Source organism: Melospiza melodia, chromosome 5, assembly GCF_035770615.1.
Source record: "Melospiza melodia melodia isolate bMelMel2 chromosome 5, bMelMel2.pri, whole genome shotgun sequence".
NCBI classification, from domain to species: domain Eukaryota; kingdom Metazoa; phylum Chordata; class Aves; order Passeriformes; family Passerellidae; genus Melospiza; species Melospiza melodia.
In genome coordinates, this window is record NC_086198.1 from 639,823 (window position 1) to 784,001 (window position 144,179).

At 35.9% G+C, this 144,179-nt stretch overlaps 1 protein-coding gene across 4 annotated transcripts; it reads left to right on the forward strand.

The window, feature by feature from the left end:
* The first annotated feature begins 12,365 nt into the window (after positions 1 to 12,365).
* TUSC3 (tumor suppressor candidate 3) lies at positions 12,366 to 120,412 on the forward strand. Of its 4 annotated transcripts, none has more exons than XM_063155947.1 (10): positions 12,366 to 12,511; positions 49,800 to 49,969; positions 57,579 to 57,696; positions 60,036 to 60,176; positions 60,730 to 60,870; positions 69,868 to 69,957; positions 96,763 to 96,826; positions 109,242 to 109,316; positions 112,111 to 112,201; positions 120,127 to 120,412. In XM_063155947.1, exons 1-10 carry the CDS (start codon positions 12,383 to 12,385, stop codon positions 120,140 to 120,142), a joined length of 1,035 nt encoding a protein of 344 aa, XP_063012017.1. In that variant the 5' UTR covers positions 12,366 to 12,382; the 3' UTR covers positions 120,143 to 120,412. The 4 variants fall into 4 exon arrangements, with proteins under 4 accessions (XP_063012017.1, XP_063012019.1, XP_063012020.1 ...); XM_063155950.1 differs by lacking the exon at positions 12,366 to 12,511 and adding an exon at positions 34,584 to 34,684; XM_063155948.1 differs by lacking the exon at positions 12,366 to 12,511 and adding an exon at positions 45,335 to 45,402.
* The last annotated feature ends 23,767 nt before the right edge of the window (positions 120,413 to 144,179 follow it).

The following is a 144,179-nucleotide window of genomic DNA, read 5'->3' on the forward strand; positions in this document are numbered from 1 at the left end:
TTTTGACATGCTAAACAGATTAAGTTTTCAAGTCTCTTCCTCCAAGGCATTTTCTCAGCACTCAGTGATTTTTGATTCTTTCCTCTGCCTTCTCCAATTTGTTAAACATGAAAAGCAGTAGAATATGCAGTATTCCAACAATGCAGTCAGACACATCACCCTGAGAGATTAAGTCCCCACTTCTTTGTTTACAGCCACGGATCAGGTTATGCTGAGGTTACTGTGAAATGTTTTTCTCTTGTAAATCCTTTTCAGGATTCCCCTGGCCATGACCAAGGACTGAAATTATTTTTTATAGATGCATAAAACATTGTGCTCTTGATATCTTACGCCCGCTATGCGATCTAAGTGATTCAACAGGATTGTTGATGATAACAGATAGTAACAAAACAGTCTCCAAGTTTTGTCAGCAGTATGTCTAGGGAGTTTTTTGTGCTAGAACAGTAACAAAAATGCCCAATAGTAGCATTTAGCTGCTCTCAGCAGAGCACCACCAGAAGCATTCTGATTTGATGATTCTTTATTATTCTGATACATGAGATGTAGCTGTTCTAGATCTACATCGTTGAAGCTACTTAAATTGTTCAACATGCAATTGTATAAAAAAACTCTCAAAAGACCAAATTTATTAGATTTATGATTACCTTTATTCACTTAAAACAATTCCATTAAAAGCTGAATATAATCCATGTACATACATAATATCCCAAGAATTAAAATCCACAGACATTTTGATGAAGTTTGGAACGGCTGTCATTGTCACTTGCCTCCATGCCACTAGGACATTTACAATTTTATGGTTGTCATCCCACTTTTTTTAATGTGCATCTTTGGGATGAAAATCGCCTGGTTTTATTTCTTTGTATCTTCTTACCAATAGTTTCTGAACACAGAAAAACACAGTGTTGCTTTTTTCTCTTGCATTATGCTCTATATTGCAATATTTCAAAAATCAGGAAAAATTTTTAGAAACTTATCAACAAAACCAATGTACAAATGTAGCATGTGTGTGTTTAATGTGTTCAAGAAGTAACTAAATAGATTTACAAAGCAGCTGGTTGTACTTTCATTTTTTTGCATTTTTAATGTGAAAAATTCAAATATAAACATATCAGGGCATCACTGGGATTTCAAATTGAAGTAAGCATACAAAATTCTGTTGGGAAATACCAACAGAAAGGCCTCATGCATAGCATTGTTTGCAGAATCCCGACACACTGAAATTTAGATTGCATAGCAAAAAATTGTATTAAAAGTCTGTAGTAGAGACATATTTCCCCATCAGAATCTCAGTCTCATCCAAATTCTGTTCAATTATCACTCAGGTAATAAAGAACCAAACCCACACCATGATGCAAGGGTAGACTAAGATATGTGTTTATGCGAATGATAATAGGAACACCGTTTAAATATGTTGCCTTGTCAATGTGTTATTTTTGATTAATGAGGTACTCTGACTTCCTCAAAGCAGAGGTGGCAGTGATCTCAGGAAAATCTGTCAGTGGCACCAATGTATGGAAGTGCCTACACTGCTCTGTGTGCCTGGAATTGCATCGTGTACATTTTCCAGAAGTGGATAATCCTAGAAGTATTTGCACCACAAGAAGAACCAGTGGGAGTCATTGTAAATCCCATAGCATTGGAAATCCCCTGGAATCACCTGGATAAATAAAATGGCCACGGAGGAATTGATGAAGAGCCGATCTCATAATAAAGCATTACCTCTCTTGGAAGAAGTGCTAACATAAAATAGATCAAGATACTTCTACCATGAATCCAGCAACAAGTAGGAGTGGATGAAGAGCCCATGGTAGTTCTGCCAAGGACCTTGATTTGGCAGAAGAAATCAGTTCTGTACAACGTCTGTGAGTGACTGCCATGGTAGGGTGGTGGCAATGAAGCAGTGGAAAGGGTCTTGGCCCAGCATTACCGAGGAGAAGAATGAGGACCCCAGGTGCAGCACAGCTGGAAAGCAGACCACCCTCGGCACTAGGCCGAGCTCTCAGCCTCAGTGTGCGTGTAGGCCACGCTCACGGTGTGAACCCGAGCGCCATGTGTGGTTGCTGTTAGTAATGTTACACTTGGTTGGCACAGCAGCATTTGCAGTTCAAAGTATCACAGAAAGCTGGAATAGCAATTCTTCCTCACTTTAAGTTTTATTAACCAAGTGGGCAAAGCATCCATGCAGCTGCCTGGCCGTGGTGGTTTAACTGGGACACTGATCCTAGGGGGTAAGTGACAACAGTTATCAGCTGATGTACAACATGAATCACAGGGAAAAAGAAAAGGAAAGAAACTGGGAAAATAAAAATACCTCCATTATTAGCACTATAACTAACAGGCGAAGAACATATTTGCAGAGGGCACAGAAGTTTGCCATTTTTCTGATCCCTTGTAGCTTCCTCAGCCAACCAAGTGGGCTTTGCTCTCTGAAAACAAGAAATTAACAATCAGGGAGCAAATATAAACATAGCAATTAGGAGTTGAAAACTGAATGAAAGTAAGTGGGGAGAAAACCTTCCAGAGCAGAAGTTTTACACTATCTGAGAGTCTGATCTCAGGGGTCAATAGAATAAAAAGGAAATAGTACTATATTTTTCATGACTGACTTGGTGAGTATCATGTAAAGATTACAATCTAACACAATTTTTTTTTAAATCCACTGTCATGTATGGTAAAACAAGCAAACTGAAAACCAAACCCAACAAACAAAGCAAACAATAAACAAACAAAAAATCACTTTAATCACCTGCAAGAAAAAAAAATAATAATCATAGTAAAAACACTTCCTAAGCCCATTATGTGTAGCTAGTCAGCTAAGATCATGTGTATATGGGGGGGTTTGTATCCAGCATTGTTAATATCTAAAAGATATTAACTTGTAAGCATTGTCCAAGTTGCTACTAGAGAGGAGCACTCATACACATTCCTTTTTTCCTTGCATATACAATTGGACTTGTTAAAGGTCAGAATTTCTACTTCAAACTAATTTGAGAGTAATTTAAGAGAATAATACTTTGTCTAAAGAAAAAGAAAAATACAGCATTCAGATCTGGTAAAGTCTTTAGGATCAGTATTTTATCTTGCTCCTCCATTCCCAGCAAGCATGGTAATGGCATTTTTAAAGGCTCTTTCTGAATCTGCTTGTACTGTACATCCAACTGCTTGTACTGCAGTAAGTTACTGAGACTTAGTAAGTAGCATGTCAAAGCTACCTCTCAAAAGTAGTCAGATCATAAGTGCCCCTGTTCTTTCCCAAGAAGGAGTCTAAACTACCTAGCTGAACCTGAAGCTTCAGGTAGAAATGAGTCTTTCCAACACAAGTGCTTATTGTATTTTTAATAATGAAAGAAAAATTGTGAGTCTGTTACTAACACTGTGTAGGTGGATGAATTTTCCAGAACATACAATCAGTGGCATTATTGACTCTATCTTTCAGGAGTGTCATGGGGGAGGGCAAAAAGGTGGGAGGAAGATGAATTTGAACACTCAGAGCACAACACGCAAAGTACTCACAGCTTTATTTAAGTCAAGACTATTTAGCAGCATAGAGGAGAATTTAAACTCTGAAAATAGACCCTGAAATCTTTACTAACCATATGTTAAGGGAATTACAAAGCTAAATCTTCAGCTTTCTCTTAAATAATTGCTGTTTTCTGGTATTGCTGATACCATATTATGTGACTATTGTGGTAGAGGGTTGTAACTGTAGCAGATACATTATAGTTAAATAGGAACAGGTGATTTTGGGTGTTGGAGGCTTAATTGCCATCAGGCTGAAATTGTTTTCCCAGAATCTTAGGAGACTCTCAGCAAATCCTACAATATTAAGATGCTTACATCCCACAGAACTGTCATAAGGACACTTGCAGCAACTTTAAAAGTTCCACGGGAAATTCAATGCAATTTTTTTTTTAATTAAAGATTATGTTTTTATATGTTAAAGGTAGTGCTGCAGTTCAAAAGTTGCAGGTATTATTTTGTGTTTTAGTAGTAATAAGCACAGAATTCTGGCTAAAATATCCATCTTAACCTGCATCATTCAGTAGTGACACCATCACAAATACACTCTTCAATTTAAGGCAGGCATAATAATGGTAGGGTTTCAAGAATTAATGGTTTGAGATTGACTTACCCAACAGTGAAATAATGTGCAATATGCATGTCACAAATATTATGTCAGCATAATTAAATTGGAAAATTTAATTAATCTAGCATCTCAAGTAAATTTGTGTGGATAATGTTAATTTACACCTGTCCAATTTCAATGTAACAACAGCCTACTAAATAGGGATGGTAAACGATTTGCCTCTTGCATTGGGTTAAAGCTCTTTGGAGAGCTAGGCTCACCGATTTACCTCAATATCCTTTCATGCTGCTGCTAAGTCATCTGTAACAGGTGTGATTCATTGAAATATTTGTGAAGAGAAAATGCTTCAGTGGGGCTTTAGTCCAGATGATCAGAAATGTATACACAAATTTTACTGAGTGGGATACAGCATGGTGCTCTACTTGCTTTGTCTGCAGTTTGAGATAAGAATGGGATCAAGACCTTGAAATTTAAATACTTAAAATGTTTAAAAATTTATGTGCCTTTCATTACACATATGAAGTAAGTTAACTCCTCATACAGTTAAGGACAAAATAGTTGGTTTAGACAGAAATGAATATGTACAATATTGCATATGTATCCACTCTAGTAGGAAGAGGCTGTAACAAATTAAGACATTAATAATTTCTTTGTTATGCTTTATATATACTCCCAGTTTCATATAGAGAATGCTTCCTAGTTAATTTACTAGTGTATGGAGGTATTTTTTGCAATCTTTAACTTTCTAAGGGACTGCAGTTTTGTTGTTGGTTAGGAAACAACCTGAAGTTCACTGCAATTAGTTTTCAGATCCCTTATGTGTTATAACTTTCCCGTTACTTCCAGAACAGAAACTGTGCAATTATTGACAGTTAAAATTTTAAAAAGCAGATCAAACCAATCACTTAATAGAAAACCAGAGCAGGTGAGAGGTGGGTATGTCTGATATTCTCAAAACCGATGAATTCCAAGCTTCTTTGCAGGAAGGTGTCTGTTGGCTAGTCTATGGAACAGAGGCAATGAAAAGCAAATGCTTGCTCCTCTTGAAGCAGAACACAGTGTTGAAGCATTCAGCTTACAAGACAAACCTTGAAAATTATTTCAGATGAGACCCCATCGGAACTGAATTCAGCTTTCTCAGTCTTTTCAAACTTGCCATGCAGATAGCACAGTTCAGCATACGGAGTTGGGGGTTTTAAGTGAGACATAATTATAGTGTAAACATTTTAAAATAGGACTAATAGTGTGAAATAACCAAAGCAGTTCTGCTATTCTGTGGGCAAAATAAACTTTGGGTGTCACTTTCCACATTTCAGGACATCTTTTAGTTGCACTAATACAATTTCCAGTATTCCCTAGGACATCACTACTTTAGCATTTTGTTTATATGGTCTGTTATTTCTAAAAACCTTTTAACTTCCTGTACCTAGTGCCTCTCAACAGTACACCCTTCTTTTGACTGATGTGTTATTTAGGTTTGTACTCATATACAAACCTGTGTGCATGTGTGTGTGCTGGAAACTGAAGCAGTATCAGCCAAGCACTCAAGGTCCCTGCCCTACTGTCCTTATATTTTCTAAGGCAAACCCATTTTACCTGTTTACAATGGGAGTCCTACTATCTCTGTACAGAAACATGCTTGAAACTCAGCTTCTGAATAATATGGGTGAGGCTCTGAAATTTATTTAATTTAAAGTACCTCGCTTTAAAATCACCCTTGACTTGCAGCCTGTTGGAGGTAGAAGGTTTAGTGTGAAGTGTATGTTCAGGCCTGTGCTTAGAAATGTAGTGCCATGTATTCACTGCAGGAACAGTTTAGTAATTTTACCCTGAATGTTTTTCTTCATAGCTATTCTTGTTCTTGTCTTTTTTTGTTATATTTTTTGTTCATGACGATAAACTAGTAAGCTCTTCTGAAAGGTAATCCCCTGTTAGCTTTGCAGCTTCTATGCTAATCTCTTGTTAGCTTTGCTGCTGGTATTCCTGGAGCTGATTTGCATTTCCTAATCCAGAGCTGAATCTCTTTGCTCTGGGTACTTACATTTATATGGATATGTATTAAATAATTAGCTGAAAGATTGTCCCCATAGAACCTAACACAGACTGAGGACATTTTGTGTAAGCTGATGTTTAAATGGCTTTCAAACCAAGTATGACTCTTTTTTTTCCTGATTTATCTTTTCATCTGGGAACAGACAAACCATGGTGAGTTTTGTCTCAGCAGCTGTGGAAATCCATGTCAGAGCAGAGATCCACCTCAGACCCTGGCGGACCCCTTGCCAGAGCAGGTGGGTGCCCAAAGAGGCAAGATCCTGGCAGGACCCGTGGGCCAGTGGAGAGAGGAGCCTGTAGCTGAGCAGGCTTGCTGGCAGGAACCTGTGATCGCATGGGAGGGACCCACCTGGAGCAGTTTGTGGACACCTGCAGCCCGTGGGAAGGATTGGGGTTGGAGAAGTTGGTGGAAGATGGTCTCCCAGGGCAGGGTCCCTGTGCTGAAGCAGGGAATGGTGTGAGAGGTCCTCCTCCTGGGGAGGAAGGAGCAGCAGAGACTACATGGGATGATTTGACTGCAGCCCCCATTCCCTGTCCCCCTGTGACACTGGAGGAAGAGGCAGAAAATTCAGGAGTGAAGCTGAGCCCAGGAAGAAGGGAGAGATGGCAGGGAAGTATTTGTAAGAGCTGGTTTTATTTCTCATGACCGTACTCTGATTGAATTGTTGATAAATGGAACTAATTTCCCTAAGTCTGTTTTGCCTGTGGCAGGAACTGGTGAATGATCTCTTCCTGCCCTTGTTTTGGCCCATGAGCCATTTGCTGTAGCTGCGGAGGGCAATGACAGTGGCATCTAGCCAAGGTCCACCCACCAAAAGTTTAAAATGCTTTACATTTTCAACCTGGATATGTTCTTACACTACAATGCTGATTTGGCTCTCGTAAGTGTCTTTTCAAAAAACATTGTCCAGAAAGGTTAACAGACCTTAACAAACCTCCTGATACTTGAGGCAGGAAGAGTTCAGTAACATAGAAAGCAGATTGTTTATTGGACCAGCTATAAATTACACTTCTTATATATATATGTGTACTAGAAAATATGATACTGTTGGAGAATATAATTTGTGATGATTAGATTAATTAGACTGCTGGGATTAATTTTTCAAGATACTCTATCCTTTTCATGCTTATAAACCCTAAATTGTGATTAAACTATCATATTAATACAGAGCTAAAGAACACTGGCATTTCTTATTTTTGAATACTCCTTAACTGGGAGAGATGATTCAGTTTAAGATTCCCATTAAAGCACTTAATAAAGAGTGCCATTTTTTTCATTTGCTGTGATAATGGTAAAACAAGCATGACATGATAGATACCTTAAGTATTCGTCCCCGTAAAAGTTTAAACCATTAAATATAATATATATCCTAAGAAATTCTTTTTATGCTAAGATTGCTGGTTTAGTTCCCCTGACTATATGGATTATTCTATTATGTATGTGTTTGTTTATCCAAGATAACATGCAATGAATTTCTCATAATATTATGAAAGCAATTTATGAACAAAGCAAAAGGAAAGTTGACAAACAAAGAAAGTTTCAAATGTATGGAGTGTTGGTGTAGATGTAAATTATTTCATGCTGAATATTCAAATCCAACTATTAATTCTTTGCCCAATATTTCTTGGATTCTTTGTTAAAGTCAGTGAAATAGGATGATAGAAATATTTATATCAGTAGATATACACAAATAAGAAGTTTACTAACACTAAATTCAATTAAAAAACTGTAGTGAAGTTGGTATGAGCTTTTCTAGTCAATCTGGCTTCATAGTACTTATCTTTTATATGAGGGGTATAAAGCATGCTATTAAATTTATTTGCAAAAGCAAACACAGTGTGCTTTGTTGCAACTACTATAGCTGTATCCCCAAGGAAGAGATTGGTGTGTCTTGTTCAGGAACAAAACATTATGACTAAAATTATTAGTCTGGTTTCAATTTAGGTTGGTATTTTTCAGTATTACGAGCCTGGGCGACTGTTCCCTTTTTTATTTATTTTTTAAACTTTTAAAAATTATTTTTTCCCTTTTTTGCTTTGTTTCCTTTTTATTTTCCTTTTTTATTTTCTTCTCTTCCCCCTCACCCCCTAAAAAATGGAGGGGTGAAATAGGTGACTCCATAAACTGATAAGCTGGGATGGCTGACAGGTAGCTAGGCAGTTTTATTTATGGAGAGTAAACAAAGCTCAGAACAGAAATCAGCAATTGCTACACTACTGCCAACCATTTGCATGAGCAGGTTTTTTTCCAATGGCATGCATCAAGATCTGTGCAATGCCAAAACCCTAGAGCCTCAGTACCCTGAAAAGCACATCTGTGAGGAGTAATAGTCCTATTAACGACAGCAATTGATTAATGGCACCGTGCCTCTCTGGGAGGCAGCTTCACTCAGCAACTCGTAAGTTTTGTTTTGCACGCTTCATCTTCACCAGCAGAAAGAGAATATATAACTCAGTACACCAGCCTTCAGACCTGAACTGGATGTGATGTGGCTCATTGGGTAGGGAGAGATCAATGGGGCTTGAATGAAAAAGGGCTCTCTGAAGGTTGACGGCTGAAAGAGGATGTCTTTAAATTTTATTGTAAGAGAAAATCCATTTTTCAACATTAAAGTTTGCAACTTCTGACTTGTGACTGTTAAATGACCAAATAAAAGTAGTAAAAGATTTTACTTAAGAAACTGTGTTTGTTCAGAAGTTTGTAATATATTCTCTTGTGGAAGCCCTTACTACCACCTTTGACACTTTGCCTGTACCATCACCTACACACCACACCTTTCTCCTTAAAAGCAGGATTATATTAACTTGAATCACTCTGCAAGCCTATTATCTCTACAAATTTCAGATGCAGGAATTAGAACAGAAGTCTGAAGTTCTTGCAGAAAGTTCTGACACATTATTTATTTTGATCCCAGGTCACAGTGAAATTAATTTTTTTTTTAATATATATATATCCTTGCAGTTTTAATGAAAAGTATAAAAATATTTTAGCATCATTAGTTTTAGGAAACACAAAAGCATTCCCAGAGCTAATATGGTTCATCATAGTTCAGTAAAATGATCAAACTGTATCATTTCATGTCAGTTATATGTTAACTTGTATTTGACAAATGCAATTCCTCTTTCCATGAAGCTGAAGCATATAAGCTTCATGTGACAATTCTCTCATTTGGCCAGACTGCTACTGTAAGTAAATATTCCATAGATGGGCTTCATAAAAATCAAAACACCTGAATAAGTTTGTTGTTTTGGAGCTTGCAATACTGTACTGCTGCAAAAAATATTTGTAGGGTTGTGCGATTTTTTTCCAGTTAAATGTGGAAAATAATGATACCTGACAATCAGAGCAGAAACTTTCTTTTATATGTCTTTATACGGCTAACCCTAATTCCTTTAAGTCTTCTGTCAGGACTTGATGGGCTATTACAAAGGTCAGATTTAATTTTAAGGAGACTGCTTGAAAAGAAAATAAATGCTGGCTTGAGTTCCATCTATAAACCTTTGGATCTTTATATATAACTGATTCTCTTCACTCACGAATCAATAACTAAATATTCTTATTAAAAACAGAAAAGTATGCACGCAAGATAGGAATAACTAATGTTCAAAGCATTACTAAAATGCTTTTAATCAGTTCATGATTTTTTTTTCTCCTAGGGAAGTGTTAGGCTAATGTTTCCCCTTCATGCAGCTATCTGCAGTCTTTAAAATTTTTTAAATGTTTCTGGATTGCAAGGTGTGGTTTGAGTTAGTGATTTGTTGACTCGTCATGTCCATGTTAGCTGCTTCTCACTTCATTCCCCCTAGCCAAGCTTCACAGCACTCCTTGTCTCCAGAGCCACACATCGGGCACCTGCTCACTACTGCACCTTCTTTTCATTTGCTGCTGTTTCAGGCCCCCTCTCTCCATTGTCTGCTGCTGAACTCGTCCTGTCTCTGCCATCTGAGCCCCACACTGCTTTTGTGTTTGCTCTGGTAACCGCCCTAGGCAATTCCCACAGCTCCTCTCTGGCTATTCCATTGCATCTTAGGAGGACACTAAGGAAGGCACTCTTCCCCCGCACAGGAGGCTTTCCAACACTTTTATTTAACACATCTCACAGGAAAATTTAGGTTCACAAGACATGCATAGGTAACAATTTTTCCTTTTAAGCCTTTAGGAGACTTTTACCCAAACTGTGCTTCCCTTGCACAGTTCCCAAGGTCCCCATGACCTTCCCCCAAGGTCATTTGCATTTCAGCACCCACAAATGTTCTAAGGTAAGAATGCCCATTCCCCTCATTATGCTGTAAACAGAGCTAACTCTCAAGAACAATAATACAGCACATGTAAACCTGTCAGATTTCATGTAATCCTTCACATTCATCTCACCTTCTCTAGCACTGCACTTCTTTCCAGGCTTATACTCATTCCTCCTTTTATGAACCTCAGAACAGAAAAGAAATAAACCAAAACTGTCTGTGTTGCTGTTTCCCACTTGACGTATGGACTTCAGGAGATTGAGAATTGAGATTATTGGTTAAAAATAAGTGTAAGAAATTTGAAAGTTAGAGTTGAGTTGTGTCAAATGGGTGAAAGGAATTAAGAGCTCCCAGTTGTTTTCATGTTCTCAGTAGTTTTAATGCCCTTTTCATACAGTGGTAATGTGAAGGGTCCACTGTTTATCGGGTTCAGGAGGATACCAAGAGTTTTTCAAACAAGGTTACAGTGAAATCACCTTCTGGATTTAGCAAGAGTGGCCTGAGATCTTCTAATGGAATGTTATTTTTTAGCACAGTAATTAACATATGCCTCTCTTGTTCCAGGGCAAAGTTTCCTCTGAATTTTTATCTCCTACCTAAATAAAGACGAGGAAAAAAGGTGTTTTTTTTAAAAAACACACAGATCTCATCAATATATATATACACGTATATATTATACCAATATATATATAATATATATAGGACATATATATCCTGTCTCTTTAGTGCAGAGGTCTTAGAAATCTCTGCAATCCAATGTCATGGTTGAAGAGCATTTTATGGTTGTTATTATTGCCCAACAGTGGTCAGAATCTGATGGATGTTGACAACAAATAGTCGATCCCTATTGAAATTATTGTTTGTTAGATTATTTGAATACATTCTACTATTCCTAGGGATACATGTAACTCCTGAAAGACATTTTGCAAATATAAGTGAAGAGAGAAAAAAATGGCCTATTTAATGTTTTAACTGCTTGGTGCTCAGATGCCTGATGCGTCATCAGACTAGCATCTGATATTATGATACCACCTAAAAATTCTCTGTCCCAAAAAAGGAGATACTTTAAAATATGTTCCTGTGGCCGCAGCTTTCTATTTCATTGTGGTATTCTATTATAAAATGCACAAAATTTTCTAGTGATACAGCAAAATCACCAAAGAAATGAATAGTTTTGCTTTCTGAGTCTTCAGCACAGCTGTATGTAAGTAGCTAATGTAGCACAGAGCGTTCTTGGAATTCTAGGGGAAAAAAGAGAAGTATGTGCTCATTAATTTAACATTACCTATCCTGCGCACTGCAGCATGCACTTTCAAAAAATGCACAATCACTGATTTGAGGACTGTATCATGAATCAGAATATCAATTTAGACCTGCACAGTTAATGCTCTGGGAATTAAATTCGAATTAATTGTATCAGAATATTGCATTGATATTATTTTCTGCAAAGCTGTCTTTGTGCGCGCCTAATGAAATCTGAAAAGTGTATGCGCATAAACATATAAGAAAGAAGTCTTTGTAGTTTGGGTCGGGTTTTGGTGGGGTTTTATGGTGTTTTGTGTTACAGTCTCCGTGCAGGATTGCACGGCGCGCTGCGGACAGCCGGGAGCAGCAGCGAAGCTGAGCCCGGGCGGACAGAACTCCCCGGTCGAGCAGAACCCCCGAGCAGGGCGGCCAGAACCGCTCGGGCCGGCAGAACCTCCCCTGGGCGGGCGGAAGGAACCCACCGGGCAGGCAGAGCTCCGCGGACGAGGAGAGCCCCCAGGGCGTGCGGAGCCCCCAGGGCGTGCGGAACTCCCCGGGCCGGGCGGAACTCCCCGGGCCGGGCGGAACCGTAGCGCTGCCCGCAGCACCCGCGCCGAGCCGAGCCGAGCCTGCCCCCCAGTGCCCGCAGAACTACATTTCCCAGGCGGCTCCGCGCCGCGGGGCGCTGCGATTGGCCGGGCGCGGGCCGGCTCGGCGTGGCGGTGCGGCAGGTGCCGCCGGCGGGGGCGGAACATGGCGCTGGGTGCCGGGGCAGCGCGGCCGCTGCCGCACCTGCCGGCCGGGGGCTGCCTCCCCCTGCGGCTGCTGCTGCTCCTGCTCCTCCTCTGCGGACAGCTCGGGGGAGGACAGAAAAAGAAGGAGGTAGAGACGTTCGCTTCTTTCGCCATCGCGCCCGGCCGGAGGTGCCCTGTCGCGCTGCCTCCCTCTCCGGAGTCCCCATGTCCCCGTCCGTCCGTCCGCCCGGCGCCCCCCGCGCTCTGCCTGCCCCGCTCCCTCCCCAGCCCCGGGCGGGGCGCCGGTGGGGCGGGAGGCGCCGGGCAGGCGGTGCCCCTGCCCTGCCCTGCCCTGCCCTGCCCTGCCCTGCCCCGCTCGGAGGTGATGGCCGCCGGCGGCGGCGGCGTTTCCAGGGCAGCGGCAGCGCAGGAGGAGCGGCGGGATGGCGGTGCCCAGCGGGCTGTCCGTGCCCAGCGGGCTGTCCGTGCCCAGCGGGCTGTCCGGGCCCAGCGGGCTGTCCGTGCCCAGCGGGCTGTCCGGGCCCAGCGGGCTGTCCGTGCCCAGCGGGCTGTCCGTGCCCGGGCCCGTGCCCGGCGCTGCCCTGGGCCTTGAAGTGGCCGGTGCTGAGCAGAGCCCCCCTCCTGCGCCGGGCTCCGCCGGGCTGCCGTGGGCTAGGGGGGCCTGGCAGCCCGGCGGGGCCAGGAGCCCGCGGGAGGTGGAAGTTAAACCCGTGTTTGTGGTGCCAAGGGAACGAAATGCCCTGAGTTAATAACGAGCGTCAAAGCGATGGCCGCAGGTGTGTGTGTGAGTGCAGGTGAAGGTGATGGTGCTCTGTTCGAGCTGTCCTCAGGCTAAGGGAGACGTGGAGGAAGGAGCAGTTCTAATTCAGATTCATATCAACAGCTTATCTTCACCATCTTTTGTATTAAAATAGGGAAGTGTGCAAAAATGTGTAGTGTACATACTTGCCTTTTCCAGGTTTCAATGCTGCTAAAGCTGCCTGTGCTTCTCTTCCCAGGTTACCCTAGATTTCAGGCCAGGCTTTTGCCTGCTAAGTGCTAGGCCACCCAGTAGTCTCTACAGTGTCACTATAACTTCATGTATGGGAGGAGTTAGCTTTTAACCAAACTGTAGAGTTTTTACAGCTGATTCTGTCTCTGAACTAGCAGCTCAGACAAAGAGAAGGATGGTCCAAATTTTAGGATTGTGTTTGTTTTGTTTTTCTTTAAAGAACTATGTAGGTTATTAAGGCTTAGAAGCTAAAGATGTAAAAGAACAAGGATGACTTCCCACTGGTGTCCAGTGACAAGAAGGGAAGGAATGACTTAAATCTACTTCAGGTGGAGTACAATTGGGTGTTAGGAAAGAGATCCTAACTGAGAGAGTGGTTGGGCACACAATAAGGTACCCAGGGAAGTAGTCATTGCCCCAAACCTGTAGGTGTTCAGGAGACATATGGACAACATTTTTGTGCATGTGGTTTGACTTTTAGATTTACCTGCATGAAGCTGGGAGTTAGACTCAATGTCCCTTCCAACTCACAATATTCTATGATTTTGCAAGGCCAAAGTTAGTATGTAAAATTCTTATTTAAGTATTTAAATAGTGGTGGGACTCTGGTCTTAGCAAGATAAGTAATCTGATAATTGAAATAAATCCCATGAGCATCACTGTGAAAAATGAACACCTTCACTCTAGGCATTCATTGCCTTTTCCACTCTTTCTGGAATGAGTAAGCAGTAAATGTGTTGCCCTTCTGCTGCTATAATTAACTTCTTTTCAAAACTTTAACTTATTAGGTTTCCTTAATAAAATGTGTTTAATGTTTGACACTTGATTCTCTCTTGCTGTGATGTGCTGGCACTGCAACTTTTGTTGACACTTTCATGTGGAGCGCCAGCTGTGCTACCAAGATAGCTGAAATAATCTATCTTTTAAGTGAGATCCTTTTCCTAACAAGTAAATAATGGCAAATTAAAATAGACATGTACAACTACTTTTTAGAAAGTTTCCCAGTCCTACTGTGGAGGTGGTACATAAAAGGATGGAAATGCTTGTTTGTTTGTCCACCTATTTGGTATTGCAGTTCAAGCAGGTATTTCTCCTCTGTAAAGCTTGTTATTCAGTGTTTTCCTTGTTAACTGATTTAAACTAACACATCCCAGTCTTCTGGATCTTTTTGCTGCCATTTTTCATTTCTGTTTAATATTTTGCTTTTAGGACAACAGCTTGCTCATACAGACAAACCCTTGTCTTTATGTTGACATAGGCATAGTATCTATGACTGCATCTTTACAGAAACTATTACGATATTGTAAGTTCTTGCTTCACTTTAAATGCAAGCTTAAAATAGAGTATAACTTGGTTTTTCTCAGGGTTTTATACACTGTATGCTTCTGTGTTGTATATGTTAGAGCTAAAATCTGACTCTTCTTGCCCCATAACCTTCATGTTAAAAGCTGTAGTAGTTTACCCAATATCTTTAATGAGGAAAACATCTGTATGTGAAAAATGGGACTTGTAATTACAGTAAGTAGTTTGGAAGTAACATTTTAAAACTGTTCTGAGGAAAATTATGTGAATTGAAAGAGTGCAGGATATTGTGCTGTGGGACACTGCTGTTCACACCACTGTCCAGAAGCACAGTGGAAACAGGTAAAGGTGATGGAAGTTAAATGTGTTAAGTGAACTGAAGATGTTCTATACAAGACTGATAAGATTGACACGGGTTGTTTTTGGGAAGTTGGAAAAATGGTTGAACACACTGAATTGTTTCGCAGTGACCCTGCAAGAGAAAAGCTAATGTAGTGGGGTTGAAATGTGTATCTCATGAGATAAAATCAACCCACATCTCAGTTTCCTGCTTTCTCTGTGCTTTGTGTTTGTGTTTGTTGACATGGTTGTCCAGAAAGAGAGGTAAAGGACTGGAGAGAAGAAACTGGTTTCCCAATCAAAGTTTAAAAAAAAACCAAACTTGATTACTTGAAAAGTACTTCAAAATTACAAGAACTTGAGATGTTGGAGTTAAATCTTAAGGAAGGAAAGTATTCTTGGTGAAGACAATGATTTTATTTTTTATTTTATCTTTTTAAATGTTAACTGCATAGAAAAGTATGCATAAAGTCTGAATGATTGGAGGTGTGTGGAACAATTGTCAGTTGTATGAGCATGGAAGAGCTGGAGATGCCTTTGCAGGAGGGAGAGGACCAGGTTAAGATATTAGGTATTTCTGAAGGACTTGATGCTAGCAGAGAAAATAACCAGGGAAACTGGAAAACATTGTTATAAATTTCTGTGTTGATTGTGAAATACGACATTAAAGCTGTATTTAGAAAATGTGCAAGTCCTTAAATTGCTAAAGCACATAGTCCTATATAGTAAAATGTTCTTAATGATAAATAAAGAAACTGTCTTCTCTGGAAAATTACTGAGAAGTGCTAAGGTTGGTTTTTAATTTGATTAAATCTGCAAGAATTTAAGAGCTATTTGGAAATAAATTTGAATTAGATTATTAGTCATCTGGTTTTATGGAAGCTATTTCTAGAATGACTTCATGAACTTATAAACACACAAACATTCCTATTGTTTTGCTTTGATCTCCAGTACCTTTTCCATAATATGGACATTCATAACAGCCTTCATGAAGATGAGGAGATAAATAGAAAATATTGGAATGTCTAATTTGAAAATGAGATGAAGAACAATACCACAACTTTCCCCCATAGCTCGCACTTAGAAGCTAACTAGATTTGAAAAGCCTGCTTTTATGATTTTAATTTGGGTATTGAAGAGTACCTTTATTTAAAGTGAAATAAAGAAAAGTTCTTGATTGTTGAAATATCAACAAGACACTGGAGAAGGAATATTCTCTTGGAAACTGTATGCATAATAAGAGAAATAATAGTTAACTCTTTCCACACATTTGAGATAATATGATTGTAATAATGTACATGCATTTTCTGTTCCCAGTCCTTGCAATGCTTTTTATATATCTTATACAAATTTGAGGTGGGCTAAACTATTAAAAAAATTAAAGGAATCAGAGTCATTAACTTTGAAGTATACTGCTTGGCTTTCTATTATAGATTTTCTTGTGACTGAAACACATAGAAAGAGAGCATTGAGTTTGCAATATTAAAAGCATTTGTCATGGAGGATATTGTTTATTTTTGAGCTTTCATGTGGGTGGCTCAGAAGCTGAGTTAAGCCACTGATAGGCAATTGGAGTAACTTTTTCTGCAGGTAGTTTGTTAAATCTGACACAGGGAGGGGATCTGTTTACATACAAGCTTTCTTCAGGTGGAAGTATTTTGTTGAGCTTGAGTCTACTAAAAAAGATGCTGAAGACATATAAAAGTGATATTGTAGTGATTTTACTCTTCTGTAAGGCAAGGTTCTGTGATATCTTAGTTTGCCCCGATTATTTTTAAAGGATTTCAAGATTCATATATTTATAATGTTCTTTACCTTTTTTAAGGTAAAGACCTTAAACCATATTTATAAGTTCTTTACTTTTTCTCCCTGTCTGGTTTCCCCAGCTGAGTGTAGAAGTTATGACAGTTGTGAGAAATTGTGGGAGATAGAGTTGGAAGGACAATCTAATTGATAGTTAATCCCAAAGCTCAGCCATGCTTTTATTATTCTTGACAAATATGTATGTGATGTGCCTGCAGAACCCTTTAGTGGTGGTGACTCTACAACTTCTGGCTTTTTTTATTCCTCTAAAGATTTAACCTAAACTTATGCATGTTCAAGGGCCTAGATTTTTGACCCTCTTACTTCCCCTCATCATGACCATAAAGAACAAGTTATTGTTTGTTTAGTTGTTATTTTTTAAATTAAATAGAAGCAGCTGTATGTTTTTTTAAGGCTTAAGGTATTAAATATGGTAATTTTTCTGAGAGAGTCTTCAGTCTTGATTATATTTTCCTGTTTTATATGAAAGTAACTGGGATAGATTGGCACTATCCCCTTGTTTCTGCACCATGAGTTTTTGTTTTCCTTTCATAGTGAGCCTGTTGTGTTTATTTGCAGTTATTGATTATTTCCATGTTGCAGCCAGAATGGCATCTTCCACTTAAAAATGTTTTTCCCATCTAATTTCTGATAGTGGTTCACCATAAAGGTGGCAATTCTCACCCATTCAGACCTAGGGCCAGCAAAACCTGCTGTCCTTGGTCTTGCTCCAGAATTGAAAGAATACTACTTAGTTTCTTACTTTATCTCTTGGTGCTGTTTTCAATGATCTCTAACATTCTTTTCTTCTGTTCAGTGTTCTGTGTGTGTATTTAATTGAAAGGTGTATTAGGAAACATGGTAAAGCGAGTGGAGAAAAGGAAAGGAGGAAAAAAATTTGTGATGAATGGGAAGTGTTTAGCATATATTCAGTTTCACATACAGTTTAAAAAATAAATTCTCCATTTTTCAAGATCTCTTATATTATTTAAATAACAGTGATAATTAAAACCTAAGTTTCTCTTCATGGTCTACTGAAATTCTGTTTAAAATTAAACTTGAATATAAAGCCTTCTTCATCTTGTGGTTGTGAAAATTTCGAGTTTGGTCTCCAGACTGTGGAGCACTGCATGTTTTTGCTTTTGACACAGGATGCATGAAAGTGTTTGGCAGTTACACCAATTACAGACTTCTCTTTAAAAACTTTATTAAAAATTGAGATGTGGCAAAGCTTGAATCTGTGGAGGGAAACTCAGGCCTCACTGTAGATTTGCCTTCAAATAATTTTAAAGATGTATTTTAAGTGGAGATTTTGTATGCATTTATGTAAGTGGACATTTTAACTATTGCTACAGTAGAGATAGGCTTTTTTAAAACAATGCTTAAGGCTTTAAATTAAATGTTCTCAGTTTGAAGTGAAATAAGTTCTAACCCATGCCTGAAAATATAAAACTCACTAAATGCAATTCTAAATGTTTTTCTCTACTCTTGTCCTAAAAAGAATGGGGACAGCATAGAGGAAAAAAAATATTTGCAAGAATTCCTTTTCTCTGCTGTTTTTTACAACCCCATAAAACATCTATATCCCTCTCTCCTTTATTTCTAATTAACTAAAGTTTTGCAAAACTTTGGCAAAATTGACTAGCAGTTCTGGCTTTGACCAATCTGTGTAGAAAACTTCAGTGACTGCATACCATAAGTGAAATAAAGGATGCCTCTAGTGGCCTGATGGCATTTTGTGATTGGGTTGCTGAAACCTTTTGTCCCAGATGTCTCTGTTTGGCATCCTTGCTGTCATAAGACAGATCAGTGACATAATTGATCTTTTCCCCTGTTCTGTTCTATAACCATTTATACAGCGCATCCTGTGCAACCACATGGAAAATACAGATTGTATCTGCTTAAATTCTACATGCTCTGGAAAAATGAGTTAGTGGAATTAGAATTTTTAATTCTAAGCACTGGGTGGAAAGCACTGGGGTTTTTGGATATTGGTTTGGGTCTTCAGATTTATTCTCTTGGTTTTTAGAAGTGTTTTCAAGGTCACATTTTATTGGCTAAGATAATGGTCAGAACTAAAGAAGGACCTTTACCTGGTATTTGGTTTGGGCCTCATTCTCTTGCTCTAATAAATCTGCTAAATAGAGTAGCAAAAGATTTGTACCCTTGCTATCACAGGCTTCTTCATGAAAACACTCTTCCTCCTGGGTGCTAAAGTAGGAGCAGGACCAGCATTTCTCTGGACAGACTGTTCTCCCACCTAATAGGATTTGCTATTAGGATTTTACTTTCTTTTCTATCTGATAATACCGTTCTGGAATACTCCAAGTTCATAATCTCTTTTTAAGGAATTGCAGTCCTTAGCCTAACTATGCCATTCCATTAATTTTTCTTATCCTTTGCTGCTGAATCTAAAGCAACTAATTTTTGATTTTCAGAGGAACTGGTCATTAAGCTTAGCAGAGTTTGGCTGTGTTGCATAGAACATTTTGTATATCAAGTTCATAACAGAAGTGGTAATTACAGTTATACGGTCCCTCTGGAATGACATTCTGAGCTCACAGAGCTGCTCAAGGTTATAGGCTGTAGCATCTGCTTCTTGAAGGATAGAAACCACTTTCTACTCTGCTTTTACTTTGGCTTTTTCATAGTTTCAAATCACTATTACGGTCTTCTCTACTATTAAAAAAATAGCATGTTCAACTGCTTTTGTTAACCAATTGCCTTAAAAAGACCAATTATGACAGTCTACTGAATCAATCAGATATTGACATTTCTGTTTAGCTTTTTTGAGTTTTCACTGTGTATATATTCATGTCTGAGCGATGCAAATATCTCCTCAATGTAGATTTTTGAGCTTGTCAAGTAAAAGTTCAGGTAATACTATAAAATTCTCATTTATAGTTCAAGGTTCATTTCTGGGACTTTTAAAATAATTTATACTAGGCATTTTTGTCAACTTGATTGTTTTGTGAAGTCTTTTGATACTTAGCCTGTTTTTAATGAAAAATAATTGACAGTTAATTAATTAGCTAATTCCCTTTATGTTTTCCTATTTTCTGGTCAGACATACACATTCAGGCTTTTTCACACATTTTGTTTCTCAGATCTTGTCAGTGGCTGGTTGCATTCTGAATCCAAAGTTGGGCCTTTAACTCAAGACTTTGCTGTTCTGCAAGAGTGTTTAGTATAATGACTTGTTATATTGCAGTGATTTTCTGCACTATGCTGAGGAATATGGTCCTTTTAACAATAAAGTAGGAAAGGTATTTTTTGATTGGTGTTGTTTAAACTTTCCTTGGTAATTGTAGCTGCTTTGTTTTTGCTTGCTTCAGTGGTTCAAATTGTTACTTAAATTATTTTGTTCTTTTTACTTCTCTTACTTATCTACATATGACCGTCTTGTATTTTTGCTAGTAAACTGCAGTGAAATAGAAATTCCAGTAATCCATAATTACTGGATTCACAGGAATACTGATACACTAAAAATATGAAACTTAAAATTATTTTTCTTTTTAATCCTATTAAAGTATTTTAGTATGAATCTTTGTCTTTCTGTAAAAGACATAGGTGGAGATTCAGATTCTACACAGGAAATTAATGTAGGGAGTGAGAAAGCTAAGCCGACAGATGTTTTTGAGACACAGTTCCTTTCTGTACTTTGTTTTTTTCAAGGTTATCTAGAAAGATTAAGAAGGTATTTTAATATGAATAGAATACCTGTGGCTGTTTGACTGACCTAGGTAATGCTCTTCTAGATACCCTAGGAGTTACAGGGCTAGGGCTACTTACAGTGAAGGAATAAATTAGCTGTATCTACATATGTTTAGGTGTCTTTCCAAGGAGAGGAATTCAGGCTGCAGTTAGGTGAGGGAATTGTAGAGCAATTTAATTAAGAGTATAGCACCTCATCGTAGGTCACAGTACCAGTACTCTTTGTAGTCAGTGATCTTGAACTAGGGAATACAAAATGCAAGAGGATGTGTCTGAAATCTTATAATTCTCCAGAATGTGGGTGCTAAAGTCAAAACTGTAAAAGCTGTGCTGTTCAGAATATGTGCTGATAAAGTATTGTGTACTCTTCAGCTGCAGAAGGAGAAGGTAGTGATGACCACGTATGCTGATTCTTCAGTGTGGATTATGTACATGGTCCTTAACAATAATAACAACTAAAATCAAAATAATAATATAATAACTTGATTAGAGTAGTGTTTTCTTTTTCTTTAAGTACATGGTGATTACTGAAGGTGATGTGGTTAAGGTGGTATGTATTCTGGTTTCTGTTCAGGTCATGTGAGATGGTATAAGCGTGCTTATTGATTATGGTTTATAGGATAGCTTTCAGGGATTTTGAGATGTGGGACCTGAATGCTTTCATATGGGTGAAGATAATAGTGAATACACTTACCCCTACTTGAGTCAAAAACTGAAATTTAGAAGAGTGCACAAACTCCTGCACTCTTTTTGTTTTCAAGTGAATCCTTTGTGATACCTTTTACCAGGATGTCTTCAGTTATTGGGTATTTTCAGGTGATGTCTGGGGAAACTAATGCACTTGCCACCTCCTTTATCTGATTCTTAAGTGGGGCTATAAATTATTTCATGGCCAAGTCTGGCATGTTAAAGTGTAGGGCATGCTCAGAGGCCTAGAGATCATTGAGAATTTTCTCCTCCATTACTGCAATGTCTGTGCAACTTAAAAGTTGGATGTGAAGTAGAATTACTGTGTTGCAGATGCCTGTGGTTGATGAACTTGTTAATTTCTATCCTCAGATCTAGTCAGTGAAAAACAAGTTAGTTCCAAGATGTGCAAATCTTCTGTCTGGTGTAACATTACACATTCTTGTGACTTAAATGGAAATACCATCACATGTTTCCTGAACATTGTTTCCTGTTTTTCCTGTGTTTTGGAAAATAAAGGGAAATTGATGAAGTTAATTTCTTTGATAAAGTAGGATTTCTTTTTTTATCATTGGGCTGAAGGATAGAAAAAATGTGTATGGGAAAACAAAAACTATTAAGCCAATGATCAATGATCAAATATAATCAGAAGTAAAGAATTCTTAAATCCTTCTGAAATCTGTTAGAGCATAGAAACTAGTAAAGTTATCTGAATTCTGTATTATTTTTTGCATCACACTTCTAAATATTTTAGCCATGGTTTGTATTCTTAATAGCTGATGACTGAGGTCTAAAACATTTCAGTGGAAACTTTTTCCATTTTTCTATTCTATGCTTGATTTTTACTAAAGCTTCAACTGAAATGGAAAATAAATGGCAGGAATTTCATAGGAATTTCAAGAATGCCATTTCCAGGAAGCTCAGTCCAAAATTGAAGATGTACAACTGTTATGCCTCTTGCTTGTCCCCAGCTGCTGGATTCAGCTAGTGGCAATGTGACAGCACATTGAGTAGATGAGATAGGAATTGTTATGAAAAGGACATGAATGGTGCATTAATGCTGAAGTTATTGCAAAAATATTTTTCTTCTGTTGTGGCATACTTTTGCTTCTAAGCTAGTTATGAATAGAAGCTCTTGTTTAATTTTTTTTCAAATCTCTGTTAGTTGATAGCAGTGCACTAACTTCTTTAGAGGGCAATTTTTTTAGAAGAAAAGATAAAGTTATTGATACCTGCTGGACAGACTCCAGATATTATAATTGTTCTTTATTTCCTTTATTCTTTTTATGGTTTGGGATGATAGTGAAATCAGCCAGAGAATAATTGTTCTCTCACAATGTGAACTATTAGAAATCAGGCATTCTATATTATTATTAGTGCTGCACACATTCACAGTATTTTTCCTCTTTTTGAACGTGTATCATGAAATTTTACAACAGGGTATTTATTCCGTCGTGACTGTACATGGTCACTACAACATATTTCCAAGCTAATACATAAACGCCACTTTTCCTAGAATGAGTTTATGTGTCTTTGCCCCTTACTGGAAATTTTTTTATGGTCTTAGAGGATCATCTAAAGGTGGTCATATTCACTGTGAGCTTCCACAATTTTAAGGGACCTTGTCTGGAACTTCTCTTAGGGCATGCACTCTTTTTTTTTGTTACATGAATGCCACAAAACCACTTAGGTTCCTCATTGTCTGTTTATCCACTGGTTCCAGCTACATTTGCAATCTATTGTTTACTTCTACATTCTTTCACCTAATGTCCTAGTTACCCCTTAACCTCTACTTTGCAACTTCAAGGGATCTGAACATTTTTCCCTGTAGTCTGTCAGGGGCATTGCTAATTATTTTCCCCTTCAAATGCATTGTAAGCTTTTTCATTTTTTTGTTTCCTGTAAGCTGAATAAATCAGTCAGTGGAGATGTGGGGCTGTGTGCCTGAATACGCACATACATATTTGCACTAGATGAAATAGCATCATGATGATGGTCTAGATGAAATAGCATTTGCTTTGGTGTTGATGTCTGTGCGTTTTTGTCCTGTAACTCTAGGTGCTATAAATGATCAACGTGCTTTAACTAGAGTTCACGGAGAATGTAGCTTTCAGAGTAAAACTTTAACTAAAATGCCCTCCTGTAACTGCATATTGGTTTCTGAGGCTGCTAACATAGTGCAATTTCTATAAAAGTAATAGTTACCTGAAGTTCTACTTTAGTGCATAAGGAGGGAGAGTCCTCATTTGATTTGACATCTTGTATTTTAGCCCATTCTGTGCGCAGAAACTGAGCTTCCTTAAGTCATTGTGTGCTATGAACTTGTAACATTCACAATAGGAGTTAAATTTTCAATTAAATGTGACATCTCAGCCTCTTCCACAGTAGCATTATGGTTAAAGCATGTCTGGGAAACTGATACAGTGGGAGCAGTTGATATTAATTTGATTTCTAGGAAATTTTATGCTGCTTCACATAAAGTACCCTGAACATTTGTCTGTTCCTTTGGGTGCTTGGATCTGTTAAGGTGATCTTCATTATTGTAATAATTCAAAAAGTTCCTGCTCCGAAGTACAGCAGTTGTTTTCCCCCTCTAGAGCATTGTTCACACTCTGAACTGTCCTTTCACACCAACACAGAGGTTTGTACAGTGTTGCAGAATTCACTGGGCACAGAGGAGTGACAAGAGGAAGATAATTTTCTAGCTGAATGATGATCATTTGAAAGAGGAAAGTCCTGGGTTCCCACAGCTATTTATACATTTAATCCAATAACTGTTCAGTGTACAACATTGTAATACAATCTGTTCAAGTAGGTTTACTTGCCCACCATCTGGACACGAGTACTGCCTGCCAAACCAGCTGGGAGGGCAGTGGAAGAAATCAAGGTTACTTTAAAGTAGTGAAGGCTTCTCAGGGTAACCTCTGTACTCTTGCTTTCTCTGTTTAAGCAGCTATCACCTTCTCAGTTGGAATTTCGTGTGGCAGTGGAGGTGGCTGAAGGAACTAAGTACAGAGTGCACTGTGCACAGTGCTCAAAGAGCCAGCCCTGGAATATTTAAAGGTAGTAGTGGTCTTGGTGGGAACATAAAGGCTCTCAAATCTGCATTTTTATTTCAGTATTCCAGGCCATTTGGATATTACAAGAAAGTAATATCCAAGCAAGGGGAGATAACACAAAATTTAAGTATGTTTTGTAAGTACCTTGTGGCAGACAGGAGAAGCTTGTTCAACTTTAGAATTGCCCACTCTGGTTTCCATTTCTGTTTGCTGTAGATCCAAATTCCTCAATTAACTGCTATGTGTGGAATAATCTAAGTACCTCTTTACCTCTATCTGTAGAACAGATACCAAGAAAACGAGTGTATAGCACAAGAATTTAATGATTTATAGGTGGTCAAATGCCACATTCTTTGACTTTGTTTTAATAAAATGATAAATGAGAGGAGAGGCACTAAAGCTGATGAATTTTAGTGCAAAATTTTTTATACTGTAGCAAACATATTAGCAAGTGAGCTATGCCAGGAAGCAATGATGCCTTAAGTCACCCCAGTCTAGAATTTTGTTATGTTAGTATTGGAGCTTTAGCCACCTGTAGGGCACAGTACTGATGAAGGTGGTCCCACCTGTGTAAGAACTGAATATTTCCCTCCTTATCCCCTTCATAAAGTTAGGACAGGTATGGTGTTCATTTTACAAGAGACTCAAGTGCACAATGTTAGAGAGGTTGTAAATGCATATATATGTATTGCACATTCAGATGACATGTAGAATCATAGGAAATAGAACTTTATTCTTTCATTTCATTTTTTGTCCCACCATATTAAAGTGATCTAGTTATGGTTCTGTTAGTGTATTGGTCTATTGGCATGTGTCTTAAGTGATTAAAAAATCTAGCTGAAGCTGTTCAGTTATAGCAATATCAGTTTTTCTGAGCAGTGAATGCATTGTGCTGTCGTGCAGAACTCATGCTTGCTTGGCTGTGAGGGAGAAAATTACAAGTTCATTAGCTGATACAGCAGCTTTGTTTTCAAAAGTAATTTGATGTCTGTACTTCTCCCAAGTGAAAATGGAACTTTTCCTGAATCTAATCAACTGTTTTGATAGTAAAAATGTTCTGGAGGAAACACGTCTTTACTCAAGTCTTTACACTGAATGTTGACTCTTCAAAAAATTTAAAAAGTGTGCTTTAAGAGGGGCTTAGAGAGACACTTTTAGCTGGCTTCCATCATTAGAACTATAGCAACTTTTTCTAAAAATGAAAAAGATGTAGAATTAGAAATTTGATTTCATGTGGATTTTAGAAGCTAATTTCAAAAGGTAAAAATATAGACTTCATGATAGTATGAGAATATTTTTATGAGAATTAAATGTAATTTTAGTAAACACATAATATTTTTATTTTTCTAACGTAGACATTAATTTAACCTCCAGTTTCGTCAATATGACTTATTGAGTTAGTCACTATAAGGTATCTGAATTTTTAATATTCAACGTAGAAAATAATGCTGAGTATTGGTGTTTAAACAGCAATTAACATATTAACACCATTAGGTTTTGCATTAAAGCTTTCTGACTGCTTGTACAGTCATGATTTAATATTCCACAATGAACTTCTGCTTTAGTCCTACTAATTGCATTTTTTTTATTTAGATAAAAATTATGTGCTGGTATCTATGAATAGTTTTTCCTTAAACTACTCAGAAATAGATATAAAAGTGAAAAGTAATTATTTTATATTAAAAGGATTAAGTGCTTTATCTGCCACTGGAGGTTGTCTACCTCCTGTTGTACGGCTGAATCCATTAATTAACTTAGCACCATGTTATGTCCTTTCTGTTCTAATGAACTACTTACTGGGAAGGTAGTATTCTGATTAAAGGAATTCCTGCTCAGGAAACTGACACTTCTGTTTCTTAACGTATGGGTAAATGGCAAGGGTGCCAGAACCTCATTTGGGTGGCTGAGAGAGGTTAAAGGTACTAGGCATGAGGAAGAATGCTCAACTTGCTGGTTCTGTCATATTTATGTGTGTGGTTTTGCCTCCTGAGAAACAGAATTTGCTAGGAAATTGTGACAATAAAGTGACCAATGAATGGATGGCATAATTAAATAAAAATATTGAGAGTCAATGTCTGATGTGGCAAAGAATTTATGAATAATGATTAGCAATCAATTGACAGTGAAGTAATGTGAGGGTAGATGCAGATTTCTCTCCCAATGACCATGAGTTGTGATGAAAAGTTTGAAGAAAGTGTTAGGGGAGATAGTACTCTGAAACATTCATTAAAATAGGTGCAGTGGCTGTAATGTGCACATTTTCTAATTTTTAAAAGTGAAGCTTACACTCAACTAATTGTGATACCTTCAAAACTTTCTCTACTGCCCACTTTTCTAGCTTTTTAAAATTGCATGTAGAATCTCTTTATTGAAATGGTGTATCATAAGAAAAAACAAGGAAAAGGATGGTTTTGCATATCTTGAAAAGCAAGAAGGAAAAATCAACAGTTCGAGTTTGAATCCAAATTGTAGTGATTAGTTGTATCATATGAACATTTCTGTGTTACAATTTGTCATTTCTGGCAAGAAGAGAAAATTTGAATTTTCTTTAATATGAAGTAGGATTTTTATTCTCATGCTTTACTTTGAACCCTTCCCTTTTGGTCTGATGGTAGGTTGTCCATTAAATTGGCTGGATCATGTTGCTATTGTAAACCATGTCAAGTGCTGTGTATATTTTTGATTGTGTTTGGTAATTACTGATAGTATCCTAAAGCAGATTGATGTTTGGAGAAAAAAAACTTGGAAGAGTTGACTTTGAAACCAAAATGGTCTTTCATTAATTTCATGTGAAGCAATGAAACACAATACTACTTTCTGAAGTCCTTGTAGAAGAAAGAAATTTGCTGTCTTACCTTTTCAGCTTGAGAGAGAGACATTGATAGGACTGCCCCTAATGCTGAAGTCATCTGCACACTTCAGGTATTTGAATTCAGTTGTTGGATATGTAACTGGTTTTCTGTGTAACTTCTTTGGTTGCTTGTCCATTTTATAAACTGTAAAGGACGATGCTTCCCTTTTTCCTTGCTTTTTCCATTTCATAGCAAAGAAAGGAGTATACATTGCCTTTACATTTATTTTCTTTTCTCTTTTTTGTTGTTGTTGTTGTTGTTGTTTCTAAGGTATGGCAACACAAATTGTTTTCAATCCTTCTTGGAAAAGTGGTGGTCTTTATGTGCTCTATGCCTTTCTTAGTAGCAAATAATGTGTAAAATTTAGTTAATTTAATTTTGGAAAAAAGCTCTGTAAGTGCTCATGATAGGTTTTGTCAATCTGTTAGACTTAAAAGGATTTATTAAATTGAGTTGGGTGTGTTATGATAGTTTCTGAAAGCAGAACAAACTGAATGTATAATAGAAGTCCATCAAATATTTATGGTTGCACATGGTCAAAAAACCCAGTTTCTCTGGTGTCTTTTAAAACTGTGACAATGCCAGCATGATATGGTCTTGAAAAAGTGTGGATGCAAGGGTGCATATTTTTCTAATTTTATGCAGCTCTAGCCATAATGCTCATAAAGAAAAACATAATAGTGGATTTGTCTCTTATAATCTTGTATCCTTCCTCTGATAGGGATTCTGCAGATTTTTGACATTTTTAGTCATCTTCTAATACAGTTTTTCATTGCCTTTTTCACCTGTTTTTTTTTTTCTTTTGTTTTTCAAGGTATAGCTTATTTTCAAAACCCTCTGGGTTTTTATAAAATGCAGATTCACCAGTCTCAAATTCCACTTGGTACAGGAAAAGTTACTTTTATTCTTCCTGCAACTACATTCATATCCTGTTTAACCTAAAAATCTCCTTATTTTCTTCCTATGACCCAGATGGTGCGTTTTTTTTTGTTTGTGTGTGGATTGATTCTTATAATTTAATTCCTATTGTTCTTAGTTTTTGTTATTATCGTAGCTTTTGCTGTTTTCTCTAGAAATAGAATATTCACATATATTGATGCGAACTTAAAGCCTGCTCAACTCAAAGAGCAGACTTCATCCTGGAACATTTGTGGCTGCCCTAGGGAAAGTTACGTGTGTATTTTCTGCCAAAAATTGTTCTCTAGTCTGTTCAAAGACAAATTTCAGACTGCCTACATTCACTTTAGGCTGAATGTGTCTTGCCTTCAGTGTAATACGGCATTCTTTTTCTTCCAATCTGTTTATTCATGTTGCAACTCCCTGTTATTCTACTTTTTCCTCATATGATGGTTTTCCTTTGTATATTTTTTGTCATCATACTTCTGAATTACTGTCACACTTCTGTGATTATCTAGATGTTTTTCCTTATAGCCTTTAGTTTCATCTTTTCTACAGTATTTACAACGTTCTTCTCAAGAATTTTGGTATTTCAAAATTTTCCCTTCTTTTCGATATTCTATTCTTCTTGGTATGTACAGATGGATTTTAAAAGTATTCCCAAAATCTGTTTTATATTTGTTGTTCTAAGAGAGATTGTCAGATTTTGCTCTCCTCTAAGGAGATGAATGAAATGCAAAAGTAGGTTGAGTAAAATTTTGATATCTCTGAAGAGATCTGTATTGTTTAGAAATTTTTCTGTTGTTCCTTCCTGTAAACCCTCTGGATTTCTTTGGAGTGGGAGCAGAAAGCATACCTGTAATCATAATATCTGGAGACAAGTGTGGAAAGGAATCAAGGGTTTGATTTCATTATTTGGTGCTTATCTTTTCTCTTCTGATCTATGTGATTTGTTCTAAAATCAGAGACCATGTGCACATTTAGTGCTGGTATTTATACAAGTATGTCCTGTCAGGACCCAGATGGGCTCAGTTGAAAGCACTCAAGAAAGACTAGGTCATACTATTTTCTTCTTTCTCCTGTTTCCATCAGTCTATTTCAGTCATGATTTGAGTTTCTCCCTGTTGCTGAGTTGACTGAATGCTGTACTCATTCTCAATTCAGTTATTTGCCTTGTGTCAGCTTTCCTTCCAGGTCTATACCCTTTGCAGTGAAGACAGAAATTTAAGAATCTCTTTTTTTATTATTTATTTTTCAGCTTTTAACTTTTTAAACTTGCTCTTGAATCAATCATTCATTTGTTTCCAGGTTGAAAAGTCGCTGTTTTAGAAAGTTATCTTGCAGTTCGCATTGCAGAAGAAAATACTCAGTTACTGTTTCATGTGATTCTGGTTTTCTCTGTGGAAATTCCTACTGATACTGTTCTGATTGTTACAAGTGTCATGTGCTCTCCTTGTGTTTCTAAACACTGCAAAGTAACAACAAGGATAAATCTTTCAGATACCCCAATTACTATTTCTAACCATAAGATACTAAAGGACATTCAGTTTTACAGATATTCAACCCAGATTGCTATTCTGTTGGACCCGACTTTTCTAATCATGGCATAAAGCGTGGTAGTTCTCAGAGACTCCAGAGACTCTTCATGATTCTTTTTGTCTATGACCTTCTTTTGTCTTTGAGATTTAATAAGTTCCTTGCTTTTGGCTTGAAGGACTTCATTGTGAGTTGTAGGTTTTAAGTTTGCATTTCTTCCCTGAAAATTCAAGCTAGTCTGCATGAATTAGCTCTATTAATTCTTTGTATTTTGCTACACTTGGAGAAGAAAAATGGAATGACATGGTGTGAAATGCTATCAAAACAATATGATCTCTTTTAAATGCTTTTATTTTTCCTGCTTCAGTCCTTATTGCAGTTCCCTGAAATACATAAAGCTAGTAATGGATTCTGATCTCATCATGATCACTCTCTGCTCTAATATATAAAAGGGATGATTCTCATTCATTAAGCTGTAATCATTGCCTCTCTTATTATCCATCTATTGACAGGACCCCTTATGGAAGTGATTTCTGTCCTGTTGTTGTGTTCTGTTGCATGAAAATGGTTCAGATGATATCTCTTCCCAGAACAGGAAACCATGTGCCATATTACGATAATCAGAAGATATATTTTCTTTTAAAATTTATTTCTGAGCAGTGGTTTAAAACTATTTTGTGCTTTGAATATTTTATAACATCAAATCATCTAGGATCTCAACATAAGATGGGTAAGAATGGCTTAAGTCATTCAGTCGGAGTTCACCTAATCCAGTATTTTTTTTTCTAAGGACATCTGCAACCTGTGATCTTCCACTCTTCCACTGTTTTCAGTTCTGGTCTTCTTGAGCCTAGTGTTTTCCACTAATGGATCTCTCCATGAGGAATGCTCAGTCATGAGTAGTTCATCAATCCCAGGTCTTGCATGTCTCTCTCCATGCTTTACAGAATGATGCTGTTAAGGAATCTACATCTGTAGTTATAACTGCATTGAGAGAGGATTGACAAGTCTTACAGCTCATGCCTTTTCATTTTATTAATCTTCATCTTTGCCAGGTATTTTGCTGTCAAAGAAAGCGAGTGCTTTTCATCTCTCCTACTATCTAGAGCAGTGTTGTCCATTTGACACACTTCCGAATTTACTGAATAGTTACTGTTCAAAAGGCTTTACAGCTACCTTGCTTCATAGTTAATTTGTTCTTTTACAAGAATTGCTTCTGGCCTGAAGTAGATTTTTTTTCTATCTCTTAACCATGAATATTGAATGAAGTGAAGCTGCCGAATCATTTATATTCAAACTTATTATGTAATCAGACCTATATTTTGCCATGCACAAATTGGATTGCCATAATGTTTTTACCATCTCTGTGGAGGGGATTTGTTTACATCTTAATCAGTGTAGTATGGAAACATGTTCTTCACAGTGGGTCATCATTCTTAAGAGTAACATTCTCCTTTTTCCACTGTATACTGCACTAAGACTCTGCCAAATATTGGCCTCTGTACTGCAGCTGCATAGGAGCCCATTCTCTTACTGAAGCACATACTTCTTTAATGATAATTGAGATGATATCTGGATCTTTTATTGATGATAGTCTTAGACAGTGAATGTAGTTTCAGCTTTCTGGGACTGAGAGTAATTAAGTAACATTGACCTAGGAGTAAATCTCTGATTGTTGGGCCTTTGAATTGGACATTACCTGTTTGACTTAGAAGAGATGTAAATTTTCAGAACTGGACTTGTATGTTACTATTATGATAAACACATTTGGTTCTTCCTATGCACAGACATAGCTGATAATGGCATATAAAACTTAATCAGTTTTTCAGATTGTGTTGGTTTTATATTGTACATGCTTTGAACAGGGATTATTCTCTTTTGTGGATAACTGTCAATCTGAAAATACTACAGTTTCTGAATTGAAAGTTCAGAGCTCTTAATTTTTTTCTTCAGGTTTTTTCCAAGAAACACAAGGAATGGTTGTGTTATTCATAATCTAGTAATTTGCATAGTGAAATATGACAGAGACAGCCATGAGGTGCAGGAAGAAGGAAATTTTCAGTGAAAATTAAAAGGAAAAAATAATTAATAATGAAGAGGATGTCTGTAGAAGTTGCAGAATCTCCACCCTTGTAGACTTTATAAACTGGATAATGCCCTCAGCAGCCCATGGAAACTCCTGAATTTAACTATGATTTGAGGATGACCTCTACAACATTTAGAATTTTAAGTATCAAGAAATTGTAAAAACAATTTTAAGTATCAAGAATGTATGATTTTTAAAACTATTTTAATTGAAACTGTATTACATCTTGATAAAAGCAATGGTGCTGCAGTGAGTACTCATTAGATCTTTAAGTAACTGATGAGAGATGATAATTTCATATAATTTTTTTTAAATGAGATAATTCTAGAAGTCTTTTTTCAGTCTAATATATTGGTCATCTTCCATCAGTCATTTGGAGAGAGACAAGTAGGTTTATGCATGACATGGGTTATTTCCTGTGATTAAAAACTAATGGTGCAGTATTTCTGTGTGCTGTGCTCACCCACCTGATTGCTCGGTGTGCCTGGGAACAAAGTGTGAAGGTCACTTCTGCAAGATCATCCTGAAATGCTGTGATGAGGGGGGATGAGGGGAGAATGGCAGCCACTGGAAAATGAATACCAATTCTCAGCTGATGAGGAGAGAGCAATTTTAGAATGAAGAAAGGAGGAAGTAATTAGCCGGTTATATTATTGCATATGTTTATCATAGTGGCATGGGATAGGCCATCAATAGGTAATGATAACCATTTCTTACATGCCCTGCTGAGTGATAGGCTAGATCCACTATCTTGTTAATCACTGGGCTTTGGGTAGTTGAAAGGTGGTTTGATATAGTTTTTTAAAATATTAGCCAAATGTTTTATCGGAATGCTCAGCACTGAAATTTGGTGCTGACATTTTAAATGCCATTTGTAGATCTCAAACTTAGATCAGATGAATAATGCAAGTCATGCTTTCATAGCTGTTAAATTTTCCACAACCAGAGGAAATCAACAGTGTGCAGATGTCTAATCAATCAATTAATTTATAGGGTTTTCATCACAAGCTTCAAAGTTGGAATTAAGATTAATTTTTTTTTTTTTTAGAGCTCATGTAGTTTCTCCAAAACTAGTGCACTTTTTCAATTCTTTGGAACATTTGAACATTGTTTTGTCCTCCTTTGCCCCCTAGATGGCTTAAATATGCTAATATTTGAGAGTAGTGTTTGTTCTTAGGAGAAGATTATTTGCATGCATGCATGCAGTTCAGTGATCTGTCAAATCTATCTTAGGATCTTTGCTTGTCAAAGAGGTCTAATGAGTTGCCTGAAGTAACTGTACTAGAATAAGTATTTTTAGGAATTGCACTTATACTATCACCAGTTTCAACGCCATAATTCATATTTATATCATGGTAACACCACTAGAATGTCATTGGTAACTTCCTTGATGATCTTAAGCTGCATTTTATGCTACAGTTTGTGCAAGCATATGAAAATAAGGCTGTCCACTTGCTGAGGGTGGGTAGATTTCATGCTTAATTTCACACAATGATTAAAACAGGATTATTTTAATCAATTACCTGAGGAAGTGATCAGCTGTGGGCTTGATACCAACTTCTGCAAACTATATTCAGATGCTCTGTAGTACCGAGGTCCCTGCCATGAGAACTAACAGATGGAACTATTGCAAGAAGAGAAATTGGTAGGTAAACTAAAATCAATTTTTTCCATACCATTAATTTGGGGAGAAATGCTTTAGGGTTTGCAGAAATTTAATAAATATGCATAAGGTGATATTATGTTTTCCACATCCTTTACATTTATACTGGCTTATTAAAGATTTAATTAAGTTTTCTGAAAAGGGAGAGGATGCAGTCTTGCAAAAAAATGTAGATGACAGTGTGGGTTCACAATAATTAGGGCTTCGGGGATAAAATAAAGATTCTCTACAGTTAATGAGTATTAAGGCAATGGCTGCTTTGACAACTTGCAGAAATGACAGTGTTTTACTTACTACATCTGTCTTCTGTTTATTTTCTAGCCCTAGTCCATCAGTATATCTGACAGATTACACATCATTTCCTTCTGCAACTATGAATAATAAACAAAAGTTACCAAAGATATTTTACTTTATCCTTTCTGTGTGTAACCAATCTTTTGTATCAACTTCTTGCTTTTCATTATCTTGCATCTTCTTTTGTTGTCCATTCATTTAAATCTTAAAGACAAGTATGTCTGGATTCATTTTAATAATATTTTCCTATTGAAACAGCTCATCACAAAGCACTGCAAATACTGTGTTTTTTTTAAATTACTCTTTGAATCCATTTTGCTCTCAAGTTTTTAAAATCTTGTCTGTGGTTAGACAAAAAATGTGGCGAAGCAACTGTGAACCGTGTTAATCCATGGTCTTCATTGGTTCTCTTATATTCTGTTTGTAGGAATATATAAACAAACAAATGACATGTGTTTTGTCTTCTTTGACTTGCAGCTTTCAAACTCTTAGGGACAACAACTGTCTCTAATGTACTTCTCCAGTAACACACAATTAAATTCTGCTCCTTGATTAGGATTTCTTAGTGCTCTGATTACATAAATAATGACAATACCAAAGAACAATTCCTTTACACATCTGGTTCAATGTAAGTGGAACTTTAATATTATACCTGAATGCTGAACAATGTATTTTGGCTTATAAATTCTGTGTCAGTAATATCAAGGAAATATATTGTTCTGCAGTTCAAAGGTTGCACTGAACTAACTCATTGTGAGTTCAGTACAGTTGTCATGGATTCTGTTGCAGGTTTTTATTTAACACTTTAAATGTAACTTCCTGCTTCTTTCAGCTTGGTAGCACATACTAGAGGATACTGTTCAGCCGTATGCTGTACACGTGGCAGAAGCTTGCATCCTTTGTCCTTGTACCCCTTGACCATTTTCCAGGTCTGCTTTCCTCCCCGTATCCTTGTTGATCCTGTGCTCCTTTTAGAATATCTCCTGGAAATCTTCCTGCAAGAAGAAATTAAATTTCTTTTCCATTCTGTATTCTGCTCCTCTGCCCCCACGGTTGTGGTGGCCCAGTCTGCCGTCAGTAAGTCAATAGTACTTACCTCTCTTTGTTCACATTAATATCCATGGGAAAAGTGGATATTTTCCTGGCAGTGGGTGTTGAAAAAGATATAAAGTGAAAAAGGAACTGTAGTATGGACTGTGAGGAATGATCAGCAGATAGTGGGGCTTGCTCTAAGGGATTTGTACAGTTTATTGAGGAACTGAATTCTCTCTAGGATAATTTTCCTTTAAAACCTGCAACCTCTCTGAAAACATTGCCTTTTTGCATTAATGTTTTTAAAATATACCCTTTCCTGAAACTTCTTGTATTCATTGAAATTTTGAGTTTCAGTTGTCTGAAAACTGCTTTATTTTTGCATATTGCTACTTCTCCTGGATGGTCTGTTTAAATGCCTTTTAGAAGTACCAGGAGAGTTAATTTTTTTCTCATTGGTTAACTCTCTTGTAAATGGGAACTGTTAATGTGCCTCAAACAGAGCATTTGATTTTGTATAAATATGAAGCTTTACTTCAGTGTTACAAATTCTGGTAACTTATCCTGAAGACAGAACTGTGTATCTGCAAATTGCCTTAGTCATGCTACAGGTTATTTCTCCCAGCCCCTTTTACAAGCAGTTGGTAAAAAGCCATCTGGCTCACAAGCCATGTCTGTTCTTTGTTACGAAATCTTTTAATACTTGCCTTTCTGCACTCTTACTTGTCTTTTGAACCACTCATTTACATGGTTTTTGACAAAGAAGTACTTTTTCAGAAAAATATGGTCTCTTCTGTGTGCCTCAGAAATAAATTATTGGGTGTTTGGCCAAAGCCAGTGAGCCAAACTAATAGTAAATTACTTAGGCAGTCAGATTATTTCAGTCAAGTTGGAGTGTGTGTATAAAGCAACCCATTTGTGTTCTTGGTTAATATCATCCAATTTCAGTCCTGCATGTGTAAGTCCATGTGTATACATAATGCAGAATATTTAACTGCGTTATTTTAAATTTTTTTTTTGTATTTGTATTTATTGTGTCCTATATACATTGTTTTGCAGAGTAAATTCTATTCAGTTTAGCTACATTCTTGGAGTGGGAGATAAGGACTTGTGTAGCAGCAAAGTAAATTGGAAAGTAATGCCTCATACTTATTTTTAAATGTGATTCAGACCTAAAACTTTATAGCAAATCATGTTGTGTTCTTGTAAAAGGATAGGTTTCTGTCAAATGGAGATAAAGTGTATTCTCAGTCTTTGTGTCTGTAGGGACTAGGGCAGTACTTGCATCTAATTTCTGGTGATGCTTTCTCCTGCCTGTGGTCACTGATGTATTATTTCACTGAATATTCAGGGAGGAGTTGGAATGTCTGCAGTGGATTTCTTGAACCTGAATGTAATTCCTATGACTTTACTCATCTTTAGGCTTGTCAGAATAAGAGTTTTTCATACCTGTTTTCTTCTAAATATAGAGGGGGCAAACTAATTCTGTACATTGAGAATTTTAGTTAGGCACATGCACATATATAATGCACAGAAAAGGAAATTTTGACAGAATGAATAGTAAAGTTCTGTAGAAAATGTATTTTTTTAATGTCCAGTTCTTGAATTGTGAAACCCTGACTCCCTTGAACAACATGGAGTGTAAATTGTGCCAGATGAAAACTGGAATAAATTGATAAGTACTATTTGCTTTTTCTCTGTCATGTTTTTAAGTCTGCAAGAAGTTTCTGTGATAAAAGTCTCCCAGACTGATTATATTTAAAGTGGTGCAACCAATGTCAATATTCCTGATTGGCATTTTTCCTTGTAATGAGGTGATTTAATGTTTGTTCTTCCATGTTCCATGAATATTCACCAATTCTGTTGCTAAGCATATTGATGTGCTTTTTACTTACTTATCACTTGCAATTGGTTTCAGGGCTATCTAATCTTCCTCTCTATAGCAATAGTTCTTTATCTGTCAGAAGATCCTCCCTCTTAGTCTACTTCAGGGAGCAAGAAGGGTGTAAGCTTATCAAAGATTTTTCTCACTTGATCTTCCACTAGTTAACATGCCTCTTAGGTTATCTCTATTAATGATTTTGTCTTGTTAAATTGAGAAGTGAACATATCAGAACCATTCTGTGCTTTTGGGTCAGTTACTGTTTCAGTTTTCCTGAGTTTTCCTTCCAATGGCACCTGCTTTAACTTAGACCATTGTGCTACTGTAAAAAATAGTAGTGGCAATGTGTCCTGTCTTCTAACTGGCAAACTTTGTTGGTTCTTTATTATGGCTACAGCAGCATTTGTAAAGGAACTAGAGAAGTGGCTGTCTTAGAGAGTGGCATGTCTCTTTCCATAGGAGTAAGTGGAGTATGGACACACTCAATAGGGAAAACTTTTTGTAGGGAAACCATTTCTGTTCATTCCCCAGGCTATAGGTAAGCATTTCTGAGATCCATTTTTTATTTGCCAAACTGACTTGAAAATCTCAGTTGAATGGGAATTGAGAGAGGGGAGCTGGAAGGTGGTGTGCTTAACTAGTGCCTAATATTGACCTTAAAGACTGCAGATACCAAAACTAAAATATTTAAATATTGGATAATATGTTAAATTAGCTATGTTAAATCTTTTTCAGCTAGCTTCCTAGACAGGACAAGAATGCGTGCAAATTTATTCACTTATGAATTGCTTAGCTTTTAAAGATTATGTAGCCTTTGACTTAAGTAATTTTTCAGTGTTAATTCTTTGTTGAATTATTTTAAATACAAAGATGGTGTTTTCTACCTCAGCATATCCTTGAGATGCAGATTATGAATTTTGGGAAGATATATACTAGCATATCTGTTTGGTTAGCAGCTGCAATGGTGCCTGGTTCTGTGGGAATCCACTGTTGCACATGAACTAGGCTGACTTGTGGCCTGAGCTGGTACTGCCTTCGTTATATTCCTATGATGATGGTGTTGGCATGTAAAGAGAATATATCTGTGTGCATTAAGGTAATCAGGAAAAGTGATTCTTGGTAAAATTAGGAAAAGTGTCTCTTTTTCAGCTGGGAAAACAAATAGGGAAAGTGCTTCTCAGATTTATTATTCTAACTGTTTTCAAAGCAAAGCTCTAGGATAGGTCTATAGAATGTTAGATTTTATAATCATGCTTCCTTTCTCCTTTATATTTTTCATTATTCTATATCAACATACTCCTTAAAATCACCCACAAAAAAACAAACCACCAAATTATTTTTTCTCTCTATTTTTTCTCTGTCCTTAAGTACCCTGCTTTTTAAAGGTGGTTTTGATTACCTAAATTTTAGATGCAGAGTAATCATAGATCTCTACTTGGTCTTTTACAGAATTGAAGCTTATTATTTCTTGACGGGTTTAGGTCTTGAAATTACATTCCTCTTTTGCAAAAGAATAATCTAAGAGGGGTTTTTTTGCTTTTTTGTTTGGGTGGTGGGCTTTTTGTTGTTATTGTTTGTTTTGCTTTGTTTTAAATCTGTAATTGTATTTAACCCTGATAGGTCTCAGATTAGCCAAGTCTGGAGTTACAATTTTTTTTTTTTTTAGTGAGAATAGTGATAATATTTTGCATAATATTTATTTCTTTTCTACCATAGGAGGTTTTATCCTATGGATACTTGGTTAATGGGTAAAACATAAAGAACATGTGGAATTTTAAGGAGGAAGTAAAACTTCTATCTGTGGTAGGTAGTCACAAGATGTTCCAGTGCCTTTGGCAGTAGCAATTTTTCCACTCTAAAGATTAATTATTTTGTCTGCAATTTTTGATTACAATTTTTAAAATTCTTTAATTTTACACAGACTAGTTTGTGCATAGTTAGATATCTTATTTCAGAAAGTACTTAATTGCCTTTGTCACAAGACAGAAAGTGTTAATTACTTACCACCACACCTTTCCTCTGACATTACTCTCTTAATTCACTTGTTGTGAAGAGGCACGTGAGAAATTTAATTCTGTTTTTTTAGCTTCCCAGTGCACTAATCAGCAAGATAACCTTTTCTGTTAAGGTGCCAATAAGAAACAGGTACTTGACAATTCTCTCAGTAATACCAAAAAGACAAATTCACGATGTCTGCCTGTGTGTTGATTTTGGGGTTTCGGCATTTTTGTTGTTGCAGGTTTTTGTGTTTGTTTTGGTTTGGTTTTTTGATTGGTGTTTTTGGTTTTGTTTGATTGTGTTTTGTTTTTTTTTTTTTTTATGTTTTGGAAGATGAAGAAGCCAGAGTACTCATTCCCAGAATATTTTTCAGCTAGATGCTTTATGTATTCTCTGTATGAAGTTAACCGGTTGTTCTTTGCTTGTATGGAGAACTGCTGATTTGTTGATTTTGTTAAAGGTCACTTAGCTTTCTCTAAATTCTTTTGTGTTATATACCCTCTTTTAAAATGTATGTTATATAATAACAAAGAAAGTTGAAGTACTCTTGTATTCCTTGTTGGAGCAATTTTTTTAAAAAATGCAAGCATTATTCTTAAGGAAATTCTGTCACAATTATTTCAGTATGCTTGTTTGAGTTCTCATTGTTTTCCTGTTCAAGCAGTTATATCTCTGATTACCAACCAGTGCTTATGTGCTTTGAAACAATTTAATTTCTGCCCCTTCATTCTGGTATGTTTTTACTCACAGAACCAAATCTTCTCTGTTTTATTCTGTATTTACTCTGCATTTTACATTTCAAATGTTGAATTGATTTGTCCTAAACTTCTTTCTTTTAACAGTAGCTGCTGCTGCCCCTTCCCAGCCTTCTTTATAATCTAATGCACTTTAAGTTCTTGATGCTTTCCCTAGCTAGCCTTTCATAAGATTTTTTATAAGATTTTTTTAATAAAACTTCTATTTGTTGTAGCTGTTCAGTCATCTATTCTGTACTTCCAGGGACTGGAAATACAACATCTGTATTTTAACCTGGTGTTTGGAATAACATAGAAAAGTGAAGAAGAGGAAGAAGAGGAAGAAAGATTTTTTATTTTTTTTTTTAGCATTAGCCATGGTTTGGTTTTCTGGGTAATTCTTCAGTGTAGCACAGTACTTAAGGGCTTTGAGGGATTAGTCTCTATGTGGTTCCACAGAGAGGAGAGCTGAGTTATCAATGACTTTGTAAAATGTGTCTCTAGCATGCCTGTTTACAGAGAGCAAAAATGATCCAGGTTCGGTTTAATTTTTTAATATTTTGGGGAAAAAATCTAGTAATACCCTGAACTTTTGTTGGTCTTCCGGCTTTTTGACCACTTTCAAACTGTGATTTATTGGTAGCATTCCACCAAAATCAAAGCAACCTCAAATTTCTGAGGTGAACTACCTCTTTTTGAAGTTACTATCATCATTACTTTATCAGCTTTCAACCTAAAATCTTGTCATTCCATAAATATGTGGGAAATAGGCAGTAAGGGATAGAAATGTGATTGGCAGTATTTCAACAGCAATTCAGTTTGTGAGTTACTTTATTGTGAAACAGGGAATTCACTTTGAACAAAGGAACAGTTTTGTTGATGTCTGTCCAAGTCACCTTTTCTCTAGATGCTACCTGCTCTGTAAAGAAGAACTTGCTTTACATTAATGAAAAAACCAAAAATTAGGATGGAGCCACTCTTCAGTAAAGTGATGTCATTTCATGCACATCCTTTAAATATCATGCTTTCTACCTAATGTTCTGGAGTTAAAAATGACCTGAGGAAGGGCTGAGAGAGTTGGGAATGTTGATCCTAGAAAAGCAAAGGCTCAGGAGGAATTATATCGATGCAAATAAACACCTGAAGGGTTATGATGACTGGCACAATAGTTGGTGCCCAGTGACAGGCCTGGAGGCAGTGGGCACAAAATGAAACACTAAGAAAGGTTCCACCCGAACATCAGTGAACACTTCTGTGCTGCGAAGATGACTGAGCATTGTCGGGAGTTGTGCAGAGGTTAGGGGTGGCTGCCTGTTTTGTTTGGATTTTGTTGTTACTTGTTTTGGGGTTGTATTTGGACTTCTTTTTCCTGTTTTTTATTTGGTTTTGGGTTTGTTTGTTTGTTTTTCCTAAGGAATATACTACATAAGTTATTTGAATTTTTCCCAGGGCAGCATGCAGTTTGGGATACCTGGCGTACTAGAGCTACATGCTGTGGTCTATACAAAACTAGTACGTGAGTAACCTGATCCTGCCTTATCAGGTTCTTACGGCTTACTCTGTAACACTTTCTTTTTTAATAGTGTAAGAGATTCAGCTGGCAAAGATATTTTGTGATAAAATTGAGAGGGAACAGCTAGTTATATAGCACTGTATGTAGAACATTCAACTTCATATACAATACTCGAGAGTAAAAAAAAGATCTCATTTTGACATTTTCAGAGACTCTGGACCCTAGTTTTAGAATGAAGAAAACAGAGGAGAAATATCTTTAGTGTCAGACCTTTGCTTTTAGTAGAGAAATACAATTTTTTCAAATGATCTAGGTTAAATAAGGCTGCCTGCTGATTTCAGCAAACCCTGAAGAAGTGAAGGAAAGAGTTACTTATTTTTAAGCATAAATACAATGTTAATGATGTGTTGAGCAGTCAATATTCTTTGTAGGAAGGGAGAGGTACACAAAGAATATTTTAGTTTCCTGAATGGCTTTCAGTAGTTAACTCATAATTCTACTCTGCTAATTGAATGCTCTGAGATGACTCTTGCAGAAAGCTGAACTTAACAAAAAAAACTCCTTGGGGTCCAGAAACTCAGAATGGCAATCTAAATAGAAACTGGTTTAAAATGCTGACTTAGTTAAGTTTAATTTTACCTAAAAATCAGGAATATTTGAAAATGGCAGGCCAAATAAGTTGATATTAAACATCTTGATAATCTGTAGCTTTGAGATGTCTTCCCGGATTTAGAAAGAGTTGTGATTTGTGAAATAATAATTGTGCATAGAGCTAACTTGAAGTATCTGCATAAAAATAATAAATTTAGCACTCTTAAAGGTATGGCTGAATCCAATTCCCAGGAATCTGAAGGTTCTGAATATTGAAAAAAAATAGCAATTTAGAATTAGGGGTTTGATCTTAATGAATTGAAATATATGTGCAGAGTTAGTTTTAACTTTTTGTGCATAATTTTAATATTTAGCTAAAAATTTCTTCCCATCTTTAAGAACTTCTGCAATATTTTTGCTAGGTCACCCTGAATTGTTTTCCACTGAGAGTAAATGGAGATTTTTTAGCTTTTGTGTATAACAAGCACTCTTGGAATCATCCTGGATGTCCTATATTATGCTCTCCTGAGACTAATATCCTTCCAGTATAAAGGTGACCTAAGCAAAATGTACTTTGAGGTTTAGCTGGTGCTTTTGTTGTAGAATCTTTCCTCTAATTCATAATTCAACCTTTTGATATTTCTCATTATGTAATGAATTACTTCCATGCTTCTAAAGAAAAAAAAAGTAAAATAAAATTATAAGTGAAAAGCCTGTAGTTGTATAAGTCATCTTACCTAAGCTTATTTCTATAAAACTTAAATAGTTTAACTTTTGTTTATTTAATGCAATACAGTAGGTATTATCTTTCCTGAAATAAGCTGTGTTCTTGTTTACAGTACTGGGGTCTTACTCTGTAATTCATATTGTTGATCTTATAGGCTTTATTTAAATCAGATGAACTTTATCTTTAAATGAATGTAAGTTACTTTAAAGTTTGTGACAAATTGTGAAAATTTTGAAAAGTATTAAATAGAAAACAGGGTAAATTTTTTGTATTTTGAAATCAATTGTCAATTTTTGATTGTACTCAGTGGAAATTGCTGGTCTTTGTAAAATCAGCTGGACAAAATACATCCACGTAAACCATTACACAGGTTATTTTCAGTGTTGCATCTTACACAGTGTAAAAATATTAATGTTAATACTTTTATAATGTTCAGAAAATGAAAGCTTCATGTAATAGGAAATTAACCAGATTTTTCTGAATCTGCTAATAGAACAACATATGGGCTAAAATAATAATAAAAAAAAAAAGAAACCAAAAACCACAGTAGTTTTGATTCTCTGTTAATTTATCTATTCATCCTTAAAAGGACATTTTTTAGGTATTATGCCACAATGTAGGCATTTTACATAAAGATGAAAATCAACATCTCATTCCAAAAAGCAAATCCTCAGTCACAGCTAAATGACTTTGAGTCAATGGAGCATAATATTAAGTCAGTCATACTGTGCCAGCTTACATGGCTTCTCAATTATGTTCAGGCAGTGGCTTTTTGTAAATAAATAAATAAACTGAGAAGGAAAAAAAGTGTCCAAACAGATTTCTGTATATCTTAGTGGTTAGTAATATTTGCGTTAATTCATGCTTCTCTTTTCTTGCAGAAGAGAAATTAGAGAAGAAAATATTTGCTGTACTGATAGTTATTCTCAATAGAAGAATTAGTTTATGAGTGTATGGCTGCAGAATAATGTGTTGCTCACTGGAATATTCAGATACTTTATCCAGGAGTTCTCCATTAGGCCTACGGTTGTGAATCAAGAAATCACAGTTTGTAACTTTGACATGACCCATGGTTTCTGTTCCTGTTTAAAGACAAGTTCAGAATTGAGACTAAGTATTTTTGATAAAGCTACTGGTGGTGCTTTTGTTAATACAAAGAGAATAAATTTTGACAAAAGTGAAATATATTTAAATATTTTTCCCTGGGTTTTAGATTAGCTTAGAAGATATTAGAGAGAAGAGTGAAGATGCAGACAAATCAATGAAATTACATTTCAAGTCCATGAGCTATTTGAGATTTTGTTTAGAACACCTATACAGGAAAGTAGCCTTCTATCTTGTCCCTTTTTAGTGTGTAGGAAATATTATATGAAATTATCTAAATATATGCCATTATTGTGTTTTGAGTTTTACAAATGATAAGAATATTTTTATATGCTCAAGGATACTGATATGTTGGTAGCATAAATTACATTTTTATGCAGACATCAGCTGACCAAGGTACAGCAGAGGAATGAATGCCTGTAAGGACACTTTGAATGTTGAATCCATCATCTTTCTGCCACCAATTTAATGGGGTCAGTAATTGCATATCTGTGCATGTTTATCAGACACATTTTTAGAGAAGTTAACTGTTTTTACAACATACTGGTGAAATGTGTTTATTAGTGCAATTAGTTTCTCTGTATTACTATTCTTAGTATAATTAAAGACTAAAATGGAGACTGTTAAAGTAAATTGGAATTTAAGCTACATGCATTAGATAGATTTATGAGATAGTTTACATGCAGTATCAGTACAACCTTGTTTTGTGGTTTGCTTTTTGTTTGTTTGGTTGTTTTTGTTTTTTTTCCACAATGAGTGTTGTCCTGAAATAATTGTGTACAGAGCTAGAATTTCTTGGGGATTTGATGTACCTGAGTGAACAAAGCAGAATTTTCATCAAGGATGGTTTTTCAATCTGCCTTAGCTAGTTTTGGTAAAATACACATAAAGGAAACATGGAAGTCAAGCCATCTTATTTTTTTTTTTTAATTTGCAACATCATTTCAGAAATAGTTAACAAAATCTGTAGTTAGCTCACCTCCAGTAGCAAATGTAATATCAAATCATTAATTAGAAGCTCCTTTCTTTATTTTTTTCACTACAAAAAGTGAAATTTGAGGTGCTGGAGTGAATTGGAATTTGTCAGGAAAGGGGAATGGCTCAGTAATAAACAATGCTTCAGCCTTATTAGTAGATTGAGTCTCTAGCTAACTTGTACTTTTCCTAGTATAGGAATCTCATGTTACTGCTTTTGACCCAGTCTTTCTAAAGCTGAGGTTCCAGGTTAACATAGTCTTCCAGGTTCACATATTGAGTATTCAGGACCCTCTTACATCAGAAAAACCTGAAACTTCTTCTGGAACCTGAAAGATGTAAAGTGTTAGAGCTGGTGTTTTTCTAAGGGAGGGAGTCGAATTTGAACACTGAATCATTGAGTAATATCATTGGACTTAATTCTTTGCTTTTTTCCCAATAACCCTTATGCCTTAGGTTACCTGTGTCACGTTATTCTAACAGAAGGCAAAGTAAATGAAAGGAAATCTAAAGAAGAAATCTTGAAAATATCAGGGCCATCCACTGGACAGACTGAGCAAGCAGTGCTTAGGAAAATATGTTTGGTATTTTATTTTTTTTTGTTTGGTACCCCCTGCCCACAACTGATTTATTTGGACCAAAATAAATTTAGAAAATCTGGCCAAGAAAGATTAAAAGTCAAGTGAGGCAGCACGTGTGTATGCCAGGTGATTCTTGTTGTTGATGCTTTGTCTTCTAGGCACTGTGTCTTGGGAGAATGAGTAAGTAAAGCTGTGTTTTCAGTAGCTAACCTGCTAGTCACAGAGGATGAAAGGGAAGGCTTGTAGATGTCAGGCTCTGTTGGGTTAAGAAGCAGAGAGGAGATATGAAGGATCACTGGGAAGCAGTCCCTAATAGGGAATTGCTTCAGGTGCAGATGCCAGAAGCTTGGCCTGCTAGCATCTTTAGTTTCATAACTTGTCACACTTAGTTTTTTGACAGGTAGCTTGGTTGTTTTATCACATCACTGGAAACCAACATCTATAATAGATTAAATTTACCTTTTGCTTCCTTCATTACTCAATAACAGGGAAAACTGCAAATGGAAAAATCATTTACTAGCCTTAGGCATAAAAGAGGAATTTTTTAGAATTGTTTTCCCAAGCAGCTTTTTTTTCAGTGGGGAGTGATCATCTGCTTAACAGGATTGAGGAAAAGATGCCAATGACTGTCACTATTTCAAGAGCAAGGACAGTTTTTGTAGGTGATTGCTTTACAAAATAATCCTGTTTTCTAAAAAAATAACAGCTTTACTTGTTGTGTAAGAAAATTCCTGGATTTTGGATCTTCTCAGATTTTTAATAGTTATTTAGTTTTGTAAAAATGTTGATGTGCTATATATTTTCACTTGCAACAAAATAGTGTAGGAGTAGCAAGTAATGATGTAGTTCTGTTTGTTTACAGAAATTAGCATTAATTTTGTTTGCACACGTAGGTCATACATGTTCCTACATTCTGATTGTGGCATCAGCTAATGAAAATAAGTAAATGATACATGGCTTCTTCTTCATTCATTGATTGAATGTTCTCAGTGCTTTTACAGACTGTTAAAGACTGTTATCTGTTGATCCTTTTGTGGCTATTTGCAACATCACACCCAGAGTTTTCTTTTTACAGGAAGAATTTCCTTTGTCATAATTAGGGTTTGGGTTTCTTGGTTTTTTGTTTGTTTGTTTTTGGGTGTTTTCCCCTTTAGTGTTTCAACTAAAACCCTTTCAGTTATCCACATAAATCTGGTAAGTGCTTAGAGAAATTCTGTAAATTTATAGATTTAAATATATGTAGAGTCTTTACTTGCAGAGACTATGTCAAGGAGCAGAAAAATAGAAATCCGGAGTGAAAACGAGGTAGTGTCCCTTGTTTTCTGGATTTGAGTAACAGTTGTTGTGTCTGTCATCACAACATGTGTTTTGGTAGATTTAGCCTCTCTCCTACTTCCAGATTTTCTCTGGCAGAAGACTTTTCCCAGGGGTTAGAAAGAGGCAAGTTAATAAAATTTTTAAGTGTCGAGAATCCTAATGAGAATTCACTTTGTTGACAATTGTATGTATAGTTTGTATAGTTGGGCAATAAAGGGTGAAAGAAAATATGTTTGGTTTCAGTATCTTCAAAGCAAAACCAATTTGGCATATACCATTGTCTTTTCTAACAGTGCTTTCTAGGATATTAGTGGATTATTTTTCTAAGGGTAATATAAAATTTTTGCCTTTTCATTCTACACATTTTTTGTCAATTTTTCTTCACTTTTCAACGCTTTTCTTTTGCACTGGAGAAAATTTTTGACTGACATAGAGCTCCTGCTTTTACTCAACAGTATGTTTTTTCTGTTTTCTATACTTCTATCTTGAAAAAAATAATTTTCTTACAAAAATATCCGAATTAGATTCTGAATGATGAAATCCTTAAGAATGGTCTGCTGGCTTCAGTATACATAAAACACACTTTACCCTGCCCCGCCTGTTAGTTAACACACTGACCAATTTTCTGAGTGTAGTGTCTGTTAGGTGGGTGCCTTTTTGATGCAAAGCTGGATTAGACCAGTGGAATTTTAAAATGTGCCTTATTTCCTTAAGACTCAGCTTTAAAGTCAAATACATGGCTAAAATGCAAACTTTTATTACTCAGATTTATTTCTTTGATTTCATTATTAAATGAAAGGAGGAAAAGGTTGCTAACTTACTCAGGAGCATATATTGTGAACATGTTTTGGAGTTGACAAAACCAATATCAGACCTTCATATTTTTCTGAAGACTTACAGGTCAGAAAGACTGCACTGTGGATTCTAGAAATCTCAGTCCCAAGGTCTCTTCTATTAATTACTCTGCAAAAGACATCTTCTGAGATAGTGTCCAAAATATTGGTCGGATATTGAAGTGCAGTTAGTTAACTAAAAGAAGTGTAGCCTATAGCAGAATGTTTTATGAGGCAAGACACTATCTGCAGTCTATTTCATAACTTTCTATTTGAAAAAAATAGATTTCTTCAGAATGCAGTGAAGCAAGTATATACATTGTACCTAATGTCCACACTCCTGAAATACTAGCTTGATTTTGCCTAGTGTAGTACACATATAAAATTAGTGCAGTTACTAGCTTTTTACTAGTACAGGAAGAACCAAACAAGAAGTGATAAAAGTGGTTGAGAATGTTCTAGTGAATAGTGCACAAGAGCTATGTAAAGGTGATGTTACACGTGGCTGAATCTAAAGGAATCAGGACTAATTTTTACTGGCAACTAGCTTCCAAGTAAAACTACAATTGGGACTTCTCTCAGTAAGATTCTTCTATAAAACTGTATTTTATAGAAGCAAATTATGTAGCGCTAATAGAGCTGGATTTATTCCCTCTCCTGATTTTTTTTTCTTTCTGTCAAGATCATGGTTTTGCTTTCATACCCTTAATGCTATTTCATGGGTTTCTTTTCTTCGAATAAGGCCTAATCTGAACAGTATTTGTTTTTCTGTACCAAGTAGGATATTATGCATAGTTCCTCTGTTAATATAAAAGTTATGTCTTTTTATTAGTTCTCTTTGGTTTATCTTTTTGCTTGAATAATTAAAGCTTTTGGATATTCTAGTTCCCATGCTTTTTAGCTCCTCGTATTTTATTGTGCGTTACTGTCTGGAGTGCCTGATGCAAAACAAGTGAATCTTTTGAAATGAACAAAGATTTAATCCTGACACTGCTAATTGAAGGAAATCGTACAAATGTGTAAGCTTCATTTTTGTGTACTTTGCTTTGTGATTATTTTTAAAGGAAAGAACTTACATAATATCTTCTTGAGGCAAAACCACCAAAAACATGTCTTTTAGAAGAAGAAAAAGTGAAGTTTTAATTGAATCATTGATATTCTCATGATAAACAGAGTTGTAATCTCTCCTTCACATTCATGATTACAAATACTAGCTAAATTCTGGTACAAAACAGGAACAGGAGCAAAAACCTAAAGGATTTTTTTTGTAAGGTCAAGTAAATGCACGTATTTCAGAACTCTTCATGATCCACACTCATCAAAGCTTCTTTTGTACTCAAGCCTTGTGATGACCAGTGCCTAGGGGAGCACAGCCCCTAAGGGGCTCTGATAATTTTGAAGGTGGAATTTCTGACAGGCAAAATATAATTTTTCTTTATCCTTGCAATTCATTCCTTCCTTCCCCTCATATATCTATCTCTACTCTCATTCATAGCATTACTGATTTGTCAAAATGTTACTAGATGACCTAATTTTTCTATTCTATTCAATTTTTTAAAAAACTCAGAATAGCCACCTTGTCTCCTTGCTCAGTTGTTCTTGCACAAGCTGTTCCTACACAAACATTCTGTTTGGCTTCTACATGTCATCAAGCTCTCTTTTCTGAGTGTGTCCCTACTTCTATAGGTTTTTTAGGCTAGTTTGTTCTACCCCTCCTCGGTGGAGCCTGACCAGTTTGTAAAACCTTTCACTAATTTATGTGTATTTTAACAGAGTTGTAGCATCTTCAATTTTCTGAAGTTAGTTTCCTCACCTTCTGTTCCTGTCTCTCTGCCCCCTTCTCTGTCCTTCTCACTTCCTCTCAGCACTTAGCTTCTGAGTTGTAATAATCCAGTGTCCTCCACTCTTATTTTTAGTTTTTATTTGATAAAGCAGCTTCCACAGGGCCAGTGAGCATGGAGCTGAAGGCTTTACCAAGGTAGATGCATTAATCCTGCTACGCTGTATGCAGCAGTCCGCTATAGCATGGTCAGTTCAACCTTGCTGAACCCAGGTAACTTAGGAAACCAAACACTTTCTGCTGAGCATGTGTGGCATCACATTTACTTGATTAAAAAACAGAACCCTAAATAGATTTTCATAGGAATTGTTAGATAAAGAGGGCTGTCTTTTAGTATGTCTCATAGCTTGCTTTTAAATCACTCATGGGGTGGAATGCTTTCAAGCAAAAGACAATGCACAAGCAGATTTTTCTTATACAATGGTAGTTCAATCAAAATATTTTGTGCTTCTCAGTCTTGAGATCAGCTTAAAACATTGATCTCATAATGGAATGTACCTAGATGAGTTTATATGACAGTGCAGTCTTGTCTCTAACAAAATACAAAACTTGCATGATTTTAAATTCAGTATGATACATTTGTAGGAAATTCTAAACATAGTAACTATTTCTCTCTCTCTTTGTAGGTATATGTATCTTTCATCTTTATACTAAAGTGACAGACAATATCCTGCTGTGATTTTTACTAAATAGAATAAATACAACATAAGGCTGTGTTTTCTAAAACTTCAGTTTTTTGAATGAAAGTTAAATTTTTGCTGTACTGGTAACTTCTAGTTAGGCATGATCCTTACTCTGCCTCTTTGTCTTTGGTAGCAACCTGTTTGATTTTATTTTACGTATTCTTTCTGTTTAAGACCACATTGAGTTATTTTTTTAAATACTTGAAGTCTCATTGACTACATGAACGACTAAATTATGCTATTAGCTAAACTCTGCTACATACACCTATATATAACTTCCATCTTGAGTCCAGAGGAATTTGGAGAGTGCACGGGCAGAATGTAGGTACAAAGCATTTAAATTTCAAGCTGAAACATTCCTCACGCTTGTCCTCGATTTCAGAATCTTTTGGCCGAGAAGGTGGAGCAGCTGATGGAGTGGAGCTCCAGGCGCTCAGTCATCCGCATGAACGGAGATAAATTCCGAAGGTTTGTGAAGGCCCCCCCTCGGAACTACTCTGTGGTGGTGATGTTCACGGCTCTGCAGCCGCAGCGGCAGTGCTCTGTCTGCAGGTAATCCATGCCTTGGCGACCTTGCTCACCTTCCTTACCTGTGTGCAAGGGAGTGGTGGAATCGATGTGCAGTGTGCCGAGTGGGGCTGTTCTTTGCGTGGGGTAGGTGCTCCCCAATCAACACGCTCATGTGGTTGTTTGTTAGAGCATCTTTTCAACTGCATTTCATCCATGTGTCACATTTTACAATTAGTCCAGGCTTTGATTTTTAAATTACAGTTGAATAAAATGTACACAGCTGAGGAAGACTTTCTATTTAAGAAATGAGCTTTATTTTATTATCAGTTATCCATGATCTTTCCAAAGGCATTAAGTGATTCATTACCATTTAATAATAATGGCACTTCAGTGATTTCTTCAGTTAAGAGATGCCCAAGGTGCTCATGCAGATGTCTTGCCCTCTGATTTCACAGCTTTGGACAGTTCTTATGTGCTAGCACATTTTTCCATGAGGTCATAATATTGTGGAATACTGTCTGTCACACCAATTTGATGTGTTCTGGTAACTCCACTCTGAATATGTATTAGAGTGCCTCTAGTAGTCTTCTAAGTTCAAGATCTCTCTCTGCAAGTCCCTAGTGCAATAAGTTAATCCAAAAATGACTAATGATAGGGAAATAGGGCCAAGACACTGAAAGGTAGTCATGCACTTAATTACCTCACTAAATCAGAAACTGTGCTAATAAAACCTTCTTCAGCCAAAATATGCATTAGAAATTACTGTGTTTAGCAATAAATGGGATTATTGAGCAGGGAACTCTAAACACTATTTAAATAGGTGGCAGAATATTTTGTAAGACTGAAAAATGTGGGCTGTATATGAGGTAATACTATTTCTTGTTTTTAAATACATTTATTTAAACTATATGCGAGGTTGGTAAATGTAGTAGTGTGTTAGATTTCTGATGTGTTGGAATGTGACATTTACAACTGATACTTTAACTTGAGTATCTGTAATTGTCTATGTTTTTTATTAGGTTTTTGGTTTTGTATATATTTATTTTGTGTCATTGAAGTCAGTTGGTCAGTTTTGATGGAGAGTACATAAATTGTCTTTCCACTTCACCCTCCATATATGGACTGTGAAGCTGAAGGATTAGGTACAGAAATTGTCCAACATTCTCAGATGAAGTTAATTTTTAGTTCAGTAGTTTCTTTTCTGTTGTTTCTTCTTTATGTTGGCAGAGTTCAGCTTCAGGAGATGACACAGCAGTTGAAAGTTTATTATATTTTTTTATATCATTCCTTATTTACCAGTGGGTAAAGCTACACAAGATGCACCAAGTTCAGCTTTATAAGGGTCATTGTATTTGTCATTATAATGGCCTTGGCAAATTGTTTCCATGTTCTACATATAGGTCTTTTGTAGGGCATGTTAAACTACATAAATATTGCTGATATTAAGGAAGTTTATTTTGCTTGCAACTGTATATTGTTTACTGTGCTAAAAAAGAGCCTCTAAACTTCATCTTAGGAAAGACCAGACTAGATATCTTGTACAGTAGCAACTGAAAATCTTTAAGCATAAAATGAAGGAAAAATGAGCATACTACTTTCAGTTGGGTTTGTTTAAATAAATGTGAAATTGCGATCCATTTGTTCATGTGAAATAAAAGGAATTTAATGAGGTTGATCATACTGCACATAAAACCATTATCAGGAAAATCGACATTTTCAAATCAATGGTTAATTAATGGACAGGAGCACTGTAAGGATATATAGAACTGAAATGCATGCATTACTTGATTGTTAGATATTCACTAGCCACTTTGCTTAAGGGCTAAATTGATTTTTTAACTTAATCTGTAATGTTCTGTGAAGATGCTCTTGTTCAAGATTTAAGTTAACTGCTACTAGTCAAAATTTTTTTGGAATAGTTGCATAGAGAGAAAAAATCAATGTCATATTTGAAATATGAAGAAGTATCTAGTCTGAACTCTTTGACTTTGAATAACTTTGCCACAAGAATGAAAACTTTTTTCCTCTCTAAAAATTGAGCATGGTTGGTTTATGCACCACAAAACTATTAAAACAAAAAAGTTTTCCTTTTGGTGTGTAGATTTGACACTTCTGTATTTTATCTTTCTATGATACATGTGGAAAGCTGACCAGATTTGTCTCAGACAATCAGAGGATTTTCTCTGTGCAGCAAGGAGGATGTTACAACATCAGTCACACAAACCATGTGATTTGTGAAAGTGTATGGAAATCATATCAATTTAAAATGATGTGTTAAAATGCTGCATACAAAGAAGTCTTTGGCACACTAGATATTTAGATAAGCTTTTGTATGCAAAAAATATCCTTTCAGTCAATTCTGTCTGAATCAATCTAGTCCTAACACATGAAGACTTCTGAAAGCCAGCAGCTATGTACATACATTAGTACAGCCCATAGTCACACTTCTGGAGCTTTTCTCAAGGAAATTTTATCTTCATTCTAAAGCAGAACTCCTTCATCTAGCTTTGTAAACAAACAAACAAGTTCCAGTTTTCTGATCTAAAAAAGTATTGAAAGACGTGATGCCTTTACAACTGTGTTAGTGGTAGCATAAATGTCAGTTTTTCTGTTGTCCCAGTTATTTAAGTCCAATATGACACAGCTGGTGTTAGGAAATGAAGTAGGAATAACTGATTAGCTATTCAATGTGCTCTCAAACAGAGCTGGAATGCATTTCTAATGGCTTAGGATGGGGTTTTTTCCATGCATGTTTGGAAATGTGTCTGATTAAACTGTTTGGGTTCCAGGAAATTAAACTTGGTTGGTTTTAATTGATTTACCTGTTACTGCTGGTTTTGGTGTATATATTCTTCAACAGTACACTGGAAGTAGATACTGAAAGGCCCTTTGATGCACTGTGATGATGCATCAGTTTGGATGAGCAGGCAGAAATAATCTCACTCTAAATAGTGACTCCTCAGGATGTAAGACTAGCTTCCTTTTTCCCTTTGTCCTTTCGTCTTCACTCAGCTAAATAGTTTATCTCTGTTACCCACATCAGTCACACTGCTGAAAAAAATTACTTATGTATGTAAGAAGGAGAAAAAAACACATTCCCTCTGACAGGAATATCTTCATAGAGATGGAGGGACTGTTCCTCAGCCTGTACTTTGTATTGCATACAGGCAAATGGTAACTACTGGACTAACTTGAATGATTTTTGGGGGAAAATTTGCTGCCAGCTTCTGTGCCTTTCATCTTCTTGCATCTTGCAATCAGCTCCCTCATTTTATTATCACTACATTTTCCAAAGTCATCAGCACCTTTTACCAGCCAGAATTCAGTGACCCCCCTGCCTCACTTGATTATTAGTATTTTGATTTTTACCTACAAAAGGGCTTTAGCTCAAGCCTGCTCATGCTGACTGTCCCCTGCATCTTCCATTGTTATAATTAGCTCCTTTTTTGTTTGTTGCTGTACCATCTGACCACTCCATAAACACATTATATAAGTCTTTTAGTTTGGTTTCTGAGCTCTGCTTCTCTTATCTGACTGGCAGAAGCAACCATCTCTGCTTTGAATACAGGTGCATACAAGAGGTGTTTTGTTTGTTATCAAACAGTTCAGAGTTTGGTCTAGTTCATTTTTCAAATTCATTGCTGGGATATTTTCATTTAGAAAGGGATATCTGGGTCAGAGGAATGAGACTGGTCACTTGAGCTTTTCCCCAACAGCTGAGGCCCATCAACAAAAAGATGCATATTTTGTGTTAGTTTTTTTCTTAGTGTTCCTTGAAAATATGAGAAGAAAATGGAAAAATACATGAGAAGAAATTCCAAATGCTTTTATTAGCATCTACCATATCAGTGAGACCTCCAAGAGGTTTTTTAATTCTGAAAAAAAAATAATTTTGTTGGTTTCTCACTTAAAAAAAATCTCAGAAGACATCAAATAGCTGATGCAAGAGTAGATCAACAGCAAGAAGAATTGTGGCAGTCAAGGAGCATCATCAGAAAGATGAAACAGGATCCAATGTTTTAGTTTTTTGTTAGCTGATAAAGAGTAGAGAGTGAGAAAATCGTTGACAAGTCTCTTAAATGTAGTGAGACCTTTTGTTCCAGGAAGGAATAGGAAATTTAGAACAAGCTTTTTAAAGTTCTGCAATTGCTTTTCCTGTGCACTTCAGGACCTTGATAGAAGTATTGATGAGTCCTGCTTAACAAGGCAGTGATTTTATACTTGGATCATAACAGACTCCTTATTCTTCCTGAGATCACAATTTTTTATTCTTTTACTTTGCAACTTCTACAGAAGAGGACCTCATAGCTTCTTTTCATCTGCAGAATATTGAAAATTTCATGGGATGCTGTAAATAGAATAGCATAGATTTTAGCTTTATTCTCCTTTTATAGATACCTGGATTGCAAAACCTGCATGGTTTTCAATGTGTTTATACTCTCTGTTGCATTTAGTTAATTTGCTGGACACATTTGTAGATTTTTCAGTGCTTCTCATCAAGACATAAGTCATCTTAAACAAAATCAAATAAGCATTCTGAATTTATAGTCTTCTTGACACAGAGGTGTCAAAATATGCATTTAGCCCTTTGTTCCTTCAGTTTTGGGGAGCACCATTGCAAATAAAAACCAGAAGTTGTATTGGAAGTAAATTGCAGCACTGATCACAGTTTACTTTACAAAGATGGATAAGAATGTATAAGTAACCTGGTAGTACATTCTGTGCCAACTGTACATTTTTAAGCATCGTACATACTGTGCCAGAAAATAATGCTTTACTACTTTCTTTCTCAAATAATTCCATACTCTTTTATTCTTTTCCTAATATTCAGTTTGTGTTTTCCTTACTATAATGTCAGACCAATAGAATAAAATTATTCTCATTAAATATATCTCAAGTTATACAAATCTGATTAACTGCTATACACACACACAATTAATCTTTTTAAATAAAACTTTTAATATTTCATGAGCACCTCTTGCATAATGGAAGAATTTCTGTAGAGCATTTGCTTAGTAGCTTACTTTCCAGTATATTGAATTTTCTGAGTAAATCTAATAGTAGCATTCCCTTTTGATCTGGCCACTATTTTCTGCCAGCTGGTCAATATTACAGTTGTTGCTAGCTCCTGTGTTGCTGTTATGATGAAATTCCAAAGAGGTGACTATAGCAGTGATAACATTCAAATCTTCTCCATCTATTAAAAAATCCTGTCAAGAAAATGAGCAGTGCTAACATTATATTCTGTCGAGTTCAGACCAAGTGTAGTTCTTTGCTTTATGCCTTTATAGATTTTCACATAATTATTCTAGTAATTTTGTATAATTAACATTGCTTCCTAGAAACAGGCTGGTAGAATGGGTATGAACTAATTATAGAGATAGGTAGATAAAAACTTGACAGTTGATATTGTCAAGTTGATAACTGATAATTGAAGACTGAGTTTTTTCAGTCAAGTACTTATGCTTTTTACTGTTATTGTGTCTGAGAAGGATTGAACCAGTGCTACAAAAAGTTACTAATGTTATTCTATCAGAAATTTTTCAATTGGAAATGATATAGTGGTGTGTAGGATGATCTTCAGTTATGAGTGTGTGGTAATCCTTTAACTTTGTATTCCTGCTGCTCCTTGTTTCACTGTTTTCCATACCCTTCAAGAGCTTCTATGAGGATGCATCATAGAATGGTTTGCTATTTTCAGTGAGAGGATGAAATTGTGCTTTGAGTCTCTTACAAAAAAATGCAGCCTTTTGAAGAATAATACTTTAAATATTACTCATTAATTCAGAATAGTTTAAAGATGCAAAATATATGGAGATCAATGGGAACAAGAGACCTCTCAAATAGTGGGGCCATAAGTGGAGTATCTAAATTTCCCAGAAACACTGTTTCATCACAAGTGAAAGGTAGATAAAGAAGAATGGTGGCGTCAAGATGAACTGATTTTCATCTTGTTCTTATAATAAAAATGGTTCAGCTTAAATATAGCAGGTTTAACAGAAGACTGCACTACAGATATTGCTTAAGATTTTACAGCATTCCTTTGATGTGGTCTGACTGCCCTCTTCAGGATGACAATGAATGTTAGTCTGCTTAGTGATAGTATCTGTTTCTAGAAGTAACCAATCTAATGCCTAAATTGCTTCTTTTCTTTTTTTAATTGCAAACTGCCCATTGAGTAAGGGTGTTAGGTAGCAAATTTTACTGAGTCAGGTAATAAGGGTGAAAGTTGAGTTTTATTGTGCTTCACGTTATTTAATTCTTTGTGGGAGTAAGAAATCATCAATATTTATTTTGAATCTTGGCATTTTATGATTTTTTTTTTCATGTACAGTAGACTTCCTAATAATACACAACTGTGCTGGAGTTTGTATGTAATATATTTCATGTCTAAGGTTGATCTCAGTTATGGAGAAATGGGGAAGGTCTTATGATATCTGTGATCCTGTAATTGTCTTCCCTTCTTTGCTCTCTCTTATATATGTTTAGTGCAAAGTTTCTCTTGAGCAAACAGATTTTTGAATTTACCGCTTTTAAATAGCATTCTGCATCATGAAACACATAGAACTGTTTTTCTAGAAACACTGTTTTGAAAAAAGCTGCAGAACACATTTATACTACTTCAAAATCTTATCATATGCAAAGCTGAGTTGTCAAGTGGTAAACCACTGGTTTGGACTCTACTGTGGATGTGATTAAACAGTAATATGGAAATTGGCCAAGGAGTCTCTCTAAATCAGAAAGTGTTGCAAGCATCCCTTCATTTTGTGTTTTTTTTCCCCTGAATTTTTGTTGGTATAGATTTGTCCTGTGGAATAACCTGTGGTTTTATGGCACTGTGTGGTTAGGGGATGTCATTGCTAGTATTATTGTCCTGGAATTCCCTTTGTCTTTCTCTTCTTCTTAGTAAAGTCAGAGCAAAATTGTTTGTTTTGGTTTGTGTTCTCTTTGGGTTTTTTTCGTGGATTTGTTGGTTGGTTTTTGTTTGTTGTTTGATTATTTTCTTTAGGAGAATATTTAGTAGCAAATCACCTTCTAGTGCTGATGGAAAAGTTCAGATATTGTACAAAATCACCACATCTAGAACGCCTTTCAGAGAAATGGTCTGGAGTTTGTCATGCTGCTTACAAGCCTAGTTTTTATTCCCTCAGGATCATTTCCCCAGTGCTTAGCAGCTTCTTTGGCTCTCTTATGGCTCTGCTATTTTAGGAACATGCTGCTTTCACTGTTGTGTGCTGTTTGTCCCCTAGTTTCAGAATTCCTTATGTACAGCTGTTTCTAGCAAGGATATCCTGATAGCACCCTCAAGGGCCACATAAGCGTATCCTGGCATGGATCTGTTAGCAGATCTATTTGATACTTGCAACTCAGACCAGTCCTGTTTACTGAGACTTTAAATATGGAAAACATTACTTTTTCTTAATGTTATCTCGGGATTTCTCTTGTATAGTTTAACGTAACACATTTCTAATTTTGGAGGTGACAAATTTGAAACAGAAAGTTGCATAAGGAGCTGAAACTTTTTAGTTCATAGTATGGATGTGAAGAACGATACTGCAAATGTAATTCATCTAACCATTGCAGCTGATTATAGGATATTTTTTTCAAGTGAATGGCATATGGATATACATTTGTTTCTTTTTCTTAACAGGCAAGCTAATGAGGAATATCAAGTGCTGGCTAATTCATGGCGCTATTCATCTGCTTTTTCAAACAAACTGTTTTTCACAATAGTGGATTATGATGAAGGGGCAGATGTATTTCAGCAGGTAAATGTTGAATACTGTAAAGCATTGTTGATTTTTACATGTCAATTTGTCAAATAATAGAAGATAAATTAGTTGTTCTTTGCAGGTGCGTACCCCTGTTTTGTATACAGTTTCCTTCTGGTTAAAAACATAGCAGTTTCTTAAACATCAGTGAAGACAGACTCTACTAATAACCACTTCTAGTATTTTCCAAGTGTAGTTTATAATCTTTGTTTATAGATTCCATTATATGTATATGTATATAAGCAACGTTTTCTAGGCAATTGTTTAGGCCATTTTTTAGAATTAAACATGCTTTAAGTAACATTTTTCATTTAAAAATTTCCTTTATTTTCTCTTTAGGGAAAAAAAAGCTCTTTAGTATAAGAGCCTTTTAATTGCTTTTATGTAATGCAATATTCTTCAGCTTCAGTAATATTTAGTCTGGAATTTCTTCAGGATAAAGAGAAAAGACTGTTTTACAATTTAGTTGTTGGCTGTGAAGAGTAAATTTGGAGAATAGTTTAAGGTCTGCTCTGAAATTGAGAAGTCAAGGAAAAAGTCATCTCTTGAAAATGAATACTGAATACTGGCATGTTATCTTTGATATTTGTCCATTGGTTGAAGCTAAAAGTGCAGGTCAGGAGGAGTGAAAAACTTTGAAGTTATCTGTATATTTTAAATACCTTTTGGTGAAGTGTGTGACTTTAAATGTTCAGGGGAAAGATTAATATGTCTTTTCAGGATACTTACTTTAAATAGTTTAAATAGTGTGTTTAATAACTATTTTTACTTCTAGTTGAAATATTAGAATACATTGTGTGAAAATGGTTATTAGTGGCATAAGATTTTGCTTTAAAAATTAAAGACTTTTTTGCTATAAACATTAAAGCTTTATAACCTATAGACCATATAGACTGGAGAACTTTATATATGTTGTAACCTGCATGGTTATAATAACACAAAATATATTGTTTGACCTTTTCTTAAGCCAGTCAGCACATGTTAGAAGAGTTCAGTTCAACTTATAACTTGTATAACAGGGCACAAATTCAGTTTATTTTAAATGGTATGCATTTAAAATCATGTTTACATTTAGACAAAATTGAGCATAAATATGTAAGAGTTTTTTTAGGAGATAGAGTGTTAAGAATAAGTTTTACCAATGACTGTTTCAACGTGGATTTGAGGGAAATGTGGTTCTAACTTGACATTTATGTGTGCAAAGTCATGTAATACTGATGCCATAGCAAAAAAAACCCCCATAAAGTAATGTGATTTTGATTTTTGCAGCTTTTGCCATGTTTATAGAGAAATGATAAACCAGTTCCAGATCAGCTGCCTCCAAACACTGTACAATGTCTGGATGCTTCTGTATCTCATAAAATATTTTATTTAACTATTTCACAGCATGTGTTTTAGCTTCCCTTGGAATATTTTTTATTTCCAAATCATTTCAGTAAAAAGGGCTATTTTTTTTTGCTTAGATTGAAAATATTTTATTAGCTGATAATTTCTATTGATAAATTCAGCTTTGTACTTGATTCAATATAAATTTTTGCTAATGTGGTGTGAACTTCATTTTTCAGGATATAAAAAAACCCCTTCTTTATTTAAAAAGCTCCATATTGCATCAGCTTTAAGCATTACCCCTGATTTTTTTTATGTTAATTTTCATTTCTTCTAGTGCTTTATTGCATGATTTCTGAGATGGTCTGAATACAGAGGAATTTTATATAGTGAAATGACATTTTCCTATACTGCCTTGTGAATCTGAAGTCAAAATTTCAAATAGCAAATGTATATGTAGATCTATTTGTTCATCACCTTTGAGGTTAATATCCTGTGAATAGTTCCAGTGGCACCATCACATAATTAATAGTAACTTCTAGGGCAAGTTATGTAGCTTAAGCTAGTTATCCAGTCATTTTTGGATTCCAAAAAAGCCTGGTCACTGGTGGTTAGTCTCTTGTAGCCAAACACCATCAAGCTACTTTATTCCCATAGAATTATAAGTTAATATACTTTAATAGATTGGTTGGGTGCAGGATCTTTGTTTTGCCAATTACAGGAAAGGTCTTACAATGTATGAGAAGTTTAAAGCACTAAGATACTCTTATATAGAAAAGCTTGTGGGTGAAACATTCTAAATAATTAAACATCTTGAAGAATCTACAGGAAGGAATATTGTGAGCACTCTTTTTGGAGGACTGTATATGAGAATATTTCAAAAAATGTAATGTATGGAGGCAAGTGATATTTTGGTGCTAATTAGATTTGTGTTATTGAGGCTATTGTGGTATTATATTTTGAGGATAAGGTTACTAATTTTTTTCCTGCTGTTTTTCCTGGTTTTGTAGCTGAATATGAACTCTGCTCCGACTTTCATGCATTTTCCTCCGAAGGGTAAACCCAAGAGAGCTGACACATTTGACCTGCAGAGAATCGGATTTGCAGCTGAACAGCTAGCTAAATGGATAGCTGACAGAACAGATGTTCATGTAAGTCTTTCAGCAATTCCAAAAGTGGAAGGTAAATGTATCTTTGTGGTTTGAGACAGGTTGACAATAAATTCCATCTTTCCTTAATAACTTTTTTTGTCAAGCAAGGGTTCTACAACACATTAAAAAAATAACATTTTTGGTACTTGTGAGAACTTCTGCAGATTATATTCCATTCTTGCTTTGTTGTAGTCTAATTCTGGATGAAAACAAGCAGTAATAATTAGTTGTTAATAAATAAAATATGCTTTACAAAACTTTATACAAAACACTTAGATTCAAAGGTAGCTGCTTTTAATTCAGACACAACCTACAAATCTTTTGAAGAAATAATCTTTCAGAGTTGCACAGTTCCAAATTAAACATGAATATTTTTCATAGTATGTGCTCATTAAAGAAAGTACTTTTTTTCTTATTAAAGTATATTTAGGGACTTGTCTTGCTGACTCTGAAACCAAATTTCAGAGGTGCTCCATTGTGTTTGGTGCTCCACATGGAAGATGATCTGTATGTAAGCATTTATTACAATCTGTATTTTCATTTTTCCTTCCAGATTAGAGTGTTCAGGCCTCCTAACTATTCTGGTACAATTGCACTGGCTCTTCTGGTATCTCTTGTTGGTGGCTTGTTATATCTGCGAAGAAATAATCTAGAGTTCATCTATAACAAAACTGGCTGGGCCATGGCAGCTCTGGTATGCAGATTTTTCTTTACTAATATGCTTTTTTTATTGATTTCCTATCTTAGGGTATGTTTTTATTATTTAGAGGATAAATTAAAAACAATTAAATTAGTACATTTTTCAGAATTATACTGTCAGAAAAAGATTCACAATCCAGATTTTGGGTCTAATTCACATAAGAAGTGAGTATCAGTTACTATGAGTGACTCACTAAAAATGAGAAAATTCTCTAATAGATTCAGTTTTTTATTTGAATTTTAGTATGAAAATATTTTCAATAATGGTTACTGATGTTTATGACTATGCTACAGCTTGCCCTTTTTTGATAAAATCCAAAATGTCAATCAATTGGTTTAGCACAGATATTGATGTCAGACTGTATCAATTTAGAGTAATGAGAGTTTGAGAAAAAAACCAGAGGCTTTTATGTCCTAAGACAGTGATAAAAGATCTGAGAAGCAAAGAAAAAGAGGGAATTGTTTCCAAAACTGGTTTCAGTAATACTGACCTTAACATTCTACTGCTGGCCTAAATGCCTGTAGGATGATCTAGAAGACTAGATCTACCCAAGTGTGTTTGAAATTTTAGTCAACTCAATCCTCAAAACCATAAATAATGAATGAAACTTGAATTTGCTTAATTGTGTATTGCACTGTGTTTATTTACATGGTGGTTTTCAAATAAAGGAGTAGACTGATGAAAAATGCGGGATGTGCAATTTAGGTGTCTCAGTTTTAAACTGGAAATGGTATTCAGGGATGGTAGATTTGTCACAGTGCACCAACAAGCACCCATTACTCTGACATCAGTGTGACTGACAGAAGAGGAAAAATCTGAGGAACAGCATCCACTGCTTAATTTTCGGGGACATGGCATCAGAAGCATGAGTTTCAACACTAGAATAGTGTCTGTAATTAGTGAGTCCGCTCCAGGATTTTACTGTTCTAGTAGTTACATCAATGGAGAGCACTGCTTTTTAGATATTCATCGACATTTTTTTTTGCAATATAAACAAAGCTTTTATTCTTTTGACATTTAGATGATTATTTCCTGTGATCATTTTAAAGACTTCTCCACAACTTGTATCAATATGAATTAACATTTCTTAAAAGGACATGGCTAGGATTTTATATGGGATATGAGTTTTGTTTCTACATCAGCATTCATGTTGTATTTCTCATCTAGGCTCTCTTACCCAGGAAAGCTTGCACTTGGTGATCTTTTGAGGTCTCTTTCAACCTGGGCTATTTCATAGTTCTATGTGTTTTAGTTCTGCTAGACTTTGGTTATCATAAAACTGTTTCTTCCTATTCAATATCATATTACTGGTTTGCTATTCTGCTCTAATTCAAAATTGTGACAAGATACCTTCTTTTTGTGGTACTGTCACCTGATGGGCCTTTGGCAGGCTTTATCTCATAAAGGTCAAAGATAAAATTACCTATTATCTGGTGAGTTCTAATTTTTATGTCTACATTATTAATGAGATATTAAGGAAAGCTCTTTGTTCTAAATTCTTTAATATTTGGCATTAATCTTGAATAATGGCTACTGATAATGCTGTTTTCTCTCATGTGCTGCCATAGCTTTTCCTACTAGTGTAGGAAAACATTTTTATTTAAGCAGTTTGTTATTCTACATCATACATTGAGGAAGGAATACAGAACAAGTTTTCAAATAAACCACCACTAAGACTACATTTCAAGTAGAATGAACATTCCTTTTGATCTAGGGAGCCAGGTTCAGAATGTCTTCTCTGTACCAGGATGTAATTTGGAATATCCCAAGATCTAGCACAGAGTTTTGACATGTCTCTCCCAAAGTCTTTCATATTTAATTCCATATATTTTTCTAGGTTATTTTTCAATGATAATGCTTTCTAAAGATGCTCTACCACCAGTTAGTCTCGCATTTGATATGTATCAGCCTTTTTTTTTCTTATTTCTAATTTTTAGCAACAACCTGACTAAAACAATAATTATCACAATAAAATAGATACTTGTGTCAAAAAATCAAATAAAGATATGTAATCAGTGGTATTTCCTTTGTTTAACCATGCACTCTATCTCTGGGGACAACAATTTCATCTCAATTTCATAAATTCAGACTATTCAGATGAAAAGTTTGTTTCAGTGTTTTGTGGAATTGTTTTTTTTTCCTCTTGCAGAGGTTAAAAATGAGTCCTTCAAATCATAGAATCATTGTACTACAAGCTGCAGTAAATAGTAGAAGATGTAATAAAATTGAGAAAATGAATGCATCAATTTTTTCTTAGAATGTTTGCTGTTCTCTTTAGCAGAAGCTGAAGAGTTTGCATCTGAACATGACTGCTGATTGCTGTGTAGAAAACCTATAATGACATTCAGTTGAACTCTTGAGGACAGATCCAAATGTAATCAAATATTTTAAGAAATGTATTAATGTAATTCAGTAATTGTCATCCTGCTGATTGTATAGACAAGCAAGTAACTAAAATGGCATTAATGCCCTATATTGTTGCTAATACTTTTCCTGTAAAATTCTGTTTACATTAAAAATTAATAGCACTTAAAGGATGTTTTAGGAAGTGGTCTTATATCTGAAAGTATGTTGTAATTAATCATGGCATTGAGCCAATGCTTTACTATTTCAATTGTTACTGCTCTGACTTCACAATGTAGTAAAAGCCCCATACCCTGTGAAGTGATGGTTTAGCAAAGATCATACATTTACCAGAAGTCCTTTCCTGTTGGTTTTATTCAGACCTGCACAGACATACACATTAATTTTATAACTTCTTTTTGGTGGAATCAGCAGGGACTCCTGATTGCAGGCTTTTGGACAGATGACCTCAGTTAATGACTAAAATTTGTTGTGATTCATAGAAGAAAATGGGCAGTCACTAATATTTTATATATATATATATGTGTGTGTGTGTTTGTGTGTGTGTGTGTATTATATAAAGTAATAATATATTCAATATCATGTAGTTATGATTCTCTGACATAGTGCTTTTTTTCTACCAGTAAACTTAGAGCTTCTTCTTTTTTGATAAAAACTCATTAAAAGGAAAAATTGATAAGATGCTGTCTAGTTAAGGAGAGAAATAAATGCCTAGAAAAATGCTTGTTATGAGGGGTATAAATACGTAATTAATGTTTAATTATAAATCATTATGTTCTTCATGAATATTTTTTCCTTTTTGACCTTTCAAAACCAAGTTAAACAGAAATCCTGGCAAGATATTTAAAGGCTACATAAAGCCCACATTTTCAGCAGGAGTGTTGACAATTATTTTGCTCCTTATTGGCTATTGTTTTTTCAGATGGTATAGAGCTGAGAAAGCACAAAAGCACTTTTCTAAAAGCTTTAGGTTTGAGTTTTAAATTCTTTTTGGGTGTACTGCTAGGTGGCTAGTATTCATTAAACATAGTCAAAATAACATTTTTAAATTCCAACTGAAACCTTTTCATAGAGATTATGGCGTTCAGTGACTGAAAACTGTATCATTGCAAACAGAGGACTCTTGTTTTCTTCTTCTTGCTTTGTTAGAGCTTCTCAGTTTCCTATGAACAGTTTTCATGTTCTCAAATCTTAAAAAGGAAAAGGTGGTTACTTTTCATTTAAATGAAAAGTGGATTGTGTCACTCTGCCTGATTGAATGATCTGTTGCTAAAAATAAGAAGAAAATTCTCAGCATAAAGAGTGTGCTGTTTTGACAGAGGATCCCAGAAATATTAATTTGATAATTTCATTGATATAAAAATGTTGTCTCGTAGACAGTATTTCCAGTAGTGTTTTAGAAGAACATTTAGGAATGCAGTTTTTAATGATGCATCTAATAGTTTTGATAGACTTGTAGAAGCAAGACCACAGGTTTAATCTCACGCATTGATTCCAGTGCCAGCTCACACAAGACCATCAAATTGGTTTTGCCCTCAGCATTAGAGTGCACCACAGCAATATTTGTGGTTTCATCCCTTCACTGAAGCACTGCAGGCTCTGGTAGCATCTTGTATGCCTTAGGCATTTTCACTTGCAACATTGCCCAGAAGAGTTTTAGGATGGCAAACCAGGGTGACTTGAGTCCCAGTACATAATATCCCAAAATATGTCTTTTGAAATCACATGTAAAATTTATCCCCTAGATTATTCTGTGCTTTAATTCAAAATCTGCTATTCATCTATGGATATTTTTCCCTCTGACATGCCAATACAAAGATGACAAAGGACTTCAGTCCTTAGATATTTTTATTATCCTGTCCTTTTATGCTGGTAGCAAGAAGCAATCCAGACTCTTCAGGATTCTTCATTTCTTAAGCAGAGAGAAGAAAAGGTCAGATGGTATAAACTAGGCAAGGTTCTAACAGTTTAGATAAGGAATTGCTTCATTTTAGACAACAGTATGTGTGCTGAGAGTTTCTGTTCTGTTGGCTAGACTGTCTTTTGATAGCGTTTTCTTTACCAGGCTGTTGTTTTCTGCATGTAATTTTCAGTTTTACTTTATGTGTATATTTGAGATTTGCCTGTATACCTGTGGAATCAGGGAAGACAAAAATCTGTGCTCAGATTAGAAGGCAGCTGCCTAGGATTTAATTCTCTTGGGCAAAATAGGACAGGTCACTTGAATGAGGAGACAAGGGGTGTGTTTCCTGTTCTTATAGCAGTTAATGGGTATGAGAAATGTGTACTCTGTGGATATACTCCCCAGTACTTGCAGCACATAGTAAATTCATCAGCAGTTATTGGTCCAAAGGAGCTTGGAGGGTCTTATGGCTACTAGTGACTTTTTCACCCCTTTCTGGAAATGAGGATGAAAAATTAATGTGCTTTATTCAAAGATGAACACTAGAACAGAGGTTTCTCTGTGTGGCTAGGTAGGCATCCTAAAGAAAATCAGTAAATTCTGATTGTTAATTTCCTTTTTTTCCTATAGTTAGAGGTTTTAGAGATGTAAAATTTAAAGATACAATTCTCTTTGCTCCTGTTTTGCACTCTCTTCTTTAATTCTATATCTCTTATTGGAGAATCTGATAAGTGATGGATTTAGAAATGGATTATATAGTTCATAGCATGAGAGCCTTCACTGAGTGCAAAAGCAAGGCTAAACTGGATAAGAAAGGATTACATTTCTTTAAAACAGTAATTCTGAAATGGTTAGAATTTACATATACAGAACAATTTAGAAATAAAGTGTAGAACTAGCTGTCATTCATTTTTATTGAACCTATGCTTGAATTTAACTACATTCATAAATGAATCTAAAATTTCATTATCTTTCTTACATTACCGAGTTTCCCATGTTCTTGGGTCTAAACTTGCAAAGAAATCTCATTATTTTTGTTTTGTATACTATCTGCTAATAGGAAGCTTCTCTTCAAAAGGCATACTAAATGACTTTTTAAGCCTGCAGTTTTGTTTGATGAACTAGCAGACAGTGTTAAACAAAACTTGGGCCTTTGAGAAGGGGATATATTAAACACAAATAAATAATTTGCAAGGTTTGCAAGACCAAGAAGTTGAGATACTCTGCTTATGTGCCTGTGAAGTTGTGTCTTGCTTGTAATTCGGTGTTCTGCTGGGACTCTTGGTGCTTAATTTATCTTTTATCTGTTCTTAGAAGTCATGTGATTTACACAGAAATGCACCATGGGTGAGCTTAAAGCAGCCTCCCCCTTAGTGAGCCTTAAGGATAGAAGCCATGAAGGAAGCATCACTTGTAATTTGTTAACAAGGTCCTGCAGTGGATCCACCTACACATGGAGTGTACTCACCTAGAACACCACTGTTTGGCTGCAGAGCCAAGTACTCTGCTTGCTTTTATCATTTAGGTGCAAAATAAGCTATCTAAATCTGGAAGCTCTTAAAATAGCATAAACCCTGAAAAATATCATGAACTCCATTGATAAATCCGGTGGCATGCAGCAGTCAGTGGCGTTCTTGGGGTCTGAAAAGGAGAAAGAAGGAGCAGATGGTGGAAAGGTGTTTCTGTAGTCTTCCTCTCTGTAGAACTGCTGAAATACAGACTCTACTATGGAAAAGTAGCATTGTGATTAGAGATAAGTACTCCACTTGACTCTTCTCCTTTACTCCAGTTTTCATCCTTTGAACTTTGACAAGATCCAAGAAAACTGCAGAAAGGCACAATTTCTCTGCATATGAGAGTAAATATGAACAAGTTGGTAATTTGTAGGAATTAATTTGGCAAAGTTTCTAACTGGGAAAAATCAACTTGCAGTAAGGGTTAGTTTGGAAATATTTGGATCCCAAAGTATAGGATCCTATGGAAAGTATGCCATTTGGAATGGCAAACATTGTTTATCAGTGTGAATTACAGATGCACTTACACTTGACATTTTCCTCTCCCCACTATTGTGTCTCCTAGTTACTTTTCTTGCTGGATATTATACTGTCTCACAATGTGGTATTTAAAGCATGAAAGATCTTCAGTAGTTTGGGAGATTTATAATTTATAAAATATTTGACTATATATAAAATGGGGTAGAGTCTTTTTGATCTTTCCATATGGAAGCAGATTTGGCCCTAGAGAATATAAATTGCAAACAGTCAAAATTTAAAAATGAGAAAAATTACTTCTCATGGAAAACATACTTTCAGAGAGGCCCAGTCTGTGTACTCCATGCATCTGTTATCTTTCAATGTTTGACTTTTCAGCTAATTTTTTGCCTTTCTAAATATCTTTCACGTCACTTTTGATACTTTCAATTTCTACACTTTTGTGCTTTCACATAAGCTATTATGTGAGTCATCACTAAAATTGCAGTATAAATTTTTCTGCTAAAACAATCTGCAAGGTATAGAAATAACTATGTTACTCTTCTCCCAGTAATGTCACTGTATACTCTTTTCATTTTGTTGCATGTTATTAATAAAAACACAATCCGTTTGCTAGCAATCACTACGAGTATGTCTTCATCTGCTATGTTAGTTTTTATGCTGTTACATTCTTAATCCTGTTGAAAGCAAAATGAAACACATTTTATATTAAAAATAACAACTTTTTCTTGCAATTAAAATTCTAGCACTACAGCAAAGTAGTAATTAAGCTGTATTTGAAAATGTATCTTTTCTTTCTATTACAGGAGAAGTCTCATTAATAACACCACAATTAAATAATTCTGCCTGCATTTCTTGGTATCTTAGCATTTCTCTTCTGTCATGGCCAATCTTCCACTGTTCTCTCTGGATCTGCAGATCATTCTTTTGCCTTGGGGTGATGTGGTATTTATGATGAGTTGTCAGCGTTCCATGGTCTTTGCTGGGAGGAGTGTGATGCTGCTGCTTTCTTTCTCCTTGGTTTAGGGTCCACTTGGGGCTATTTCATGCTTTGTGCTTCTTCACTGATCTGCAACAAAAGTTTACAGGGTAATTTGAGATGATCAGAATTTACAGGGTAAATCGAGGTGATATTAGATATGTTGGATGCTTTTCCTTTGTTTTCTTTGTTAGCACTAAAACTGTTTTCCGTGTGCTCCTACGTCTGTGTTTCTTTATTCACTATTGTAATATTTATAAGATCTCCAATGTAATCCTGTGCATCATTTCCTGTCATTCCATACTGACAGGTTGTAGCCTGTGTTTACACTTCGTCTGTCTCTGTTGTCACCTCATCACTACAGTAATGCATCAATATATTAGTCCTATCTGTTTCTTCCTAAACAGAATAGAGGGAAAAAAGTAATATGCCAATGTAATGTAAACTGGGTATGGTCACCTGGTCTTTGGAAAAATTGCTGTTTAGCTAAATAGGTAGTACCCCCCCCCCCTCCAACAACTACCTGACAGCAACAGCAAAAAAAACCAAAAAACAACCCAACAAAAAAGCCACCCAAACCCCAAATGACAACAAAAACCAAAGCCAGGAAAACCAAGACAGGTTTGAATACAGTTTGACAAGATTTCATAGTAAGGCCTTGTTGTTATTTCTAGAGGTAGCAATGCTGCATTTACAGAGATACGGAGCTACACTAGCTTATGTTTATTTCAGAAGCATGTTACAAAATGTTTTTTAAAGAAAACACGGAAGGGTTTTAGTAAACCCTGGTTTAGTCAGTCACTATGGTACAAAGTTTTGCATTCATGATCCATCTGCCTTTATGGCATGATCCATCTGCCATATCTTTATGACTTTATGATGCTATTTGGAATATTGATGTACAGTAAAAATGAGCATGTACTGAACTTAAAATGTAGCTTTTGTAAAGATTATCTACACTGATAAAACAAAAGACATATTTAGATGACATGTGTTTCCTATTTCTCTCCCTTGGTAATCCAAAATACTGTACTTTCTTCTTTAAAATAGTCTTAATGACTCTTGGTACGACTGGTGTTTGTCATGGATATTCTACAGTATGATCCTCTACAAGAATTAAGGTCTGTTTTACAGTTGTCACACATCCCTAACCTAACCTCACACTTTTTTCTGTTGGGAATTTTCAACCTTTCCAGCAAATCAACCATTGCTATTTGTCATAGCTAAAATGAATCACAGTCATATAGGACACATAATGAGAATTTCATAAAATAGGACAGATTTGGTTTTTTAATAGCCAGCTTTTTTCTATTACTTTATGTATAATTTCAGACATGTGAAAACAAAAGGGTAAGATAAAAATTTGTATAAGATTTAGAGGCAGAAATATTTTCACGGAAGGTTGTATAAATGTTGAGTACTGGTTTCCAGAACATTTGCAATGAATGCCTTCTACTGCTGCAAGTACTTGTCATGTAGATGTGTAAATATGGTGTATAAATTTTGGGTTATTTCAAGTGAGATTTGGAAAATCTGTCTTGAGGTAAGTAATTTTCAAAATGGTAGAAGTCATTAAGAATTTTATGAAAGTAATGCATCTGAAGATACTATCCTAAAATTCAAATAGAGGTAGATGCTGTGTCTGGGTAGTGAAAAAATTACTTATCTGAAGCAAGAGTAACCAGCAAAACGGTTTTCTGTTCAGTCCTTCACAGTAAATTAATTAGTATATTGTTTTTCTTTTCTTTTTCTAGTGTGTTGTATTTGCTATGACATCTGGTCAGATGTGGAATCACATCCGTGGACCACCATATGCACACAAAAATCCTCAGAATGGACAAGTGGTGAGTTGGTCATTTTAGTTTTATTTTGAGGGCAAAGGATGTGTAAACAGTCGCTACAGTGAGCCTACAGTTGCAAATAATTGCAGGTCCGTAGGTCTGTATGAAAGTCTGTCAGTCTTAAATGTGGCAAGCAGAGTCTCTTTTGGAATTTCAGATCTTTAGAAGGTGCCTCCATCCCTGATTTGAGCAATGAAATGAGTGGTTGTGTTGTTCAACCTTCTCTCTCTGCAGCTCCTAGTGGTAATGAAAGTGTGAGAAATTGTTCCACACCACACAATTCCCGCTGCCCAAAGGTAAATGCTGATGTTGTGTCTTTTTGTAGGGATGTGCTTCCTCACACAGTGGAAAACAAATGTTTTGTTTCCTACATTTAGACTACAGAAATCTTTTTTCACATAAACCTTTGAGGTTTGTAACCTCTTACCTTCCTTTCCCAATCATGTCAGTTAGAAAAGGAGATGCTCATGTGCTTTATACCATTTTCCATCATGTCTATAACTCTTCCACTACCTTTTACAGAATGCTTTTTCCTGTATTTCTGTGCTCTTTCAATTTAATCTCTTTATCAGCTTTACTAAGTAGTTACCATTGACTCTTGACAAAATTACTTTTATATCCTGCTACTGCTGCTTATAAAGGATTACTTTATTTGCTTCTCCCTGCTCACAAGTTAACAAATGTTCATCAAATCTCAGAAGAATAAACTCTCTTTGCCTATTAGGATAGTACAAATGACCTTGGCTAGTTCCTAATCACTCCTTGTTATTTACCACTTTTAAAGCAATTTCTTGAGATGGAATCTACAAAACTTGCAATAACCAGGAAGATTTTTTTTTTAATAATTCACAATCCATTGAGCTATTTTCTGTTTTGTCCATCACTAGTTAAAGGAAACTGTATTTACATCTTAAAGAAAAGACTTATTTTAAGTTCTCTTTGTGTCATATCTTAATTGGAGTAGGAAAAAATGATGGTTTGAAATTAATTACTGATCTGTGTTTTATCAGGAATGAAGCAGAATATTGATGTCATAATAGAACAGGATTTCATCTGTGAACTTTGTTATTCAGACATAGATTTGATGATGCATAAATAATCTCAATAAAATGCTGTTTATGAAAATTTGGAATTTTTCATTACTGCCTTGAAGGAATAAATTTATGACACTTTTCAGTGGAGTGACAGAAAGAAGAAATATTGACTACAAAGAGCACTGTTTGTGACAAATTATTTTTTACCATATCCAATTTTACACACATTGCCTGTCCTAAACCCTTTTTTGAAGTATACTCTGCATGTAATAATTTTAAAATATTCCTGAATTTCTGCTGGCTTGTCTGCATTTTCAGAGTTTGAACTCATATTCCACAGGTTTGAAGTGCTACTGCTTTGGGAATGTTAGAACACACAGCTAAGTAACGAAAATAATGGCAAAAATGGTTTTAAGTTCTAGATACTATTATATTGTACTGGTCGAAATGCATTCTTTTCTGGCTCTGATGCATTTCATGACTTCAGATAAGTTATTTGTGCCTCTGATTCACCTGTCTCTCCTTGTTCATATGTGTCAGTGCGCTGACTGTTTTGTATGTGACAGTAAGTAAAACCAGTTAGATTCTAAGAATTAGAAGAATAAATGCAGGATTACCAAGATCCTGCTTTAATTAAGCTATCACTGACCAGTGTAGTTGTCATTTAAAGCTCTAACTTGAGAAGTGTTAGAAGCTTAATAAGTAGGCTATAAATCCTTACCTATTTTACATTGTGGTTTGGGTTTTTTTTTTCCTTCAAATAACACTTGAACATTTTCCTGTTTCATTTTTCTAACACTTATCTATGTTTCTGTGAATTTGAAGCAATAAATCTGCTTATCTAGCCTTCTGTGAGATTTATTCAACCATGATAATTCACTGTAACACTTAGTGAATTGTCACTAGCTGCTGTCTTTACCTCTGGATGAAATTTAACTCACCACTTTCTTTCCAATGTCTAGCATTTAGTAACAATTCCAAATTCTCATGCCAATTTTTTGCAAGGATTAATTGCATGTAATACTCTGAAACTTTGTTGACAGTATTACCACGGAGATCCCTGGTTTTAAAAGGATGCATGGAATAGCTCATCAGGCTTAATAGTTTTATTATTAGGTTCAAAATTATGGATTCTAAGTTTTTCTTACTTCGTATAAGTTAGTGGTTCAGTTCTATACTAGCCTGATATGCCAGCAGACTTTGAAAATGTTAATACTCTGTCTTTATAAACTGTTCTTTGCCTCAAATATCTCCTATTATATGCTTTGTTCTTGCTGTAATTTTAGATGACACCTAATTTGTTCTCAAATTCCTGGGGGTTTTTCAAAAGATGAAAGGACATCTGTTTCCTTTGCTCAGACAACACTACTTACTCTTGCCAGTATCTTGTGCACATAACTTCACCAGTTCTTAAAGCTTGGCTTTTGCATTGTGTTTATGATTTCCTAAGCCACTTTAACTGCATGGCTGTACTCTTTGAAGCTTTGAAATATTTTTATGTATTTCTGTGTGGTCTGTTCTATGAAGCTGATGGTCTCTCTTATTGCAGTTGTTGTAGGTAGTTCCTTCATTCCCTACTGCTATCAGCTAATTTCAGGGTTTGGGGCCGCATGGAAGAGCATCCATTTTTATGTAGAAAGCTGAATCAGACAGTAACATTGTTTGCTATTTCAGTTCTGGTTTAGGTTTATGAAACTGTGCTAGTCTTCAGTCTTGACATGTACTTGATTTCTGTTTTATTTCTAGAGTTCTCCATCTTTTGCCAAATAATCTGTTTAGGATTGGGCCCTTACTGACTCTGTTATTCTAGAATCTGAACCTGTTTTACTGGGACTGAGAGTGACAATTAAACATTCTGTTGGTGTCTGTGTGTAAAGCCTTGTGAGACTTCTGATTTTTATTCAGAGCTTGACCTGTATAGAGCTGGTGGTGAGAGAAGTAGAAATGGAGAAAGCAATTACATGGGTTTGAGCCTTCTGTAGAGGTAGCTCTGCTGCTATTTAATCGACCTAACAGCAAAGAATACTCACTAGATTTTCATCAACTTTTAAACAAACTGCAGCAATGGCTAAGAGAGCATTTATGTATATCTGTCCATGAGTTAGCTGCCCTTTTTATTATTATTATTATTATTATTATTATTATTATTATTATTATTATTATTATTACAAATTCTACAATTTTTACTGTGCAATATGCTCAGGATTGCATCTTTAAAATGGTTGGAAGTTTGCTCTAAATGAGAACAGGGAAAAGGACAAACTTGATCCAAAATGCTGAATTAACATGGTTTCCAAAGCTCGTCATTTTCTTGCCTTCTTTTTAAAAAAAGTATTAAAAGTTAGGAAAGTTTCTGTGTGAAGAGGAAAATATGGTATTTTATTATCAGATATTAGGTGGTTTTCTTGTGTAAGTTGATGCTTTGTGAAATGGACAATAGTATTATTTGCCACTATATTAACTGGATTTTTTTTTATTGTCTTATATTTAAAATCTTGTTGAAATTCCTTAAGTATAACACAAGTTGTGTCCTTAGGAAGCAGTTTGTATATTAAAAGATCTTTTACATCTTTTACTTTATAATATCACAGTAAATATAAATATTGGTTTAACTGTAGAATTTATTCATCCTGTTTTTTCCCCTACTTACCTTTTTATAACCACTGATCTTTACTCACTTCTTTTGCTGATACAGTTATGTAGTAAGCTCTCTGTTTCTGAAGTTAAATGAAAAATATATTCGACTGCTGGTATATTTTTTTCATTTGTTAGTATAAAACAAAGGTATTTTGAAACATTTATGCTAAGAATATTAGCATTCTTAATTTGCACTATCCTCCAATGCTAAGCAGGACAAAATGTCACTTACCAAGGTTAATTCTTCTATGTTTTCTGATATGAATCTAATTAAAATCTATGGAGTGGTTTCTTGAAACATTTTTAAATAACAACTCAGCCTTTCAACCTCAGTCAGTCACATTAAATTCATGGTCCTTTGGCCTTCAGTGTATCTGGAAGCATGTTTGAAGTAAAGTTTGCCAAGATTGTCTTTGTAATGCCTGGCTTTTAGAAAAGTAGCCACATTGATGGTAGCGAGGCAATACAGACAAAAGTCACTTTATTGTGTGATAAATTATTTTGTTTGTCTTGCTTCCAGATAAAAAAGAGTTCATACAGGTTATTATCAGTACCTAACATAAGGAATCCAGATTGGCCTGGCTTTTACTGCAGCAGTATTTTGATGCATCTGTTTCCACTCATCACAGCCATAGTCTTGTTAAAAATATATCTTAATATTTTATTGGAATAGCCACTTATTTATAATGGCATGCTGGATTGAAATGAGGAGTGCATTGCTTATGAGTTTTTTTAATGAAATAGCTTTCCTGTTGTTATCAAAGCAGTGAGCCTATTCAGAAGCTACAAGAAGTATAGGGTTTCTAAAGCTTTTAAATGACATTTCTGTCATGATTTAGTCAAAAAAGTTATCAATTGGCAGTGCAAGGTTCTTAAGATTCAAGGGTGATTGTGTCTGGCATTCTGTATAACCTGTGTTTCTACCTTGACATTAGAAAAGGGAAACCTTACACAGTATTTGGTACTCTTTTTTTTTATTGTGGGAAGAATTTACTAGAATTTACTAGAAGCCATTTACTTTCATTTGGAAGAACTATTTTCTGCAGAACAGCTCTTATGTCAGAAATCAGGGAGGCCTCAAATACATGAATTTTTGAGGTATCTGAAGATAGAGCAATAATGCAATGCAGTAAAATCTACTTTAAGGCAGAAAACCAGCGTGGCACATGGGAATAACTGGTTCATGTTCCTCTGTTGCTAACAGAACAAGAACCATTTTTGTAAAGCCAGCTTAAATGCCACACAGGAATGTAGTTTTTCTGTCTTCCTGGACTTTACTGGTTGTGGAGATGTATGTGGTAAGAGCCTTATCTATTAAAACAATTGGTAGGTAACTTTGAAGATTGTGTAGTCTGGCTGTTTGCTCAAAGGTTGCTCCTTCTCTTAGACAAAGGGCTTTGTCTAAGAGAATTTTCAATGTCTCCATGGTTACAGATTTCCCAACCCATTCCAGTGTTTAACCATCCACAGAACTTTTTTTAGTTTTACCTCTTAATATATTTTATCTTTTGTTTTTAATTTCCCTCAGAAGCAGTCATGCTGAAATTTATCTTCCTCTTCAGTAAAGCTGATTTAGCTGAGTTCTTAATTAGAATCTAACGTTGTCTTTAATAAAATTTGGAGTTGGATGTGTGGTACAGTTGTTGAGAGCTTCTAACAGCATACTTTTGCTTAAGTGACACTATGATATCACTACAAAATCCACACCGAAAACAAGAAAAATATTATGCCTGGAGTAGTCAGAGATGTTTCTCTGTATAGATTCTGCTCTCTTAATAGAGCCATGCAGATGTTCTTCTTGTACCTATTAAACAATTGTTTTCTTCTAAAATCCTACAGTTTGGAGACTGGGGGAGGCAGAGGAGAAGAAAGAACCATATTTTCCATGTTGTGCAACACCATTTTTTGCTCTTTTTGATCGATTATTTTGTTTGATTATTTTATCTATTCCCTGTAAAAACATATTCAATATAATGGGTGCAAGATTCTTTTCCTGAAGTAAAATTTCAGCAGTTGGGAATTGTCTTGTGAACTTCTGAGAAAGTCTCAAAATATTTTCTATGCTGCAGAGCATTCTAGAGTTGGTGAGCTCTTGCCTTTGCATACAGTTTTGCTAGTTGGCTCTAATGCTGTCATTTCATTGTAGCAGATTCACTTCTCTTATGTGGACTGTGCCAAGAGGAGGAACATGCATTTGAGTGTGTTGTGTAAATGAAGCAGCATACTTCAGCTAGTCCTCCATGGACTAATTCACCCAGAATCTCTGGTTCAGAAAGATACCTTTTATTGTCCTTACTCATTTTTAATCGTGTTTTTTTATTGAATGTAAGGAACTTCTGCTTGGGTTTATATTTTTGGTTTTGTTTTTTTCTTTTTTCCTGCAAGACAAAAATTATTTGCTACATGATATTTTATTAAATATAAAATGCTTTTTGTATGTTTTCATGGAAACAAAAATTATTCTGACACTTTTTTTTAGTCTACCTCTGCTGCCAGCATTAATTCCTTTCTTTGACTCACCTTTCATGTTAACTGACTTTTACTGAAGGAAGATACAGTAGAAGACGACATAAGGACTAAATTAAAATTAAAGGACTAAGGACTAAATTAAAAGGTAAACTAAAAGGTTTTGTACCTGCAGTCTCTTCTGCCTTCAAAGGCAAGTAGGGTGGTTCCATATACCTCATCTATTAGATATCAAATATTTCTGAGTTTCTGAATATTAAGTAGCAGTTTTTATGGGTTTTTTCCATTTTTCTTTTCTTTGAATCATTCATAAGACTTTTAATTTTTTTTTACAGATACTGCCACACAAATTATGTAGATATATGTTATAGTCAGGGATAGACACACAAACCTGCTTTCCTTACATATTTCCTTGTTTTCCTTACATATTCTTTTGAAGCATTAGAAATATTTTCAAGGTTAATGATGCTGCAACTACTGTTATTTGTTCCATTAGGTTTGAGATTTAAAATAGTCCTGCTCTTGGTAGTTTCCTTTTTTTGTTCCCCACTTCTAGCAACAAAACTGAATTAGGATTAAACAGTCTGAACCCTGGTAGCTGAGGAATCAATTTTGACTTCATCTGGTGTGCTCAGATAGGCATAACCTATTCCTATACTAAAATTAAAGTAGAATAAGCTGGTACTTGGCAGCATTATACATATGAACAGAATGTGAAAGTAGGTGCTCTGGTAGAGGCAGGAGTTGACTGTTGGGTTCAACTGTTTTTGTAGTTGGTTGGAGCAGAGGAGGAGTTGGTGGTGTTTGTGACTTCTCTAACAATAGACCTATTCAAAGCAACTGTGAAAATCAACTTGAAGGAGGAACATGTTTGTATTCCTTTTTCTTTTGGCACAATAATACTTCAATAGCAGAAAAAAGTTTTTTCTAGCTTTAGAAGAAACAATGAGAATCTGTTAATAAATTAAGGACCTTGTTTCCCGAGTCTTTTGTATTTCTCAGATTAATAATTTCCTTATCTATTTTCATTGGTTGTTGTTGTGCTTCTGTTTATTCTAATTATTTTAATTGTAAAAGAATTTGAAGGTATACATATATACTTTTGTCTTCTCAGTAGTCACTATAAAATATCCTGGATATCTGAAAATTGTTTTGCAAATTCTATAAAGCCTTTGTTACCAGAAATACCATACAACATGTGTTATTAATATTAAAGCATTTTGCTCTTCCATTATGTCCAAAGGACACAGTCAAGCTAAACTATTTGGTGAAAAGTTTGATTTTTATTAGTTCCAATTAGATCTTGCTCAAGAATTGCTTACATGGCTTTTGCATTATAAATGCTTATATTTAGAAGCAGACATTGCTAAGTCAATCGTCTTGCTATGTAAGCAGCAAGCAGGATTTCTCAAATAAGTCACCAAAATGTTTGCAAGGGAATTATTGTTTTTAATCTGCTTTGTCCTTATTCTTGGAGTATGGGGCGGACATAATTTAACTTCTACCCTGATTTCTGGTCAGCATTCAAACTTCTTTTATGTCCACATTGTTGAGAAGCAAGTTCACAAAAGGAGTAGGCTTTACACAAGCTTTACAACAAGGAATTATTTTTGTTTCACACTAGCCTTTAGGCACACACACATCTGTCTGTCACTTAAAAAGACACGGCAGGATTATAGCCCATCTTAGGAGAGTTTGCTTGTGCATAACAGCTATAATTGATCTGCTCTTTAAAGATTTCAAAGGCATCTTTGTAAGCTAATATTATGTACAGAAGTGGGTTGAGGAGCAGATTTTGTGTGCATCACCTGCTCTTAGTATTCAGTACTCAGAGAATCAAACTTTCATGTTTATTTGAAATAGACTGTAGTTCTTCTGCATATGTTTGTACTGAAAACAGAGGCCCTTTTCACTGCTCCCCATAGAAGTCTATCATTAATATTTAAACCAAAACTGTTAAAGGCTGCGGTTCTTCAACTTAAGGTACAGTGCAAATTAAAAAGAGTTCTCTACTGACAGTCTTGCAAGTCTAGCTTTTGAGCAGAAAACAAAAGCATGAAATAATCTCCTTCGTGTTTACAGGTCCTGGGGTCACTTAGCATAGCAAAATGCTCTACATGAAATAAAAATAGCACTACCATTAAAAGAAGGAAGTTGTCTTCATTTACAGTCTCTCACACTCCTAATATGGGTCAATGGAATGAAAGAAGAATTTGGTTTATGTTTTTTTTTTATAGTCAGTGTTCTAAAAAATATTTCAAAGAAAAAAATGTATTCCATAGTTCATATTAACCATAGTAATCTCTATCAGATATATAAAAGTAGGAATTTTTTCATAGTTTTCCATGTGGCTAAATACCAGTCATCGAAAAACGAAAATTTCAGAGTAGGTCTTATTACTGATGTTTTATTGGTTTATAGAAAGAGAACACTTCAATCAGTGTCATAATGACTTAATAAATACTATCTGTTCTTGTCCAGTACTGTCATTTAAGATATTCTTAATGCTTGAAATGAGGAAATTTCCAAAAGGAGAGCAGGGAGGTAAGTGGCTTATTTGAAGTTTAATTTGCCTGCTGGTGTTAAAACCAGTACAACGTGATAGTACCCACAGCCCTTTTGTATGGCCCTGTAAGAACTGGATGGGCATTGAGCTAGAAGTGTGCTACAGTAAATGGAGATAATGCAGGCATTGGATCAGCTGTACAGTTTAAAAACAGATTTTAAGAATTGATTGGAGATCAAAATTGAATTAAAATTATGCTATTAGTCATTTAAAATCCCAATAAATATTCACTTACATTATTATTAATTAGCTCTGGAAAATAGAGAACTACAAGTCTGTGATGTGAATGAATATGCCACTTCAGCTATTGCTCAGGCTCACCTGTGGTCTGCTGTATTGCTTTTACCTTTATAACCCACTGGGTCAAATTCTGATCTACAAATATTTTGAAAAACTGCAAAAAAAAAAGAAAAATCAAAAAACCCAACAGTACAAAGACTTTGATTTGTATTTCTTCTGGCTTCTTCTCCTGTTTGTTTAATTAGCGAATTTCCTAATTCTGCTAAAATATTGGAAAACTTCATTTAGTGAAGAACAAACAATTGAAATCCCTCCACACAAGCTTCTTTAAAGCTGAGTAAAAAATTTAGAAGGAACAGGTTAAAAACACATTCAAACCAGTCTTACTCAGAGGATTCTTTTCTGTATAAATTTAAGAACATCTGTTCTGAACATGCTGTCTTCCAAAAAAGACAGCATATATAGCACAGGGCAAAATGCATCCTGGAAATAGAAAGCACACCTAGAATAGTAAACACAGAACAACAATTTGAAAAAGAAAAGGATAACTGGGGAAAAACCCCAACAAAATAAACAAAAAACAGAATTCTGGATTTTATTGCTATAGGTTACAAATACACTGATTTATTTAATGAACCTCTGTTCAGTTGGGTCATTAACATAAATACCAAGCTAACAAGTTCAGTCCTTATGCATAATATACATTTGAATTTGCCCTCTTTTGCCCTTTTTCTTTTCAGTCAGTCATCTATAGCATATTATATAGTTGTGATCTCAAAAATAATAATAATTTTAAAAATCCTGATTTGTAGTGCCTGGGTATGCAGTAGCAGGAGGCCCCATATGCATTATCCAGTCATGGGCAAATATATCTTACAAAAGTCTCTCACTAAGATTTTGTCCCAGATTTATTTTGTAGTGCTATTTTACCACCTTTTTTATTCAAATGAAGTTTTTAGTTATTGGGTGGATCATGCATGCAACACTTTGTACCTTGATTTTGACTTATTTGATCACATATATTAATCACATTCAGCCCATACTTATAAAATGGATACTTTTTCCTGTCTGAGTCATTTTCATACAATGAGAACAGAATTTCTGGAAATCCTTCTGACTTTCAGTTCTTCCTGTGTAAAGTAGTGGTGGTTTTTATCTCAGTTCCTTTCTGGCCTCAGCTGAATTCATTAATACCAATTTTTGCACCCAAATCATCAACTTCAAATTTCATAAATTAGTTCCAAGATATAGACATGCTTTATGCATTTTTAAACAGCCTGTCCTGTCCCCTGTTGAGCCAGTTATTCAAACTGCTTACCCAGTTTGTTCTACCCCCGTTTTTTAACACCTTTAAATATAAAGGAATGAAATACCAAAGTCCAGATAAATAGTAGCTTTTTTTTTTTTTTGTCAGGAGCATTAATTACTTTTAAAAAATGGTTATATCTCATGGATCTGAAACCTGTCTCTTTGTATCAAATGTGCTGTATTTCATCTTATTTTTCATGTTCCTTCGCATGTTTAATTGTTAATTTCAAAATTTATTCAGCAACATTTCATATTACTGAAATTCTATTTCCTTCTTTTCAGGATGTGTTTGGTTTCTGTGTATGCTCTTCTGTAGATTTACTCAAACATGGACAGATAGATTTGTCTCAAATCAATGTATAAAATTGTTACTGGGCTTTAAGACTCCTATACTAGTTTTGGAATTCTGCTTTTTGAGTTTTCCTGCAACTTTTTATGTGGTATAGATGCATCTTGTCAGCTATGGATACTTGTATTCCTTTTATTCATCAGAATTAGGAAACTGGATTGTTTACCACTATTTACTGCATATTAACATTTTTGCTTTTTCTCTGCTTTAGTGACTGAAATGTGAGCTACCTGTTTGCTATGGGGCCACCTTAATTTGCCTCCTGGCAACTTCTATTTTGTCCATAAGTTTCTTGACCTTTTAAGAGGGAAATGTATTTGCTAGTTATTTCCTTTCCATTCTTTCTCAGCTCTGGTTGTTCATTGTATTCCATTGGGGATTGTTCATCAGTTAGCTCTGGAATTTTTCTCCGAAAGGTCAATAATTTATTAATTGCTTATTTAAGATGTGTTGGATATAAATTCAAGATAACTTAAGGAACTTTAATGGTTAGTCTCTGACTCACTCAGTTCACCAATTTTTTCTAGTGTGCGTGATTTCCCTTGTTAATTTTTCATTTCATTTGAGCTCTTTTCAAGTGCAAAAATCCTAAGTTGAAAGTTTAAAATGTGTTACTGAATTAGCTCAAGTCATTTTACCTGAAGCTATTTTGTGCTTCCTGTGTCCTTACAGTGCCCCTTTTTACATCAAAAGCACACTTAAAATATTATTGATTCTTGTGGAATCAGTAGGTAAACGAGAATGGAATCTGCCAGGTGTCATATACTGATCATTGAAATCTTCTCTTAGTAGTATTTTTTTCCACTCTACCTAGAAAATTAGTCTTTACTCCATAAGGAGTTCTTTTTCTGAATGTTTTTCAGTTCTTCTACTCTGCAATATCCCTCTCCAAGAGTGGGGTCTCAGTTCTCTCTGGACTTCACTGTCCTCCTGCAAAGTGTGAACCGTTTACTCGCAGCATTCCTAGTCCCACGGGTCGCTCTTTGGGTGTCCGTGCCACCTTTATGTCCACCTTCTGTACTTTGGTTCACAGAAACAGGGCACGTGGCCTGTGATCCTTCTGCATGAAATAGTGCTACACGGTGACCTTCAGGAATTTGCCTGTGCACTCCCAGATGGTCCTGGTTTGTTCAGTCTGTTGGACCAAAGAGGAACTAGTGTGAAATACAACTATTTGAGACATGTGTAGTGTGTATATTGGGCTTGAATAATTAAAATACACTACTTGCTAATCTAAACATAGTCTTTGGGTCCACAGCAGCTCAACATAAGCATCTTTGTGTCAGTCATTGTGGTGTTCTTCCAGTCACATTTTGAAATTCATTCTGAGACAAAGAGTGATTTTGTGCAAGAAGCTCTAGTTCCACGAAGGTCATTTCAGCCCCAGATATATATCCAATATACCTGTTCCTAAGAGAAGGCGTGTCTTATGTTTTAGCAGACGTATTCTGGTAAAACATCATTAAAAGAATATGATGTTGTATATAATAAATATATGTCAATTTCTTGCATATATATATATATATATATATATATATGAAAAAAAGCTAAGATACAGCTTTGAGTCCTGTCTACTTTTATGTTAGTAGAACTATATTGCTCTTTTCTCTCATTTCTTGAAAAGACCAAATGTCTGTAGGCGCCTCAGAATCTTTACTTAAACGCTTTGCTTTCCTAAGTTAAGGGCTTTGTTAGACTGTACATTGGATATGAAAATATATTGTCTACTTAGGTTGAAGATTCTTTCTCTTCAATCTTGTAATTTTTTATTGAGAGTGAAGATGCCTCTTTAAATAAATTTTTAGAAAATGAGTATACCAAAGGGTAAATTTCATTATTCCAAATTTGTAGAGTAATTTTGGTGCTGAGAAGAGATGTGGTGGGGAGTCGGGAGGATGTCTGTATGTAATTAATAGCTAAGTCAAATTCTCAGTAAATTTAATGAATATTTCAGTTTAACATCTTGACTTACTTTGCTTAGCTTTTGTAGTGACAAGTTTGATATGATTTTGTTTAATTATCAAATTTAATTTCTCAACTGAGAAACTATAAAACAATTTAAAAGCTATTTATGTGTGATAATAATTTAAAAATGTGTCGCATCCTTTGTATGTAAAAAACTTTTCAGTGTAATCAGTAGATTATCTGTAGTTTTTGGAAGTATTACAGTGGTTGAATCCTGGCCTCTTTGTCATTTATTCATTTTAGTGTACTATGAGGGTAATTTGCTTTTTTTAACATGCTATCAATAATTTTTTTCTGTATTTAACAGGTCACACCATAGAAATATTTTTTATCCTGTTTCCCCTGACTTTCCAACACAATTTTCAGACCTTTAATATTTTTATAATTCTCTAGAACTCTTTGGAAATTTGAGTGAAAATACATGTTCAAGTTGCTACCTAGATCCTAGACATGATCAGTTTTAAAAGCCTAATCTTTTAATATAACTAGAAAACTTTTTGTATGTATAGGTATATTTCCTAATCGTAGTGCTGCTTCTTTTAATTTTAAAGGTCAGTTCTATTATTCCTGAAGGTTTTTTTTAAATATTTCAAGTTAAGAAAACCCTGACTAGAATACTTTCTGTCACACAGTAGTTGCATTTTAATATCTACCCAAATAGAGTGCATTTCCAAAGAAAGAGTTTCCCAGAAAAGCCTTGCTAGATGGTATTAAAAACACCAGTTTCAAGGGAGACAAAAGAATGACCTTCAAACTTTTTCTGACTTTGTCTCTTATCAGTCATGCAAGTGTCAGAGTCATAATGTGAATACTTTGAATTGTCAGTAGAGGGAAGCTTCCTCTTTGAGGTTATATTGGCTGGAATAGAAGAGATAACACTATTATCAGTGCTTTTGTAGTGTAGCCAATTTCTCATTGCATGTACTGAAATTCACTTTTTAATACAGTTTTGATATTAATGTAATGATAAATATGTCAGACTGTTAAAATAAATTCTGAATGTTTCTGTCAGTCCTGATACAGTATGAAATAACACTCTGGTGTCTTTCAGAGATTTTTATGAGCATTTTGGGGAAAAAAAAAGAAAAGTCATTTTCAAACACATTTCTAACCTCCTCTTTAGTAAATTGACATTAAATATGTTATTTTTTTTTCTGGGGTGTGTTGAATTACCAGAGAGTTGGAACTTAGCTCTGGAATGTGAAATACAGAATATAAACTAGCACACTGTGTAGTATAGAAATACTGTTACATGCTATTTGGTCACCATCGAAGGAATTTTAGGGTTTTTTTTAATTATGCATTCCAGCCCTGTCTTTGAGAATTTGTTTGAACAGCTCTTCTTGAGCAGCTTGTTAGTTTTATTTATTAAATATTGTAATTTATTTCTATAGGCTACCTAATGCACAAAATAACAGGGCATTCAAAAGTATTGTGCAAATTTTGCATGGTAATAAAATTATGCTAAACTTTCACATGGCCCATTTCAATATTGTTAGTATTTACACTGAAATTAATCAAGGGCTTAACACTACTGCTGGACTGTAGAGAGCTTTGAAGACTTGAGAGCTTTGACATCATTACATTTCCATTGATTTACTGATCATTGTTTGCAATAGTTCTCTTATTACTTGAGATAATTTCTACAAGAATAATGTGTTATCTCAACTAAAAGATATAGGTAGTCTTATGAATAATTACTGCATTTAGATATTCTGAAGTAATATTTGTATTTTACTTAAATGAAACTCTGATCTTCTAATATATAGGTTAGCAAATAAAGATTCAAAAAATTTAAGGTTCCACCAGTAATCACAAGTATTTCCAGTGTACGAAAATAACTCTTACATTCAATAAGTCATTGTTAGACAACAAAAAAATAATCAAATCTGTTTAGTGCTTGCAGAATTCTGTGTAGGCAGAATTGTGGCTCTGCTGAAAACTAGACCTTGTTAGTATAACACAAAATTGACCATATTTTGTAATGGTTGGAACTTTTATTACTGAAGATCGTTCCTTTGGTGTGCTAACAGTATCCCAAATCTTATAAAGTTGCCTGGTTTCCCTGTTAGCATCACTCAAGAGGCTGATAACAAACATGTTGGTTTTGACAGGAAGATTCCAAATTAATTCATATAATGGCCTTTAGATCAGTTTTGGATGTTGTGCTAAGAACTCTGTAAGTTGTGAACTTCTGTCAGAGTATTACAGATTTTACCAAGGTACATGGTTGATTATACATATTTTATAGTGTATGAAAGGTTGGAATACAGTGTTCATCTTACAGAATGATGCTAAATTTGGGGTTATTTTTGCTTTGCTGTTTGTATTACCTTATCTCTTCCCCTGCCAATCTAGCTGCCTTCAGGAAAGCAAAAATGGTTGAAGCAGTGGTCAAGTGCATTCTTTCTCAGTTTTCCTGTTTCTGATGGAGTAATTGAGTGCACTAAAAAAGATAAAAATATTTAATGTTGAAATCCTGTACCTAAACTGAAATTATTTTCAAATATATAAATATATAAATACATTATATATATATATATATATATTTTCAAATATATAAATATATAAATTCATATTTCTCTTCATACCTTAACAGGTTGAACATTAGGAGGATGTCATTAAACTTTTCTTACATGTTTTTCTTGTTCAATCACTCAATGTAAGTCTTATTTCGGTTCACTAAATAATTAATCTCCGGGTCAGTTTAGAAGGAACTTGGGAGAGAGGCATTTCTAACCACCAAAAATGTGTCTGGCAGTTTACTTGCTGAATCTCTTGCCCAAGGTTATTTGCAGAGCCTATTCTTCTATATTGAAAGCTTGATTTTTCTTGTGACAGCCAGTTCAGCCTTCTGCAGCTAAATGTTATGTAGAAATAAATGTTATATTGAAATTCTTTAATATAGAGTAAATGGTTTTACTTTATCGTTTGTTCTGTGCAATTAAGTGGCTTACTCAATATTATATATCTTTCTAAATATTAATGTTCTGAAATTCTATCAGCAATAAACCATCAGAATGAAATATTGGCTCGTTGCAATCAATAGCAAAGTGCTTATTGACTTCTTTTGAATCTTTATTTCATCCAAGTTATTTCAGGTACAAAGAAACTTCTTAGCTCTTCTGCAAATATGTGGGACTGGGAATCTGCTTACGTCAAAGTCACCTTGAGCTGTTTTAACTACAGCTTCATACCTTGTATAAAGTAAAGTGGTGTGTGTTGAAGCCTTTTGTTTATTTTTGACATCAGTTTTTTGCCTTTTTCTAGTTAATTAATATACTGTTCTTATAACTGAACCATCTTAAATGTTTTTTTTTCAACTTTGCCCAAATTAATAGTACTTACTTGCAAGCCACGATCTACTAAAGCCAAGAAATTTATTCTCTTACTGCAGAGTAGAATAGTTTATCATGAGGTATTGTTTTTGCTCTCAAAATTCTACTTTGCATTTCAGTCTTTGTTAATGAAATTAATTATATAATCTTGCCTTTGGCCTAAAAACTTATTTGTCCAGAGTCACCTGTTTATTTATTTCAAAACAATTATTTTGTTGAAAAGCACAGCTTTTTTATTTTATTATTTGAGGCACAATAATTGAACATTAAATAACTGATTCTGATATTTGAAGAATGTGACTAAGCTTATTTTCTCCTTTCTGAGCTGGAAGGAAACTACAATTTCACAATTATGTACTTGTAGTACTCTTAACTTCCTTGCACACTCTAGTCCAAGTATCAAAGTCACACATGAACAAGCCCTTAAAATATCGTGAGATTTTTTTTATTTCACATCAAATAATTCCTAGTTTTCCTTGTCCCAGATACATGGACATTCACTGTTCAATTTTTTTTTCTCCTCTTCTAGGCATTAATATATTAATGTTGCTTTTTTAGTAAAGCTAGCACTTAAAAAACTTCAATATAAGCTTGAATGTAATGATAAATTGGAATGTGTATAAAACTTGTGTTGCTTTTTGCAATCCTGAAACTTTTCAGTGCTTGACTCTTTGGGTGTTTTTCTTGGCGACAGCAGATGGAAGAAACTTGAAATACAGCTTGTCTTGCTGACAGCAGTATTTGATTTGTATTCATTTTAGGCTGGAGTACTTGCTAACGATAATACAGCAAATAGGTCTGAGGTTTTGTGTCATAACATAAAATTTTTAGTTACTGGTGTTTATGTTATATTCAGTGATTGCCTGACATCATAAACAAAACTTTTTAAAAGATATCATCACAAATGTGATAGTTGCTGAAGTACAAGATTCATAATGGCATGCACTTCCTTTGAAAAAAATGTTCTCACTCTTTATTCTAATAATTAGGAATCATCTCCTAGTGCATTAAGCAATGCCTTTAAATAAGTGACTCTTATACCTGCCTTCATAAAGCATAGATTCAAAGAGTTTGTTACTGTGAAATAAATTCCTGTTTGTCAGGTGTGCCTGCTCTCAAACTTTATATGCTAAACATGGAGTGATTCTTGTATTCTCAATTTGTTCTACTAAAGTCTTCATTTTACTCAGTTGCTATGTCATGTCAGCAGTACTTCTTCCAATTTGCTAACTAGACCTAATATACCATCTAAAAATTGCTCTGGGCAACACTGAACACTTTTTTTATAATAACTCAGCTGCACAATTCTGATTAGCATAGGCTTATTCTGGGATACTAATAGAAATTTTAAAATCAGCTGCAGCAAATTTATTAGGAATTTGGTTTTGAACCTTTTTTTAGGTATTCAGTTCTATTTTGATTTTTTTTTACAATCATGCTAAGTCTGTATTTTTCCTTAGTTCTTTTCTCCAAGTGACTGCTTCTTTGTGATCTTAAGTGTTAATTAGCAAAAACAAAGAGCAAATGAGAGAGGTTGTACTGGGATGAAGATAACAAGCTGTTAACATCCAATTATTGAGAGATGCCTCTACAAGAATTAGGGTGCAAAAGATATCATATGCCAAAGTCAGTAGTAGGGATTTTATTTACCAGTAAAATGGGAGGTAGAGAGATTAGAAAGAAATTGAAAAGAGAGCAGAGCAAGAGAGAGGCCAGGAATTGGAGTTAACTCCTTTAAGGCAGTCCAAAAGGGGAAGATTGACAAGGAGTCCTACCTAGTTAGGAATTCTGTAACTCGATGCATTACTGGTAATAATGTACCTTCAACAAGGCTGCTTGTGCTTATGAAGTTTTTATACAAAATACAAAATGTTCCCGTATAAAATGTTTTCATGGAAGCACATCTTTACATTTACTCTGTTCTTCAGGAAACAGAGTACAACTCCGTGTAATTTAATCCTGACACGAAACAGAAATTGTGGCTTTACTATTGGTGAGGTCATAAAGGAAATTATTATCCTTTTTAAGTTTAGTTGTATTATCCCAGCTTGATATTTCTTTCTTTTGAATTTCCTCCTTCTGGTCTAGGAAGGCGTACTCAACCATTTTATATGTAACATTTTCTTTTGTTTTGTCAAGATTATTTAGTTCACTTGTTAGTGTCTCTGGAAAATTTAGTCAAACCATGATAAATGTAAAATTTTCTGAGAAAGACCTGGGAAGCCTAATACATTTTCCTTGATTCCAAATATAAATTCTTGTACCAATTCCAAGGCTAAATTTGGTTGAGACAAAATTATACATCCATAAGATAAATGTAAAAGCTTTTCCTCACACCATTTTTTTCAGTAAAAAGACAACGTTAGCAAAAATCAAACTAATAATAGATAAAATGTGCAGTCCTGCTGATATTTTTTGTGCAGATAAAATGTGCAGTCCTGCTAATTTTTTTTTCCAAACATGGTGCTTGTGATGAAAACACAGATCACAATCACATTAATAAACTGAAAATTCAGGCAGTTATAGTGGCAACTGAAAGTTTCATCCATTCATCACAGCTCAATTTAATCTCTTAGCAGGTTCCTATGTAAAGAAAAATGACAATTGGTCTGCTATATACATTTTATTAAAAAAAGGAACAGTCCATCGATTATGATAAGGTTCCTGTTACCACAAAAGTAATCAAAAAGTTAAAAGGGCCTAAATGAAAGTGGCTTTTGCATCATCTTGGCTGTTTTCTGTATGCTTTCTCATGTAAATTGTGAGAATTGGCAGTTCCCCCACTTCAAACTGGTTCAGTGAGGGTGTTCTGGCTTTATTCCTGGAATGGGACAAAACCACAAGTCTCAGAGGGGTTTGTCCCGATAGATTATCCTTCAGTGTTTCAAGTTGTTTAACCGCCTGAACTTGGTATCTCTCAAGGTGGAGTTATAATTTTTATTTCATTAAATGCTTGCTGCCCTGCTGGTGATGCATCTCCCATCTTTTCTTGTCATGTTCCGCATCATTGGCACTAGAATTAGGAGAATGTGAAGTCACCCCAGGTACCTGTATTGTGCCTGTTAGGGTTCCTCTCTTTGGAATTGAAGCTGTTAGTGGTGCCAAAGCAGCTATAACTTCATACATTCATTTTGTGCTGCAGCAGAAATACAGCAGTGTGATACTCCAGCAGTTCTTGAATGAGGGAGTGCAGGTGCCACACGGAGCAGGGGCACTTCAGTCACTGCATTGCTTTTAGGGTTAAGATGAGAAGACTTGTGCTCTTGCCCAGGAGCCACAAACTAACCTCAGCAGTTTGGCAGATAACACTTGCTCCATTTACTTCTGTGATTTTAACACTTTGCCATCCATATCGTATACCCAGCTTCTCAGCACCCCACTGCATTCATGCTGTGCTCCCATATCCATTAGAAATGTTATTAATTGCTGACAAGACCCAGCTGGAATCCGAATGTATGGCTTGCATTGATAGGATTCCACTTGCTGGATTTCAGTCCCACCTGATTTATAGCCACACTTCGATGTCTCTGTAGCTGTATACAGCACTATTTTAGTAACATTTTGCGGACCCTGACAATCATCTGTGGTTTCAATTGTAGTTAAGGGTTATAATGTTACTTCCTTATCACCAGATGTCAATGTAAATGTTTTGGTCTTTATCAGAACAAGACTCGTTCACAGTCTCCCAACTTCTCTGCTGTTGTTAATTGGATTGTAGCTTTGAAGTAATTTGGCATTGACACCTGCTCTTGCTTTTGCTACAAAGTAAACTTCTTTTTGTTTCTGTTTTTCACAGCCCTTTGATTTCAGCGTACTTTGCAACTGGTGTCATAGTAGTCTGTCCATCTTCATTTCTGCTTGCAGCACTTCAGTATTTAAGTGAAAATACCTTCTATGCCTCACAGCTTGAAATCCAATTCAAATAACACTTCAAAATTTCAAAAGAGAAAATATTGCAGTTCCTGACTAGGAAATTAAAAACATCTTTTGAGTCATAAATACTATGAAAAGGTATATGGAGTTATGCTGAAGGCTTTATCCAAAACAGCTGTAATTTCTTTGTCAAAAGAAAATATTACTACAGACCTAGGGGAACAGAAACTTAAAGATACAATTTTTTTTTCACTAGTCTTAGATTCTAAACCATAATTTAGATAACACAAACGACATGAGCTTAGCTGAATGGCTTTTTCAGCTCTTCCATCTGTATAGTTTGTAAGGAAACCTTCTGTTCTACTGTACTGTAGCTCTCTTTCCTGTTTTGCCATGACCTTTCTTTGTCAGAACACCAATTTTGTGAAGATTATCACACTTCCATGCTTGGAAATAGATAGATATATGGCAGAATCTAGGTGCATACTTTGTCTTTAATTTTTTTTTTCTTTTGAGACTAATGAGATTTATCCCAGATTGTGCTCAGCATCAGAGGGCAAAAAGAGATATTTGTGAAGTCAGAAAATAGTTGTTATTACAAATACATTTGTATTTTTAGAGAAAGGACCAAGGAGGTCATTCTTTCCCTGTACTTGGCACTGGTGAGGCCACACCTTGAGTGCCATGTCCAGTTCTGGCCCCTCAGCTTGGGAAGGATGTTGAGAACGTCCAGAGCAGGCAACGAGGCTGGTGAGGGCCTGGGAACACAAACCCTGTGAGGAGCCACGGAGGGAGCTGGGGTTGTGCCTCCTGAAGGAAAGGAGCTCACAGGTGACTGTATGACTCTCCTGAAAAGTAGAGATAAGTCTCCTTATCGCTTCCTGAAGGGTGCTTCTAGTCAGGTGGGGGTTCACTCTTTCTCCAGGCAGCACTGACAGAACCAGAGTACACAGACTTCAGCTGCGCCAAGAGAAATATAACTTGGATATTAGGAAAAAGTTTTTTACAGAAAGAGTGATAAAGTACTGGAATTGTCTGCCTGGGGAGGTGGTGGAGTCACCATTCCTGGGTGTGTTTAAAAAAGACTGGATGTGGCACTTGGTGCCATGGTTTAGTTGAGGTGTTGGGGACTTGATGATCTTGAGGGTGTCTTCCAACTTTGTGATTCTGTGAAATGCTGTTCATGAAAAACATCTCAATTTCTTTTGTTTCCTAATTAGAAGTAATGTGGTTTGGCTTCCATGTGTTATGCAAGCAGTCCATACTCCAGAACAACTGTTTACAGTTGAACTTCTGTCACAGCTTTTCTTTCAGTAGAATCACTGTTTTGGTTGTCCAGCTGTAATGAAATGTGCAGTAGCATCACTTTTCTCTCAGAATTTTTTTACTATTTTTAAAGTTGATCAAAAAATAGTCAAGTTGTTAAGTAAGGCATCACAATTGCAAAAATTTTTTTTTCCTTAGGCAAGTAGGCTAAGCTATGTCACTCAATCTTCCCCAGCCTACCAACATGCTGTTTCAGACATCGTGGAAATCTTCATCTCTGTTGAAGTCTCTGACCTATATAGTCTGTGTCATATTTCACATTTAGAGGGAAGATATTTGTTCCATCCATTTTGTAACATGGGAATTAAGGCTTTAAGGGTAGCAATGTTTTATTCCTAATGAGAGGTTTAAGTTCTGAGGTTTTTTTTAAATCCACAAAGTATGATTCTTTGAAGGCTTTCTGCATCCTTTGTTCTTTTATTATTTTGTGATGAATAAATATGGAAGAAGTCCCTCAGAAATAATTCTTGTTCAGCAGGTTATGTCAAAGCCTCTATATCTGAGCAGTGTTTGCAGTTTCTAGATTTGTGAGATAATCTCTACTAGCGGACGCCTTTGATAGTGCTCCTAGCAACCCTAAATAATGCAGTATAGGTATAAAAGCTGTCTAGGAACAACCAAAGCAGCAGCATAAACCAGGGTTTGTATACTAACTTAAATTATACCAGCTACCCTTTCCAGCCTGCTAGTCTTGAAAAGTAAGGCAGCATTTCTCCACTTTTCTCTAGGGCTGGAAAGGCAGATCATATTCTGTGCTTGGTGCCAGATGGATTTCATGGCAGGCAGCCAGCACAGGCTGTTTCAGCAGCCAGTCCTATGAAAACTGGTTGCTGTCTCTTGCCTCAGTTTTTGGTTTGAGCAGTGGTGAACACAGGAATGAGCTCAGGTCTGGAAAGTGTAACTCATATTCATTGCATTCAAAAATGAGGGAATCAAAGAGTCTGTATGAGATTGTTGTGTTTATCTGTATTACAAAGATGCTTAAAAAAACACCAACACTAAATATTTCTTTAAAAGGGTTGATTTCATCCACAGCTATTAAACCCACCCTTCAAAAGTGGCTGATATGATTTATGGTCTTGTTTAGTGAGTCTGAATACTTGCACTAACTGTTGCACCAAGGACGCAGAAAAAATAATGAACACATGGAGTTTTATTTGAGGTCCAGTTGATTTTCTAGATATCCTACTGGAGTAAGGTGCTTGACTAAATGGACTAAAATTACGAAAAGTACCTAAGTACAACATCTAATAATTCTGTCTATTCCTCACTATTTTGTATATGCTGGAGTATGCATTTCAGCTGTTTTGTTAATCCTGGTCTTGCTTGTCTCTAACTGAGCCAGATGGCATTTCATGTAGAGACATTGCTTAGAGAGATTACTTGCTAGGATTATAATACATTAAATTTTCACCAGCCTGGTGAACTGTTGGCTTATATTTGAGTTAGAAATGTTTATAAAACTAGTAATTGTTCAAAAGAAATTGTTTAGTTCAGGTGGGTTATTTTCAAATTGAAATTTATTGTTTCTGTTTATTGTTAAATAAAATGAAGATTCCTAGAAAAGATACTGTCTTAAATAGCTGACTGCACATTTCTTACTGTCATATGTGGTCTTCATTTTGCTAGAAATGCAAATTCATTTATTTGGGATTTCTGTTTGCAGTAAGTGAGTTTAGATTTATTTTGTGTTTAATACTACATTCATTTTTGAAGCCATTAAGCATCATTTACAGATGTCCCTTTTATATCTGGTTATCTACAGTAATACCAATTGCCCTACTAAATACTTGGACATTTTCCTAACTATTGAATAATGATATGTGATTAGATTAGTCAGAGGTTTCTTTTAGTAAATTAACTAGCTTCAAGATTTCTTGTCTTTCTTTAGTTTTTTAGATGGGATTAATATATTTATTTACTGAGATTCAGTGTAGTTTAAGTTCTTTAAAATAAACTCATACCCATATTATGTTCCCAGCTGGTGGCCATTCTCACACATGTGAATAACTTAGGCCCAAACCAGTATCATCTCATGGTTTTTCACATCATTCGTCCCAAGAAGAGTTTTTTAGGGTTGGCTGCTACAGGAGAAATAGGTCACTGGACATGTGCCATCCCCAGCAGATAATAGTATTTTCTGTGATGGAAAGAAAGCAGGGAATTAGATTAGGCTTCTATTCTGAGATTTTCACAGACCTGACTAGACCAATGACTTCAGAGCAAGTCCCCTGTTGAGTTTGTAAGTAAGTTAAAACAAATACTACTACATTGGAATTAAAGAAGCATATTGGGAGTGCATGCTTCAAGTGAAGCTATGTGAAACTGTGCTGGTTTTAGAAAGCATAATATTTAAATAAGTAGCTGCTGTAACAGAGTCACAAAGCTTCAGCTTTAGAGCTGAATAAGATTTTTTTTCCTAATCTTGCTGGGTAGTTTAATCTGCTTTTGAAGTGTTACATAGTTTGCTTAGAAGAACACCTGTCTGGAGAAATGCAGGTATGATAATGAAATCATACTGCAAAACATTTATTTATGTACCTTGATGTTGGGTTTCAAAGTGTTTGCTTTACTGGATGAATCATTTGTCTTCATAAAATGTTTAAGCTTTTTCTGTACTCAAAATGAAAAGGTCTTGAAATGATATTGTGGGACAATGTTTTAGAACTTCTGCTTTTTAAACATTTAAATATTGCTGAAAGTCCTGCTGTTCCTGGACTTGGAAATTATGTAAAATCTGAATTGATACAGAAAGTTACATAGTTCTTTTTCTCTCTAAATTAAGAGAAAATAACATCTGCTTATATCTAATGCATGTTCTTGGCAAAATTGGTGGTCTTTAATTAGAATATGCCATTCTGAAGGCTCAATCATAATTAACTAATCCATGGCTTTCTGTAATGTTCCTTTCTCTGATGAATTTCACCCTGAATGTTAATGTAGTGAAAGAAGACAGATTAATAGTGCTTATCCTAATGGTGGGGAATTCATAACTCTCTCTTTGGGGCAGTTAACCACTCTGTTGCTTGATTGCTTTCTACATATGTTAGCTTGAACTTGGCCTGTTGTCTCCTTCAGGGCACAGTCTCCATCTAGGGATTTCTTCAACATACAATCCAAATTCAGTTCATCATTTTCAAGAGTAGTTATTAGCAAAATTGTCTGCTTTTGATCAGTTTTCAGTACAGTTTTTAATTAGGTATGTGTCATATCTTGTAAACTCAGGATGAGTTATTTCTCAGTTATCCCAAATTATACTTTGTGAAGTAGCCTTGTATTTTAGGCTATGACTAAACCCATCTCAGTTTAATCAGCTCCCTTCACCCTAGTATCCTTCCTGTGCATACCAATAGAAAATAAGCATTGTGATGTTTGTTTTAAGAAAGCATCTGAAATCATGTTTAATTTTGGGTAGTCCAAAATTCTTCTTGCCTTAAGAATTAGCTAATGACTTCCAGAGGCCCTATTTTTCCTTACTTTGTTTCTGGTTTATTTACACTGCTTTAACAGAAAGGAAAAAACCAGCACAGATTATACTTAAGTATATTACTGAACCATGACAACTATGACTCTTGAAGGGAAGTCACAAACATAAGCTGCATTTAGGGAAATTTAAAAAGGATATTACCTTGCTGTTATCCTTGAGTATTCTGGTGTGGGATTTTTTATATATTTATGTATATATATACGTATGTGTGTGTGTACCATCTGCAGTTCAATAACACTAAATATTTAATGAGTTTATGAATAGTAGATAAACATTTAACACAATTTTGTAAAAATATGCATGCATTGAACAATTGTTTGTCACTGCCGAAGAAAATGGCCTGATTTAGGGATATGATTATTCCAGTTCCAAATTAAAATATTTCTTTTTTGAAATAAGACCTGATATGGGAGAATATTGGAGTTGGAAAAGGACTGGTTGTTTAAAGTGTGTTATTCGGGCTCTGGTTCCCCTGTAAGCCGTACCACCATGACATTTGCTGGTGTCTGTTGTGTGCCAGTGCTAATTGTGTGGCTGTCCAGTTTTCTGCTCAAGCTATGGTTGCCTCTCTTCCGACAGATTTTATCTTTGCATCTTACCTGTTCCTCCCTCTTGCTACCTTTAAAATAAAAGAGAAAATCTGAGTTTATTATTGAATTTATTTAAAGCACTTGCCTAAAGCATTTGCAGCCAGATAGACTTCACAGAGTTTCCAAATATTAAGTGGATTCAGTGTCAAAAAGCAGAAAACATAGCAAAACCAGAAATTGTACTTCTCAGTGTTTTATTGGTTTGCAGCTTCAAATAAAATTTCATGAGAATGTCATTCAGCAATCTTTTTATAGAAGGAAAGAAGTAGTATGAAAATAAAGAAACCTCCCATGTGATCAGTTCCGTTCTTTAGTTTGAGAATTGATAAATAGGTAATCCTTCAATAGACCTTTAAAAATGTTTCTTTGAGTACATTTCTATTTTAGGTAAGTATGAGTCACAGAGAGACATGAATTTCAAAACTTGATGAGTCAGTGGCCATTGCAGTGTACAGAACTGGTGTGGGGGGGTACATTTGCATAAGTATGTATCAATACACATACAGTCCATTCTTCAAGTGGCCTCAAAGTATTGTCATATGCTGTAGAGAAGGACACAAACAAAAATACCATACAGTTCTCACCATTCGCTCTTCAATAAAAGCTGTTTGCCATAATTTTTTACATTAAATACTGTTCTTCTGTCTTCTGAAAACTTCTACTCTGTTTTTTTTTTGTCTCAGAAAGTAGGTTTTAAGGTTCACTGAGGAAAAAACAAACTCTGCAATTCTTTTGTGAAGTCGTTAATATCACTTCCTCATAAGAAATGGGATGAGGTACTGTCATAAATTCAGATGACTGACAATAAGTTGTCAAATGCAAATTATTTCGGTTAATCGTCATCCCTGGAATAGTCTGTCACTTTCTGTACTTACCAAGCATTGCTCCTGTTGACCCATAGCTATAGAGGAGATGTGCCATGCTACTGTTTTGAGTATTTGCAGAAAAATGTCTTGGGGAAGCCATTTGAGGACCCTGTTGATCACACACAGATCTATTGCTAGGTAACTTTAAAGAATAATGTACCTAAAACATTTGCAATGTTCAATGGGAGCCCATTAACAAGTTATTTGGAATAGAGGGCAGTAGACTGTGTTAGATTAGTATTAACATTTATTTTACAATATTTTCATTTAAATAAGATGGTTTATGCATTAGGAACTTTGATGGACACTGTACCTTACTGGAGAACAACAAAATAGACTTTGTATGAAGAAACTTCACTCAATCTGAGAAAGACTAAAGTAGAATTATTTGTTTAAGGCAGGCTTCAGTTTTCACTTTTGTAAAAACCATGCTGTGGCATGCCCTTGATTTCATCATCTGCCTTCTGAAAAATTGTATCACTTGAGCAAATAAATGCATGTTCTTTATTTTACATAGCAGCACTGTGAAAAAGAGCCCAGCATAATGCCTTCCTGTATGAAACATTGCATTTACTCTATATATGTGTTTTGCCTAAATTTTTAATATCCCTTTTTACTAAAGCTATATAAATAAACTGTACTATTAATTTCTAGCTGTTGCTGCCTGCATTTTTCTGCAAAACAGGTTTTATTCTCACATATCTGGTTGTGCCATTTTCAATGGATTTCTTAAAGAGGAATTTTTTTCATTTTTATTTTGCAGAGTTACATACATGGAAGCAGCCAGGCACAGTTTGTGGCAGAGTCGCATATTATTCTTCTGCTGAGTATCCTTCAAACAGTGATAAATATTAAAAAACCCAATATGAGGTGCAGTGTGCTGTTAAATAAAATTGCTCTGGCAGTGAATATCATTGAGCATTTAAGCAGGTATTCTATTTTGCCTTACTTATCATATGTTTAAATAAATATTCATTGTTGTTTCTATTTACTGCCAAGTAACACTGGCATTGCTTTTCACCTATGTGCTCCTTGTTATCTCCTTTGTTAGTCTTGTGCTTGGTTACTATTCTTAATTATTTTTCTTTTCAGTGTTCCCTTTCCAGTGGTAAAAACTAGTTTTCCTTATTTTTTAATCTTTCTTATAATAATTAAAAGTTCAATGAAAAAATAATTTTATTTCTTTTTACTTACAAGAAAGGTATACAGAAATTTAGCGACTGTGCATGAAGATGATTTGTTCTCCAATAGTCCTTGGATTTTTTTCCTCCACCTAATATAAACAGTTTACTACTGCTTCTTGCAACTAATAACTCAATCACTTTTGCTCTGACATCACCTCCTCACAGAAAGACTTTGAGACCTACATTTGTTCTTTCAGTCCTAATGGGTCAGAGAAAGTTAAGTTGGGGTTTTTGGAGTAGGGCTGGGGTCGGGTATTTTTTTTTGAAAGTTCTAATAACTGTAAGAAAAACTTCTATTCTCTCTGGGGTTTTAAAATCCTGATTCTTTCCATCTTTCTTCACTGAATGAGAACTTTAATTGCCACTAACCATTTTTAAAGTTCAGTAGTTCCATCACAAATACCTTTCTCTAAGGGGAACAAGCAAAAGAAAATAGTATTTCCCAATCTGCAGCAAGAGATGGATCCCAGGTTTATGATCGTGGTACTCTTTTGTTCTCCCTCTGAAGTTATGTTGCCTTGGAACCTGCCCTTCCTTTAACTTCCCTGTCTGCCTTCATCTTTGGCATTTCCTATCCAAAGAGAACACCCTCATTACACCTTCATTGCATTCATCTGTTTGGGATCCATTTTGCTACATTTGAAACCTTATATGCTTCATAAATAGCTATTATTAATTTGGTTTCAAAGTTATGATCATATTTTGCAGAGAAAATATAATATTTGCAATTGGACTGAAACGCTGTTTCCAGTTCTGGATCTCCCAGTCCAGGAATGTTGCAGACTTAAATTGAGCTAGTCCAGCAAAGAGCCACAGAGATGATTGGGGGCTTATCCTGTGAGAAAAGCTGAGGGAGCTGGAACTGTTAAAGCTTAAAGCAGACTCCTAGGGAGATCTCATCAATGTGCATAGATTCCTGACTGGAGGAATGAAGAGGAAGGAGACAGACTTTCTCAGTAGTGCCCTTTGAGTGAACAAGAGGCAGTGGACTAAAACTGAAATCAGGGAAATCAGTCTGAAGACAAGAAGATGCTTCTTACTCTAAGATGTGCAAGCGTGGAAGCAGGTTACCCAGAGGGGCTACAGAGCTTCCATCTGTGTAGAGTTTCCAGCTGAAAACTACCAAGTCAAAGCTCAGTGATTATTACTTTTGATGCCTCATTTTTTGAAAAGTACACAGAGACAGATATTGCATTTCATATGAAAAGTTTCTTGTTTATTAGATAGAGTATGCATCTTACTGGTACCATCTTTATGCTTTCCTTTGTAGAGCTGCAATTTATTATTTCACAGTTTTCTGCTTTTCGTGAACTGCCACAATTTAAACAAATCTGTTATCTAAACCAAACCCATTGACTGCTTGAGAAAATAGGCCCCCAAACCAGAGAATATTAAAAATAAAAATTGAGTTGATGACATACTTTCTCTGACTCAGGCACGAAAGTGGTATTTTTTGTTGGCAGATACTGTCTTTAAACCAGGAAGCTGGCTGGCTACATTAATGCTGCTGTCTGAAAGAATCCTTTCAGTGATGTTGTTCATTGTCACTTGCAGAAAGAATTCTCTGAGGTTTCATTTCATGGCTGAATATTGTTGAAATGAGTTTTTGGTCACACACAAATTTCTCAATGAAATCTTTCACACGAAATCTTGACAGAGTTTAACAGTTGCTCATGAAAATTAATATTCCTTTATTTTTTCAGTGTTGTTAGTAATTTTGAGCTGCTCAATTGCTCCCTCATTATTTTTTTAAATGTTGTTATAAAATGTGGGAAATAGAAAAAAAATATGCAAGATTAATCATATCCTCTGAAAGATGCATTGAATTTTAAACCAGGACATTACTATTCTGGCAATGTACATGTTTCATTTGGTTGCGTCTTTTTACTTTGTGGTAGTAAGCTTGTCACTTCTTGCTAGATGTTGAAATGCAATGTTTTATTTCTCTATAAAGTGAATTTTTAATACCTCAGATGAAAAAATATGAGTTTCCTTTGCATTTCTGTATTTTGTTTTAGATAGTGATCCTACCCCATCTGCTAGGTGATTTCTGTATAAAGATCTGGTTTTCCATGCTTTAGCTACTTAATTGGGACTTGGGTAAGAAGGACTTGTGAAGATTTCAGATACAGTTTAAGTCTTTTTATAAGGCAAAATTAAATTCAGTAAAATCTATAAAATTTACTGATTACATACCAGGTATATGTACACGTACAGTGTACTCACCTGGGACTGGTATTAGGGGTGAATTTCATTGGCACTAGGGTTTGGGCTGACCCTGGCCTGCCAAAGCCACTCAGCCACTCCTCAGCTGCTCAGGGGACAGAAAATGCAGCAAAAGGTTCATGGGGCAAGATAAGGACAGGGAGAGACTCAAGGAAATTAATTGGAGTTACTACCAGTCAAATCAGAGAAGGGTAATGAGAAACAAAACCAGATCTTAAAATGGCTTTCCCTCCACACCTCCCTTCCTCCTAAGCTTAACTGTACTCCTGATTTATCGGCTTGGCCTCCCACAGTGGTGCAAAGGGATTGAGAGTGGAAGCTGTGTCCGGTTCATCACAATGGTCTCTGCCTCTCTTGCTTCCTCAGGATGAGGACTCATCACACTCTTCCCTTGCTTCCTCCTATGGGAGAAAGTTCTTCATGGGCTTAATGAGCTACATGTCTTTATGAACATGTAGCAGAGAACAGTGAAAGGACGTGGCTGGATATCTGAGGATCATTAAGGTTGGAAAAGACCTCTAAGATATCATGGTGCTTATATTACACACTTCTGTGGCTTCCAGGCTATTACTTTGAGCAATCTGTGTTATGCTGACAAGATGACTCTGACTCAGTTTTGTTCTTTGGCTCGCTTTACTCTTGTATTGGAGAGTTAACTTAGGACATAATTATGGAAATCATAAAAGTCTTGATTGAAAGGGATCTTGGAAGACTACATGCTGCAGTCTTCCTGTTAATGAAAGATTATCACTAACACTGGAGCTTGGCTTTCTTGGTGTTGTCAGGAGCAATTTTTTCAAAACTTCAGGGATGGAGATCACGTAATCTTTCAGGGCAGTTTCAGCTGTGAAGCTGTTTTTCATCCAGTCTGAACCTTCCACCTACAGTTCATGGTGCATTCTGGTATGAATTACAGTCTTGTCTGACATAACATTTGGCTTCCCTTTGGATTTCTTTTGCCAGCCTTATAGAATTGGTGGAAGAGCTTTAGTGAAGCTTTCATTAAAAAATGAAGAGAACACTCTATGGAATAAAAGTATATGATCCTTTATGTTTTAGCTTTTTATTGCCTAGGAATAAAACAAAAGCCAAGGTTTGCTTTTATTCATGCCACATTATACATCATTGTTCACCATAAATTGACAGTTTAAAAAAAATTTAAAAAAGAAAATATTTTTATCATTATTTCCAGAAAAAAAAGTAATATGAAAAAAGAGTTAGGTATAAATTTAATTTGAGATTATATCCATAAAAATATGCTGGTCTTTTCTATCTGCTTTCAGTTTTCTTTGAAATTGGCCAATTTTTACATCCTCCCCAGAAACAAGAAATCCTTGTGATTATATGCAATTGAGAAGGAAGTTTTATGTAATATATATCCCCACATCATCTTGATAATCAGTGCTTCAAGCAACTAGACTCAATTCACACACGTAATACTTTGGAAGGGGTTGTAGAATTATTTCAGTATAGAGACTTTCTGATGAAGTAGAAAATTTATCAAAAAGTCATTACATAAATAGAAGTATAACTGCTGTAGAATAAATATGGCAGATGCCACAAAGGAAACTTAAATAGGAGCATGGAATAGATTTTTTTAAAGTGAATTTTGTTTTGATAAATTTTATAAAAGCAGTGATGTATGTGGAGCTGTGAACATGCTAGGCATTGTGCAGTCTGTAATTCAGGGTTTTGCTCCTGAAGAGTTTGCGTATCTGTAAGGACCCTAGGACTGCACAGTTTACACAGAGTTCACTTAGTTCACAGTCACAATCCTGGTAAGGCAGTGTAATTGTGTGCCCAATATCCACTTCTACCAGGCAAAAAGAGCACACATCTAAACACATTTTGATTAAGCAATAAAGTTTATCATCTTCTCAAGTTATCTTTAGTTTGCATCCACATGTATTAGTGCAGCAATTACTTTTAAGAACATAGAGAAAAATTGTGCAAAACAAAATAAACAAACGGAATAAATTATTCAGGCATTTTTTGAGCCAGATTGACTATAAAGAATGTTATAGATTCTAGTAATCAATTAATAAATTCTTAGTTCTTTTTAATCCTTTTTTGAATTAATTATGGGATAATATTCTATAGAAATGATTTTTCAGTGTAAACTTCATGTAGTATGCAGAATTTATTCCTTTAGGATTTTTTTTGCCTAATATTTGCACAATAAATATATTGTGTAACTTTAGTATATAAGTCACGGGAAGCAGTCCATTCTCTCTCTTTTTTCCTCTTCTATTTGGAGCTCTATAGAGTTCACCAAAGATACTTCTCTTTTCTTATTTCCAAGTTGAAAAATTCTCTTTCCCCATGCAGAAGATGTTCCAGGCTTGTGGTGTCTATTCTTGCAGCCCTCTTCTGACAGAAATTGGGTCATAGATAAGAGAAGTCAGCAGAAATGATTGGGTACTAATAAAATTTTTTTAAATGCTGAGTAGGTTGACATTCTTGGAGAGACAAGAAAGAGAAACTAAAGAGAAGGGTATTGAAGTACTGTTGCTAGAGTTATTAAGAAGACATAAAGGCAAAAGAGAGATAACTTTGGAATGAAGAGCTGTCGTTGCCTAAGAGAAATGACATGCAGTAGACTGCCCAATCAGTATTACTGTTGTAATTAACTACAGTTGAATACAGATAGTGGATATGGCTGTTATATCCAAAAAGGCATTGAATGTGCAGCTGTAAATATTGCTCTGGGTGTCAAGATACAGCAAGAAAGATAAGGAGTAATAATTTTTGATAAGTTGTGTTGAAGTTAAAAGATTTCTTAAATTCTTTTATTCCTCTTTTTTGTAGACACCATTCAGTATTTCTAATGAATTTTCATCAAGTTTTTATGTCATTCCCCAGAGAAATAAAACTGTTTTGAATGTAATATGTCATAGTTTTTTCCCCTTTTGTAGTACAGTGGATCCCTACTTTAATGAGTAAATTTAAAAATATATATTTTAATTATCAAAAGAGTTTCAGTTATTAAAAAATTTCCTTATTTACTTATATAACATATTTATATAATATAGCTCCTATACAAGAGATATATTAACCAAAACCCATTATTATAGGAATTTGCAGTTATGATTAACCTGGTATGTTTTCTCGTTATTACTATTAAACTTTGCATTGATGCTGATTAAATACATGCACCTAAGTAAAAATGGAAATGTCTTTTCAGTTTCCTAATTTGAATTCCCAAGGCAAAGTTTAATGGGACACCTGTGTAGGTGGATATGAGATACTGATTGAAAGGGAAAAGGACAAAGCTTTTTGGTAGCATTAAAATGACACCTATTATGAAAGAGATAATATTTCCTGTCCTACAGAGGGAATTTAAATTAAGTGTATTAAGTGCCTCTGTGGTGTGAGGAAACTTTTCCACAAGATGAATGTAAAGAGATGACTTTCTGTATATCAGAGTCACTGAACATAAGAATCTGAAATTTTGAGTTATAAGTTAGTAGAACAATATTCACTTAGCTCTCAGCAGTAAGATTCTGTCACTTCTGCATCAACATGCACAACTAGTTGTGTGTTCCTCAGAGATTATATGGTAAAGTGAATAAGGATGGTAAATAAAGCAGTGAGACGAGATTATTGTATTCTTGATCTTAAGGATAAAAAAGAAAGAAGACCACGGTGGATAAAGTTAGGACTAAAACCAAAACATTATAGCATATTTAAGCATGCTTCCTAATTAACTTTGGAAATGAACATCCAAAGCAGCAGAAGATCCTGTACATTTTCTGTTATTTACTTGCATTAGCTGCCAGTACTGCCTGTTAGCCTTGTAACTTATTCTGATTCTTCTGGAAGCTGTCTGATTCCTCCGAAATGGAGTGAAGCATAAGGAGATGATAGCTAGAAAAATCAAGACAGTTTCATGTTAACAAAGTCTCCTACTGCTCACAGCGCAACACTTGGCCTCAAAGCAATTCATAATATGACCCTTTAGAAAAGACATTAAGGTTCCTTAAATGGGAGAGAGATATGCAGAGATCTTAAATTTACAGTTGGGCATTTTTAACACAACATGAAGCATAATTCATAATCTTTCATCAGCTAATGGCAGTACTCTGGAATTGGTGAACTACCTTCACATATGGTGTGTGTCGTCTGTATGAATTTACCAACTCTGAATTTCAGTGATTTTCAACAATTTTCAGTTTCTGGTTAAAATTTTCCAATGCAAGTGCAGACCCCTGCAAAGCTAATCTAGCTGTCAGCTGCTCTGGCAATTGGCCCATTTTTATTTGCCTTTCACAAACAGCTGACTACTAATCCACACAACAAGAGGCATTCACTGACCATGGGCTGAAGACATTTTTAAGGGGTTGTTTAGGCTTCAGTTAATTATTTTAGTGGTTAAGAAACATATTAGCTTGATAAAAGATTCAGAAAACTAGTCCAGAGTTTAATGTTTTACTTTTTGGATCCACAGATACCTTTTACTAAATGGAGTAGTCCTCAAGTGCATTCAGATAAGAAGTAAATTATATTGCCTAGATCCTAGCAATGTTGGAGAGTAAAACAACAGCCTAGACTCACACTGATGATGACTTATAGTGAGGAAAAAAAATTGTGATATTCTCAAAAATATTTATAGGTTTTTAGAGAAAGCAAGAGAGATTGTGCCTGTGTGCAAGAATCAAGTGTGTGCTAACAAACAGATGAGACATCATAGGTCTAGTCTTTGAAATAAAGTGCTTGAAAATAAGGTAGATAAGGTAGTTTGTAATAGTGTTAGAATACTGAGAGAAAATTATATAGCCTCATCAATACTTTAAAATAGGTCAAATGAAGTTTGTTTTAGGAAATGTGTCTGCGTTTAAAAGTTAAATTAAACTGTTAAGAAATTCGCTCATTTATTTGTTTCTCTGGAATGCTTAACATGAATGAAAGTGATGTACTGTTGTACATCTACCTGTTCTAGAGGTGTTTATACTTTTGTGATTTACATATTTATTTGAAATACATATTTGAAAATTTAAATAAATTGTTTACAAAATATAAGTAAAGCTAGAAAAAGATATTATGGGGCAAACTACACTATAGAAATTTGCAGGAAGGACAGGACTACACCTGAAGTTTCATTAGATGTAATCTATTCAACCAAAAAGGTCATAAATAATAAATGTAAAAATCATTTCCCCGATGTTAGTTTTAGCTGATCCTAAATGTGAATAATTAGGATGTAAATCAGGCTGAAAAACTCTGAATGTTTGGTTTGTGATTTAACACAAACTTAATCAGGTATCTCTATGCTCCATTTTGCAGCTGAATTAAAACAGATTCCAGAGTCTTTTTCTTCTTCTGATGCTGTTGTATGGCCTTTCCATTCTCAGATGTCTAAAAGCACCACAAGTTCTTTCAGACTGTATGTGGATTAGAGTGACAGTTTCATAAATTGAAGCTGAAATTAATCAAATTATTAATAAACTTTTTCACTATAGGACATTCTATATTAGTGTGAAACCTATTCTCTGCTCTGTTAAAATGATGAAAAAGCATGAAAAAGGAAAGTGGTATAGTATAGTTGGAATTTCAATGGTAGAAATGCAAACTTTGAGCTACTTCACTGTTGTGACATGCATATTTCAAGGAGCTGAGTAGAATTCTGTGAGTGCCAAGACTTCTGGGATACTTCCTAAAATTATTGAAGAACCATTCAGTTAAGCTGAAGCCAGAAGGTTTTAAACAGAAAGTATGTTTAGTGTTGTTGTTAGTATCATTACTACTGGATTTCAGGCCATTAAAAAATACTTAAATAGAGCTTGACTGTGTATTCATCCATAAATCCATATTCAGAAAATTTTCAGACTGTTCTCCACTTTTTCAACTTCTGATTTAGAAATCATCCTTCTTAAGTGAGATGAAACATAGGGAAGTTGGCATCTCTAACACAGAAGTTTAAGTCTCAGTAAGAAAAATAAATATCTCTATCAGCATAATATGCCCTCTTGTAAGGGGCGAGCGAAGAATTTTTCATGTTCTAATCATCACTCCCAGCAAAAAGCAAAGCAAACAAAAAATAAAATCAAAAGAAAAAAAAAAAGAAAATTAAAAAAAAAGAAAAAAGAGAGAGAAGAAAAAGCCTCTGTAGATATTTCTGTTGATCATATTACTCCTTGAAAAAAAGTATGTGCTTTTATTTGTTCCATGTCTGCTAAATTGAACCATCAATTTTTAAAGATTGAATGATAATCTATCCCCATTTTAGGTAACAGTAAACTGAGCACAGGCTCAAGTGGATGAATATTTTGTTCTCTAGTTTTTCTTGCTCATGTGTTATTAAGCAACCGCATGATCTGCATTTTAAAAGGTACTTGTTTCTTTCTATGTTTGTAATGCTAATGCCAGATTTTGCACCCTTGGCAAAAAAACAACTGAATATGAATGAGACCACCAAACTTTTTTCACAAAAGTAACGAAATGCTAGTCAGGCTATTTTCTCTCTTTCTTTCATTCCTCACTTACTGCTAATTACAAATAAATTTGTGATATAAAGATATAAATTATATATTACAGTCATAAACTTTAGAATGATCAGGTTTTCTTCCTTTTGGGCATTCTGTGATTAAATTTTCTATTAAAGTATGTTAATAATAATAAGTATCCAAAATTTACTAACAATTAGTTTTATTTTGTAGGATATCTATAATTTTGATTTTATTGATCCAATATTTTTTGTTTTGTTTTGTTTTGGATTTAGTGGTCTGGTTTTTTCCCTATTTCTGATAACTCATATTGACTTTTTCAGGGCTCAATATTTTATTCTGTTACTACTGGCCATTTTCTGTGTAAGCTTATAAATTGTGATTATTACTGCCTTTTTCATCGTGCTTTAAAACTTGTTCTTTCTCTATCAAAATTCAAAACCTTTTCAAAAACCCTATGTAAATAATATGTTTTCAATTTTTATGAAAACCTATCAGCTGGGAAAAGGAAAAGCAGAAGTTTCATATGCAAAAGTGTAATAATTTGGGAAGGTATATAACAGGATTTACACAAAAAAAATCAATAGAGGAATAAATTCATAAGAAAACATTTGCTTTCTATGGCTTATCTGAGTGCCACATTCCCCTCATCTTTTCAAAATAGTTTCATAATGCATAGTGAGGCAGATAAAGAGGAATTGGAAAATAAGTACATCTTTTGATGCATCATTTTTTGCAGATGAAAAACTGTTCAAGTAACCACTTGCTAAAATTTTACATTCTGCACTATTAGAGAATTGTGATACTGTAAAAGATTATTTTCAGAGCTGGGACTGCTGCTTTGTGTTGTATAATATCAAGGATTGTGAAGGCATAAGATAGAATGTTAGAAATGAGTGAAAAATAGTAACAAGCTATATATTCTCTGGTAAAAAAAAGATAATTATTGTGTCAAAATGACAACTCGGGTTGAATTTTTATTTCAGCAGCAGAGAGCTGAGGCGAGTAGCGTGCGCAGTGTTGTAGTGTGGCTGTGAAGCTGATGCCATTGAAGGTAAAGGCAGCAGTGAGGCTGAGAGCTCAGCAATGCTGATTGAGGTTAGAAAGCAGCAACTGAAGCAAAAATAGTGACAGCGTTGGGGAAGCTTCAGGGGTAATGATGTGAAGCTCCAAAAGAGAGGGGAAGAATTCCCCAGCACAATTCATGTGGTTACGGATCTATAGTTCTCAGTTGCAGAGCAAACAACTTACTTTGGTGAGATTGTTGTTGCTGATGGTAAGAAAAGTGAATTAAACTCATGGTCTGCTAAGAAAATAAGAACTTTGTTACAGAAGAGAGGTCTCCCAAATGGCTTTTTAGTGTGTGGTTGGTTGGTTGGTTTCTCAGAAGCAGCCAGGTAAGAGAAATAGCAAAGAACCACACTATGTACTGGTACTGCATGAGATAATCAAGGAAAAAAATAAAAACCACAAAAACATTTACAAGGCATTTCAAAACCTTTGCAAAAAGTAGCACTTTCCCAAGAGGACCTGGTGAGTTACCTTTACATCTTTGGACTATGAGTTTTTTTTCCCTTGACTGTTAAACTCAGGAGAAAAACACTACTAAAACCTAAGTGAGGAATTGATAAAATAAAGTTATTAGGTGATGCTGCCTTAGGGGCTTTTCTTTAATAGGGTAGAAATATATATGGAATATTTTTTCTCAGCCCTTTTTGTGACAACTGCCTCAATTAATTAATCTTTATGGTTTTGTAACATTGAAAAATGAAGAACTGAATTATTCTCATTACATTCTCCCCAATTCTTTTTCCCTACGGAGAGCATAGCAGTAGAACAGGAGATTCCCAGTCTCATGTGCTCGTGTATCTGAATCTTAACAGGTAAAACTTTTAGAAAGCAATTTTTGTATCATGGATTCCAAGATTTTTTTTTTCACAGTATTTTGCCTTTTTTTTTTTTTTTTTTAGTATTTTTTCAAGTCATAAGCTTTTGGAAGTCTTGAATGTAACCAATTATTCACAGACTAGCTCTGTGTCTTGCAGCTTGTACATGTGTGAGGAATTTAATTTGAGTTACTAGCATGATTTTAATTGGAACTTTACTTAGGACTGTAGGAAGATGTCTGCATCAAAGAGGTGATGTAAAAATTATATTTCCTCTATGTTGCCTGTTTGCTTCTGCCATCTTTCACCATTGATGTATGCTTCTAAAAATCTTGTTATTCTTCATTTGACTTTTCTCAGTTTGTGTGTATAAAATTTGGAAATCAAACCTGAATCAGGCTGCTCATCTCTTAGGAAGTGTGATTGTGTTAGCATTGACAGTTCTAAATCCTTTTGCTCAAGCTCAGCTTAATTAAAATTTTACAATGAAAATTTCAGGTGCCTTTGAACATTTTGGTCTAATTTTGAACATTCCTAAAATGAAAAATATTAATATATTATGATTAGTGCAAGTGTAATGTTATGAGAGGCAGGTATTACTTATGGATCTAGCACATTTGAACTATCTTCTTGAATGGTGTGCATAAATAATAACATCTTATTCTTGAAGTCTGTATTCATTATGCCCTCGGTTAAGTAATGTTGAAACCTGGAACCTTATTTGACCATCTGTAAAAGTGTGTTGCAGTTTGTGTTTGCTGCTGTTGTGACCTGTGGTTCTCATGATTCACACCTGTTCAGAGTAGCATTCAGGCTCGCCTCTGCTTCAGAACAGATGTTATGCACAGTAGTAACTGTTCCTTTTTGTTGGTATGGTTTCAAATAAACGATCGGGAGAATGGCTTAAGAGCTTGCTAGATTAGTGAAATTGTTTTATTGTTATGTACTTGTTCACGTTTGTAACAGTCATAATGAGACAACAAAACACTGAAAGTGACTGAGGACTTTGCCTCTGAGATGTTTCTCTGCTAAACTGTTAAGCAGTATGACACTAAAGAGGGAGTTAATGTCTTATCTAAATGCAGAGGAAGATAAAGCAGTCCAACTGCTTCAGTCTGTGTCAAATAACCAGTGAATTGTGTGCAATTGCAGTGAATGATTTCTGGATCTTACAGTTTTTGCTTTTAAAAAATCTTTTGCTACAATATACAGAATATTTTAAAATATTGGGGAATGGCTATTTCCATAACTGTCCAAAATTTGTGTCCTACTTGATGACTTCTCCTTCTTTGATTTTTTTAAAATCCAGAATGCACAAAGAAATTCCTGCACATTTTTGCCACAGGTGAATGTATCAGTACAGTACAGATTGTGATATGCATTTGTTATATATGAATACCTCCTTTCATTTTATGAACTTGAGAGCTGTAGTTCATAGGTGTACCTTTGTGGCTTTCTGAGGTATCCACACATCTGCTGCTTTCCTTGACAATGGCAATTCAGATGCTGCTATCACCATGGGAATGGTACTCCTGAATGAAGCTGCTACCTCCAAAGGGGATGTTGGAAAAAGGAGAAGTAAGTTGTACTTTATAGCTAAAGTAATGCTTGGACAATTAGAAGACACTGAGAAATTACAAGTGAATATCTGATTAAGTTTTCAGACAGTCTCTGCTTAAACCAATGTTTACCTTTAGTTGTTTGGAAAAGAGGAAAGCATAAAAATTCTGTTGATAAAACTACATTCACATGAAATAGTAACAGTAAAAAAAATGCTTTAAGCATTTTCAGCCAAAACTACATTCACATGAAATAGTAACAGTAAAAAAATGCTTTAAGCATTTTCAGCCAAGGTATAGCTTGACACAGTATCTCTAATACATTGCATAAATGCTTTTTGGCTCTTGAATTATATCAGAAGTCGGTGGTATTAAAAAACAAGAGTTTCACAATGTTGTTTTAAGATGGCAACATCCAAAAGAGTGTGAAAATTATTTTATTTGGTACTCTTGCCAGTATCAAGTCTCCAGAGGAAGGTGGAAGCCCAACAGTAGGCTTAATACAGAACATACCTAATCTGAAATGTCTAAAGATATTTAGCTTGAAGTGCAATTTTTAATGTTTTTCTGAATTTAGTTGGTACTCAGAATATTTGTGAGATTTTTTTTGTCAATGAATCACATAAACACACAATATGAAAGTGTTTTATCCAGAATCAAAATTCCTCACTGTTATGTCAAACAAGGTTTTAATGAGTATGACATAGGTTGAAACAAAGATGCCCATCTGCCTTTGCACCTTCTATATACCCTTATTTTTCTCATATAAGCCATAGAAGGTCTTTGGAAGATATCAGAATTCCTACACTGCCTCCTCTTTCTTTTGAGGCCAGTTCTTTAGGTTCCCTGTAATACACAGTACTGCAGATAGAGCTGGCCAACCATTTTCTTTAAAAGGATTCTAGAACTCTTCATGATAACTGGGTGAATAACTAGAGATATCTCTATAGTGATTTGAAGGTCTCCTTCAGCAAGCTGTAGATGTGTCATTAATTCTGAATATCTTCTATAGCAGCTAGCTATAACAGTGGTGTCAAAGTGATGCCTTAGGTTTTTTGCTTTTATATTTTTCAGATTCTGTACTGCTTTAGTGTGTAGTTCTGAGCTTCATATAAAGGGATGGTGAGCTCTCTTCACAGAGTAGGTAGACAAAACAATTCCTTTTCTAGCTTGGGAACAAGGACAACTTATCCAAATTTCAGGTCCAAGAGCATAAACAACAGTGGAATGAAGAGAGAAAAACAGGAAGGATGGGACTTCATAACCTAAAGCTATAATTGGACCATTAACTCCAATATGCAAATGTACCAGGACTTATAAAACTATGAGACCTTGTGACCAATAATCGCCCATTCTGTACCATTTTGGTTTGTCTTGGGTGTAGCCCTGGCTGGGCTCTTGTGCTGCCCAAGGTGTGATCATTGAGGCCTCTAATACCTATTTTATTCTTTAGCTCTGTCTACTCTGTTCTAGGACAGCCTTCATAAGGTATCAAAAGGATACAGTGCCATAAGTTTAACTGGAATATGATTGAAGATCTGGGCCTGTGAACACAGGCACAGTGAAATATCAGTGGACTGCAGTAAAAACTCAGGCTCTTTGTGGCCATTATGTGAATGTTTTTTGTGTATCTGCTTTGCACTGTTCATGCTTCCAGTTTATTCATCCATGCTTGTAAATCATATTTGTGAGTGGTGATTTCTTTATAATGAAGTATGTTTATTAGGTTTGTACCTGGCTAGTTTTCTCAAAATAACTGTAGAAATTTTATATTCCAGTTGACATGTGTCACTTTCCACATGGTCAGTTTTAATGAAAAAATGCATCATTGTCCGTTTCCTTGGCTTCATGTTTTCTCATCCTTCGCTCAAAGGCAGCACACTTTTGAAGCATGAATATTGCAATTAAATAGCAAAGAGTTGGCTGAAGCAGGAATAGTATAAGAAGAGAAATTTTTAAAATCAAAGTAGCTCACTAGAATGAAAATGTTATCTAATGTAGATGAGCTGCATCTCAGTTTGGAACATGCGCCCCTTTTTAAAAAAATTGCTTGCAATAGAGTGGGCTATCACAATCAAGAAGGTTTTATGCTATTAGTGAACAGGATGCCAACAGATGTTCCAAATTTTGTTTGTTAATTTAAGCATTTACTTTGTTAGTTCATTCTTTATCTGAAAAGATGCAAAGCACTTTCACCTGGATGGTATCAGAAGATCTGCATAATTGTTATTTACCTTCAGAACCTGAAGATTTATATTGCTAGTGAACTAAGAGTAAAAAGTAATTTGGCTGCCAGCCTTGGAACTTAGAACAGTGACATTTTTAGCAATTATTAACTTGATATAGTAGTTACTAAGCTGCCTTTACTACTACTTCAGCCATAGACGGTTAGGTAGAGACAACATGATTCCATTAGTCTAGGGACATTTTTCTAAATGGAATTTTTTTTTCCAAAAACAACAACCAAATACCTGAAATGACATTATTTGATATGTATAATTTAATAGGCTATTAAATCCATTATCAGCAGTAAGGTGATTGCATCCACATACATTTGACTTTCAAATTTCTGCTTTTTTCTTGAAAATACATTTGCCCTGACAGGTTATTTTTTCCTAATAACCATAAATGTTATTTCCATATCTGTTTGAAATCCTGTCAGAAGATAGTGGGCTTCAGTAGTCAAGGCAGTAACATTTTGTATTTAACTGTGTCAGAATTCTCTATAAATGATTGACATAAATAATATTGTTTGTAGAGATTGCAGTGTTAAATCTTTTATGTGCTAATAAACAAAGTTATTTTCTTTCCAGTAATATGTCTGGTAGGCCTTGGTCTTGTGGTCTTTTTCTTCAGCTTCCTGCTGTCAATATTTCGCTCCAAATACCATGGCTACCCGTACAGGTAATCTGTCTTTAAATTCTCATCCTATAGACTGTAATAGCTCTGTACAAGTGTAAGAATTGCTTTCAGCTAAACAATCTTTAATCTTTGCCACTGAAGTCAATGGAAGGTGGTAGAAGCAGGAGGACTGGTGATTAATTTAAACAGCCCAAAAAGGGCTGGAGTGCAACTGTTAAAGCAGACCAGTTCAAAGGGTTTGAGCACAGATGTGTGGCATACGCAGTGGCCCCCTGAAAAATGCAGAAAAAAAACATGCCTTGGTTTGTAAGGCTTTATTAGATATTTATTTTTGTATAACTAAGATGTACATAAGACAGGGCACAAAAAACAAAGCACTGTATGCTGCTAAGATTTGGCTTCACTAAAAGTACCCTTTTCTTTTGTCAGCCACACCATGCAGGAGAGAAAGGATTATAGTTTTTCTAACTTATACATACACCTGTCAGTTAAACAGCTGCAGTTTTTCTGACAAGTGAAAAAGTAGATTTCTCTGATTAGGCCACATGATTAGTACAACAGCCAGTTTTGTATTTTTTGTTAAATTCCACTAAAAAGGATTCAGCCTTGCAAAGCCAACTTAGATGTAACATTTCAGCTACAACCTTACAATTTTTCTGTTAGTTTTTGCTCTAAGACTTCAGAACTATTTGAATTTTGACAGAGCTTGGTCTCTTTACGCTATTTAATTGACATTTAGGTTTCTTCAGATTAGTTTTATTTTTTAATAACACCATACTGAAGACAAGGAAACTCTTTCTGTTGCAATATGTGCACAAGGTTTGCTCCTGCTTTTTAGTAATTTCTGCTAAGGAAAGAGTTGTGTAAAGGACTCAGTAGCATCATACTGCAAAATTTCATCAGTATGAAATTAATAGCCATTTGGGATAGACTGTCCTGCTTCTCACCATCCTCTCTGGAGATTCCTTCTAGCTTGACTGAGTTGGGGTGAAAGGCAGGATCCAGTTTTCCTAAGTGTGCCATGCAGTTTATTAGTTACTAAAGAGAGCCTGACAATTGTACTAGTTTGATTTTTAGTTCATATTAGGAATGCTCATACCACCTATTAACATCATGCTTCTATATCTGTGCCAGACCTTGCATTGCTTTTGTGCATGTTTGCAAAGGGGGATTTTGGCTGCTGCCTGATGCCCTGGGTGTCTGAGCAGCGTTGTGAGCATTGGTGTGCTCTGTGAGCATTGGTGTGTGTGCTCTGTGAGCATTGGTGTGCTCTGTGAGCATCAGTGTGCTCTGTGAGCATTGGTGTGTGTGCTCTGTGAGCATTGGTGTGCTCTGTGAGCATTGGTGTGTGTGCTCTGTGAGCATTGGTGTGTGTGCTCTGTGAGCATTGGTGTGTGTGCTCTGTGAGCATTGGTGTGTGTGCTCTGTGAGCATCGGTGTGCTCTGTGAGCATTGGTGTGCTCTGTGAGCATTGGTGTGTGTGCTCTGTGAGCATCGGTGTGCTCTGTGAGCATTGGTGTGCTCTGTGAGCATTGGTGTGTGTGCTCTGTGAGCATCGGTGTGCTCTGTGAGCATCGGTGTGTGTGCTCTGTGAGCATTGGTGTGCTCTGTGAGCATCAGTGTGCTCTGTGAGCATTGGTGTGCTCTGTGAGCATTGGTGTGTGTGCTCTGTGAGCATCGGTGTGCTCTGTGAGCATCAGTGTGCTCTGTGAGCATCAGTGTGCTCTGTGAGCATTGGTGTGCTCTGTGAGCATTGGTGTGCTCTGTGAGCATCAGTGTGCTCTGTGAGCATTGGTGTGCTCTGTGAGCATTGGTGTGTGTGCTCTGTGAGCATCGGTGTGCTCTGTGAGCATTGGTGTGTGTGCTCTGTGAGCATTGGTGTGCTCTGTGAGCATCGGTGTGCTCTGTGAGCATTGGTGTGTGTGCTCTGTGAGCATTGGTGTGCTCTGTGAGCATCGGTGTGCTCTGTGAGCATTGGTGTGCTCTGTGAGCATTGGTGTGTGTGCTCTGTGAGCATTGGTGTGTGTGCTCTGTGAGCATCGGTGTGTGTGCTCTGTGAGCATCGGTGTGCTCTGTGAGCATCGGTGTGCTCTGTGAGCATTGGTGTGCTCTGTGAGTTTGCCTGCCAGCACCATACCATGGGTGTCAGTGCAAACTTAGGCACTGAATACATCTTGTACTATCAGGTATTATAAACTTTGAGAATCTTAATTTAAATGTAGCCTTTTCCCTCTTGTCTTGCGAATCTGTTTGCTGTAAATGCTAGGTGGAGTAGAGTTTTGAATTTTATTCTCCCCACAATTAATCTAGAATTTATTGAAATACCAGATGTCTTTTAATGGGAGTGTCTAGCAGAAGTTGGAGGCCTGTGTAGATTTCATACTTCTCTTTTATTATCCAAGCTAAGAATAAAGGAGAGCAAGATTTGGGGCTAGGGAGCAGAATTCTATTAAAAGCTTATTCATTTGACAGGTGATACATATTAAAAGTGTAGCTGCTAGTATGCTAAAGCTGGTTAAAAAATAAATAAATCCAGGACAATGAAAAAGGATAATTCATCACAATCCTGATAAAATAAAGTAGTGCCATATCATGTTGTTACTGTGAAGAAATTACTAGATCCATAAACCAAATTCTGTCTTAAGAAGCTAATTAGACTCAATACCGCAACTTATAAATCAAGTAAATTCATAAAGAAATTAACAGCATTTATGCCTAAACTCATAGGAAACATTTAATAGCTGGGTAAATGTGATGCAGTTTTCTTGGGGTTTTTTAAATACTGTTACTGCTTCTTCATGATTAAGCAAGATCTTTTGGGCTTAGTTGGTCTGTCTTGGATGGTTCCAAGTTTTCATGGTAATAAATTAATCATTCAATCTTAAATCCTCACAATCCTCTAGTATTGGAAACCATCACTGGAGCTGATCCTTTTGCTCTGCTATTATCAAATTTCATTTACTCATTTAAAATGTAAATGTGTAATTTATTTATCAGGTCCTTTCCAGTGCTAAATCGTTCATGTTTCTGTTGGTCTCTTGGGTAGCTCTGACCCAATTTGCTGTTATTTTAAATAAACCCTGTTGATTATTTGACACTTCAGTGGTCACAATGTGTCATCTTCACAATCCTGCAGCATTTTTTAGAGAAGCCTCTTTGTTTCTTGTGGATAGTTCTTAAGGATTTTAATGAATATACAATACACTGAGGAGGACCAAGTATATAAACTCTTATTTTTTCTTTCCTCTTTTAATTTAGTATCTTGCATTTTAACTTCAGTCTTATGTGCTAAAATCCATTAATCTTTTTGTCTGAATTCCTTAAGATCTTCCAAGAAGTTCCATTTCCACGCCTCATCAATTGATCCCAATGCAGATATATCTTAAGATGTGAAATATGTCTATCCTTTTCCTTTCACTGGTTGTAGATTTCACCTTGAAACTCTCAGTCTTTATGTGATGAATTGTCCTCAGGCTAGTAGAGTTTTGCCTTTAACAATACTAACAACAATGCATACTAATGATCTGTGAGGGAAAAAGTGACATTATGTTGGCCTGCCTAAAGCAGCAGTTAAAGAAAACTGAAATTGCTTTAATGCTATATGCATGACCTCAAGCGTCAACTTCCCTGTCCTACTTAAAAAAGAAAAAAATTCAAATGTCCTAAATTGTTTTCATTCCCTGGCATTGAACAGCCAAGCCAGTTCTTTGTGAAATATCATGCATTGGTAAGAAGTGAAACAATAACACAATCTGCTGTGCATCCTCTTTTCTGCAGTGACCTCCAGGTAGCCAAGATAACTGAAAACAGAGCTGGGTATACATAAACAGTCAAAAACTGGAAAAAAACCCCATTATTTATTTTTCTAATGGGGTCTATAAGGTGCTCTTTAGAGGGCATGTATATAGGAAGGGACAGTAATTTTGAAAGACTTTTCGATCCACTTCAGACATTCCCATTTCTGATTTGATTCTTTCTTTCACAGGATTTTCTTCTTGAAGGCTAATGTTGGGCAAAAAATGTTTCATTAATATGCTGTTAAAATACTCTTACACAGTATAGCTTTGAAATGGGAAAGGTGATTCAAAGTGGGGGTCATCACGAAGGTTACTCACTAAGCAAATACAATCATCACAGATGAGCTCACATGCAGCAAATCTTTCTGCTAGACCCATTTGAGCCATGGCAGGAATTTTTCATGGCTGTATTAATCTACCTTTTTATGGGGACGAGATGAAATTTTTCATTTTGCTAAACCTTTCACTTTAATTGATATCATTAACTGTTGAAAGATTATGTAATAATTTTATTTTATACTCTTGAGCATTTTCTCTTTATAATTCTTTCTGGATATAACAAGTGTGTTGATATATCTTGGACAATGTTTTTAGGAAGCCTTCTCACACTATTATTTAAAGTGAATAAATGATATGTTAAATATCAGATATACTCAGTGACTGAGCAATAAAATGTAATTGTAACAATACAGAATTTCATCTGTCATCTGATACACATGGGAGTGACACAGAGACTGTTCTTCACTCTATGCCAAAATCAGGAACTCTGAGTTGACTTTGCAAGTTAGGAAAGAGCTTGGCTCTCTGGAAACCACACCATAGGCAGTTTCAGCCCAAAAAGCATACAGAATATGAAAAAGAAAGAGCGTGCTAAGAACAGAAGACATCAGTTCATAAGCACAGTATTGTATTATTGGGAATTTTAGGCATGTAAATATTTGTTACACTGCTTCAAGAGGATGCAGAGAAAAGTTTCATCCATGCTTTACTGGTATTAAAAACATTTCTTGTTTTTTTCTTTTTTTAGCTTTGGCTGCAACCTAACTGCCCTAGATTATTTTTTCTGCTTTGTTTTCTGAGTGAAACTTCTACCACAGTTTCATTACTCTTTACACTTTAAATTGATCTTTCAAGCCTACATCTTATCATTAGTTGTTTTAATCTCAATTTAAATGAAATAAACACCTGAAAATTCTATGTTTTCATAATTTTTCATTAATTAGATTTTGAATTTTTTTAGAACCTGCCTTGCATTATCCAATTATCTTTCATAGCCATTATATTTCAGTATTATTTACAAGAGTAATGTGAATTTTTTTTCAGTTAAACCATAAAAAATAATCAGCCTTCTGACCTATGTATTGATGGAAGAGAAAGTACATATTCTTTATTGGCTAGCAGATAAAATGAACTAAGCTGTGCAAAGCATGATAAATAACAGATGCCTTATTTTCATCAAAACCCCATAAATGTTAAGTCAGACATAAAGTATTCATTTATTGCGTGGGGAAGGACAGTCAATGCAACAGGACACACAAATTGTAAGATGCCCCAGAGCTTGAAAAATCCTTATATTCACTGTATACACATCTGTGTTGTAATTAAATTAGTTTCAGTAAAGAAATCCTGTATAATACTAAAGTTGTAATTAAATGCAAGTGACTAAAATAGAATAGTTATTTCTTGGAAATATGGCGGAAAAAATATTATTACATAGAACAAGTAGTATTTACAGACATATGAAATTAAATTTATTAATAAACATGCGCATACTACTAACAGCTTTTTAGGTATTTCATGCACAATTACATTTATTTACCTTAAGTTTATGAATTGGTAAACCTACTTCTGATACAAAATAGCATTCACTATTTGATCTATAGTGTCCAGCAAAATTGGCTACTTTCTTTAAAACAGCAGAAATCACGATTATTTTAAAATACAGGAAAACAATAATGCACAGTTGTCAAAAGAAAGCCTTTACGTTTAGTATATTCTATACTACTACTATTAATGTGGCTAAACAGTATGTTGTTCATGAAAGAAGCTGCCCATGGAAGTGCAAGGCAACACAGTATAAAGTCCCTCTATTCATCTAAACCATCTAACAGCATGCTGAATTCATGAAACGCCACAAACCTCCATATTCTTCTCTACAGGAAGTGTTGACATCAGTGCTGGTTTCTAATCCTTTAAAAAAATGGGAGATCTGAATTCTAGATGTCTGGACCTGTACAGGTCTCTTAGGAAGGATGTGCTTCTTACTGTGGCAAACAGTGTGGATGCTCTTCTCCCAGTAGGACCTTCCTTCTTTGATTATCACCACTAAAAACAACTCTTTTTGCTCGTATGCCTTTTACTCTTACCTGTTTCTATCCATTCCCATCTAGTTTTATGTCTGGAGGGACACAGTTTATCCAGGCTTTCCTATTCTGCTTCACCCTGTTTTGCAACACGTTTTCTTCTGTCTGTCTGCAGATCTATGCCAATGGATGTTGTCCAGTTTGTTACTCTTGATTTTTTAGAAACTGCCCACCCCCCATCTCCTCCTTTGTGGTACTCTGTGGTTTTTTCATGGCATTTTGGCTTTTTATAGTTTTCCATAAAGTCAAAGAATAGCTGGGGTTGAAGTGACTCCTGGAGATTAATCACTCTTCTAAAGCAGGTTCACTTATAGCAGTTTGAACAAGATCACTTCCAGGCAGGTTTTTTGATAGAGAGAACCTCCACAACCTCTCTGGATAGCCTGTTCCACTGCTCTCTCACCCTTGAAATGAAAAAGTTTGTCCTCATACTCCGATGGAAATTGAGGTGTTTCAGCTTTCTGCCTACACTTGTTTTAGAAGTTTCAGTGTTTCTTTTGTCTATATTCTGTACCATGTCTCTGAGCTGCTAAAGGTGCAGTTCCCTTACGGGCCAAAACTAAGGATCAATAGCTGTGGTAGTAGCATGTTGATCCAACTGCTGTATTTGCATTTCTTTGCTGTTACACATTGAGTCCTCTACACCTCTTAAGTGTATCAATTCTAGGCTTAAGAAATCCTCAGCCCTTCCTACTCTTCTCTCCAAACTTTTTCACTACTGTTAGTCCTCTCTCTTCTCCTCTCAGATCCTTTCCTATGCATGGCCTTACACATCTGTTCTGGACCTGGGTTATGTTTTTAGTCACATGTGCTCAGCATTCCCTTACTTCCCCCTTCAGCCCCCTGCAATTCTTCTCTCCATGAAGTAGTTCTTGCTGCCTTTTCCCAATTGTGAAGCCCTTCACCCTCCAGCACCAGACAGTTGCTGTCTGATTTGCTTTGTCTGTCTTGCCCAACGAGCTTGTCAGCCTTTTGCAGCAGTGAACATCCTTATACTGATACAGTCTTTTAAACTTGTGGCACTGCTATTTATGTTTTGTTATGATTAACTAATTAATGCCATGAATGGAAAAGCAGGTGAAATTAGTACAGCACATATGCTAGTGCACACTGCATGTCTAGGTCTTGAAAGACCTACCAGGCAAAGCTAGAGGCAGTTCTTCCATTTAGCAGTTGCTAACTTGTGTGTTTGTACAGTTAGTCCATAGTCTGTCTCTCTGGGTTCCCACTTCCCAGTCTATGGGACTTGATTAAGTACTTAGAAAGCTGTGACACACAATATATATCTACATTTTAGAAATAAAAAGTTTCCTTCCAGGTGTAAGGAAACAGCAATGTCATTGGAAACTTCTTAATTTATTAAAATACTAAGAATTTAAGAGTCTGCAACCCTACAGAGCCTTGCCAATTGCTCTATACTCTCCCAACTCTGGGGCCACTTCAGCAGTAAAAGAAGATGGTTTTAAATAAACCTGAAACATCCCCTGGGAAAGATTCCTCACTTCAAGTAATAAGAGCAGATGCAGAACTTGATTAAAGAGAACAGATGTTTAAAGAGCGTTTTTCTTTTTAATTTTTTTAAATAGGCAAATTTAAGTTTCAATCACTTATGTTTTATTTGATAACTTTCATGCTTGCTTAGTAATTACTAAATGGAATATAAAAACTTAAGAGATTATTACACAAATGTCAAATGACTTTTCAAATTAATGTTTTGAAGTCCTTGTTTATTATTCTTTTCGAATAATTTTGGTGCTATGTTTTATATGCATTTTTCAGCATTTAATCATGTTTTCTTTCTTTTCAGCTTCTTAATTAAATGAATTCAAGTGGGATTCACTTAGAGCTGCTTACCATGAAGATAAGCTATAACTGCTATTTTCAGCTCACCAATGTTACATGTATTCAAGAATCTTTTGTTGGTTCATTTGTTTTTGTGATAATTTATATAGTATCGTGATAGAGAAATGAATGCAGTTTTATGCAATGAATGCATAATTTATAGAAACATATAGTAAATATCTCATTGGGAAGTGCTAAAATGCTATGAATATAGTGTGCTCAAGAATTTAAATAAATTTCAGTATAATGGGCTTCTGTTTAAGTCTTCCTTATTAACTGTACTACATGGATCCAAAGGGTATTTGTGAGATTTTTCACCTGAAGTTTGAGACGTGCTTTTGAAATAAAATAAAATAAACAAAATAAAATCAGTTCTTCAGTTAGAATTAAGAGACACACCCTGGTGGAAACTATTACTTAATGACTACACCTTACCCTCACTTTGCTTTGTAACAGAGTATTTGTATAGAGTCTCTGATCAGCTCTGACATGCTGAGCCATTAACATAAAATTCTGTTCTACACATTTTCATCCTGGAGTTCTCTTCCTGACTCAGCAGTGTGTAGAATACATACATTATAAGTTCATCTTTCTCTTATGCCAAAGGATGAAATTCATAATGGAATTCATGGTGTTGCAGCAGTCAGAACTCAGATCCTTTTAAGGACTGAGTCTGTGGTGACAAAATGGGAGGGTGGGGAGCAACAATATTTTATATCCTAAAACATGCTTATTTTCTGAAGTAGCAACAGGAGGAAGGTATTACTCAATGGTGCTTGTAACACAGTACAGGTGAGCCTACTGGAACTGGGGTTACAGCAGTTGCCAGTTTTATGTGTCCACTGAGCTCTGTGAAAAGCCTGTATAGGAATTAGTAATGCCATTTAAAAATGCCATTTTTTAGCAGTTCACATCTCATATTGTGTGAATTAGTTATAAATCCTTGTATACACCTACACAGTGTATTCTCAGTGGCTCAGGAAACAATCATCACAAGATACTCTACCTCAGTCCTACTTCTTTTCCTCCCTACTGGCAGTTTTCCAACTGGAACTTTTTCAAGTACCAATTCACTATCAGTAGCATTAGGAACTTCTTCATTCATAATATAAAAATGCCTCTAAATATGAGGAGAAGATTGACTAGACTTCACAAAACTCACTTTATCTTATGTATTTACTATTTCTTCTCCAGAAATACTGGTATGTTAAGAACTGGGAAACATTTTTGGACAAGGAAAAAAAAAAAAAAAGAAAGAGGAAAGACAGCTTATATCTTACACAAAACCAGAGCAAGACCTACTTGTTACCCTAGTGAAAACACTGGAAGGTTGTAGAGCAATATTTAAATTAGAAGCTGAGTAAAAACAAACTCAAAACACCTGGTTCACTGACTGGTATGGACTGTGAAGGGAGTTGCAGCCTTTTCAGAGCTGCTTCAGCTGTTATGCAGGAAGGCAGATCAGCTTGCCCGCGATTCCAGGTGAGTGGCACGTACCACTGGAAGCCAGGACAGAATTTACAAGACCTTTATGTCAGTGGTAGAGGCTTGAGAAAGGGATGGAAAAATTAAGTTGTATGGTATTCAACAACAGCCCTGGTATTACAAGCATTCAAAGCCCTGGTAGGAAAATAAATAAATCACTAGGACAGTTATCAGGCTAATGGCTTAAGGATGGCACAGCTGGATCTGCAGGTGACAGAGTGGGGCTGTGTGAGAAAGATGACATAGAGTGTGACAGCACAAACATCTTACAGGGAAAACAAGAAGCAGAGCACTAAGTCTCCATGGCTGGAAGTTGTATTCTAAAAAAGAATTAGAACTGTGCTGCTTGATCAAGATGAAAAGTGACTAGAAAGTGAAAGAAGAAAAACTGCAAGTTTCAGACAGGAAGTAATAGTGAGAGATCTTAAGACCTTGTGCTAATGAGACTAAATATTTCAGCTTATGATGAGGTAAAGCATTCCAGTGACACATGACTGCCTGCTGGAACAGCTAATGGATCTCACATAGTATTCAACCCAAAAGCAGCAGCTTGAGTATTGCATGGGTACTAACATACTATGTAAGAGATATTCATGGGATAGCTGCTCTGTAACAAGAACCACAGTGCAGTACATGTTGCTGTAAGACAGGAAAAAGTGAAATCTGAAATCATTTGGAGTATATTAGAAATAAAGGCAGTTAACAATGCAAACTACCCCCCTCAAACAACAACAAACAATAAGCAAAAAGTGAGACACCTACAAACAGCCCGGTGGCTGTTTAATACTTCATTAGAAGCACAGATAAAATATGTGCCACAATTTAAAAAGCAATAAACAACACAGCAGCACACAGATCAAGTGTAAAAACAACAGGTTCAAAAACAAATCATCTGAAAATGATGCTCATCATGGTAGCATGGTCTTCTTAAAATACACCTAAAGCAGGGAACTAGTCAGAGTTGATGACAGAGGTGTAAGAAGGGGCACCCATTGATAAAGACTGTGACAGAGAAGCCAAATTCTCTGCAGCAGCTAGGCCAGAAGATTTAGGTCAACATGGTCTGGCACATTCTGTGTAATTGTTATAAATAGATAAGCTAGGTGTTGGTAAGATCTTGGGACCAAATAGCATTTATCAAAGAGCTCTGAAAGAAATCAAATGTGAGATTGAGAACTGCTGAGCAAGGTGCCTTTACCCATCATTACAGATTGCCTCTGTGTCAGAGGCCTGAGAGATGGCCAGCACAGCTGTCACCTATAAAAAGAAGAGTCTAGAGGGAAAGCTGAGCTGCAGACCAGTGAACAATTTCCAGTCCTGATGGGATGGTCTGGTTGGCAATGAAGAGTAAGGTTACTGAGAGCAAGGATAAACATAATCATCTGAAAAAGGTGTAGGACTTATAAAGGAGAATTTAGGTTCACAAAGCTTGTAGATGGCTAAAATAGTGTCTGAAAAGCACAAGGATAAAAATCCCTTGGTAAGGATTTATTAATCTAATATGGAATTGGAAGAGATGTCCTTCTTGAAAACCCAATTAAGATACCAAGAGAAGGATAGGGCTTAATGAGCACTTTATGGCACTATGCATCCTTCCTGGAAACTAGTGCTGGCACCACTGGAATGCATCTTCATCAGTGATGTGTAGAAAATGCACAGACAGCGCAACCTGTGTTACAGATAAGCTCACAGTACTGTGCTGAGGGAGAAAAGTCCACCAAAACTTTGATGGGTAAGACTTGGGTGTTTTGATGGGTAAAAACTTGGGAATACATCTAGAGACCTTGTTCAGCTAGCACTCAGGAAAAAGACACAAGTGAACAAATTTTAACAGAGTTGTCAGTGTGCACCGACAGCCAAAGAGGAGATGTTTTGTGTCATCAGTAGAGGGGTTTGGGTAACGAGAGAGGACAAAATTACAACTACACAAAATCTTTGTGGACTCCTGTTGAGTTCTGTATGTAGTTGTGATCCATACATCCCAAAGACTGAGCAGTTCAAGGTACAAGTGGAGATAAGCAAGCAGTGTCTCTTAAAAGAGCTCAGATTCTAAACAAGCAGGAGTATGGTACTAAAAAACCTAAAGACACTTTTCACTAGTTCATGCTTACAGCAGTGGACACCTAAAAACATTTAATAAAAGAAATCCTTACTTGAGGATCAAAGTATAAGAGATTCATAGAAGCAAAACCTTGCAAAAGAAAACGTAAAAAAAAAAAAAAAAAAAGCACTATACTTTTTTCAATTAAATTTAACTCCAGATACTCTTCAGAAAAGCCAAATAAATCTCTCTCCACAGTGATGTTAAATGACATTATCAAGGTTCAGTGTCCTGTTAAGGACCTAGAAATGACCTCCACATGATTGCAGGTATCCCATCAGGCAGAATCACACACAAATTCAGGACCTCGTTGTTAAATGATTTAAGATATCCTTTGAGCAAGTTAGCAACTCTGGGAGTTATTCTTCCAATTCTTTGTAACACATGAACAATTGAGTATAATCTTGCTGTCTATGTTTGGTAGTACTGAATAACTATATTCAAGAGGAAAATGTAATGTAGACATATTCTCTAGTGTTAGCTGAAGATTTTATACTCTTATTGAAGTTTTTTACTCACCAATATTTCTGTCCTTGAGGATTTTGACTCCTATAACTTTCATTTCCAGATGCACACACACACTTTTCCAATAAATGCCTCATTAGGTGTCACCCTGGTTTTTTAGGATTTTCTAAGCCTTCTGATGCTGACATTCTCGTAGTGAACTTTCTCACACACTGTCTGTAAATAACTCGTTGTTTTGCATTCCTTTATGGAAGAGGAGAGAGTTGATGGGCTGTTGGTTTGACCAGGGTCATTGGACAGGTGGCACTGTCACCCTCCAATCCACTGCCACTTTTGGAAAACTATCAATGTTGGAGTCAGAAAATAAACTTCCCTTTTTCTTCACCTCAAGAACAGTGGTGTGTGCTTGTGGTTTTTTGTGTCCTGTAGTGACAATTAGGAGTTCTTAATGAAAAGTCTTCCTGTAGAACATCTCAAACCCAGGAGCAGGCATTCCCCCATGCTCAGTCCATGTATGAACAGCAGCACTGTGTTTTTCTCTGAACTGTGGATGCATGCTACACACACCAAGAGCTGTGCAGTGTCAGAGCTTGTGTTCTGTCATGTGGCAAACTGAATCCCCATCATCCGTGAGGATAGGTCAAGCAACTCAAGTCTAAGTTGCTTTGACATTGTCATATGGAGACAGAGGAACAGAACTTTATGGAGTTGTTTTTAATTTTATGTTACCTATGCTGAAAATGTAAATTCAATGTCCTCCATTTACCCCGGTTAGCTATACCACTATGCACCAGATAGATGAAATTAATAAGCAACCCCAGATTTACTTCTTTTTGCAACACAATAAATGTATGACGCCCAAAGAAGCATCAATCTGTATTTTCCAGGGATGTTTTTACTCTGCATTAACACAGGTCTGTATATTTTCAGATTAGTAGCTTTCATAATATTAGTCAGTGCTGGTCCCTCTAGAAGTACATGAATGAAATAGAGAATATTTTCTGGTTTGTATTCAGCCTTTCTGCCTTGCATTTTAAATATGCATCACAAATATACAGAGTAATGAAGAAGCCTTAGAAGTTCCAAACTTGGAAAGCTTTGTTTTATCTTCTAATAGTTACATTTTTGCTCCAGGAGTCTTACTCTGGAGAGAAAAAAAGCCTGAAGGTAAGTCATTACCAAGCAGTGCTTCAGGCAAAAACAGTGAAAAATAAGAGTTTATCTAAGGATAAAGAGCACACACTACCATAAGTATTTGTTTCCCCTCCAGTAGCACTTGGTGCAGGAGTTTCATTCTTTGGTTTTAGGAATAAAGAACGGGAAGCTTTACATTGTGTTTAAGAAGCTGATTGAGTCCTGTTCAGTTTTAGTTTGTTTTGTATTTTCATTCGAAATTGAGTCATTTAGCAGAATGAAGGTAAACATACTGTGCTAATGAAAATATTTAGTTTTAAATTATTTATCTAATTATTTAGCTAAATAAATAATTTTATTTATCTGAAAATATTTTCACTGGTCAAAGCTAGTGGAAGTTATTGTTAGTATTAGAAGGTTGCAGCCAGTTTTTGCCCTCAAGAGGGTTATCTACCATCAGCACATCTAATAAATCTCCCCAATTCTGACTTTGGATGTGGCCATCTATCTGTCCCAATAAAAAGTCTAGTCAAGGCATTTGAAACTAGGAATAATCATAGCTGGTGCTGTACAACCTTTATCCCTTCCTTTTGTGTGATTTCTCACTCTCCTCAGCTGTGTTTACATAATTCTTTCCTCCACCTCCATGTTGGATAGAGCCGTGGCAGGTGGGTGGCCCAATATTATGGCACTCAAGATCCTCATCAGATAACTGCTGTTCAGATGCCCTGTTTTCTCCAGGCCTTTCAATCTCTATCCCATCACTTCTGAGCTCGGCTGGGTTGTTCTGTGACTTCTCAGAGAGTTCCAGTAAGTCAGAGGGGCCGGCCCAGGCCGACGCTGCCTCTCCCCCTGCACTCACACCCACGGCTGCCGGGCCCACGCCGCCTCTGCTCCTTGCCACCCTCCCTGCTGGCCTCCTTCTAAGCAGATACCTCAGAAGAGCTCTGGGCTGGCCCAATCCCCCTGCGCTTGGAAGCAGAATGATCTTTCCTTACCACAGCTTGCATATTGTAAAATTCCAAGAGGAAAAAAAGCTAAAAATCAGCCTGTGCTGTACAGAGACATCAGCCCAGAGACCTTCCTGCAGTTACCAGTCCATTTGTTTCTAGAAGACAGGCTTAAAGCACAACAAAACAACAGATAGATCTTGGCTAAAATGGAAGTTGTCAAACAGTATTTTTCATGCAAACATGCAATTACTTGCACCTAAAATGTTCAATTAGCATACAATGCAACAAAATCTCGAATACAGAGAATATGTAGGAAGAGCAGAGTAAGCATTTCTCCAGCACTTCTCATTCAGGAACAGCAGGACATAGTCACAGCTCATTGCTTTATAATGCTGCCTCTGTCCTGAAGCCACTGGAGGTTCATTTCAAGCTTACCCTTACAGCTCAGTTATTTGGAAATTTTTATAAGTTCTGGGAATTTTAATGAGCATTTTAAATGCCTCAAGTTAAGACATTACTGATAGTAATGGTACAAATTCATCCTATATCCCTTCTGTAATCACATCTGTCAAAACATTAGCCCAGCTCTCCTACAAGAGCTTTCTTAGTGGAATTTCCTTAAAGGAAGATTTCCTGCTGGGCCTGTAGCTTCTTCCCCAGACTGGTTTCACAAAAAAAAAAAAAAAAAAAAGAAAAAAAAAAGAATAAAGGTAAAACAGTTTCTAAACCACAGACACACACATTAGAAGACTGCATTTTAGTTCACAGAATCAAAATAGTGAAAGCATTCATGCCAGTGCATTATGACAGCGAACATATTCACTGTAATGTATAATTAAGGCAGACAGGTAACACTAAAAAAATCTAGCCACCACAGATCTGGAAACAGGGTTTTTTCATGCTTTGGACTGTTGCCAGGTGAGGCAATTCTTAGGAGGGTCAAGAAAATTAGTCTTAAATGGCTACATAGCTAAATATCAAAATATCATAAGGTCCTAAGAGCTCTGTCCCCACAGAGACTCCTGCTAGGAGAAATGTGAATATAATATTCTTACAAGTAACCTACACCTTCTTTCCTATGTATTCAGGGACATTTGAATGCCTCTAGAGACTCTGATTATAATAAAATTTAGTTTCATGAAAAACTGAAAGTAAACATTTTGATCACTATGAGCTCTTCAAAGAAGTTGATAGTATTACAAGGCATAGCACAATAAGCCAAGGAGTCCACTATCCCATAATAAACCTCTCTCTCCTTAAAATCTCCTAATCTAATGATCTTACTTTCAGCCTTCCTTTCTTGCTAAATCTCAGGTACATTAAAAAACCCTCCAAATTTACTGTTCCTTCAAGAGACTCTCCACTGCTAGCAGTGCACAAGTATCATCACTTTTCTTTCTGAAGTGGCTTGGTACTTTCAAGTGTCATTCACATTGAGAGATACCTTAAGAAGTGCATTAAGAGACTTTGTTTTCACTTGGTTGTGCTTTCTGGGTCACACTTCCTTTAAACACCTCTTCTGTCTGATTCATTTCAGGAAAACATTAACATTTAATGTCATTACAGGCTTAAGTAGATATTTATCATCCTCCTGAGGAAAGGAATTTCCTTTTTGCAGGCTGCAATTTTTGTGACACTAATATAAATCAACACTGAAAGGTGCTCTAGTGTGTCATGTATTAATAAAGACAAAAAACTAGGCAAGATAATAGAGATAAATGAAGATGTATAACGAAATGGCTTGAAACAGACTAGCTTTCAGCACAATTTTCAGGTGGGGCAAGGCAAGCAGCAGTACTCCCAGGAATGTCAGAAGTCTAAAAGCAAGAGTACTGCTCAATATTTAGATTCATAATATTGTTATGTCAGTGCATTTAGCAGTAAATTACAGATACAAATGTACTCTTAATAGACACCAGCTCTCAATTATCATATGCTAGCTGCAATTAAATAACAAGTTTCCTGGAGTCTACTTGCCATACTTCCCAAACCAATCTTTGCATTGTGAAGAAATAATGGAATTATGTTTCATTCTCCTCATAAATATTACTTGCATTCAGATATTCTGAATTCAGTTTAAATAAATCCTTTATTTAAACTTTACAGGTTAGTTGCAGTCAACAGTATCAGGTATCCAGGTAGGTAACTGATAAGTCTACTCCTAAATAACATAGATAACCAAGAAAAGTATTCTGTATGTACGTGTGATGTAAGGAACTCCTGGCATTCAGTTCTCAGTACTAAAATATGCACAAAGAACCCAACTGCACTATTTTTACAAGGCAGAACATAAAATTAAGTTTTTACATAGTACTGATGATAGGAAATGTCTGGGAGGAGCTCATTCAGCAGAAATTCTCTACAGAGAGGATGCTGTGTGTGATTTGAGTTTATCAGAACAACCGTAGGAGTAATTTGGCTTGTGGATCTGACATGCAGCCTTCTATGTAATTAGGATTACAGCTTTATGAGATACAAAATAATGAATAATCCTGGCTTATAAAAGCAACAATTACATTTTACATTAATCTTTTCTTATGTAAAGCAGTTGTCTTCCTACTTAGGAATAATTGATTGGTTTCCAATTTGCTTAGTTTAGGAGACTGCTGGGCTGAGTTCTCATGCATGCTACCAGCAGGCACACATTTGTGCTAATTATCAGTATCATCTTCAAATCCTGATAAAAAGTGTCATGGCAAGAACAAGAGCATTTAGCGCTTCTGATAAAGAAATTCAGTCAAGCTTACAAGTCTCATAATAGAAAGCAACTTTGTATTTACAAGTTATGTCTCCTATACTTTCCATTGCAGTTATTAGTTTCAACACTAGACTATAATAGGAACAGAGATCAGGGAACATGAAATATGAAAACATGGAAAATTTCCACTTATAAACATAAGTTATGAATTTCCAGTATTTGCAAGCAGATGTGAACTCCAGAAGATGGTAAAGGTAACTGGCACGTAACCAAATGCAGCGGATCAAAACAAAAACAGAAGAACCCCAATGCGTCTCTATAGTGATTTTCCCTCCAGCTGCATGGAGCCGCCGGTCCCAGGTGCTGTGCTGGAGGGCACAGGCTGCTCTGCTCCCAGCCAGACACGGGCCAGGAGCCAAGGACGGGGCTCCTCTCCCTCTCCCGGGGTGCTGCGCCTCCTCTGCTGGCACCGTGCGGGCACCAGGCACAGGAGAGGCACAGGGAGCCGGGTGCCCACAGCACCGACCGACGTTCACCGCGCTCTTGAGAAGCACAAGGGAGAAGATGGATGCCTAAAACCTAGACATGTTAGAGCTCATCCTGTACAAGGAGAACACAGATAATTTTGTGAGGTCTGAGAAAATCATCCATTGAGCAAGGATACAGTGGGAAAGATAACTCTAGGTTAAATGGCTCATGGGTTGGTACATTTTCATCACAGCTCCACATAGAGTACCTTCATAAAACTCTGCCTTTAAAAACTGCACGGCCTTTGTCATCCTAACTTCAAGGAGAGAATAGAAACAACTCAATTTCAGCTATCTCTGATCAAGAAAATCAGGAATCTCAGACAGATGCAGCACTTGAAATGGCTTCACATGTCCCATACAGCAGTTCTGACAAGGAAACTTGTCCTTTGTCTTTTTGGTTCCCAGCACAACACAAAAAAGTCTGAGTCAACAGGATATGCAAAGGAGTGCTTTGATAAAGCTATAACAAACATTTACATGAATGTTCATGTAAATTCATTTACATGAATTTTCAGAAAGCAATGTACCAGCATCCTTCCCCGCACTGGGCTGAAGGCCCTCAGCTGTGCCTGGGACAGCCTCTGCTCTCCAGCAGGACCCGTCCAGCAGTGAGGACAGCCTCAGTCACACAGCACCATTGCCCACAGAATCCACACCACCCACCCCTCTTGGGCTTCCTTGCTCTCTGTAGAGCTCTGGGGGCCTCCTCCTGCTCTTTCATTCCCATTTCCTTCACCTGTGCCTCATTCATGAGGTTACCCCTGGCCTTGCCCCCAGCACGTTTGTAAACCCTGGTGGTGCAAGTACAGGTGTTCACTGGAACCCTAACCAAAGCTGAACGTGTTACATGTGTGAGTGTGGCTACCTTTTAGAGTAGCTAAATTAAAATTAGCAGTGGCTATTTTAATTTGAAAGTACTTTCCCTAAAATATGTATATTCATTAATATACTATTGTAGAGTTAGATCTATTATCTTCCTAATTATACTAATTATAATACTAATTATATTATATTAATTTATATGCTTTTTTTTAATGGTTATATTTTGTTCAAAGTAGAGAACAGTTCCAGAATTCAAAACACAGAAGCTTTGAAACTATCAATATGAACATAATAATGGAAGATACTGCTTGCACTTCTTTTTTCCTTTTTTGATTGACATCATTGCACTTACCAATATATCTGAGCTATTGCCAGAATCTCCTGCAAAGGATGCATTCATTAAATTTTAAAGCTCGGGTGTGCAGTGAGTGACTGCCTGTGAAATGAAAACTCTGTTCTAGTGAGATTCAAAGCTGAATACAAGCTCAAAGGAAAATTGCTTCTCTTGTCAAATCCTTCTTAAAACTTTGAGCAGATTTCCACTTAATCATCTTCGAATTCACTTGCTTCCTAAACTAGTAATGCTTATTTGTAGTGTGGCCGAGATTATTTTGTATTTATTGTTGGAGCTGGGCAGTACTTCCAGGTTGATTGTGAATAAGTGGATACCTTTGTCTGAGACAGTCCTGGAAGGGATGTTTGTATGACTTGAAAAACAACAAAACAGATAATCTGCAGGACTCCAGCTACAAAGACGAGGCTCCTATTTCTCAGGCTCTGGCTACAAGTCTATGGTCAGATAACACTTTTCACATGCTTTTTCAGAAAGTATCATGCCAAGTACTTTAGCATAAATGTATTGGGATTTTTCCTTCTTTGATCTAGCTGCCTTTGATCTAACAGCTAGTGTTTAATTAAGACTAATCTGCTAACGAAAAGGAAAAAAATTGCAAAGGAGAAAATTGATGGCCATGCCGTCACACACAGGTTACCCTCTGACAAGGTCTGCAGCGTTGTCAGTGTGAGTCCTTTTGATGGACTTACTGCCTGCCATTGCTGCTCTTGTCCAACGTCGCAGGGGTACAGTCCATCAAAGTAACTGCTCACAAAGTCTGTTGCACTGGTGCAAGCTGCCAGGATGAGAGATGCAGTTACACTATGAGCAGTACTGTGCCTGAATCCATTTCCTTCTTTTCCCTTTACGCTAAGAGGGAAAATGATGAAGAGAAAATGCTGCCAACTTTAAAGAACATTACTTGCAGCTCCAAATGTTAAACCCTTGCATCCTTTTTCTAATTTCAATGAAATTAAAATTTGTGAGAATAAAAATAAAATTATAAACAAAGAAAAATAACGCAAGATCATTTTTCTGAGAGGTGTGAAGCTGTCGGTGACATCCTGTAGTTGCATTGCTCTTGGCAGACCCACACGGGTGGAAATCCTCTAACCCCTGTCAAAGCCCTTGCTGAGTCCCCGCAGAGATTTAGCACAAATCCGGACAGCCGCTCCACCAGGCATGCACTGCCTTTGCCCTCAGTGCTTCCTGGCCTGCACCGGGCACAGACACCATTGTCTGGGTCCATCTCAGGGCTCAAAGAGCAGCCACCCCCTGGGCCAGCTGGCACTGGGGATACGAGGCAAAGAGGGGGCACAGCACCCCGAGGGTGCATTCTGCACACCACTGTCACAGCTCCTCTGTCCGGAGGCTTCTGGAGGAGAGACCAGGTCTTCCCCCAGCTCTCCCCTTCTTACCTGCAGTGTTTCCTGCCTCTGGGGACACCTCCAGGTGGGTCTGCTCAGAATGGGGGAGCTTGCTCTCAGAAAGCATCGCAAACTCCCTATGGAGCGGCTCACTAAACTCCAAACATTTCATCTTAATGAAATAAACAATTAAATAATACTAAAAACCTTGTTGCATTTCCTGTATTGAATCCTACAAAATTTGTCGAGTCTTGAGGAAAGGTAGGGTCTGAAGTTGTTTAAAGGAATGAAAGATTTTGGCTCATTTTTTGAACATCAAGAAAATGAGTGAAAATTAGCAGCACATATCCCAGAGAAATGCGCAAGCCACGGTTGTGGTTTGCCCATTTAACTGGTAAGATGTAATATGGCCAAGGAAAATGGAAGATTTTAGATGCCAAAACCTGAGCCTACTTGGAACTATTGATCAGTTAAATCAAAAAAATAAAGCAGAAAATATAATGGAATAAAACAGAATAGAATACAATAGAATAGGATAATAGAATAGAATAATAGAATTGAAAAGACAACAAAGTGAATTGAAGTGAAATAAAATAAACAAGATAAAATAAACCAATAAAATGGAACCCCTCCATATTAATTGTCATAAGCTGCTGGAGTCTAATCAATATCTTAGAATTGTATCAAATCTACAGAATTCAGTGGAAGTGTCACTGAACTGTGTCTAATAAGCTGTAATGATTGATAAAATTATCCACCATTTGCAATTACACATAAATATTTTATGGAAAACGTCAAAGTTGCAAAATTTGACTGCTAGACAGAATTACAATTTGTGTACATCTTTCAAGGAAATTAAGTGCAAATTGTAAATAGATTTTGATTATTTATGTGTTTTTAATGTTTCCTTAAAGGGTTGCTGATAACTTTTCCTGCTTAGTTAAGCTACACATTTATAAAATGCATATTACTGTTGCAAATAATCTTTCTTCTTCTGTTCTCTGTGTTAACTTCGAGGGAAATTGCTGATCATTTCATAAAGAATTTTGAAGAATTTAAAGGTTCATAAAATCTAATCATAAAAATCTCTTCACATCTTCATAGCATGTGGAGTAGTGTATGTGTTTGTTGTCTTATCAGTATGTTTGTAAAGTAATAATCTGCATAATTGTTTGGTAGACATTGATGTGGTAGAACTCTGTTGCCTTTAGACCTTTCTCCCCTCTGATCACTGTTTGCACAGCACCAACTTCTCTACTTTGCCTTGATAAGTGTTGTTTCCCAAATAATACAATGAAACATCATTGACTACAGATTTCCCCCACACACAAAATGGTTTGTTTCACATTTATTTTTACCTGTTACTATTGTGGTTGCACTCGGTCAGGATTGGTGATATGTGGTGTGTAAGTGCATGCAGCTGCTGGGGAAACAGCTGCAGTGTTCTGCCTTTTTCCTCAGAGTGCCACATAAATCAGTGCATGAGGTGTGTGAGCACATTTTGATGTATTTGAAAATATTTATAACTAGATGTTTGCAATAAACTTCCAGGGATCTGGAATTTGCCCTCCTGATTGTTCTGAAATTATAAAAATACATTGAGCCTCAGCTACATTCTGCCAGTCATTTCACCCTTTGAACCTTTGCAGATGTTTATTTTCTAAGCATGTAAATATTCTGACGGAACAAACTGCATCTGCTTTGCTTTGTCTGCATCCCATGAAATCATTACATTGTCTTACTAAACTCTGCCAGGTTCTGAATGTCTCTGTGCTTGCTTACAGACAATGTCTACATGCATCACTTGTAAGGGACCTTGGGAACTTGCACACAAAAGAGCACTTGGCCCCTTCTTCACCATAATTCCATGGATTTTGTGTTTTGTCAATCACTGATGTTATCAGAATTGCATCTCATTTCTGTCAATGCCTCAAGAGGAGAAATCAGTTCTAAAGTTTCCACTGATGCATGGAGGGACAGTAAAGCAATGGGGGAAAAGCTATGAATGTACTTGAAGAATGAAGATAAATTTCTCTTCTGATGATGTTGTGAAATGTTTTGCTCCTGACTGCATCTGCCTCTTAATTTGCATTCTTTTTATTCTGTAAAGAGAAGGGAGCTGCAATTCATAACTACATTTATTTGCTTCTCATCAAATTCCTTGGGATTTGCCCATCAAAGAAAAATGTTTAATTACACTGTCAGGATTCATTTAATTGCCTTTTGACTTGAAATTCATTTCCTAGCATGAAAAACTTTTTAAAAATCATAGGTCCCTTAGGAAAATTATTTGAATTCCTTTAACAATGACACTGATATTTTACACACTAAAAAGAGGCAACAAATCTAACTTGGCACAAAATCGATGCAAACAATAATATGAGCAAATATTTATAGAATCTGAAAAGGAAGTAAATGTTGCATAAACAAGAGAAAAAAAAAAGGCCTTGAGTAGAGAAGGAACTGCCAAAATAAAATGAGCTACTGCTGTCAATAGCTTGGCAAAGAGAAAAACTGCTCCCCTGACTCACCTGGTGCTTGTGCAAGGTGGCAAAATCCAAGAGCAGCCAGGAAAGGCCACAGCCAGGCCTGGCAGGTGAGCGCTCCCTCATCTGCTCTCCTGACCCTGTTTTAAAGAGAGATGCATTTATGGAGTTAACAGTAGTGAGTACCCAGAAAGCCTCACCTAGCTCAAACACTTTCTGTTTAATCTCTGTCAAGATGTTTTTCTTAATTCTTGTGCTAGACTGGTGGTAGGAAGATGGAAATGGGTGGTCTCAGGTGGCCTCAGAGAGGGTATCTAGTGTGAGAATCCAGCTTATGGAGCTGATGGTATCTACATTCAAAAACCCTAGGTACAGGAAATAATTTCTTATAGTCTCCATTTAATCAGATTTTTGCACACATTATGCACTCCAAAGTCTAATTAACCATTAGGTTAGAGATAATCTCTTACATCTAGGATCAGTATAATGATCCCTTACATATTTCATTTTTAGATACCCTGCATATTTTACTTTCACTTTTAATCTTTTTTTTTCCTTTTTTTTTATTAAATCAAGCAATAAGAGAAACCTGGCTAGCTTTAGACACTTCGGGTATAGTTTTTGAACTAAGTCTTTGACTGCTCTTTCTGCTGATTTACAGGAGCTGACAGATGATTAAGGCCATGTGTGTCCAATCACCAAGAAGCTATTTCCCTTTCTACATTCCCTGATTGACATGAAAGGTGAGAAATGAAAAGTTCAAACAGGCAGTAGCAAATGAGATAATTTTAAATTTACCACTGTGAACAGAAAGCAGCACTTTGCATTACCAAACAGACAGAAAATAGTGCCCCAAATGTCAAAATTCTGACAGTGTGATAATTTTTATCCAATTATGGTTTTGACTTTCTTTTTTGTTAGCACAAAATAAGATATTATTATGTTGTATCCTAAGGTCAACAAAATGCATTGCATTATATTTATGTGGAATTGAGAAAAGGAAGGGAAGGGAAGGGAAGGGAAGGGAAGGGAAGGGAAGGGAAGGGAAGGGAAGGGAAGGGAAGGGAAGGGAAGGGAAGGGAAGGGAAGGGAAGGGAAGGGAAGGGAAGGGAAGGGAAGGGAAGGGAAGGGAAGGGAAGGGAAGGGAAGGGAAGGGAAGGGAAGGGAACTCTTGAGATAGCTGTAGAAATAATTCCAGTTGTAAAGGCTGACTAAAAGATGGATGATATAAAAACAGTAGAATAAAATCAGAAGTGGGTGTACTTGCTCTTGAAACTTGTTGAGGGCTGCTGAAGCAGGAACCCAGTTTACATCCTGGGAATGCATTAGACAGGGAGACAGACAGACAGACGGACTCCTTGCAGAAATGGGACAGCTGCAGCCAGTTCCACATGCACAGACTTCTGTTCTTTAATCCCTAGTGGTTCCTGGGTTGCAAAACACTGTATTGGGATGATGTGAATCAATTTATTCCAGAGTGACAACCTGTCACCCAAATGCCTGAATCACGTATAGATATGGGCAAATATGCACACAACTATGATGCAAAGTTAGGTGCCTTTGGAAAGAGTACAGAAACTCATACTTCTTGATTGTGCTTCTCATGAGACACTAACTGAACAACATCTCTTCTCAGTCTTTATGCTGAAATTCTATTTTAGTGTAAGATAAGCTCATTCCTCTTTTTGTACCTAAATTTAGCCAGCAGACAACAGCTTAAATCAAATTTGGACCCCTGTTCTTGTCCAGAAAATCCTTAAACTCAGTATTTGAAATCATCATTGCCTAATCAAGTGCTTCCAGTAATTTAGAGTGCAGCACAGTTGGTCCTCTCATCATGACAAAAAAGGTAGCCAATATTTTTAAGACTTATAATTTTTTTGGTGTTCCTGAAAGGATGTTTGCTGTATGGAAAATTTATTAAGCGGTGACATAAGTAATACTAGAACTTTGTGCCTTGGCTGCAATGTTATATGAATCTGTTGGAATATAAATTCTAGTGGTTATCTGTGTCTGCAGAAATAATTCATGCTACTGTCATATTTATACACCAACAATAGAAAACAAGGAACAAATCCAGATGAATGAGATGCAAGCAAATCCCTCTTGTCTTTGTGTCTGAGAGTCTCAACAGGTATGCACAGCATCCACTCTTTTTTACAAGTCTCTAGAGCAATCAGGATTCCATGAGATTACATTTCCTGCTTCAGTGAATATTTGGGAATTTATTGACCACTTAATCTCATTTGGGATTATTTTAAGACTTGGAAGAATGAGTAAAAGAGAAAAGCAATTAGCAGGATACACCCAAACCACACACTGTTGTGTTTGTCAGGCAGGAAACTGGTGGCAAGTGACTAATAAGCCCTGTAGAGAGAGTTCTGCTCTTTTATTACCCATTCTCTGAAAACATTGGGCCAGCTTCCCACTACAGAGGGGTCACAGTGATGCAGAGAAGGAATTCAATGCCGCCTCACTTCCAATGTGTCTCATGGTCTCAGAAACACACAGTATGCCCAGGGAGCCTGTAATGGTTAATGTTGTGTTCTAGGTGCAATCTCACTCCATGTTTTCAACCCTGAGAATAATTCTTGTCAGTGAATTCCCTCATGATTTTTGGTTCAGCTGAAAATGCTAATGTATTGGAATGCATTTGCTAGCAGAATAAGAAAGAGCTTTTATATTTTATAGTTACAGATTTTTATTTCAGTCCCAATGTGTTCTTATATTTCAAAGTATTTGACTCTTCATCTTTGAGATAAATATAATAAGATTAACCCAAATTTTTATCCCAGCTATTTTAATTTCTATGTACACTCTGTGCAGTGTAGGATTTGGTCATGTTCCAGGCTCATAATTGCCTTGCAGCAGAACCTTCTTTGAGAGTGCTGTGGGATCTAACCTTGAAATACTTCCCTAGTAAGACAGTAATTTTTATACTTTTCCCAAAGGTTAGCTACTTGGTAAGGCTTTCTCCTTTTTTTAATGGCAGTTTTATATCTGCAGAGTTCATGGTACTACTGAGTCCACCTCATTTTCCCCATAACCCAGTTGGTGTGGTGGAATTTGAGCACATTGCATATTCCTTTATGTAACAAATTTGAAAACAGCCTTATGTCTCAGTATTTAAGTGATTAAATAGTATTTCTTGCCTATTAAAAAAAGCTTCAAATTATGAGGCTACTGAGATTTGTATGAGATTTCCTTTAATGTGTCAAATAATTCTTACTTCTAGTATTATCCATGAAAGACAAGAAATGTGAAACATAAGCTCTGTCCTCTGTGGGCAGATTGCCTCTGGCAGCTAAAACTGAAGGAATGGACTTCGTTACCCTACATCTCCAAAACAGCAATAGTTGCAAAAGTCACAATATTGCCTTAAGGTTATTTCTTATCTTACCAAATGCCTTCAGGGGACAGTCAATCTTTGTTCTTTCACACACATTGAAATACAGCTCACATTCATTTTTAAGGGAAAGAGAGGTAAGAATTTTTTATATTTTTAAAATTCTTTGAATTTTTTTTTTTTTAGATTAAATAGGAATAGCTAGTGTCTGGGTATGGCCAAACACAGAAGATGTCAAATATAATGGAAATATTTTATGCCTTTCTATAAACTGTGCAGTCTGCAAAATTCCAGAGTTAAAGCAATGATGAAATACATCTGTATTAATATTTTATTTTTATTTATATTATTTATGTGAAAATTAAATGCTCTGGCCTAAGACAGAAGAGGGCCAGGAGATGATGTGCTATCATTTAACAGCACATCATTTGGAAAGCAAACCAAACCAGTGCCAATGTTTATAGTCTACAGGTTAAAGTTTCCAAACATCTTTTCTAAAATCATCCCAGTCCAAGACCACTGTCATGACTGAATGTCATGCTTGTATGGCAAACACAAAACATGTGAGTGATCTGATGAATTGCATTACACATTTAGTAATTTTGATTTAATATTGGGGTCAAGGTGGAGAGAGACAGCTAGAGGCAAGTAAAAAGGTAGAAATGTGCAGTAAAAAGGACTTTCTGCCTTCAAGGATAGTCTACTCAAGAAGCTTCTTAAAAGTTGAGCTTTTCATCCTAGGAAGAAAGAGTGGGGGAAATGCCTTTAAAGTCAATACTGTATCAGTTTCTGCACAGGTAAATGCCATTAGGAAGGAGCAATGCAATTGGGAGTCAACAGGAGGTTGTGGGCACGCTGGAAATGTTCCTGGACAATCTGTAGCCAGCTCTGAGAGAAGTGAGAAATCAAACCATCAGCCAGACTAAAAAAAATTAGAGGGTAATTTACCTTCTGAAAATGTGGAGAGAACAAGAAGTACAGAGAAAACTGTTTTATTAGAAATTTTGTCACTTCTCAAGATGATGTGTGCTGATTGTTGTGCCAGCATATGACCCAAGGAGGGGAAAGCATCTAAAGTATCCTGTTGCCTGCTTGGGATGTCTCTCTTTCATCTGTTCAGACATCCAAAAAAATTCTTCCAAGTACTTTTATCCTGCTTCCTTTTGTGATCTGCTTGAATGAAGAAATATCTTCTGAGATGTAATTCAAGCTTTCAAAATGTTTTAAGTCCCAGTTCAGAAGGACCCAGGCATAAAACATCTTCTTTTATAGCAGAAAGAGCCTGCCACCTTGACAGCTAAGGCATCCTTGTTCTTTCTGAGCGGGAGGGTTGACAGGAGACAAGGAGAAACCACCTTTCATAAGGGCTGTGTCCTGCCTTTGCAGAAGTTTGTGACTTCCACTGTGCTGTGTGACTCCCACTCTGTCATGCAGTAATCCTAAGGAACACTTCTCCCCAGAGAAGTAACATCCCACACCAAGAGATAAGTGCTCCTGTCTTTCTGCTTCCCTTGGATTCACACTTTTGTGAGTACAGGGATGCAGATTCGGGGTGAGCCAAAGAAGGATGAGACGCCACAGAATCATCAGGGCTTTGCAAGAGGGAGTGGTTCTGCTCTGGAGCCAGTCTGCTCCACCTGCAGCTGGGCTGGTGCTGCTCCTGGTAGCACAACACAGAGTCCCTGTCTCCAGGATGAACCTAGGGACAGGAAAAGGAAGAGCACATAATCAGAAATATGATTCTCCTGTATAAATCACCAGGTTTTTTTCACTTAACTTTCTAGTAAACCTCCTATTTCTAGCCCTAAATTTATTTAAATTCTATTTTGCAAAGCTGATCTTGGCCATGAGTGGAGCGTGCAGGCACAGATGAGAGTACATTTTGTGACAAAGGCTGGAGCAAATCTGGAGCCGTGCATAGTGCTGGGGGATTTATTTAATGTTTATCCAGATCACAGCAGTATTTACAGTGACAGCCATTGTGCAATTCCCACTAGAATTTAAACTAAAAGAGCTATTGTGCCCTAATATTTTTCAAGTAATGTCTGACTTCCTTCATTATCCTGCTATAAGGAATTCCATCAGCATTTCTTTTGCATGGCTGTTTCTACCTAGGGTAACAGCTTATATGAGTAAATACAGGTCCTAATCTTATAAAAAAGATCTGAAGAACATCATAAGATGATCAGTAAGTTTCACAGGAGATGACTGTTTCTGCTAATTGGCAATTCCTGGAAAAAAATTATTGTACATATTAATTATATAAGTACTATATTGGTGGTTCAGGATTTTTATGCCCCTTTTAATCTTCTGTTCTAAAAATATCCCTTCAACTAAGAAAACAAAAATCAGAAAGCTTCCCAAAAGACAGAAATGTTATTTACTAAGAGCATGGCTTTTCTGACAAGTGCCAACTGACATTGCCAATGATTATAGCTGCATACATAAAATATAAAAGCATCCTGCAAAGGGTGTGATGTTCAAATTCTGTTATGAATTTTAATCATAGAAAAGTATGGTAGATGACTGTGCAAAAATAGTTACTTCTATTTGCCTGTGTACATCAGCCTTGTGAATTTTGAGAGATGGTGATTATGTCAATATCTAAGTGTAAATGCAACCAACTATATTCTTCAGTTAATTCTGATTTATTTTGGTGATAAATATTGAAAATGACTAATCCAATGCATCTGTTGTGACAAAAACCCCAGATTGACTACATATGTAACTAGCACCGAGGAAGGCAATTCTGCTGTGGATCCAGTCTTATTTTGAGTTTGGGGAAGATGGTTGTTGCATACAAACTTGACCTGATATTTAATGACATGGGAATCCCCTTGGATCAATTAGTTATTTTTTGTGTACATTTCCATTAGGTAAAATTGTTTCCCAGTTTGGCACTGCTTACCACAGTTACAGAGCCTATGCAGGATTTATGCTGTCCATGTTTTCAGCAAGGACAAATCTAGCATATCCAGAGAGATTTTTCTCCACAAACCAAATTTATATTTTCATTTTTTAGGCTGCTACTTCTTACTGAGTATTAGGTCCAAGTTGACACTCTTTCTGCCACCAGCATTTATGATGTTTGATGTTTTGGACGGAATATGTATTAACTGTTAAGTTTGGTTTGAGTTGCCTTGAGTTTACAAGGGGTGTATGGGCTGTGAAAGGATGTATTGCATTTAATTACCTCTTGGAAAAGTAGCAGTAGAGGTAGCTGGGTAGAATACCACAGAAGGACATAATCTTCTGAAAAAAATTACCTTCAGTGACATTACACCAATTAGAATGTTTACCTGCAATTTTTGCTCCTCTCTGAATCATTTAAAGAAAAGAAAATGCTACAACTTTCATTTTCTTGCTGTGATGCAAACATAACAAAGTTTTTCAAACTGCAGTGAGGTTTTTTCAATCTTTTATCCATTTGAGGGTGAAAATTTAATTCAAGAGGTGCAGCTGACACAGATTAGAAGGCAAAAACCACAGATTTTTTATTTAATAAGATTAAAACAACATCTGATTATTCACTCCTGACAAGGATTTTCAGAGTCTTCAGAAAAAGGAAATGCTGGAAGGAAAGGAGATAAGGATGGGGATGACTCAAGCACGACTGCTTGGACAACTGAAACTGGCAATAAATGCTGACCATGAATGAAATCTGCAAGCACAGGAAAAAAAATTAGCATATTTCAAGGATAGGCAAGCAGCATCCACTTTAAAGAGTCTCATTATATATGATAGGTGAAACATTGGTGAAAGGAAAATGCATGTAAAATGAAATAGTGGTAGGGAGTTGATTTGTTTATTTGTTTTCTCCTGAATTGTTTTCAGTCCAAGAAGTGCTGGTATGAACTACCACTTTAGGAGTGGTGTAGTTTACATTTGCACTTATACAAATACTTTAGTGAATGGCTATGTGACAATCTCATATATTGTTGTTTCAATATTGATCAATATTGCAGAGGTTTAGGTGTGCTGGAAGATAAAAAAAATCATTCCAGCTTTGAATAGAATTGTCAAAATGAAGCATTATCTTGACAAAGAAGTTTCAGATCTTTGGACCTGAATCTGGACTTATGAAGACCACATCAGCCATGTTCCATAAATCCCACCCTTTCAGTTTAATTAACTTTCATACTTTACTCAGCTTCAAAGGCATTTAATCAGCTATGGCTTGAATATGGTACCTAGATTTTCCAAAAAAGAATAAATATCTAGTTCTACTTTTACTGTGATCCAGGGTCTACTTGCACTTACTGAAAAGGCAGCAGGATCATAGCCCATAACAAATAACTCCCTGACAGGCAGGGACAAAGACTAAAATTAAGTTTCACTCCATGATGCTTTACTCACTGCGCTTGGTCTGGTGGGGACGGAGTGAACTTTCTTTATAGCAGTCTCTGTGCTCCCGTGCTTTTGATTTGTGGCTAAAATGCTGGTGTTCACAGAGTGGTGTTGGAGCTGTTGCTGAGCAGGGCTTGCACAGCGCCAAGGCTTTCTGTGTCTTTCACTCTGCCCCCTCAACGAGGAGCCGCAGCCAGAACAGCTGCCCTGAGCTGACAAAGGGTTGCCAGATAACAGTGTGCATCATTAAATGCATGTTGTTCCATTCCATGTAACATCGTATGCATCATTAAATGGTGGGGCAGGCTTTCCAGGTCTGGGTGCTGCCCAGGGACTGGCTGGGCACTGGTCTGCTTCTGAGAGGAGCTGAGTGATTGCCTTTGTATCCCTGCAGCTCTTTCTGCCCTTCCCTTCATTTATTAAACTGTTTCAATCTCAAGACACTGATCAAGTGAGTTTTTCTCAGTTTTGCTCTGCGAGTTCTTTCCCTCACCCACCATGATTCCTAAGATGGACTTTTGATCACACACCTTTTCCTCTTTGTCAGTGAGTGCATCGTTGTTTTCCTGTGTATGACATGCTACAGTGCTGTACAATGCCAGCTGTGCTGAGAAAATTATTAATCATAACTTGCAAATTCGAGGTGGCTTCTTATTTTTTGCTAGAAACATCAATGATAATGTCTGGGCAAAGGTTATAAGGTTTTAGTTTTAGAGTTTAATTTTCAAAGTGGTGCAAATACCTCTCCTAAATTCTGCCTCTGATGGTTTTCTGGTGACTAAACTTCGCCTAAGTACAAACACAGTCATTTGCTCAAATTCAAAAACACTTTAAAAAAAAATTCCATAATCCATACCATAATATTCTTCCTAGCTTTTGCTTGTACTCTACATTATTGTGCTTAAAATTTGATGGGTGTTGCAGAAATACCAACTTTATACAGGGCTTAAAACTCAACCAGCCTTTAGCACTTTATTTTCATATATATTGCATTGTTTCAGGCAAACAAAACAAATTTACCTTCAATAACGTATGCTTATATATCAGATACACTTATATTTCTAAATTCTTACAGTATATGTCTGTATACAGTATATACATCTGCATACCAGTTTCAAAATTACTGCAAAATCAATACATTTTAACAACTGTGATAAAAAAGCATAGCAGCTCAAGGCATTTCTGTCCAAGTTGCTTTCCATTAAAAATATTGTTTCATATCATTCATCTTCACCATGTTGTGTTTCCTTTGGGCTTCTATTGCTATACCTGTTATGTCAGTCCCATTGTAGCAATGACAGTGATTTATCAAGCACATTAAATCTGCAGAATCTCTAGCTAGAAAAGCTAGTTTTTCAAATATTAAATCTCAGATGTGTCACATTTAACCTGCCCTGAACTCCTGAAACAACTCTGTGCTCCTTTGAAATGAAATAATATTTGATTTCATTAGCAAACTTTTTGCCTCAGTGTAACATAAAATGTCAGCTGCTGAAGCTAGATGTCTTGCAGAAGCTTAAGAATTATTTACACAAGGAAAGCCAACTTATCCCAAAGATTCTGTCCCTCTTAAGCTTATCTTTCCCTTTACTCTCTGATATGTCGCTGTCTCCTTCAATTTCCTCTCAACACAGAATTGCCTGGCTGTCTCCTAAGATGATTTCTGCCATTTGCCTCACTGGGCACAGCACGCCAGGCTGTGCAGGCTAGCTTGTGTTACTTTGTCAAACCAATTCCTGATTTAGAACTATCTATTAGATCATCTTGAAGTCTTCCCTTTTGCTGTGAGCACTAATGTTGACACATCTAAGAGAGCACGGGGAGGAACATAAAAGACTACGAGAAGATGCTAAGGGAAAGATGAAAAGAGCAGAGCACATTTAGCTTTGTCAGACACAAATGAATAGATGTAAGATGACAGATACAAGTGTAAGGAGTTAGAGGAGTTTT

Coding starts and splice junctions, on each gene's coding strand:
- TUSC3 (XM_063155947.1), top strand. CDS start 12,383: ATGGCGCTGGGTGCCGGGGCAGCGCGGCCGCTGCCGCACCTGCCGGCC. Junction 57,697..60,035: donor GGGCAGATGTATTTCAGCAG/GTAAATGTTGAA, acceptor CTGGTTTTGTAG/CTGAATATGAACTCTGCTCC. Junction 96,827..109,241: donor GCATATTATTCTTCTGCTGA/GTATCCTTCAAA, acceptor ATGGCAATTCAG/ATGCTGCTATCACCATGGGA.